The sequence below is a fragment of the Chiroxiphia lanceolata genome, chromosome 4 (assembly GCF_009829145.1).
Source record: "Chiroxiphia lanceolata isolate bChiLan1 chromosome 4, bChiLan1.pri, whole genome shotgun sequence".
In the NCBI taxonomy this organism is placed as follows: Eukaryota; Metazoa; Chordata; class Aves; order Passeriformes; family Pipridae; genus Chiroxiphia; species Chiroxiphia lanceolata.
The window spans coordinates 8,131,198-8,263,451 of NC_045640.1; the positions used below are offsets into that span (position 1 = coordinate 8,131,198).

General features: G+C 41.6%; 1 protein-coding gene and 2 long non-coding RNA genes across 10 annotated transcripts; all 3 read right to left on the bottom strand.

Moving 5' to 3' along the window:
* Positions 1-6,633: 6,633 nt before the first annotated feature.
* On the bottom strand, positions 6,634-9,707 carry LOC116786436. The gene is made up of 3 exons (XR_004356927.1): positions 9,593-9,707; positions 9,177-9,310; positions 6,634-6,666 (listed from the first exon to the last, which is right to left on the bottom strand). It is a non-coding gene; the product is annotated as an uncharacterized LOC116786436 (long non-coding RNA).
* A 2,855-nt stretch (positions 9,708-12,562) lies between these two features.
* On the bottom strand, positions 12,563-23,032 carry LOC116786435. 2 transcript variants are annotated; one of them, XR_004356926.1, is made up of 4 exons: positions 22,775-23,032; positions 21,952-22,058; positions 17,164-17,291; positions 12,563-12,574 (listed from the first exon to the last, which is right to left on the bottom strand). It is a non-coding gene; the product is annotated as an uncharacterized LOC116786435 (long non-coding RNA). The 2 variants fall into 2 exon arrangements; XR_004356925.1 differs by lacking the exon at positions 12,563-12,574 and having other exon boundaries at positions 17,008-17,291.
* A 25,802-nt stretch (positions 23,033-48,834) lies between these two features.
* On the bottom strand, positions 48,835-119,606 carry FAM53A (family with sequence similarity 53 member A). Of its 7 annotated transcripts, none has more exons than XM_032685768.1 (6): positions 119,510-119,606; positions 98,298-98,544; positions 91,496-91,550; positions 86,526-87,328; positions 81,015-81,059; positions 48,835-50,032 (listed from the first exon to the last, which is right to left on the bottom strand). In XM_032685768.1, the coding sequence occupies exons 2-6, from the start codon at positions 98,373-98,375 to the stop codon at positions 49,706-49,708; spliced, it is 1,308 nt and encodes a 435-aa protein (XP_032541659.1). In that variant the 5' UTR covers positions 98,376-98,544; positions 119,510-119,606; the 3' UTR covers positions 48,835-49,705. The 7 variants fall into 7 exon arrangements, with proteins under 7 accessions (XP_032541659.1, XP_032541660.1, XP_032541658.1 ...); XM_032685769.1 differs by lacking the exon at positions 119,510-119,606 and adding an exon at positions 119,369-119,454; XM_032685767.1 differs by lacking the exon at positions 119,510-119,606 and adding an exon at positions 119,355-119,454.
* Between the last annotated feature and the right edge of the window lie 12,648 nt (positions 119,607-132,254).

Here is a 132,254-nt window from a genome sequence, read left to right on the forward strand (position 1 = left end):
TTTGTTAATCTTCAGTTCATCTGAAATGTGAGAAAATAAGGGTGAGTATCTTAAAGACAGAACTAGATATAAAGTAGGTTTCCTAACATGAAAAAATATTTTTTGATCTTTCTTTCATATTGTCAGTTATTCTATACATTTTAAGTTAGCAGTATCTAGTGTTTGGATCTCAGTTTTAACTATCTCAGACCAGTTTGTACTGGCTTTTACGAAAGATGAACAAAGTCTATTATAGCTCCAGGTAGGAAAGGGTTTTTTACTGAGATCATAATAAATTTCCTGGTGTCTGTTCTAGCAGAGTTTTAGTAGCCTTAAAAGATTTTAAAAAAAAATCCCAACTAAAAAATCTTGAAGTAATTCCTTAAAAAGAGAGGTCTGTCTCAGATTGTAAGAAAGTCCCAGTGTGGTTTTCCACAAGCTCCTACAGAGGGGCTTAAAATAGTGGATCAGTTAGTAGTCAACAGGGACACCCTGGATCAGACCTAATGCACATCCATGCAAGACATTTTTTAACATGCAAGCCAGAATCAGATGCTTTAGAGAAAATTTGTGCAGCTGTGGGATAATCTGCCTGCCAGGACAATTTCATCCTAAATCTTTATACTGAAACACTTAAACCCTGAAGAATGAGGTCTGATAATATTTCCAAGCCTGTAGTTTTGTTAGCTTTAGAGTTATAGTTCTCTCTGCACTTGCTATCAATATAAAATGTCCAATTCCTACTTGAACCTTGCTAAATCCTTAGCTTCAAAGAGGCTCGATTTCAACACTCTACCTAGACTTTGTCAGTAAAGGTTAGTTGAAAGAAAAAACTTTGCAAGTGCCTTAGATATCAGAACCAGTTCCAAGAGAATATAACATAGAGGAAGATAAAGAAGGAGCATAACTTCAAAAGGTCAGAGAGCAAATGTCTGAAACAACTGAAGAAAAGCCATCCCTCACCCCAGAGGTTTAAGATAACTGGCAGAAGACGAAAATAATTTTGAAGGATACCTGCTTCCACCATGAAAAAGAAGGTTTTCACTGGTAAATATGCTAACCTGAAGCTGTTTAATATCAGTTTTGCAACAGATGTTGGCTACATTTGCACATAGGAAATGGCTGAGGTGGATGCAAAGGTACTTGGAAATACTTTATAAAGCTCTGTAGCTTTCCTACAGGCAGTGGAACTCTGCCAGTTGCACAAGATGAAGATCTGGCCTACTCATTAAAGGTTTCAGATCTTCAACAAAAGAGGTAGGCATGTGTTCAGAGCTGAGCTCCCTGACCTAAAAACCCAAGGAGAAAAAGTAGCAGAATGGAGCAGCATATGTAAAAATCCCCTGGATAACTATAGGCTGTGGCTCGGAGATGCCCTGACAGTCATACAGAGTTCTTTCAGAGAAGAAATTTGGTCATATTTCTAGAGGGTATAATGGAACAGAGATCTTAATTTTGCATGTCTTTTTAGAAGGCAAAGAAGGGCACTGCTAATGAGATATGGGAGCCCTGCTTCTGCTTAAGGTGTGAAATCAGTCCTGAATGTCTGGGTAAAGCAGAAGCTAGTCTAAGGTAGTTAAAATCAGGACATTATAATTTTAGATTAAAATACACACAATTATTCATTTCTCATTCTACACAGGCATGGGAAAAATGTGGAATAATATCAAAAGAGACCACCTCAAGTCAGGGCAATGCCCCACCTAGTCCTATCAGTGCCTTAGGGAAAGTAAACATGACACATGTAGGTCAAGTATTTCCATGATGCACCCTCCCAAAGTGAAGTCATCCAGGGATTTACCAAGCTGGAAGAACATTGTGTTTAATATCTGTTCTTGGACTCTTCCTCCTTGAAAATGCTTTTTTGAACTCGTTTATAATTTTGGCCTCCACATCATCCCCAGCAATGATTTCCACAATTCCACTGGGTGAAAAATTAGTGCTTTGGTATAACTTATTTTTAAACCTGATAGTTTGACTGCATGCCCTTGACTTTCTGGGTTGTATTCACCTTCTCCACACTGCTCAGGACTTTATGTGTCTTCGTTGTACTGCCTTCAGCCACCTCACTACTAAGCTGATGGGTCACAGCCTACACATGAAAGTTGCTCCATTCTTCTCTATCCTTTTTGTCTTTTTTTGTACCAGTTCTCCCATACCTTTCTAAACATAAGGATGATTAGAATTACACTTTATATCCAAAACAGAAAAGGACCCATTATTGTATGGTTGTATGTTCTCTCTTTTCCCCAGAAAAGTGCATTTTAAAAGAAGATAAAACAAGATTTGCCAAGATCTCTGTAAAGCCTCATTGATTTTATTGTTTCTTCTCATGCACTCTCCACACTAAACCAGTTTTGTAGGACTATTTCCTTAGATCCTGTAGTCTTGGCTCTTTTTCCAATAAACCTCAAAACTAAGCCCTCGCTTACTTTAGCAGACACTTTGCTTTTGCACTTGAGTTCTATGATTGTTAATCCAATGCATCCTGCCTCGATGCCAAGCACTTTAAAATTAAAATACACCAAAACTTAGTTGTTGTTAAGAAAGTTATTAAGAAAGTTATTATTAAGAAAGTTATATGAGCCACCCCAAAAAGAGTTGGCCTGCCATTTTCCACCTGATATGATTTATTGTTGCAGTGACTATTTGGTGTGTCTCTGGATAATCCCTTGCTCTAGTGAAAGATATTGCACAGAGGCACAGATTTCACAACATTTCTTCACTCACCACAGCTGAAGATCACATTGACTGATTTAGTTCATTCATAGCCCACCCCGTTTCTCCCTGTGTTGTTTCTTGTGGTTTGGGGGTGTGAAGTTTCACACTCTGTGTGTGACCCGTGGCCTCGCTGCCTTGGGCTGATCCACCTGCCCTTCCTCCCTGCCTGCACCCTGCTGGGGCTCACGTGGGTCGTTCTGGGCAGACGACGACTTTGTTTTTTCGGGAGGCACTCAGGAAGGACCCAGCCACCTCCCCAGGAGGTCTTCTGGAAGTGTGGACACAACAACGTCTCCTTTGCTCAAGACCTTATAGCTGGTGCAGAGTGGTGAAGATGATTCACACAACAGAAGGTTTGAAGTGCCAACTGTTCACGTAGCAGAAAGAAAGGACTACAACTGTCCTGGTTCCTTTCATGTACCCAGTCCCAGGGGCTGTAGGGTGAATCCTGGGAGAAATTTAGAAGGGCCTCACTATTCAGAATAGTAATTAAGAATTAATGACTGGATATTTACCACCAAGCAGAGTTGCCATGTCCAACACACTTGGCAAAAGGCAACCTCCAATTCATACAGGATCAGACCTGTTTAATCCATTAATCCTCACAACATGTTGAAGCAGCTGGGTTTTATCATCCTTATTTTGCAAAGGGAAGAGCTCAGGCATCAAAGTTGGGTGCCTTGTCTTTCACCAGGGAGGTTTTCTCCTTTAGTTCCTTTTAATGGTACCGAAAATCCCACCTTGTCTAGAATAAAGGACCTAATTGGAAGTCAACTGAAAGAAGGGCTGCCTTTGGATAATCCAGGTTCAGGAAAGGGTGATTTAAACTACAGGGTGCCCTGGAATGACTCCTGCTGCACCTCTCACATGACAGTTGGTTCTCACGCTCACACCCTTGTTTCATGTCTTTCAGGCAGCAAAATCAACTCTCCCCAAATAATTCCTGGATTAAAAGTGCAGGCTCATGCTCATCCAGTGCTAAACATCTCCTGCTTCTGATGCAGGAGGAATGAAGCTCAATAAACTGCATAACATGCCCAGCTCAATAAACTGAGTAACAACTCAGCATTACCCAAAAATAGGCCAGGTGTGAAGAGAACCAGCATTCCCTGAAGCTAAACTGCAACGGAACACCTTTCTCTATAACATCTAGTGCTGCAGGAGCTCTTTTTTAAAAAAGAAAACTTTTATTTTCATAAAATGATAGATCAAGATCAATAACAGCATTGAACATGGATCAAGGTAACAAGAAACCAGTGGAAATTTATGGTCACTCAATCCACTTAACTCTGCCAAAGCAATAAACCACCACTGGGGTTATAAATTGTTGAGCTGAGTCTGCAGTTTTAAAATGTTATCCAAAATCAATTGCCCCCCCCCCGATTAGATCATTAGTTGTCAACAAGTTATTTAGATAATAAACCAGTGGTTCACATCTGCTTGGGAGCAGAGTCAGGCTTGAGCTGTTTCCCTGGCTACTTGAGCTGAATTCACGTCTGTTACCATTAATGTGAATGTGGGTAGGAAAGCAAAAAGCTATGCTGGAAACGAAATCAACTTCTCCTCCCACTGCCTGAAGCACATAAATCTTCTAAGTTAATGGTACCACAGAATAGGTCTGATTGACTGCAGCAGGGGTCAGGGATGCACGAGGAATGTGGGGTCAAGCCCCGCGTACCACTGACCTCTCTGAGGAGGTGTGTGCCATTGCAGCCTCCCCCAAATCTGCTGCTCAGTGCCCATCTGAAGTCATTAGTATCTATCTACACACAGCACTGACGGCCCCTGCAGACCCTCTGTTGCTATGTCAGCAGCAGTGGGAGGAGCTGTGCTGTTCAGAAGGCCCAGAAGTATGAGAAACTCAGTTGGGGTCAGTGATCACAGGTCATCAGTGGGGAGGTGGCTCCTATCTGAGGTCATGTCCATCCTTTCTCTCCATGGACAGAGATAAAGACACCAAATGTAAGGGCAAAGATGAGACTTGTGAAATATGGCCCAGCAGAAGAGGAAGAGAGTATGTGGGGTACACCCCCCTGGGACAGGGGATCACTACCAAGCATGGTTCACACCAGAGTGTGCCTGGTGTCCCAGAACCCTCCCTGATGTGCCAATGTGTTACACAGTTTGGGCACAGCTTGGCACTACACTTGGCAGTGTAGTGGTGGTGGTATATTGCCCAGTGCTATGGATGGACACTGCAATAGCCTGAAGTCAACCAACTTCATCTTGTTTCTTCCACTGGGACCATCAGGAGTCAAGATCTTAGCACAGGTCACACTTTAAAAATTGAAACTAATAATAAGTACAACCAGCAAGACTGACAGAACTTATTTTCTTCTCACGTCAGTTTTATGCAGGTGGCTCCCCAGGGACGTCAGTGACATATTTCCTGGGTCTACAACAACATCTGCAACTACATTAAGCATTTTGCACACACTATCTCTCACATTTGACAGCACCGTTGCTCCAGACGGAGACCATGGACCTGCTTCCTTTGTGATTTACATTCTTGTAGCTGAGCACAAGGTGGTAGATGATCAGGTTGCTGTTTTCAGACACACTGAAAAGCCCAGCTATGTTATTCTCACAGCAGTGGTACACCTAGACAGTAAGTAATTAGGCTGGGAACAGAAACATTGGAATCAAGAAAATTAATTTAAATCCATTCTCAATTACAGTCTTCCCAAGTTTATTTTGGCTCCTAGGAGCTTTTCCATTGGTATCCAGACAGATAACTCTGCCATGCTGGAGTCACCCTTTTTGGTAAACGTGTTCAAGAGCATCATGAAAGCAGCTACTGTGCAAAGAAACTTTGGAAGAGCTGAATTTGATAACTAGAACTCAGTGTCACATGAGTATTTTTATCTGGTTTTTAGCACCATTCTCTACCTTTTCAAGACAGGACAAAGTCCGTCAGTGCCACAGCAAAGCTACCTTACCCAGAGATGGCAAAGTAGGGACCAGCAGATCTCCCAACAGCTTTTTTCCTTGCTCTCACCACCATGTTACATGTGTAAAACTCAAGTAGCATAAGAGCATCATATTAACATTATCTAAAGCCCAGCTCTACCCTCACACTGCTTTTTCCTCTGAAGCAAATCCTGTTCTCCTGTGTGCAGTTATTTATATTTCTTCTTGCTGATCTTTCTGGCAGGCTGTTCTACTTAACACCCCCCAAGCAGAGAATTCCCGGCAGGACCTCTCTGCAGCAACACTGCTTTTAACCTATCATTATAATGACCATAATTTAGTGCCATTGTATTTCTACCCCCCTTCAATGTTAAATATTAACCTTGGGCCCACTATTGACTGATGGAAGGCATCTGCTGCAATCATACGGGAAATAGTGGGCATTATTTGGCACTTCAGGAGATGAAGGCATAGAGAGGTCCATGCTGTGCTGTTTAGTGGAAGAGCAGAAAATGTCTGTGCAGAGCCAGTTTTAAAATCAGCCTTTAAATTGTGATTTCATAACTTATGCTTCCAAAGTTTGGCTCAGAAAAGCACTGAATCTTTTCCACAGGCCTAGGATTCAGAAAGCACAGAAGTTTCCTTGATGATCAACCTTGTTAGCTCCAAGGACCTATTCTTTCAGAGTCCTCACTGTGTGATAACAAGAAAGAAAAAATTAGTTCTTGGAAGTAAAGACCCTCCTTCTGTTCAGGTTTGAATAAAGAAAGGGTCACTGCCCCTGAAGGCTTGCCTCTATCTTTTCCTTTCCCTAGACCACATAAATAGAAGAGCAACACCAGCCCAGAGGCTGAATACATCAGGTTCTGATAATACACCAAAGCTTTTGCAACACGTGAAACTCATACATGCTGTCACATGCACAGGGTGTCATGTACACATTAATCCTACGCGGGATTGAATGTGCAGATTCTTGTCTTTCTGTGATGTGTATCTCCCTGAACAATACTCAGCCTTTGGAATGAAAATCTGAGAATGTTTTGAACATTTTTTAACCTGCAAATAGAAGGCTGGTGGTGGGATTGACAGGTACTGATGGAAGAGGTACTAGGAAGCAGGAATACTGAAAAACACTTCCTTTTCCTTTGTCATCAAAGACCTTGACAGGCCTCCCTCTCCCTTCTTTCATCTCACCCAAACCTACCAGCAAAATCCTTGCACCAAGTCACCCACGACTTCCAAACTTCTTTTACTTTTTCAGTGTTTCAAAACACTTACCATGCATAAAGGTAAGGTAGATCTAACTGATGAACTCTAACCCTCTCCCCCCCATACAGCTCACAGGAGCAGGCTGGGAGCATCCCACAACAAGGTCCTTCATGTGAACGCTTCCAGCAACTCGCATGAGGGGACTCCCGTCCCTATCAATTGCACTTGGGGGCATCCTGTGATGGATCTGTTTGCAGACCCAAACTGTTTACCATCAAAACAGATGAAATCTCATTGTTTCCCCCCATATAATATGGGGTGATAATTATTCCACTTTTCTGACAAAGAGCAATATGGTTGTTGTGTTTATACAAAGCCAAGTGAGAAGCTGTGACAGAGCCACTGGATAAGCTCAGGTGCCCTCGATTCCTGCCTAGATCTACTTCAGCCAAACATTTCTCAGTACTGGCATAGACTCAAAAGCCATACTACATCCAGACCTGTACACACTGAGATGTAGAGCTGCGTTACCTACCTCTCTGAGCCACTAACCCTCTCACAGACAAATACAAGATCGGTGGGACAACATTTGCTGCTCCACAAATCCCACTGGTTGTATCCACTGACAACCCCAACTCCTTCTCTCCAGGGCTGTTCTCAATCCATTCTCTGCCCCGTTTGTATTTTTGTTTGTAATTGCCCCAGTCCAGGTGCAGGACCTTGCACTTGGCCTTGTTGAACTTCATGAAGCTTGCATGAGCTCAGCATTCAAGCCTATCCAGGTCCCTCTGGATGGCATCCCATCCCTCCAGCATGTCAACCCCACCACACAGCTGGGTGTCATTGGTAAAACTTGCTGAGGGTGCATCAATTCCCTGTTCATGTCACCAACAGAGATGTTAAACAGCACCAGTCCCAATACCAACCTCTGAGGAACACCACTTCTCACCAGTCTCTTCCTTTTGTACCCTCTGGTGAATATATTCAGTTTAATCACAGTGTATCCTGTCTGTTATTTTCCTTTGCTGCCTTGTGTCTTGCCAGCTTTTTATCACAGTGAAGCTCTTTTTTTTTTTTTTCTGGAGAAAACTGAAGGAAAAAGACATTAAATATATTGGCCTTCACTAGGTCATCTGTGCTGCTCCTGTTCCTCATTAGGTAATGGGCTTATGCCTGCTGCTGTCTTTCTCTTACTTTACTGTATTTATAGCACCTTTCTCCTTGTTTCCTAACACTCCTCAGTGGTTGTAATTCATTTAGCACGGCAACCTTTCTGCCCTACATGCTTATTTTATTCCTTGATCTCATCCTCAGTAATGTGACCTCATTCTCCTTTTTAAAATTATTCTTCTGGGACTCTCCTATTCTTACCCTACCCTCTGGCTATCTGCAGTGAGTAGAGGTGGATCTTTTAACATGAGCAGTGTCCCCTGGCTCAGTTGCTTTCTACCCATGAGGGCAGCTCCTCACCTCTGGCTGCACTGAGAAAACCTGTCAAGATGTGGGACCTCACTCAAATGGCAAGGCTTTATTCACAACACAGCATTTAAGTTATTCCCAATCCTTCCATTATTACTTGGCACTGGTGAGACTACACGCCCAATCCTGTGTTCAGTTTTGGGCCCCTCTCTACCAGAAGGACATTGAGGTGCTGGAGCATGTTCAGAGAAGGGCAACAGAGATGGGGAAGGGTCTGAAACACAAGTCTTGTGAGGATTGGCTGAGGGAGCTGAGGGTGTTTAGCCTGGAGAAAAGGAGACTCATCAGGAACTTATCACTCTCTACAACTACCCGAAAAGAGCTTATAATGAGGTGGGAGTCAGTCTCTTCTCCCAGGTAACAAGTGACAGGACTAAAGCAAATGGCCTCAAGTTGACCCAGGGGAAGTTTAGATAGAATATTAGGAAAAATTTCTTCACTGAAAGGGTGGTAAGGCATTGGAATAGGTTGCCCAAGGAGTGGTGACATCACCATTCCTGGAAGTGTTCAAAAGGTGTGTGGATGTGGAACTTAGGGACATGGTTTAGTGGTGAACACAGCTGGGTTAACAGTTGGACTTGATGATCTTAAAGTCTATTCCAATCTTAATGTTTCTATGAATCTATATGAGGGATATGCCAGATGAAATCAGCAACATCTGTGTCCCATCTTGCTGACATGCTCTGACAGCAAAGGATGGGAAGTGGTGGGCCTCAATCCCATGTCCATTTCCACCAGCAAAGGACAAGGGAGCACCCAGGGAGAGAAGAACAAGGTGTTACAGAAATGTCTCTGCCCCCTCTCAGAGTGAAAGCCACAGTAATTTTCCCTCCAGTTTTCAAGTCTGCTGGATACCTCAGTGTCAGCTAAAGACTTACTTGGTTTTCTTCTACAGGAGGGATGAGCATTTGCCTGTGCAGATCCACTGTGGCAGAGTTAAAAGGATGCAGGTCTGCCTTGCTCTGTTCCTCCTTCGTGCTCACACAGGAACCAACACTTCCCAAAGCCACCTCTGTAAAATCTGCAGTGAGTTAACGCGACACTGACAAAAGTAAAGCTGTAATAAAAAATGTTTGAAACTTCAAAATATGTATCTCCTCTGGCAAAATCATCTGACGTAGAAAGTAAAAGCAACCACTGTCCCACAGTAAGGATAACTCAGAAGTACTGGGAGCTTTGTATGTGTTCAGTTTGCTGTGCAGGTCCTAGTGTGTCCTGTAGAAGGGGGATGTTGGAGCAAGAGAGGCTCACCCATGTTTGACTTCCTAAACACATAAAGGGATTGCAGCCTTACCTGTTCCCTCCATGATCTCAGCAATGCAGCCTCCACACTGAAATCCCAGCCATACCCAGCAGCAGCTGAAATGCCTAAGGCCCCTTTCATGCAGCCTCAGCAGGAGTGGCCCTTAGAAACACTGGTAAGGGAGCAATTAAAAAAAAATATAGAAAAACAGACTGAGAGCTGATCACAGCCCCAATTCAGGCAAGACACCAAAGAAAGCTGATTGCAACCCTCCAGGTAGGACACCAAAGGCTTTCTCTGTCCAAATTATTAGAGTGATTCTGCTAAGACTTGACTTGGTCTCACCAATTAGCTTTCCTTCTCAGTACAAGATGTTAAATAATTTGCAAATGCTTGCAATTGCTGGCTGTACTGGCCAAGTGCACTTTTTGGGAAGTGTCTTAATCCCAGCATGTCCCTCCTCAAAACTTTTCCTGTCTGAGATTGCAAACACTTGGCACTCAGAAGATGAGGGAAGGGAAAGCTGTTGTGATTTCTGAACCAGGGTGTTTTATTTCAGGGCACCTGGAGGCAAACAGCTCCAGAGAGCACTGTCTCTGTCAATAGAGACCACAGTTAATGCAGGGCTGAGAAAAGAAATCGAAAACACTCCTAGACCCCTCTTCCAACTTTCCTAGATGAAAACCTGGTTTTAAAATATTTTAAAGATGCATTTTTATAATTCATCACATATGTATCTGACTACTGTAGCGTGTTGAAACATCAGTTTTAATATCACAGAAACACTCTCCTGCTGACATGCCCCTAGATAATCTCAAACCTCTCTTTATCCAGAAAAGGTTGGGGTTTTATGCCTTAATTCCTTAAATTCAGATAAACTCTGAGGCGTTTCCCAAAGTCAACCTAGAGCCTGCGCAGGAGATCAGCAGGGCTGGTTTTTTTCATCCCACAGCTGATCCAGGCCCCGGTTGGTGCCTGTCTCACCCAGTGAGACCTTGGTTGAACCAGCCTGGCCCCACCAGCCGCTGTATCAGGTTGTGTGAATGCAATCTAAATTCAGCAAGCAGCCCTAATTAATGCTCCTTATGTTTATTTGACTCACCGAAGATACGCATCGACCTAAGTAGTAAATCCCATCGTTGCATAGGAACTACAGGGATCAGTTCCTTTCCAAAAGCGTCCTGGATGGAGACCAAGATATCTAATACTGTGGGGAAAACACATATTGAGTGTCAAATTAAAGCAGCAGCAGCTCTGCAACAAATGGCAGCTTCCTCCTGGAAGAGTCAAAGATGGCTCCGACTGCTGATGGTTTTATATGTGCTTTCAGAGTATTAATAGAGGCGATTTAAAATAGTTCCTCTCACTCTGGTTCCTGCTTTAACTCATACCCAACTGCTAAACATACTGTGGCTGCTCCTGCTAATACACTCTCTGACAAATCACAACCATGCATAGGTTTCCTTTCAGTATTTCCAATTTATTCTTTAATGGGAGACAAATGTGTCTCATTTGCTGACTGCCTAATGAGTTTGAAAGAATTTCCAGGCATGCAATGGGATGGTGCTTATTAGAGCTGACTACAAGGTGCTTTATTTGCTTAAATCTGTGCCCATTGGATATTCACTGGCACCTGGATGTTGCACTGGCCGATGCAATGGTAACATGTAAATCAGTATATTATGTAAAAAAAAAAAAGGAATTTTGATGGGAATGTTCCCATTTATACTTGTTCCCATTTATACTTGACGAGAGTTGGGAACCGACAAGATGTACATGTAAACAGTTGCTTTACTCCTGTAGTTGCAGGATAGTAATTGCTGTCTGGCTTCCCACTGTACAAATACACTGAGTAGGTGATCCTGGCAACTTCAGGTCCGTTGAATTTCATGCTCCTGGGGTTTACTATTGATTATTCAGAGGGAGTCTTTGTTTTGGTGGCCATGCAAAGGAAATATACCTCTTTGTGGATTTGTATATGCATTTTGGGATTGGATTTTTTTTATCATTTTCTTTTTAGTCTGACGACTCCATCAGGAAACGTTTCCAAGTGCAGACTTCTTGACATAAATATTTGTACTGTCACCTGCCTTTCCACCTGCTCCCAGCCACTGGGTCAGAGGTGGGAAGCATGGATTAAAGGCTGGGGACAAGAGGAAATGCAGCAGTGAAAGAAGCTGAGAGGGGAGCCTGAGGCAAGGGTACTTGGGGCGTGAGAACGGCTTCAGGAGTTGAGGGATGAAGTCATGGGCAGGGGCGGGGGATTTGTGAAAATATTACATAAAACATATAATTTTGACCAGGATGGGAGAGTCTTTCACTGGCAAATCTGGTGTCCATCACTCTTCCTCCACAAAGGAAGGGCGGTTTGTGGGTGCTGGGTTTTGTGCAAGCTGTGGCTACGTGGCTGCAGACCCTGCAAAGCCCCTTTGGCAACAAAGAGCCAGATGCGGTGAGTTTGACTGGAGTCAGATGGGGTTTGGGGGAATAAAACACCCCAAAATAGGTGGTCATTGGAATAGAAACAAAAAGAGAAATTGTACATTGACCCTGAACTCATGTGACCGAAAAAGGAATAAATCCCTCATTTTTCCAGCATAAAAAACCTATGCAGTTTTCTAGAGACTAAAAGGCCTTAGATCTTACTGCTTTGTCTTTCTTACTGCTAGTAGGGCATTCAGCCTTAAGAAAACCATTAATAACATGCTTTCTCAGAGTATATGAGGCTTTTTACTATTCAACAACCAGGGGAAAAAATGAATTAATATTATTCTGTTGGTTTCACAAACTGAGAGGACTTCGGGGTTTTCCTCTCTTAGAAAAGTTTTACTTTTCAGCTCTCAACTATACCAAAATTAGGCACATTTACTGCAGAAAAGCCTTGTTAGTGTTCAGCATGTATTTGAAATATACAGGCATGCCAGATGAAAACCAGCAGTGTGAAATTAGTGCACCAAGAGAAAAAGGCAAGGATCAGACCGGGCCCTCTGGGGCTGGCTGCTGGCAAGCCTTGCAGCGTGTGTGTGCTCTCCCCTCTACTCCCAGTGCCCTTGATTTCTCAGGCTGTTTTGAAAGACAAAAAGAAAGTTGGTAATCATACACCGACAGATGGTTCCTTGGTTAGTTACTCTTTATTTAGATGGAAGCAACTGCGATTTATCAGCTTTTTCTTTCTTTTTTTTTTTTTCATAGCTACATCATGGTGAACTTTCAACTCCCAATTTATTTCTAAGAAGTATTGTGTGGCGAGTGTCTATTAATAACAAACCTTGGGCTGACTGGAAATTTCCCTTTTTATATTCATATTCCAGTCTTTGAAGTGTTTTCACACAATTTTATTTCACTTTTCAATGACAGAGCAATCTAGAAAGTTTTTCAGTGAATGTCATATTAAATATATGGCTTACATGCCTATAATCAGAACTGGGATGTTTTGTTCTTACTTTTGGATTTCCTTTCTTCACCTTAATTGTGAACTGATAGCTAATGAGCTTCTTGGTTTTTATTTTGATCCTGAACAATTTTGATTGATTATTTTGGGGAAATATGTTTGTAGCACCTTCCTATGCATATCAGAGTTAAGCTTTATCTGTGAATAGTCCTTTTGAATGCTGTTTTACAGAACTCTATATGCATTTAAAGTTAAGAATGTCTCTAAATAACTTTGCTAGATGGAAGCCCAAAATAAAGGAATGTGGAAGAATTGGCTTAAAGTTGAAGAGTGGTTCTCTACAATAAATAGAGAAAGCCTGTGTTACAGCCCAGATCATGGCCAGGGGTTCATTTTCCTTTTCACCCTTTTGGGTTGATGTAGGATTTCATCGCACATCTTAGATCCAAGTGAACAGCAATTTCTCCAAGATTCACTAATTAAAATAAAAATTTAAAAAAAAAAAAAAAACAACAAAACAAAAACAAACAACGAGATGCTCTTTGGGGGCTTTTGTTTCATGTTTCCTACCAGACATCATTACAGGGCTGCAACAGAATTACTGAGTGCAAACAAACTTGCAAATGAAGTAGCATCCAAGTTTTCTTTTACAGACATAGGGGAAACTTACACTGAAACTTTTTTCCATCAGCACAAACTCAAAATATCAGAACTACTCACTTTTCCAGGTATTGAAGTGGGCTGAAGAAAAAAAGATCACTACCTTGAAATTTTAAAAATACATTAAAATAGATTTGAAGGACAGAAGAGGACCATCTCTATACTTAGTTACCATAAATCTCTTGATGCAGCTGTGCTTATTCATTCTTTATGGAATTAGTCTGGATTTTGCAAGGAAAAATCTCAGGGAACTCAAATAGTCAATACCTTTAGTTCTAAAAGAATCTGATCCAAGACTACTCTAAATAATTTTATATTTGAACCTGATCTACCTCAAAACCAGTCCACAGCTGTAGGAATCAGAAACAAATTCAATGCCAGTTTCAGGTCACTCAGTAGTATGCAGGTACAACTTTTTTGAAAATTCTTCACTTTTTCACATGCCATTAACACTATCAAACATCTGCCTCAAGGTTTGTTCTGTAACAGGCAAAATGAGAGGAAGAGTCCCTTTTTCACAGGGGTTTTTATGGATACACCTCACTGTTGGCCTTCTAGACAAGAAATACATTGATTTCCCATAAGGAATGGCATACTGTCAGATGATGGGATCACTGACATGAACAACTCACTTCCTTGCAAACTGTGGTCTTCCTCATCCCCCTTTGGCAAAAAGCTCTCTCCTTACTGATAAACCTCAGTAGGTAACTGGGCATTTCTTCTGTTGTTTTATCCTCAGTTCACCTCTCTGGACTTGAGCTTGCCCAAGTGCTGCTGAAAGGCATTAGGATGATGACATGTTTCTGCATGGAGAAAGAAGATGCCACGAAAAGATGCAAAGGGAGGTCTCTAGGTAAACCTATCCAAGGGCCTGGACCAACTGTTTCAAGGATTTATTTTGGGTATGTTCTCCTTGCAGGAGAGCTCCTTCTCCACCTCCTCATCAGGAGAAATGGTCACATCTCCAGAACACTACTCAGCCAAATTGCCCTGCAGGCACCTCCCTCCCCCAGAATCCATGGATCCTCCAGCTGCCCTCCTTCTCCTCCTCTTCCCCTCTTTGGCACTGATCTGCAACCCCCACAGGTCACACAGTGGGCAATGAGATTAAGACTGGGATTTGTAAAGATGATGCCTTTTTAGACAGCTTAATAGGCCAGATGCTCAGCTGAGGATCAGGCCATCTGTCCATTCAAGCCCTACCTGTACCAAACAGGTTATTTCTAGCAGAATTGTTAAGAGAGAGAAGGAAACAACCTGGGACTGCAAACCCAGGTACACAGGGACATGGGAGGACCTCCTGATACAAAGAATATGGAAGAGAAAATGAGACATGATGTTCATGGTTGATATAGGCACTAGAGAGAGGGAGGCAATCCCAACTGCATGCATGGTAAAGAACTTCTTTACTCTTTCAGCAGATATTAAGGAGCCCAGGAGTCAGCAAAACCAATAATTATACTCACTTTAAAACCCTTTACACCATCAGAGTAGAGTGAAGTGAGCCCCCCCAAGAAATGGGAGGTAGCCCCAGTCCTCAAAGCCAGCTGCTGCTTTAGTGCAGTGATCTGTCTCCATACTCCCTGATAAGCAGTCTATGCCCTGTGACTTATAATAAAAGGGAATGATGGTCCCTGAACAAACCCAGAAAAGAGGTATTGATTTGCAAATAGTTTAAAAGAATATTCAAGGGTCATGAGCTGACCCTTTTTCAGCTCTGACATTTTATATCAGGGGGGATCCCATTGAGATGGGAATTCATATCCTAGACATTGTTTTGTCCTGTTTCATAAATAAGTTGAATAGCTTAATTGATTGACACCCACTGCACTTTCCCAGCTTCCTCAGGCTCAAAAGTACACTGCTGTTTTCTGCCATAAATAATATGAACTTTCAATCAGCCGCCAGGCACAAAAAGGAACTGAAAATTCTCCATACAATAGCTGCAATCTGGCATACGAGGCACTGCAGGGATATTTGATATCACCAGGTATTCATTTTCCACTTGTGGCAGCAACAGCATCTCCTTACCCAAATAACCTAAACCCTGAAGAAGAAATACCCAGGGGCCCCTGAAAGGAGGAAGACCAGTTTGTCCCAGCATTTATGTGTGTCCAGGGGTTAAGAAACTGGTTTGCAATACTGTGAACACAACATGGTGAAGGACATGCTGGACTAATGACTCCAGTCCCTTGGAAGTGCTGATGCAGCATCCCTCCATCCCTCCTAGTTTCTGATCCAAGTCCATCTCAACCTAAATAACATTATTTGCCCCCAAGCTCCCTGTTTGTCCCCAGATCTCACTCCTCTGATCATTACAGACCTCATCCTAATTTCCAATCCATGCTTATTTGTGTTTAATTGAGATCAATCCATTTTAATTGCAGGTTTATTCTTTTACTTAAATAGCTCTTTCCCTCCCCGGATATTTAGTTCCCAGTGGATTTTATGTTCATTTCTCCTTCTCAGTCTTGGTTTCACTAAGGGAAATAAATAAGCTACACACTTTGAATCTCTTACTGTAAAGACAATTTAATGGCTTTGTCAGCAACTCTGGTGACTTTTGGTGATCTCTTGGGTAAGATATCCCACACTTTTGAAAAACAGATGCAAAAAAGAGTGTGAAAATGTTGAGGACTTCCTTTCAGGGAAGAAAGGTGTGGATATAAGTGCTTAACTTCAGTTGCCCAAGTTGGAAAGCATTAGCTTTTGACCTCCCTATGCTTTAATTTCCTCATCTATAAAACAGAAAGGACAACACAAACCTCAAAGGGGAGTCATTTTAGTAAAATGCTCCAAGATCTTCAAGTAAAAAGTTCAGTTCTAAATGTGAAACTCTTTTGTCTGTTGTTCTTTACTCGTTGCTTCTTAAGCATTGCAAACCCTGGAGAGATGGCACTAAGCCAGACTAAAGCCAAGGCAAGTTTCTCCATTGATTACAGTGGGAAACCTTTATGCAAAAAGTTTCATAAAAGGTGACAGGCATTTGTTGCTAAGACAGAGCAATAAACACCAAGAGAGAAAGAATACTGACTGAAACTATTGTAAGGCCGAGTGCAAAGATCAGTAGTTTTTCTTTAGAAGTAGCAGCAAACAGTTAAATCTATTTTTCTTACTCTGCTTCAGAAGAAATCTCTCCAAGGATGATCACCATACACAGCCTCATCTGTAATTAATAAATGTTTGGAAGGACACTTTCCCACTCAACATATGAAATTATAGATGATCCCTTAATTCCCCAGACATTTGCAAGCCTTGTCTTGTCAGAATTGAATTTACTACAGCTGATTACCCTGAGAATGCACTGACCTTCTTAGCTCCTGCTGTGGTCTTTATTTTTTCCATGACAGATAATATGGGGACCAGAAACTGGGGACTTGGTAGTAGGGATTATGTGATACTAATGAGACAAAGCTTATTGTTGATGTTAACTGTTATTACCACTAAAAAAAGTGCACAACTCCAGACAGATGGACTTTACTTTGTTATACCAGGAGGGAGCGAATGCATTTTGACAGTAGCAGCATCTATTTAAAATCTGGATCACATCTGGTGCCTCTCTGAAGCAGACCATATCTGATCAATCAGAATTATGGCTCTTCAGTCTCCAGACGAGTTAGAAGAAATTCATTATCTGTTTTGAAGCCTGCTTCTCTTTCATCTATTAAAAAATGAATTGTCATTGGATCCATTTAGTTACTGAAAGAAAAAAAAGAAAAAAAAGGACAGTAATTAAACTAACTAGCAGGCTCCACATCTGAAGATATGATTAATTCTTTGAAACACCGTGCATGTAGGTACTTGGCTCATGCTAGGCTTCAGTCAACAGTTTCTTAGCTGATGAAATAGATAGCCTAGGACTTATCTCCATTTCTGGTTAATTCATAAACTCTTGGAAATACCCACATGAATCTCTCCAAACTCTGTCAAAGGTCAATATTTGTCTTTCAGTCACATTTAGCCCCTGGGAATGGGGCTTGAGAGATACCACCTTGAGGACAGCAGTGTCTCCATGGGGCCTCCTGGTCCCAAGGATGTCACCCCTCTCCCATGTGCCCCCTTTTGGACCAGCAGTCTTGAATGCTGAAAATTGACACTGAAAGGCTGTGAATTCTTCCTTGTGAGGTCTACTGGGCCCAAAAAGATGGTGAAAGCCTGAGCTTACAAATCACTAAAAGCAGAATGTAAAAGGATGTCTCCTGTTCTAGGTCGCTTGAATTTCTTAATATGTTTTTTCTGATTACACAGAGTTTCTTCTTGCCTTTGCTGATGAGCACAATTGTCACACCAACTGAAACTGAGCCTCTGAAGGTCTTGTCATGGCTTCCCTCTTTACCATGTGTTTTCTTTGAAGTCTACAAGAGCACAGTTCAGAAAACAGCCTTTTGAAAGCAATGAACTTGTATTTCCCTCATTCACAACTTTTAAAAGAAAACTGAAATTAAAAGATAAAGCACTTTACAGGTGTTATAACTAAAGTTGGTGAGAGAGCAAAAATATATTTTGAGAGTGGGGAAACACAGGTTTTAGGTTCAAAAGTATAACCTAGAAAGAACAATTTTAAATGCTCGTCAACATTCGTGAAACAGTTCTCAAAATTCATTGCCAAATTGTTATTTTTGATTCACGCTAATGAAACCCAGGGAAAATATCTACTTTTGTGAATGGGTTGGAGGCAGTGACCATAACCTTTCAGAGGAGCATCAGGTGTGCAAATTTATTCTGTGGCACTGATGTCTCAGGAGCAAATGATTTCGACTGCTTGTTGATCATGTCCAGATGGGTGGAGTACAAAATGAGGTTATAATGGCTGCCTGCCCCAATGTTAAACCACCCTCAAAATTAGGTGGGGCGGCTCCAAAGACGTTTATCCACCATGGGTGCAGGACTGTCATGGGAAAATTGACTCTGGATGATATATATCAAAATCTCCTGCTAGCAGTACTGACTCCTCTGGAATTTCTACAAATCACGGATGACAACTTTCTAACCAAGAAGCAAAAGTTAACGGTTACCAAGGTGGAAGTGATTATGTTTGATCCCTGTCTGAGTCAGTTAAAAACACGTGGTATTTCAAGACAGCCGGTTTCACAAAGTTGAAGCAAGTACCAGCCACTTGTAAGGAAGGACTGAAGACTAAATGTGATGCCTGTAATGAGTAGCTTAAAATTATTTAGCTAGATGTAAAAAGAAACAAATAACAATGACAAAACCAAAGTAAAACTGTAAGTAAGGAAGCATGGTTCAAAAAAATCTAGGATAGAAAACAACGCAAAATAAGCAATAATAATGGATGGATGTTTAGAAGACAGATGTTGTAAACACTGAAAATACATCCTGGAGCTATACAAAATTAATAAGAAAACAAAGGGATGCAAGGAAATACATAAGGGGAAAGAAAAAGATAGTAAGCAGCAGATGTTTGAGTCCATTGGGACCAAGAGTAACCTTACCAATACTACAAGCCTGTGAAGAGTAAGAGCAGCAGAGTAGTCAGTAATAATGCAGAAAAATCAGAAGTCTTTTACAAATACATCCGTTCCCTGCCCAGGAGTAAACCAGACGGGTTCATATCATAAGGAAAGAATGAATATTTTCCACTCCAGCCATAATTGAAAGGGAAGTAAAACAGTCACTACTCAAGTAACTTTTTAACAACCAGATACGTGGCACCAGGGTTACTAATAGTGCAGGTTAGGAAGTTCCCCCGCATGCTGCTTTTAGTAACTTAGGCTCAGAAGTGGCAGAAACTTGGGAGAAAGCAAATACTGTTGCAATGTTTGGACATGGTAAAGGAAATGATCAAATAAGTATAAATCTGTCAGCCTGACACTTACTAAGGGTAGTAATAACAGAGAATTTTATACAAGATTTAACTACTAAAGAATTCAAGGAGGTACTCTAAATAATATTTTGCAAGAATTTATTAAAAACAGAGTTTCTAAAAGTTGCTAATATAATCACTGCCAAAGACAGAGACAGATAGGACCTGTTGGTTTCACTTGTTCTCATATCCAGAAAAGATGAAAAATATTCCCCTTATTTCCCAAGTAAGAAACAGTTGAGGGTTAGAGAAATGTGACACAAAATTCTGACTTATGTTCTTTGAAAAAACATTTGTTATCAAACTTAAAAGGATGAGGAGATCCTAATTAGGGCTGGTACAATTTGATCTGATTTTTAATTTAAAATTACCAGCCCAAATCCGTAATTTTTTTAGTTAGTTGTGGTGATGAAGTAATAGCTTTTTGTTAATATTGTATTTTTAAGCATGATATAAGGCTTTAAAGTAGTGCAATCCAGAACAGCTTCAGACAACCATAACTGACACAAAATACTCTTCTCCCCTCTATTTTCACATAGGGTTCAGTAATTAGCCTCCAATAAAGGGAAATGAAGATTTTGTGAAAGAATTGGAAGAGAGACAGTCAACTTCATCTAATTTCTATCCAAGTCAGGAACAGGCATGAAGCAGGGTCTCCATAAATAACTGAAACGATTTTTTTTTTCTTTATATCTGTCAATTTTTTGCTGAAATAAGGCACATCAGTTCCTAGAGGTGAAAAGATGAATTCCCTTTTGGTCCTGAACTTTCTGAAATAATCACCACTCCCAGATGGAGTGTGCAATGGCAGGTTACCGAGTTCAGGGAATGACTGGGGTTCATGTTGCCAATTGCTTTTTGCAGTTATTTCTGCATTTTCCAACAGCCCTTTTGCCATATGGAGACAAAACTCACTTTCAATCTCTGAACCATCACACCTGCTTTAAAACTGTCTGTGACTTGAGAGATGGGATTAAAATCCCAGATTAGGACACAGGAGCATAGAAAAGTGTCCCAGTTCCCACTGTGGTCAGTGGGAACAGAATCAACACAGCCTGTGAGATCTGGAGAGCTGTTTGCCTGAAGAAGACACCCACTTTGATCAGTGGGTTAAATTCCACACAAGTCCCTTTAACATCTAACTTTTCAGAGAAATGGATCCAATGCTTTGCAACAGGGAAACAGAGCTCTCTTTTCCAAGAAAACACTTCAATCTGTGTTTCTCTGTAACAAAATTTCTCCCCAGCACCATACAGAAGGCATTGCTCATTGCTTTAAAGCCAATGTTCTCTCAAAGACCTTATTCCTCCTCAGGTTTACGGAAACTTCTCTGCTTCACAGCTCTGTCATCCCAAAGCCTGATGTCTGACGAGTGCAGCCACCCCCAGATTTTTGCAAGCGCAAAAATAAGTAAGAATAAGTAAAACCAAAGGTCTGTTTGCATTGATATATCTCTGTCTTTAGTTTTCTTTGAGGATTTATTCTTCCTTATTTCTAGCTGTGCCTGCTTGCTCTTTTGAAGGAAGGAAAAAGACAGCGTTCTCCCAAATGCTGGGTGTGCCCTCCCAGCTCCAGCTGGGAAATAACACTGCATTCGAGCCAGGCTTGCAGGGGTTGCACATCCCTTGTGCCAAGACTGTCCTCCCCAGACAGACAATCTAGAACCACCTTTGTCTTGCAGCAGAGAGCTTAGGAAATGGCAAGCAGTTCTGCTCGGGTCACCCTGAGCCATAACCTTCGGTGTGAACTCCCCCACCTGCAGGAACAGGGTGGGAGGTGCAGGGTCTGAGAACGCCTGAGGTGAGAAGGCACATTTGCATCACATCTGTGATCACCAAGATATGCTGCCAAGGGACTGTTTATAGGTGCTCGCTTATCGCATTATAATTTGCGATGTCCCAAAACACAATATAAAAAAAAAAAAGACCCCAAACTGAGACAATACCCTGCAGCACCACCTCTGATGATAAAAACAGATTTTCCACACCTGCCGACTTCACTCCCAAACCAACGCCTGTTTAATAAACAGTAGCAGGAGAAAAAAATACTAATTCTGGAGTTTCACCAACAGTTAGAGAAAAATCTGTTAGTATGTCAACAATCAGGTATTTCTGCTTGATGACTGTCAAGCACATCCACATGAGGTGTTGCTGAGTTGTTCTTATTTGGGACAAGGGCATGACACAGGTGTATCTAATTTTAAAAAGCAATCAGATAGCTCAACATGGATTGCACTTAAAGGAGTCTCATGGTGGAACTCAGACACAAGATTATCTTGTTCATACATGTGGTATAAACACATTTTCATCCTTCTTCAAGTTTGGATTTTAAAGCTAATTACATTAAGTTAGACGAGATAAGGAGATTTTTAAGTGGGATTTTTGCTTTGCAAGCAATGCCAATTGCCAGTCATTAACACCTCGCAATCTTCTGATCTTCATCCCTGACATTTCTCTTCAAAGTCTTGCATTTCAGATTCTTTAGGTATTCTACAGAGCCCTGCCTAATCTTTCCATTTTAACATAGTTCACTCACCTTCAACATATGCCAGGAGTTACATTGCTTGTTGCCTTACTTAGCAATACAGCCTTGCAAGATCCCAAGACACTTGTCATCACAATGTTTAATAATGTAAATACTTCCTGGAAGAAAAAAAAAAGAAAGTACTTTTATTTGTTTGTTTGTTTCACTGAAATATTTAATTTTAATTTTTTTCTGAAAAAAATAGTTATTAATTTTAACAGCTTTTACGGCTCTAATAATAAGGAAACAGACCCTAAACATGTTAAAGAAAGACACTGGGTCGGACACTGGACCAAGAGTGCATCAAAGCGTTACAGTCCTAGTTCCTAAAACCAATTAAAAATTCGAGATTGTGGCAGAAGTCAAGGTTCCTCCAGCTATTACTCCAGAATTCAGCAATGTGAGAACTCTAATAAACCTGGCCCAAACCCTTCAACAGTTAAATCAGCCTACAAAAGAGGAGTCCCTTCCCCTGGGTCCTCACTGGAGCACTGTCTGCCACCAGCTGAGGACGTGTCCCTCTCAGCCCCGGCACTGCCAGGAGATGCTCCCCCTTCCAGAGCCAGCCAAGTCCATTTGCGTCACAGGCACTGCCTGCCCTTTCCTGTGCCTGTGCCCACTTGGCAACCCCCCCCCAGCCCTTCCTCCAGCCCATGCTCCTATCACACACAGATTGCAGACTGAGCACCACTTTGGCGCTGCAAACGCACAACACCTGTTTTGAAGGTTAACAGATAGTGACAACTAAAATCACAGCTTCTGCTGGAGTTTTAGCCTGCCAGACAGCCAATTCTGCCATTATTTTCAATAGTTTTTTTTCTCTCTAGACACATACCCCACCACTTTTGCAAGGCAGCATCACAGGCAGCTGCTGCATGCTCCATTTTGGAAAGATGGTCACCTTCCCTCTGTCTCCTTCCTGGTGGCCAGCAGCTCTCAATGCCATTCCCCACCATGACAAGGCACTGCACTGTGATGTTGCTCCTCGAAGATCATGGCATGAGGATGCTCCAGCAGCTTTGCCCACCTTATGTTCATTAGGGCCACACAAGGCAAAGTTACGTCTCACATTTCACCCGTATGGGCTCTGAGGTCCATGGCCAAGAGGAGTCACGAGCTGCCCCAGTAGTGGTTGCACGCTGCAGGACTCTGACTGGAGCTGGGGTCACTGCCAGGGCAGGAGGGGGAGGCTCATGTATCCTTGTCTAAAGGTTCCCACGACCAGAAATTTCCTTGTAATCTCAGTGCTTTCATTTGTCAGTGAGTGTGCTTTGACAGAGGTCTTCTCCCTAGAAGTCTAGTCTCTTGTGCAGGGAGGAAGACAGGAAAAAGGGACTTCAAAAAGGGGGTGTAGCAACATCCTCAGCTACCCTCAAACCCTACAATATGCAGTTTGCTGGTGTTCAGTCCTACTGCTTCAGGGGGGACACAGTTCCCAGCCATTGCACTGTGCTCAAAAACACTGTCCTGAACCTTCCCATTTTCAGCATTAGACTTTCGAAAACTTCAGACCAGAAGCTTTTCTGAATTTTTTGGTGCACCATTTTGGTTTCATCTTAGCACAGAAAGGAGAGACAAAGCTTTCTCCTTCCGTTCTTGGAAGAAGGTCTAAAGATACCTGCAGCCCTGAGGCCATTCAAGGTCCATTTCAAGGTCCATTTCTATTACAAACTCTGCTGACCTGAGCTGAGCAGCACGGAGGACACCAAGTGAGGGTTCTTTCTTCGGGGTGTTCAACACATACTGCAATTGAATTCCAGAGGAAGAAAACAAACACTGAGTCTGGTGGCCGTAATATGGAAGGACAGGGGGTTAAAAACAGGTTGTTGCTTCATGAAACAGGGGCACACAACTTTTTGAAAAGACTTTTATTTTTCCAATTAAGCTGAAAAAAAGGCAGCTGTAAATACTCATTTGAGGGGTCATTAACTCTGTCACCTGAAATAAAGCAAACATAGCAGCATGAAAAAGAGCCAGTCTGCAGCACTCCTCTCCAGTGAAATCCATTGCTTATTTCCACTGGAGCCAACATGTGGTTTGTGTAGGACTACACAAAATAGATAACTCTGTCCCCATCCCAGCAGTGAGGACAACAGCCAAGTTCAGCAGGTTTGCAGCACCAGAAGGTGATGATGGGGATAACACTGGCATTTTCGTTGTGAAAGTCAGAGGCTCAGGATGTAACTAGAAAAAAAATACATTACTGGTGTTTATGATGTGCCAGTGGAAGATAACTAAGAGGACTATATCTTTTGCATGGGAAGGATGGATAAGCAATAAGGTTTTTCTCTTTTCTGGCTTCCCAGCTACCTAGCAGGACCTGTAGATGAGCATGGCATTCTCCTAGTTTTGGGGAAGGTAATATTTCCCCTGTAACTCACTGGCAGAATACCAGTTTGGGGGAATCAACAGTTTCCCTACAGACAGGAAGGTGAAGGTAGCACAGTTTCCAGTGAACCTCCCTTACTTGCTCTGAGTTAAGAAAGTTCACAGACCTGCACAAAGCATGTAGTCATGGAGGACCTGGAGCTTCCAGACACCAAAATCTCGTGCCAGCTTTCCCTGACCTAAGGTTGCACTAGAGCTGCTTGGAGGCATCACAACCCAGAAGACAAACAGAGGGTCTTGACATGGGCAGTGGTGCTGAGAAGATAAACAGCTGTCAGCAACAAGCCCAGATCCTACCTGCCCTGTGCAGTGAGAGGGCTGGGAGACAGCAAGGAGAAGAGGAATGTGGGATCAGTTCCTGTGCATTGCAGAGTGGCCTCATGGTACCTGGAACTATTGGCTTCAAGAGATGGTAGATCAGCCTGACTAGATGCATCTCCTACCTGGACCATGGGGTGAGAGAGGAGTCACGACACATACCCACAAATGCAGGTGATGGTTGCCTGGCAGGGAGGTTCATAGCAGTTCACGGTCCCCCTGCTTCTGGTGTGGAACTCAGACCCCTCCACGTGCTCAAATATTGGCACACAAAGGCTATTGAGGATGCTAAGAAACCAGAACACCTCAGTAAAACAGATCACAGGAGGGAAGAGGTTATTTAAAGGGTGTTTGCCCAGGCAATGCTGTGTTTGGAGGCCGACAACCCTACTGGGGGGAGCAGTATGAGGTGAGGAGTTTAGTGCCAAGTTCTCATCAGCCTTTTCCAACCACAACACTGCTGCTAAATTTAACCAAAATCTGTTCCCGTCCATTCTGCAAGCCATGCTCTTCCCTGTCACACACAAGGCGACCTGAACCTGATACACCCTCCAGGCACTTATTTATTTATTTTCAGCCCGTTCACCTGGCGACCACCCATCCCTCCAGAACATCCCATGACCTCCAGGGCAGCTGGGGTGCCAAGGGCACCCAACCACCACTGCATGGGAAAGGAGAGAAAAATGCAATAAAGTTTCTGATGACTGACCCACAGCCTCCAGGAGGTGTTAAGGTGTTGTCCAGCTCTTGCGGGCAACCATGGGGGTACCTTCTCCACTAGAAGTAAGGGTTACATTTGAATCAAAGCTGTTCCCAAAGACAGACTGTCTTCACAAATGAATGCTGTTTCTTCTGAGTGCAGTTCACCTCGGCAAATGCTTTTCCTTTCTCTGAGAGAGGAGAAACAGAGGAAATGCCTGTTCAGAGCTCCTGTGTCCTCGGCTGCATGACAGGTCAGTGAAGAGCAGTGAAACACCCCATCAACTGAGCCCGTGCTATTAAATTCAAACCAGTGATGCCACACAAGTTTTCCCCATATCATATAATCAAATAAAACTGAAATCTCCATTCCTTTTCCATCCTGCACTAATGCCATTGGAATGGCGTGTAGGATAACAGCAGGAAAGTTACTGCTGCAAAGTAAGAACCTGGCGTTTAGTTTGCATAGTGCATGGGTTGGGGGTTATCATCCATTTAATATATTTCTTTTGTCATGTATCAGAAGCAGAGCTTTTGAGAAACAATATGTTTTAATACTGCCTGTAACTAACACTCTTAGTTAAAACAGTGTATGGTGTATTGCTAATAGGATACCAGAAAAGCCCAAAACAGAAAGAACACCATTACCAAAAACATAAGGCATGTCCTCAGTGGAAGGAAGAGACAAAACACACCTATATTCCACACTGGAATTCAAAATTTTGCCATTGGGCAAAGACACAATATTGTCCTGATCACAACACTTCTGAATGAAACCCAAGACAGGTAGGGCAGAAAATGCCATGCCCTTTTATCTTTTCTTCAAAAATTTCTGCAAGGAAATAATAATTTACAAAACCTGTCTCACTGGGAAAAAATACAAGAAAAGGAAAAAGGAATGAAAAGAAAAAAAAAAAGAAGAAGACGGGAGCAGAGGAGAGGGAGAGGAAAGTAACAACAATAACCAATTCTAGCTACACGTGACCCTGCCAAAGCAGTTTTTGCAATTACAAACCCAGAAAGACCTGGGCTATGACTTGGGTTTCCCAGTGTTCAATTAATTAAAATAATACATAACAACATTAAAGAATTTGTTGGCAAACTGACCATTTGCTGTGGTCAGTTATGACCTGTGGGACCTGTGGCCAAACTACCAGGACTTTCTTATGTCTGGTCCTGTGATGCTGGGATTTGGGTTTTCTTAAGTAACTGTACAGTCTGCACATGCTCATAAACAAAGCCAATGTTGTGAGCACCAATACCCCTGAGCATAATTCCCCTGATGTGCCCAAGAGCTCCCAAACACATATCTGGCCCAATCCTTTCCCCATGAAATACTTCATCCCAGGACTCATCTGTTTTAGCTGGTTACATTTAAAAAGAAAAAGGAAATTTCCTTTTTCATAACTTTTCTTTAGAGTCTACCTAGCCTCGTAAACAACAAGGAGGGAGTCTCTGGGAGGATTTAAAAAAGTCTCTTCCTGCATGGTATTTAAGGTTTGAAAATCAGAAGGTGAGACTCTTTGGCATTACACGGGCAAGTGTGCAGAGAATCACTCTGATAGCTGAACCCAACCTCTTCTGTATTTCTGCTTAGCTGAAATTAATTAGCTAATAATTGCTGGTTAATGCTGAACCACTCTGTGTGAACCTGCAAATGATCTACAGCAGCTTCACAAGGCACATGACTGAAGCCTTCACCCCAGAATAATCTGGAAGAAGGCTCATATTTCTGATTCAATATCTGTTTTTGCCACAGAGGTTAAATAATTTCTGCAATACAGACTTGGAGACAGCTCTGCTGATGATAACTTGTCAACAGGGTAGCAGAGAAAGGCAAGTGCATTAGCCTTTCAGTCCCTGTGTATGGAAATGTGGATGGATTTCTGGGCTGTTGCTCAAGCACGAATACCAGCTCAGTACCACATGTGTTTGGAGCACTAGATAAATTAAGCCACCTACACCACCTAACCAAAAATGGTGGACAACTGGGAGCATCTCCTTGGACCTTCAGGAGAGGGTCATAGTTGAGCTAAGAACAGAGACTCGTTCCCTGATGCGTGGCTGAGACCACTCCCACATCACTGAGTCATTCCCCATCACCAGGAAAGCTGGATCCATCTCTGGTGGCCTCTCAGCAGACAAGGTGACCCCAGCACGGCAGGCAGCAGAGGGAGAGCATCCACTTTCTTTACTCATCCCTAAGCAGCACTTTGCATCTGGAGCACCAAAGAGTGTGGGAGACACCAGCCTTTCACTGAAGTGGGGCATCTTCCCCAGCCCTCAGCCATGACTCTGCAGTTGGCTGAGGGCTGCCCACAGCCACCCACCACAAGGACATCACAGATACATCCACTTTAAATATAGAGAGGTGATCCACTCCCCCGCCACTGTGCAGCCAAATGTTGCTTAGCCAATTAGACTGATCTGAGCACCCTAAGTGGGATACAGTCAGCATTTAAGTAGATCACTGACAAAAATAGAAAATCAGAAGGACCTGGGAGCTATTTTGGTCTAGCCTTTGACTGTAAATGGTGTGGCTGATAGCTGAGATGACTGGCTCCATTACAAGTAAAAGCCCCATCTAGAGTAAACAGAGGAGCTGACTCAAATAGACCAGCTTCTGGTTTTACATTTTTATAAGCCTTTTCCTATGAGAAATACTCTTAACAAGGTCTCCATTGCCTTATCCCAAGGTCCCTTGCAAGTGAAACAATTAACTCCTATTTTCACCAAATACCTTCTCTCTTTCACGTGTATCCAATTATTGACGTACACAACTGTTTTCAGATGATGTCTTTTCATTCAGAACACCAATATCCATATAGGGAAACACAGCTCTTGTCTTCTAGCGATATCAGAGGACTTGGCTTCCAGCAGATAATATTTCTGTACTAAACCATGCTTTGGAATGCAATATCTCTGATCTCTGACTGACATAATATTTGCTTCCCATTAATAGCATCTGAGAAATGTTAATGGTCTTTTTTTTTAACAGCCAATACCTGTGAGAGGGAGGGAAGTAGTATTATCTGTTTCACAGAGGATCCCTGCTAGCAGAAACAAGCTAAGGTCAAGGTTATCTGAAATGTCTACAACCTAGCCAGAAATAGTTCTTCTGGATTCCACTGAAAGTATTGAAAAAGGTAGGAAAGTTGGACAAAATTTTTCTTGGAGGCTAAACTTCCCCTGGCAGTAGAATAATGCTTAATCCGGAAAAAAATGCCCAACAAAACAAACCACCAACACAAATCCCAGAGGCTGAAAGCTGAAATAAAGCACTGAAGCAGACAGTATTTTTCCCAGTTGTGAGTATTATCTTACCATGATCTCCCAAAAATGGGGTCCTTCATTCAAGAGTTTTATTACAAGCTCATTTGGAAACTGTGAGATTAATGCGAAATGATGTCGTAGAGTCTGAACCACGTAGGAGGTCAGACTGAAAGAGCATCACAATCCCTTCCAGCCTTAAAGTCTGTGACAGATCAGTGTCTTTCATACGGGTAGTTCTTGCTCTGAGCAGATGCTGAATTATTTCAGCATTTAAGTGTTTTGCTGCTGGCTCTGATAGGATTCGCTGCCCCTGCCCAGCTGCCTCCCAGCTCTCCATCTTCAAGAGAATGCCCTGCTGGTAAAGGCTGACACAAGCCTTGTTTCCCAGTCACTATTTTACTACAACAAGCACTAGATCCCATAACGGACTGACAACCCAAGGTAAGAGAGTGGCAGAATATCAATTTACAGTGTCTTTCTCAAGATGGGCACATCCCAGAACCACTAACCAAACACATGGGTGAAATGCTTGGTTCACATTGCTCCACATGCCAAGGCTTCTCAAGTATGTCTGATGTCTCTTGTGGAGGAACCTACTATTAGAATTCAGCCTAATTGCAAAATTATGGGATAATTTAGGTTGGAAGGGACCTCTGGAGACCCCTTTTCCAACCCCAGCTTGAAATAGGGTCACCTTCAGAGCTGTCTGCTCCACTTTTAAGTATCTTCAAGGATGGGGAGTCCCCAGACTGAAACTACTGAAAGAAGAGCATTAAGTAGTGGAAACAAACCCTTCTTGCTAGCGGTAGAGGGTAAAGCAAGGCACAATAACAAAGGGTAGTAGAAGAGGTTCCCAGTTTCGGCTCAGAAGGCTCAGACTGGCAGCTTCGGAATCTGTAACTGCAGAGAGAGTAGAAACTTCAGCCTTGGAGGTTTCCAAGAGTTGGCCACACAAAGGCTGCAGTGGCCTGACTTCCTACGGCCAAGAGCCCTGCTTTGAATAGGAGTTTGGACTAGAAGTCTCCAGAGGTCACTCCCAAACGGTGTGTCTATGATTCTGTGGATAGGTTGTTCAATGGAAGCCAACATAGTTTTTGTAAAACTAAGTCGTATCTCAAAAATCCATCAGGTGTTTCTGAAGGATTACCAGGCATGAGGGCCAGAGCAGTTTGGTTGATTTACTGCACTTGGGTTTTGAAAAGCTTTGACATCTGGTAAAGACTCTGAAGAAATCATTGTTGTGGGTTATCATAAACTCATACCAGATTAAGACATAGGAAATTAAAAGAAGAATAAATTATGCTATGCATGCAAACATTCACATGTGGGTGTATAATTTTGCTTATATGCACATTCTGATATATGTAATAGAAGAAAAGTTTCTGGAAAACCTCCTAACACCTTGTAAATTGTACTGGAATTTTAGGTGTTTAGTGCAAATCATAGTCATCTGTAAAGGGGATGAGTGATGGGTGAAATGACCAATGATCAAGTACTAAAAGTTATCCAAGATTTTCAGATCTAAACCTGAATGTGAGTAATTGTGGGAAGATGCCATGACACTGAATAACCAGGCAATGAACCCACACTTAAAAGTCAGCGTCAACAAGCACAGATTAATGTATGTGGGAGAAATCATCCTAGCCATGCACAGGAAAAGGACTGAGGTAATTGTGAATAACTGTCTGAAAATTCCAGCTCAGAGGCTTTTAAAAAGGGAGCAAAAGGATTTATCAGAAGAGGGCAGAGAATAAAATTAAAAGTCCATTTCACAGCCCCAAATTCTGGAAATTTTAGCCAGCCCTGCCTGATCAACATTTCCCCATAGCAAAGCTACAAAATGTGACATGGAGGGAAGCACTGACCAGAGACCTGGAGTGGCATTTGTGTGCCAAGCGACTGCATGAACTGTTAAGCTTGCAAAGAGCTGATGTCGGGATGGATCCCCAATGCAATGACACCAGTAACAGGCTGCTCCATCTGTAGGTTTACTTTCCCCTGGCCCTGGCATAGGTTCCTTGCAAAAAGCATAACTGCACGATTCACACCTGTGCACCCAGATGCTGCCCACAATGTGTGCAGAGGACAGGCCCATTAGCAGCCTGACACCATTTAGGTGTCTCATTCTCTGATGGCCAAATTACATGTATGCGACAAGGTCTACCAGAAACCCCCAATTTCAGCCTTCAGACTGAGAGAAGGGAAGAAAGCAAGAGACAGACCTCTGACTCACAGGTGCTCAGGTGTGACAAGAATAAAAGATAAAAGGCTCAAAACAAGGTGCATCTTTCACATCGACAGGCCCCATGATGGGACTGTAACGACCATGTAGTCTTTGATTTATTATTATTCTTTGGTATCAGGAACAGCAAGGATTCCAGTTTAAGGCCATTACTCATGGCTAGGCTTCACGAATGAAGATTTGGGAAGGCACCACACACGCTTGTTGCAAGCACGTTGGTGGCTAAAAAGGCCAATGCAAGATAGACACGGCCAATGCAAGATAGACACGTCCGGTTGCAAAAGGCACAGCAGAAAGACTCCCCAGGTTTAAGGTCATTACTATTTACTTATAAATAGTATCAGTGGGTGGGAACTCCTATTTCCGGTTTTGCAAGAGAACTAATCGCTCTAGAAGTCTCTGCTATCTCCAGAAATGTCAGGGTCAGGGCACGTGGCAGGTTCACTAGCCTGGAGGACAAGGTCTGGGCACCAAGAGCAGTGTAGAGGGCACTGTATTGAATGGGCCAAATTTGGGCTGGTGCACAAAATTTGGCTTGCCTGTAACGGTTCCCAGGTAATGAGTCCAGTGAAAGAAAAGCAGCCTGACTCTTGGGTCAAAAAGAGCTTTCTCCAGGTCTGGGTGACATGTTGCCATAAGAAGCAGGAACCTGAACTGCCAAGTGCTTTTGTGACAGCTGAATAAATTCATACTTGGTGGACAATCCTTTCTAAGAAGACTTCCATACAAAGTGCTTAAATACACTGGAAGATTTATGATACAGGTTATTAAAAGCTAGGATGCCAAAATGGTCAGGTTTGTAGCTCCCACCTATGCTCAAGCTCAGCTTTTCAGACACTACGTACAGACCCTTGAGCTTTTGGCACGTTAAGCATCATCTGAATGGATTTGGTATAATCAATGTGTAAGTCACAGGGGGCAATTTTCTGACAGTAGTATTTTGACTTCAGCTTCTTACAGAATACTAAAGGTCTGTTACAGAGTCCTGCAAAACCAAGCAATGTCATTTTCACATTTTAGTTGTGCCTGACAGGTTTCAGAAAACAGAACTCAACCCCACGAAGTTTTGCAAGCAGAGAGTGTGACAGGAAAGTTGGCCAGCACCCAATCCCATCCTGACAGGGGAAACTGGCTCAGCTGTTTCTGAAAATACCTACTCAGTTCACCCATGCATCGAGCAGTTTTACAAGTTAGTCATTAACCACCTCACCCCCACTGAGGTGCACACAGTGTATAATAACCTCCTGATGTGGCTCTCTACAGCCAAGTGCCTTGCAGATATGTAATGGATCCAAATCCTCACATGCTCCTCTGGGGGCTTCGGCAGGAGCAAAAGGGAAGGAGTCTTGGAAGGAAACTCCCATGATGGTTTCAATGGTAGTCCAGCTGCCAAAGAGGAATCAGGGTTCTCCATGGGTGCAGCCCCAAGTGATGAAGGTGAGTTACAGAAAGTCAGCTGAAACGTTACAGAACCTGAAAACAGCTGCTGAAAGCTGCATTGTGTGGTACCGCTTGCTGGAAGGAGCTTACCTAGGACATGAGAAAAGAGTTCCTCCTCCACCTGGAAAACACTTAAATCCCCGTGTAGCTTGGAAGGCGTCTTAAACACAGGGGACCAAGGCATCAGGGCAGGTACCCTCACAGGAAAGACTCATGGGGCTAGAAAGAGGCCAGGTGGAGGGAAATGAGACCTGGTAATTCAGGCACACAGCAGAGTCCTAGTTCCCACTTCTTGTTCCAGCTGGGTATCCTTAGCACTATACCATGCTTCCAGTCTTCAGGACAAACTTTGCATTGCACCACTCATTTTCTCATCCATTCATGTTTTCAGGCACTTATTAAATCTAGAAGGGCTGGGAATAAGTCACACAGAAGAGGACCAGACCTTTTTGTTCCATTTTGGAGAGATCTACTTTGACAGAGCTGCTTTCTGCCATGGAGTCCTGGGCCCTTTGTCCCCTCAGACCAGGACAAGCCTCATTAGCACAGGGGAGGATTTCCCAGCCACCTTCTGGCACTCGAGGAGGCTGCAGTGAAAGGCTGGAGAGAACATTTGATAAACAAAAAGTTTTCCTCCCCTTCACAGCCATGACATTAAGGAAGGAAACAAAACAAAAAGTGGCAGCGGGCTGAGATAATGCCCTGCACCCCAAATCCCTCTCTCAGGCAGTGGCTGTGCTGGTACCCACTGTCCTCTCCAAGCATGTCAGCTGCACTCAGGGCATGGGTTGGCAGGTGGCCTGTCCTCAGATGGAAATGGGGTCCAGCCATGGTTGTGTGGTGAGCTGAGCCCCTCGAGCCTCCCTGAGCGCCTCAGGCCTCACTGAGCCCCGCCATGGGCTCTGAAGGAAGGAGTTTCACTTCCATCTGGCAGCTCTCAGTGCAACAAATCAAGCAACGCCTTGTTAGTTTTAAGACAAAAGGGGAGGGGAAGAACAAAAGATCAGAGCGGGGCTGATTTCTGTCTTGTTGGCCTCCCCGGGGCTCTTTCCTGTTTATGGAAAGTTTGCTGAGGGCTATGGATGAGCCTCAAATACAACCTCTGCTCCAGACAGCCTTGAGCGCTTGGGAGAAGGAAATGACTCCAAACTTGGCAGCACGAGGCCCGTCTTTGCCTGCACGTCCTTCCACTCACTGGGGAGCAGAAAGCCAAATGCCTCAGAAGAGGCACTCAGTGCGTGGCTTTGTGTCACAGGCCTCCAAGCAAAGGCAAATGCACCCTGAAACTGTGGCTCTTAAAAGGATGCAGCCAACTCTGCCAGCCCAGCAGAGTCATGGATGTCATGCATACCTAAAAATTGTTTTGCCATGGTTCTACACAGGGTTTCTCATAAAAGTTGCTCAAAGGGAATGAAAATCTCAGCCCTCAAGGCTGCTGAGTTTGCTTGTCGTGCTTGCCTGTGAACGCTTTTGGCCTGCAAACCTCAGGGGTGCTGCCAAATAGTTGTGGGAAGACTTTGCCCTGTCCGGATTGCATTTGCGTGGAAGTAGCATTTGCTGTGGCACTTGCAAAGCCCTTTTTCCTGCAGTAAAGGCATGCTTGTAGGGCTCTGGGCTTTGATAATTTTTTTAAATAGGAGCCAAACCTCGGGTTCCAAACACAAAAGCCACTTTTCCCTCTGAACAGGCAAATCTGGAGTAAGGGACCACAGCATCACCCTCCAGCAGGGAACCTCTCTTTGGGCAGCTCTGCAATTTCCTATCACTGTAACCCCTGACACTGGGCAGAGTCAGTGATGTCATGACTGTCATCAGTGTCCTAGGGGGTGTGTATCTGGACTGCACAACTGGGAGGGAAAAGCCAAGAGCTTCTCAGGAGAAGAGAAGGAACTGGCCACCAAACCTTTTGTGTTTCCCCCTTCTCTCTCAGGGTGTAGGGAAAAATCCGTGACAAAAGTGCAAAGCGGAGCCTTCTCTAGAGGGGCTGGTCTGGATTTGACCCACCAGTGATGCTGCAAAGGATGATGCACAGACAACATGCACATGTGTACCAGTGCTCTCGACAGGGACCTCAGGGTGATGAACAAAAGGTCAAATAGCTTGGGTGGGGAGAAAAAAGATTTAAAAAAATGCTTTGCCAAAAAGAAATAGAAATGGACCATGGCACAAGTCTCATCTCCCTGCTTACCAGCAAAGCTGTTGCTCCATGAGCCTGGAGAGCTGAGACCACTCCCACAACTCCAGCAAGAAACATCTTCCACAAGGGCAGCAAAGGCTTTTCCATGGGTGAAGCTGAGGACCCTTACCCTGCCCAGGACCCTTCTGTTCAAAATGACCAGCTAAAACATGCCCATTGCCATGCCCTGGAAAAGCCCTTCTGAGGTCCTAAGTGTAAAAGGTGAACATACAAACTGTCCCTGTGACACAACAAGGAGTGCATGGGTGAGCAAGCAGTTCAAAGGCGCTCTGTCAAAGAGCAAGGCAATGTTTTCCTCCTGACTGCAGCCCTGGAAATGCAGGCTGTGGTCTGAACCCCCCTTCCAGGTTCAGCATCAGCACACAGTCTCTGTGCAGTGCCCCTGGGGCTGTAGTTGTGTCTCAGGGAGGCCCCAGTCCTCCAATACCCTGCTACATCTGCTGGCACAAGGATACCCTGGCTGTTGGGAAAGAAAGGACATGGCTCAGCTTTCCAATTCCCAGATGAGTCTCCAAGGCAAGCAGTAAACAACCCACAGCAAACAGACTAAATAGAACTAGAGAGATAGCAAAGAAACCAGGCCATTTTCAGATGGTTGGAGTATTTTGCAAGCCAGGGATGATTTAAGTGGAGTTGGCCCCAGGTTTGCACGTAGGCAAGATACAAACAGCTTTTGTTGGCCAAAATTCAGCACATCCTACAAAGCTAGGAGAAGGAATCAGAGGGTATCCTGCAGGGTGCAAGTGCTGTGTGCCCAAAGCATCCTGCAAAGGTAAAAGCTTGTCCTTGCTGGTGTCACTGGTACGCAGAGATGTGTCTAAGAATGGGACAGAGTTATAGTTGCATGAAAGATGTCCTTACCCTAATCTACTTTTCAGGCTGATTAATTCCTCCTTTAATTGGACCTCTTCCCCAGTCCTGGGCATAAAAGGGCTGTTGCCTTTTAGGGCTTTTCCTTCCCACAGCCTCCCCGTGATCAGGTGCCTCTCTGTCTGGAGGAGCAGCCTCCAGAGCAGAGTGTGCAGGGAAATTCCTGGTCCCTTGCATGGGCGGTGAGGCTCCCCCGGTACAGCCCAACTCACACCCTAGGGAGATGAGACTCTCAGCCAGGTGAGGACATTTGTTTCCCAAGGCAAAGCCCAGAAGTGCCCCCCTGAGGGCAGGTCGGTGCCGAGGGACTCTTGAGCTGGGGTGACATGTCCCACATGGGCAGTGGCCTCCACCCCTGCCAAAGCACTGCAGGTGGCCACAGCAACTGCAAGCTCCCCTGAAACTGGAGCCTTTACAACTAGTTAGATAACAGATATGGTCCACTAGCTTGGCAGGCCGACAGGCCTCCGTGCCAAAAAGCCCATCTCTACTCAAAAGGGACACTGTTAACAGTAACTCAAGAGGATGCAACAGAAGAAAATAAACAACAGTTGAGGCAGTTGGTGTAATTGGCCAGCAGACGAAAATAAATTTATGCCAGCTTGTGAGTACGGCTGCCGAGCATGATTCAGTGAGTAAATCGTGTGGCACAGAGCACAGGGCAGGCAGGAATAAAATTAAGTAAGAGACAAAGGCCAGGCTGCCTCTTGGAGACTATCACCCCTTCAACCACCCAGCTTTTCCCATTTCTGCCCGTTTCACTTGCATGTGTCCCCTCATGTCACTAATGTATGGGTTTCCCAGCCAGCCATAATGTTTCTCAGGAGGGACATATGCTTGAGTCACTGCTAAAACAAATACCCAAACCCACCAAAACCCAAGCAGAATTAAAAAAAAAAAAAAAAAGAAAAGAAAATGTTCAGCAGAAAATCCCAACCATTTCAAGTGCTCTTTGAGCACCATACATGAATAACAAAGAGTGAGCCTGCCATTTATTCCTTTGCGGATCACTTTTAAGATCAGCTTTTGTTCTGTGCTTTTTAGAGCAGCTCAAGTCCAATGGACAAAAATTCCATTCCCAGGAGCACACAAGAAAGAACTGGGCAGCCCTGGGCTGCACATTTCACCTTTACTTTTTTATTCTATGCTATAAATATTCGGCATGGTCTTAACACATTGCGCCAGCGTCTTCCTTTATGCAGTGGGGCCAACAGCTTGGGACTCTGCAAGTAGGAAAGGAGGATGGAGACTGTAGATGATGTGAATCACCTACAAAAAAGAGACCTCAGCCAGGGTGGAGGGGACCCCACCAAACATTAGTATAACCTCTGCTTTGCAGACGCTGCTTCTGTATCTTACAGACAGCAGAGAAAACAGCTCCCCTTTTTGCATCTCGGCCTGGATATGTAGAAGGCATTTTAGACACCTGCTTATCTCCTGGTTAGCAAACCACTTGCTCTTTATCAGCTCTCTCTGTGAAACACCAGCCTGCCTTTTTTGCAGAGAAGGTCCAGTTCTTGCTGGCACAAAGGTGGTTTCAAAGGCAGCAGAACCCCAATGCTCATGTTATCTCTCACCTTCAAAGAAACATCCTGGCTTGTTGACAGCTCAAGCCCATCCTTTGCAGAGAGCTAGGGGGGTCTCCTTCCTACAGAGAAAGCACTGAACAAGTTCCCAGCAACAGCTGCTTTTCTTTTCTTTTTCCTCAAATTGGTGGGCTGCCTGTTTCCCCCTGGTTTACTCACTCTTTTTCAAAACAGCCAACTAAATCACAGTACAAAGCAATGAGGTCACTATAAACTCTGCAGAAGAAGTTATCACTGCTATCCTATGATTCCTATGGTTCTTTGCTTTGATTGCCTTGTTTTCCTGAGCCATATGGGAAGATACTACCTCTCAGCAAAATACGGACGTGAGAAGTCTCAAGGGCTCTGCCTCAGATAACAAAGACACCAGCATTTTCTTTACACTTGTAACTTCATGAAGTAGAATTTTTCTTTCTTTTTTTTTTTTTTTTTTAGTTATAGGAGAAATATTTGCGCCAGATTTTCAAAGTTTAGTTCAATTCCCAGTTAGGCACGGCAAATAAACAGCCTGGTTTTCCCCTAGAACCTAGAGGTTCTTTGAAAAATCAGGTCATTAAAGGTGACAGCAGGAGCTGCTGAAGGCAGAGACCTTCCACCAAATCTTGCCCCAAACAGCTTCCTGTGCTGATAGCCATTCCTTTTTACAGCCTTCCATGGAGCTCAGGAAATAACATCATGGTGGTAACACTGGACAGCTGGAGGAGGTGGGGACCACTGAAGTTTGTGTTGTTAGATATAGGTGGTGCATTTAAGCAGATACATTTTCATGCTCTGACAGGATGATGGATTCACTCTGCCTTCACCAAGGCCAGGAAGATCCACAGCAGGCATCGTGTGTCCAGTACAAAAACATTTCCCTCTTTGAATACGAAAAATAAATCCATAGGGTGACCACAGAGTCTCCAGACACAAGGCATTTTAGGGTAAGGTCAACTCATTAACAATGAATTGTTGGTGAGGAGACTCTAAGGCATATCTTTGTACCTGCAAAGTCACTCATCCAAAGTCCTCCAAGTGCCTTGCAAATATTAATTGATGACTCGCATGGTGGGGATGTAGGTAAATATCAGCTCCCCTGTTTTACAGACAGGTCAACTGTTGCATAATCTCAGTTGATGTAATTCAGAAACTAAAACCAAAAGGTCGTTTTCTGTTTTAAGGACTATATGACTTTCCCTGCATTGTGTAATATTTCTTCATGTTATGCAACCATTTTTCCTGGTATTTTACATGTGTGTCTATCCAATTTTCCGCTGTCTTCCATGGTTGTCTGTTCTGCAACCCAGATAAGTCCTCTGCTTATTTATTGGAGATCTCCCTTATCTGCAGGCTTTCATCACATGTTGGAGTCCCCAACAACTCCCATCTCCATAGACCACTACCAAGCCCCATATGCAGATAACTGGGACTAACGGTTTGGACATAAACCTTGAGCAGGTATCACTGAGGCAAGCTGTGAACCAGATACTCTTTTGTCTAATGACTGTCTAGATCCATCTGGAAATGTGAAATCAGGCATCAAGCCTGGGTAGAAGGCACATCTGCCCTAGTAACAAATGCCAAATCTAAGGCGTCTCTTGAGGTTAATTTTCAGTGTTTGGCACACAGCTTACCCCTTTATTTGGAGAAATGACATTGATCAGAGGATTTTTAACTCCCCAGGCCTCCCCAGGGTGGTGGATGTGTTAAACCACACCTTGTGAAGAGAAAAGAAAAGGTGTGATCTCAGGACGGAGGGCTACTGGAGACCGTAGGACACACATCTCAGCTGAGGGGCAATTTCTGCTGCTGCTTCTTCATTACTGAAGTGTGCAATTACAGCCAGCTTTAGAATAACCTTGTTTGCAGCAAGTGTTGCTCCAGATTTCATATCTTTGAGTTAATCTTTTGTTTGCTTTTCTCTTGTTGTCCAAACGTCTGGTAGAGTTCTGCTCAGGATGACAACACCAAGCTACAAAGGCTGAGTAGATAAGGAGCACGAACTGAGTTTCTCTAATGGATAAAAAATTCAGCATCAAGGTATCAGGGTCAAGCAGAAAATGAGATTTTTTTTTTCTTCCCCTCCTTTTTTTTTTTTTTAAACAGGGTGAAACAAGAGTGATATTCTTGTCACAACTGCAGTGTAGCTAGTGGCAAGTGACATGAGAGGTTGTTACTTGATTCTCCTCTCACCACTGCTTCAGTTTCCCATGGAGGATGTCCCCAGGAAAAGAACTAACTTTGACAAGACTGTGACAAAATATGCAGGATGATCACCGTGGGAGTAGTCAGAGGACTTTTTTGGCACCAGCCCAAGGAAAGCCATGGTCTGACATAATCCAACCATTCACCTCTTTCTTTGTCTTGTTCCCCTTGGACCTGGGGTGGGGCAGGGCAGGCCTCACATAGCCTCTGCCCCCACACTGCACAAGGTATCCTTTAAAATAACTGGATGAAGTCTTTACACGCAGTCTTTACATCCTTTCAGTATCGATTGTGGAAATTCCGTGTTCATCCCACCATAGTGGTGGAGAATGCATTTTGATCTGTATCTGCCAATCCATTAGCTATGCTGGTGCTTGAGGCTGAAACATCATCTTCAGCTTTAAACTGAGTCCTCTTCCAGGAGGACAACACAATGTTTCTGTCCACGCTGATGGTGGAAGACTTGACCTAGGAATGAGCACAGTTCAGCAGTCAGAAAGATGAAGAGTTGACACCATTTAGGAAAGGTGACCTTTCTGCCCAGTAGTAGTTGAAGTTATACAACACCTTCTAGGTTTTCCAGAAGACCATTTTACTCTTAGACAGGCTCTTAGACTTTTTTCTTTTATGCAGCACAGAAGGGGAAACACTAGCCTTGCTGATTGAAAACTCTGTTTCAAGCAGTAAAAGCTGGCAATACTGAGGAGAAACATAAGCTCGAGAAGGAACCGTGCTCAAACGAGTGCCCTATTGTGAGATAAGTTTTTCTTTTGGTGATGAATCAACATAATAATCCATCTGTAACACTAGATGCATCTGCCTGTACTACAGCAAAGGGCCATCTGCCCATCTGCATATATGTTCAAAATGCTGCTGGGACAACCACGATGGTTTCTTAATGAAAGGCACTTGGCAATTAGCACTTAAGTGAAAGCGTGCCTGGGTGGTTCTGAGCCCTCATTTGTCCTTCCCACTCCAGTGCAACAAGTGTCTGTAACTTTTTCTCTTTATTTTTATTCCAGCAATTTCTTTTTAAAGCCAGCGGGGAGGGGTGAACACGTTCTGATTCCTGCAACAGCAGGAGCCGAGGCAAGTTGTAATCAACATATGTCCGGTGTAAGCTGGGCGGCCACGAATTATCGGGGCAAACCACCCATCCTTTCCAAAATACCCACCTGCTCGGGGGCCAGGCTGCAGCAAAGCCATCCACTACGTGGCTCCATCTGTCCGATAAACAGGCTGCACGCATTTGCTGAAAGCTGAATCATTTTGCCTCTATTTACTTCCTTTCTTTCCCCCCCCTCTTCTCCCCCGCTCTTCTAATTGGAGCTCGCTTGAAAGGTGCAGGCACCCGCAAAAACAAAGCAGCACAATGAGGCCGGTGCTGACTGTTCGTTAAACTGCTCCAACTGAAATCCATGCCTGGCTGAGGCTGAGCATAAAGGAGACAGACCTTGTCAGCCTCCAGCCTGAGCGGGAAAATTAAAAAGAAAAATTAACCAGGCTACAGAACGATGCATGAAATCCACTGGGGGAGGGTTGTGTTAAAGCTAAAGTAGCTGCAACCAGGATACAAAGGGTGTCATAGAACCTGGGTCCTGCTGGAAAACCAGGTGAGAGAACATGCCTTATGCTAAAAATCCCAAGGACCAGCTCTCCAGCAACACTCAGCCAAGGAGCAAACCAGAAGGAAGACCAGAGCATCCCTGAATCCATCCCCAGCTCCACCACAGCCTCCCTCATCAGCTTTAAGGTACAGTCCCAACTGTTACATCAAGCGCAGGACTAGAGCACAGACCCCAGAGTGTACAAGAAAGTCATGAAAATTATGTGTATTGGCATTGTAGTGTCTAAGCAGATGTAATAAGGAAAGCACAGCTTCTTGGAGGAAGTCTTCCCTTGGCATCCACATCCCAGAATCATCCTAGCAGTCCTGTCATATGTAAGAAATAGGCATGTTTCTTTCCCTACTGCAAAGAAAAAAAGGATGGCCAGGAAGATGAATTGCTCCCAATCTGGAAAATGCAGGCTGCTGCATGGAGCTTCTAGGCCAGGACATACTGTGGTCATGAATTTCCTTCATCTAATCACTTAACCTCATTAGGGAAATGCTGCATTTCTCCACTAATCAGACCTTCCATTTCACTTACAAAGGAGAGACTGAAAAAAAGAGAACTAATTGTGATTCTAAATAAATTTTACTAAAAATATTCACCAATCCACTAGACAGTAAAGACACATTATTTTCCCAGTGGTCTGGACTATCTCCATAGGAATCAGTTGAGTTTTCAGATGGACTACTTGCAAAAGGCATTAAAATTAGACAGTAAAAGCTGTTTGCAAGAATTAACATTGGTAGAAGCATCGACTTTCTGGTGAGAGAGTGAGACAGGGGGAATGAGTCAAGTTTCAAACACCTGACAAGTCAAAAAGGGCCTTTCTGGGGAAAACACCTCCTCTCTGTAGATGATGGTGAGATTTTTCTTCATTCTTTGCCATTGTCTCATTGGGTTACTCCCCAGAAGGGCACAGAGAGAATCTGAAAGATGCATGAAGTTATTATTTAGCATAGGAAGATTATGGGAAATAAGTGTTGCCTACCTGAAAGTGTTGCTACACACAGCCGATGCTGCTGCCAAGTGCAGTAAATTTCTCTGTGAGTTGCACACACTATGTCTTAAAAGGTACTGCTTTTCCATTCTTCATATCCATGACCCACTGTTTTCCTTTGGCTTTAGAAACCCATATACCAACCTGTTAATCCAAGAAAACCTTCCTTCCCCACAAACATCTCACCATGATGAGGAGCTTTGCCCCAGCCCACCATGAATCCCCACTGCCTGTGTGTCCCTCCTGACTCTGCTCTTCAAGCAATGCAGATCAACATTCAAGAGCCCAACAATTTGCATGACCAATTGCACTTCAGAGTTTGCAGGGGTGGATTTCAACTCCTGGAATGGTGCTCGGCCTTCAGCCGGATGAATTGCCGGTCGTATTTTTCCAGCCTTGCTCCCACCTCTGCCCAAAGGAAGGGTGCTGAATTCCCTGTATCCATGCATCTGGTGTCCTGGCTGCATTGCATCCCTGCATCCTGCCACCCACCACACCATGGTGGGCATTTTGATGTGAGCATAGACACGTGGTGTGCTTTCCAGGAACAACTTTTACGGGAGCCACGTGTTTCACAACCATGCCCGTGCAATGAGGAGGTGAGAGGTGCTGGTGCAGCACATCCACTCACAGGGTGCAGCTCTGGAGAGCTTTTGCCATTGGCTTCAAAGGGGAGTGTTCCCAGGCACCCATGTGTGTTGGTGAGGGATGAGAAACACAGTGACTGACAGGGAGCCAGCAGGCCCACCACAGGGCCAGAGCCCAGTGGATCTGGCTAAAGGGAGACTAGGAGCATCCTCGAGTCCACATCCCAGCTCCACTGCAGGCTCTCTCATCAGTTTTAAAGTACAGGTCCAAACAATTAGATAAAGCACAGGACTTGAGCGCAGCCCCAGAGTGGACAACAAAGCACCCAGTTCTCTGGGTTGCAGGTGTTGCTTTTGCAGGTGCCCATGCCAGCACACAGCACAGTGTTGCATCCCTCTTGCATGGTCTCCCACCACAGCACCCTGTGCTCCTTCCTGCCCTCTGGTATCACAGGGGACTTAAAGGTGTTCAAACAAAAATTCTTCCATGTCAGGTATTTATCTTGGATTGGTTCAATCATCACAAAATTAGTGTCACAAATCAGCATTTGTGATTTCGATAAAATTTCATCCAATTTTGACCTTGCTTTAAGGTCTCGAAAACCATTTCAGTTTGTAAACTCTTATTTAAGATTTAAAATTTCAGCATCTCAATTCTCTAAACATTTCATACAGGTTGGGCAAGCACCTGCTGTCCCAGCTCCCTGCTGCTGCCCTGGTAGCCCACGTACCACCCAAATCCTTCCAACAAACCAGCTCTGGACATGATTTTCCAAACTGAGACAGGATGATGAATGTAACTGAGCAGAAGTGGAAAACCAGAACTGGATCATCTTGTAATAGCCCAACTTAATTCCAGAGTAAATCCTATGCCCCCTAGGCATGGTTGTTGCGTTCTTGGTAAGTAAAAAGCTATGAAGACATTCGTAAAGCACGTATCTCACTTCCCCTCTGATGGATCTATACTATCATAGAATCACAGAATCAGGGGAAAATACCCCTGAGATCACCAAGTCCAACCTATGGCCCAACACCACCTTGTCAACAAGACCACGTCACTCAGTGCTACGTCCATTCTTTCCTTAAACACCTCCAGAGATGGTGATTCCACCACCTCCCTGGGCAGTCTATTCCAATGTCTAATCACCCCTTTTGTGAAGAATTTCTTCATAATGTAAAACCTAAACATCCCCTGGTGCAGCTTGAGAATGTCTCCTCTCGTCCTGTCTCTAATTGCCTGGGAGATGTGCCTGACCCCCACCTGACTACAACCTCCTTACAGGTAGTTGTAGAGAGTAATAATGTCTCCCTTCAGCCTCTTTTTCTCCAGGCTAAACATCCCCAGCTCCCTCAGCCACTCCTCATAGGACTTACAAAAGTCTTAAGGTCATGACAATGGTGATGACCAAATCTGGACAATTAGTATATTTTCATATCTTCTTTCAGTGGAGGGTTTACGTCACAGAAGGTTTTTAGAACTGTGTGCTAGAGGGAGATGAAAATTGCAAAGTCTCTCAGAATTAGCAGATGCAAGGCTGCCTGCAGACTCACAGCTCACTCTCATGCACCTTTCTGCATTATGCAAGATCCCCCATTCATTCAAGGACATGCTCCATCTTCCACAGGAACACATCCCATTCAGTGCATGGGAAAAGCTGCTGAGACGATGACGCAGGGTCACACAGAAAAATCAGGTTGTTGAATGCTGGATTGAAACCTCATTAGCTGCAAAAAAAGCAAAAGCTGCAGACAGTACAGGGCCACCCTCTACCTCTCTTTTCTGAAATCTCCCTCTTCTTCTGCCTGGGGTTTATATGAGAATGAATTTTGAGGGATGTGAGCAGCCCTGTATTTTGATGAGCAACCCACTGCTACCACACACATCACAAGCAAGGGCTACAGCACTGACCTTCCCCTTGCTGTAGCTACCTGTCATGGACCACAGGTCTGACACTTCCAGAATCCTGTTCAGACAGTGTCTCAAAGCACCACCTGATGCAGAGTAGCCGTAAGATGAAGCAAGGAAGAACAAAGAAATAAAAAAATCAGCTGAACATCACCCCAGTCCATAGCTGAGAGTTCTGGGAATACATCCCCACTCCACACTGCTGCAGGGAGGAGTTCAGCCAAGTCTCTTTTGGAAAGTGGGACACAAGTTTTGAGTACTCTACAGAATAGCCCTCACTTCCAATTCACATCACTGCTCACATCAGACAAGCTTACCTGAATCAGGAGAACACAGCTCTTTGTCCAAACTGAGGCATCATGAAACATTTAAACTTATGGTTTGGCTTTTAAAGAGTTTAAGAAGTGAAATGCTGCTCTAAGAAGTTTTAAACTTGTTTCCACAGAGTTCATGCCATATTTCCCTGGCTCAGATCACTCACAGAACAGATCTCAAAAGCACTTTATGATAGCAAAAAACCATAAAAGCAGTACTGCTGATGGGTCCAAGAAGCTGCAGATAGTGAAAGCAGCCTCATTTTCCCCTAGTAAATACGCAGCACTTCAGCATGCCAGTGAGTATTGTGATGACCAGATGGTGGTGGGAGCAGTAACTTGGATGATGTTAATTACACACAAACTCCAAAACAACTGATGTCAAAACTCACTTTGAAAACACACCAGAATGGGCTGCTCAGCATATGGCAGCAACGCTCCAGTAAAACTGCATTTTGTGTCCATTAAACAACTAACAAGCTCCACCAAGGGGTCCAAGGACAAGCAGCCACAGCAGTAGGGTCCCAGATCCTGACTGTTTGATGCTCATCCCTTTAAAATGCTGATGAAAAGGTACAGAGGTGTGGTGGAAGTGGCAGCTCCTGGATCGGGTCCTTTGCAGGGTGAGCACACGCAACATGTGCCACCAGCACGGCTGTGTCACCTCTTTCAATGACAAGACCTCAAAGGAAACATCCCAAGTTATCTGCTGAGCACCACTGGATCATTCCTAATGAGAGGATGAGCCCTGCTGTGAGAGCCCACTGTGCAAGCACACAGATCTATACTCTGGTACTTTTAAAAACAAACAATGTGTAGTTTGCAAAATAAACACAGTGAACAGATTTAGAAAAAATTATCCTGGCATCTGCCAACCACCAAGAGCTTTCCAACAAATGTGTGTTTGCAGAGGTACTGCAGAGGCCAGCTTTACACCAAGGGGTGAGCAGCATCTTGACCTGTGATTTGAAAATAAAGGTAAATTCACTAAGCACCACCCACCCCAGAATGGACCTGGATACAGACAAAAACATATTTATGTTTTTCTGAGACATGACTTAGCCCAAACTTATACCATAGGGGCCTATATTCTAAGAAATGTCAGCTCTGAGTGGGAGCTACAGATCACAGTTGAACCCTGCACTGGAAGCTCCTACCTCTGCTCTAGAGTGCTCTCCTTGCTACCTCAGCTCCTCTTCCTCCAACAATTATCTACCTTGAAACATTTAGGCTTGCCCATAGATGCAAGGTGCACAGATCCAGAGGAAAATGGGACAGGAAAGGACTGTGGAAAGTCAGCCAGCCTTTTCCCCTGCCCCAAAGCAAGATGAAAAGCAGCTATTGCTCCTGAGAAATGCTTGCTCTTAACAGATCTCCATTTGTGGAACAGCTACTACCAGCTCCCCACACATCTGTACAGTGACTCCCTATCCTAATTTTTTTTTGGTATTTGGCCTTAGAAGAAACTATCACTCATTCTAGCTACAATTTAAGCCCCATCTACCACATGATTTCAAGTTCAGTTCTTCCAGTCCATTCTCACAAGTGCCTTTTCCCACATATTCAAGGTATCAGTCATGTCCCTGCCTATTGCATTTTCCTGTCCTGTACAGTGTCTCAAGTTCCATACTTACAGGTGCTCCTGCGAAGCATAGGAATTACCTTCAGTCTCACCAAACTATTCCTGAACCCCAGACTGAAGCTCTTCTACCACCAGCAGGACAAGCTGCCAGAGCCTTTATCTGAAACAGTGCTCGCTAGTTGGCACCACTCTGAATTTGTGCATTTGTTTTCCTCTACCTAAATTTAGTGCCTTGATAAAAAGGATCTTGTCTTTCCCCACCATCTCCTCCTGCTGCAACCATTTCTGCAAGTTGCCAAGACTATTTTGAATTCTAATGCTATCTTATCTTCCACATCTGTCCAGCTTCCTGTTGACTGCAGATTTAACGTGCATACTACTTTGTTATCCAGGTTGTAATAAAAATGAAAGATAAGTGACCCAGAGCAACTCCCACAGCCCCATGCAACACGGCCTTCCGTTCTGACACTGGGTGCAAGGTGGAAGGAAACCACTCCCAGAGCAAGAGCTGCTTTCAGCCTCGCTCAGCCCACTTCCAAACACAATCCAATCTCTGAAACCACACTTTCCCTTCTTGCAAGCCCACCTTCTGTATTTGCCCAACAGCCACGACACTATCCTATAAGCAAATGCAAAGGTACCAAACTCATCATCTGTTGTTTTCTTTTAGAGCAGGACTTCAGATCTTGCTTGGGGATGCAAAGCCCCATCTGAAGGAAGTTTTAACCAACAATTCCTTTTGTCATTGTGGGGGATTACACTGGCATCTGCACACAAAGTGCAGATTCCTTCCAGCAGATTTCCTCATTTGCCAGTGTCACTGCACAGCTGCTCAACTGCTTATTTTCTTGTCACTGACTAATACGAGTCTAAACTAGATAATTACTACTTCCTACTGTCATGAAACTTGTTCTTCAGTATCCAAACCCACTCCTTTTGTGTGTTTCCATGAAAGGGCTATTTAGAGTTTTAACAGCTGGCTTAGCAGGAGACTTGAGTCCTGTGTAACCCATAAGCAAATGTATCTGTACCTTCCCTTAGGAAACCCCTTCCTACCCTAAGGATCTGGGTAGGAATGTGGCTTTCTGTTGACTGAAAACAGCACACCTACTAAAGGTAAGTGTAGAACCTTACCCTTGAGGCTACAGAAGTCAATTCACTGAGACCAGAGCCAGACCACATTTCAGAGCTGGAACAAATAGTAGCTGGTTCTCTACTCTTGCCTTCGCTTTATCACTGTCTTCTTATTTATAGCTTCAGCTCGTGTTATTTTTTCACTGACACTGCATCTCAACCTCCTTCTACTTGTGTCCTCTGAGGTATTTTCTTCTTTTACTTCTTCCAGGAGCTTGCCTTCCTTGGGGGAGGAAGAGCTAAATGGATTGCCACATTAGCTTTCTCATTCCATGCCATTACACTTTTAACTAGTCCTTTCAAATAGGTAAATTAGTTTTTAAGTGATCCCAGTTGTACTATTGGCCTCTGCTACAATCCTGCATTAAAGCTGATTCAATTTTACTTACCTCTATTGCTCAATTAAGAAGAATACACAATGAGAAAGTACTTCTGCAACCAGTAATTGCAGTCCAGAAGTGAGCTGGGTTGTTCTATTGCCCACAGTGTCTGACCATCACACTATTGCACATTTCCCATGTACCCAAGAGGGGAATTGGCTGTACCTCACTTGCTGCTTCTTGAGGAAGTGCCAAGAATAGCGATCCTCTGTCACATAAGGTTATTCCAAATAGCTGTATGGATGTGCAGGTCACCATCTGTGTGCTCTGCGCTAACCCAGAGCAAGTACCTGTGGGGTGAGACACTGTCAATAGGAGCTTCTGAATTTTTGCTCCAAAATCAACTCCTTTATTAACTCATCTAGAAAGAGGAGAATGGTTTTTGTCAACAGTGAGCAGCTTCACTTCTCCCACACAATATACATTAACACATCGAGAACCCAACAAGTCTCTGCAATGTTCTTGCATCTTACTACACAACATAGACCGGTATCACACATCACTGCCACTCACAGTTGCATATGCAATAGGAGCTCTTAAGAGTAAGAAAAATGTTTAGCATCTTACTGACTACCCTGACTTTTAAAATTTCGTATAGATGTTGAGTTATGAACACTGGTTCAGTAATTAAAGGCTGGCCCTAATCACAGGGCTGGATCCTGTACCATATCTTGCCACAGCCTTTGGTACATGTCTTAAGATATTTTTTTCTCATTTTAATCACATTCCATTAGCTGACTTAAAATACATTGCTGTATTTTGGTTTTATGGCACAAGTTACAGTAGGAGTTGGCTCACTTAAGCAAACTAACACGATGCACTCAAATGCCATAATCTAAGCTTCCCCTTTTCCATCCAATTTAAAACCATTTCGAGATCCATTTCTCCATTGTTGAGGAAATTTCTTATTGCAGCTGAACTAACAAAATAAGTATGTGTTGCAATAGTCTGCAATGAATGCAGTATTACACTTGAAATTATTCCAGTGTATGTAATCACTGAGACGCTTTTGGGATCCAGCATGAGTTGTTCCCCATCTCTCCAGACAAACCTGATGTCACTTTTGTTTCAGACGACCAGAAATCTGCCCTTCCACTCCACCCAATCCTACACGTAAGAACCACATCACAGAATCTGCCACAGACCACACATTTTCCACTAGTAAAAGTCATAAGCAGACACAAGTGCAAAGCAAAATGTCATTTTATTTAATTCAAGGACTATTTTCCTTCTAGTATTGCTGAAGGGATCACCTCCTGGGGAATTGATCATTACAAAGTCCCTGTCTAAAAGTTCAAGTGCTCTTGTTGTACATTCTTTTGAACCACAGAAAACATAATGACCAAGTAGGTGGGTAGCTACTTGCAAGTTTTAGCCCACCTAAATTAGCATTGCTTCAGGCTAGAAAACAATTCAAGTAGTAAAATAATGGAAAATGTTAACCTTTAAGGTCACTACCATATTTTGATCAAAAAGTCCCGAATGTATGAAAAAAACACTTGTACATGTTATGAAGTTGTTTTTTATCCAGACACTGTCAAAGATGGCAGTCAAGTATTTTGGACCAGTTGTCAACCAGATATTTAAGAGTTCTATCTGAAGGTTTATTACCAATTTCATTATGCAATTCACTTTTCACATTAAGCTCTTTAACAAAAGCAACATAGACCCGCACCAGAATCACTGTAGACAGATTTAGTTTTATAGAATGCCCTTCTGAAAATTCGTTTCAAAATAGAGATGCTTTTTCTCCAGAACTGTAAAAGCCATAAAAATGCAAAATATCTGTTAGGAAATTTTTAATCAAAATTATTCCTTAATGTTCAAAATAACATTTAACCTCCTACTTTTTTACTTTGTTGTCATCCACGTATTGACCAATAGACTAAACAGGTAACAATGGTTCACGTTTTTTCCCCCACCTGAAACATTTCTTCTAACACAGCCCAAGACAGGCAATACAGAGATTCAGGGACATGGATTATGCATGGCAAAGGTAATCCTCTATCACTTTAATTTAGAACAATTCTGATTCTAGTACACAACTTGGGAGTTCTCAGTTGTTTTCAATCTGCTCTAGGTCCAGGTCCCCACAGTCTAGAGGAAAGATTCCTTCTTCGGTGCTCTCACAATCACTCGTGTCCTCGTCGCTTTCACACACTGCGTCTGCTTTCTTATAATCCCTTGTTTTGAAGCCACCTTGGCATGACCCGTGATGCCTGACTTCATCCAGCTGCTGTTCTTTCATCGGGCTGGAGCCAGGGGTGATGATGTTCATAAGATCATTTGAGTCACATGGCGATGACACAATTGTCTTCATTTGTGTGTCATCATCATCATCTTCATAGTCAAGGGAGCAAAGACTTTTGGAATTTTTTAAAGTCTGCAATAAAAAAAAAAAAAGAAAAAAGAGAAGCAATGAATATATTAACCACGACTGTACAGGAGGAGAAAATAAATTCCTTAAATTCCTGAATGGTTTGAGAGTATGTACTCAAGAGTGTCATGTGTTCAAAGTAATCCTAGAAAGGAGAGGCATGAAGAAAAAGGAAGAATAGTATTAACTTACTACAGTCTGGTTTTGCACAGATATTTTGCCCATGTAGTTTCCCATTTGTGAGAAAAACAGTCCCTTTTTTTATGCAGAAATATCCAAAAACCTAACTTTGGCCAACTACCATGAGGAAGTGCTCACACCCAACCAGTCTGCTGTATTAGGTTTCTGGCAAATCCAGAGCAGAGCATTTGGTAACATCAGCATTTAGGTCAGACAGCTGCACTGCAGCCTGGTCAACAATTAATTTCTCATGCAGACAATGAGCCCTTAGGCATCACCTCAGCCAGAGTCGGCAAAGCAACTGGCACATTTGGGTAAACTCTAAACAGAAGGAACCCAAGCTTCTACTGGGAACATCTTGCTCCAGAGTCAGCTTAGCTTGTCTTTTCAGTTGGGTACTGTCTGAACAAGAGCTCAGGAACTGGAGCAATTCTTTTTAAATTCAAAGTATATTAAAAACCAGAGGGGCACTCACCTTTATTTAGACAAAGGAAAGAAGAAAAGAAACCCCCAGTAAGTGTGCTACCTCTGCCCCACAGATAAAAGAATAAAATGCTTAAGTTCCTTATGTAACTCTAAGGGAACTTTGACTAGAATCCAGAAGCAGCATTTAAGAACCAACAGAAATATACAGACAGCAGAACTTAGATTTTAACAAGTGGGAAACTTCTAAACTCTGCCTCATACAAGCACACAGTGAGAGGAAGGTGAAACAGCCAGGGGTGTTTCAGAGGTGGTGTGAGACAGGAGAATAACATTATACTAATTTTCAGTATCTTACTGGTTAAGTGACTCCAGTCTCACACACAGCAGTCATTTTATTGCAAGTAGATCCGCAGGGAAAAAGACCAACTTTCACACCCATTTCCAGCTTCCTCCCCCAATTTGTCATTTCTTAAGTATTTTATATTTGTTTATTTGAAGCAGGGAACATTGCAACATTCCTCATATGCTGTATTCCAGATGCTCTTCCAGAGCACTGAGTAATGTTCCCACTTCACCATAACACATCAGCACCCACTTAAGCATCTTACCAGTATCTCTGGGTACTTTTTAAACAAATCTTAACAAATTCAGAAGACATTTGATTTAATCAGCCTTGCTTGTATACAACTGCATAAAAGAGAAAACCTCACTATGGTGAAGTTTTGGTATAATATACATTCCTGTTTTCAAAACACTTCTTTATATCTCATTTATCGCTTATTCAAATATAAACATTTAAGAACATTTGAGTTTCTTTCTATGACTAAGAGGTATGAATTTCTCTCATAAAGCAAAACAGTATATTTTTAAAGTAAAAAATGTCACAGTATATTTTAATTCTAAGTCTATCTCATTGCTTTTAAAAAGAACACATCCTGTTGTGTATCTCCATACAGGGGACAATATTTTCAGTTCTTTAAATCTTATAGCAGGCACTGGGAAGGAAAGGGGCCAAATAAAGAAAAGCTTTGAAAGTTCTGCTTTCAATGTTTGAGAAAGGAATTCCCGAGTCCCCCTTCAAAATATCTTTTATTCAATTTACTGCTAGAAATTAATCCAACCACACAGCTGTCTTTCTAGAAGGTTTGTGTACATAAATGGAAAATTGCCTGTTAGCTGTACTGTGCTGAAACCACTTGAATGGGAACTTTTAGCCGGTTTCAACACAACAGCAAGTGCATTCAACTGGTTCTTTGTTCACCCACTTGTCACAACCTCACCAAACTAAAAATAGGTGGATTTATTATCTCGCAGCACAATCCCGCTCCTTTCACAAAGCAAAAGGTAGAAATTGCAATGCATTCAGGGCCTCTGAACTGCAGCTTTCCATGTTACACTGGTACAGTACCACACCTTCCAAGCACAATTGTGCTCAGTGGGGAGCCTGCGAGTACTTGCTCAATGGTCCTCATTTTATAAAGGATGCTGGACTGGCAAGACAAAAGAGTCCACAGTTGGCAATGGATAGAACTCAATCAGCTAAAAGTATTCTTTTGTGTGACGGAAAAAAGAAAAAAAAAAAAAGAACCTCAGAGTTTTAAAAGAAGTGAGGCGATAAAATGTCTGAATATTAAGAAAAAACCCCAACTTTGTACCAAAAACAATGGTGGGGAAGGAAATAAAAGAAATCTCTCTAGACCCTTGCCATACAAAGCAAACAAGAAAGGCCCAGAGCAGCCTGAAAGGAAGCTAATGTCTGTACTCTTTACTAAACCTTCACTTCAGAAACCCGTAATACATCACTTTCCAAATATAAGAAGCAATATAAAGGTTGTTTTTGTTTTACTAACAAAACTAGAGCATTTGCTACAGTAGTCAAAGGGAAAAAAAATAAGACAGTTATGTGCATGAAAACCTAGTGCGTAATGGGAGCAGCAGTTCTCATGCTTCTCCCCCATATCCCCATCATACTCCAAGTTCACCCCTCGGGTTTGAGTGGGGGTGGAAGATACAGCTGCTCTCAGGAGGTGCAGCTGCAGCAGCTGCACACAGTGAGGAGCAGAGGAAGCCTGAAACCACCAGAAGCCCTGAGCCCATCCTACTGATTCTCAGCACCAGTTATCACGACAGGATGGGCTACACCCTCAAGTCACAGGTTTAAGGAAGAGAGGGAGTTCATCAAACTGATTAGACTCGTTATCTGGCTTGCCTTCTGTCCCATCCTGAGACTTTTGCCTGTGATGGCACAACACAAGAGATGTTGCTTTAAGATACACTGGCACACAGGATTTCTTCACTGTTAAAAGTCTCTCTGCCAGGAACATGAAAAGATGTGGGTGGTGCAATGGCCCTCATGACTGGGAGATCCTGGAATTTCCTGGAGTATCAGTATCCAATTCAAGAGTAAAACAAAATGGCAGAGCCCAAGCATGGAGCAATATGTGGCTTTTTTTGTTGCTTCCCTGTACCCAGCCAGTCGGAGATGGAGCAAGTCAGATGGGCTGCACTTCTCCCTTCAAGGGCTTCATGGTCCTTACTTCACTTCCTTGACTTACATTTCCTACAGATTAGTCAGACTGGCTCAAAACCAAATGCCTTTACTGATGGTAACTCACTTAAGCTTCAGACCAGCAGCACCACAAACAGCACGACACGTTCACGATTCAGGCACTAACCTGCCCGCAAAGAGGTCACAGTTAAGCCTCAGCAACAACAAAGTCCAACCAGGGTATAAATTCATCATTTGAGGAGGCTTCATTGAATGAAACTAAGAGGGAGGTTTAAGGGAGGACTCCAAATTATAAGAACTGTCACAAAAGACTGGTGCTAAGCAACTCACGGCTGCGTTGAGAACTGCCCTTGAACAAGTCATCCCCTGACATCACATCTGACCACAAAGAGATGTGAAGAGTCCCTCCCTGTAAACTGAATTTTCACTTCATGTATCTAATTACTGACATTAATATCTTAACCTGTGACAACTCAAGCTGGAGATATGTACAGTGTTTACTGTAAATTATTAGAAATGTCAGCTAGTTGTATAGATTAAAAAATATCCCATCACAGTCCCTAATCCCAGAATCTTCTACTATGCAGGAAGTGAGAAATAGTAATAAAAATGCTGTGTTGATGTAACAAACTATTAATCTTTCTGTAGAGTAAATCTCTTGACATTTGACTCTGACTTTTCTGTCTTGAATTGCACTGAGCATTTTGTGAACACTTCAGTGTTCCCAGATAACCTTCGCTTTCAAGACACTTGCAGTTGAGAAGAAATACTGCTTCATGGGTACAAAGGGGTGCTGACAAGAGGAAAACAATATAGTATTCTCCATAATGTTATATGCTTGAGTCTTACTAATGCCCTAAAAGTTAAAAATCAAAGGTTAAGTGGGAAAGAATTTCTCCCTGTTCAAGTGAGAAATTAAAGGTGTAGGAATACATTAAGGTTTTTTTTTTTAATTCAAGTGCCTAAGAAAATACTTCAGGTCAAAAACCATTGCAGATTTTTAAGCTATGCATTTGAAGTAAATCAAAAGAAAAGTAATTATTTTTCTTGCACTGAGTTTGAAAAGTACTGAACAAAACCATTTCTATTTATGTATTATGTAGAAACACAATCAAATCCCTAGAAAAACCTTACTGAGCAAAATTGAATCTCTGATCAAAATCATTTGGGAACCAAACGTGGTGTTCACTTTTTGTCGCTCTGCAGTTATCCCTCGTTTTCCTGGAAATTTGAAATGTACTTCTATACATTAAAAATGCAATGTTATTTCACCATCTATAGCTAGAAAGAAGAAAAGATACAGAATACCAGATATGAATGAGAGAGAGCAAACAACCTCCAGCATTCTGCCACGTAATTAGACACTGAACTACAAGAACCATTCCTTCCCCCAGAGAAAGAATTACTGCTGCAGTTCCTCTAGTCAAATAAGGTAAATCCTGTTTGGAATGCCAAAGACCCAGTTAAAAATCAATACAGGCTGACACACAGCAATATGGCTACAACTTGAAATGAAAGTTGTTCAGTGCTTCGTCTCTGCTGTATCTTCAAAGATTATTTTAATTTTTTAGATGTAGGTGCCCAGGAAGGGAAGGAAACTGCCATCAACTCATTTCACATCAGATGCTAAACAACATCATGATGTAACAGACTTTAATCTCCCACTAGCCAGACTGTTCTAGATTTAAGCATGCAAGTTTTCTGGCGTAGTCTACCATGAAAGTTGATCTATTTATTGGCCTAGATATTTATGCTTATATTCTAAATTCTGCCACAGTATCCTTACAAGTTTTGTTTATAAGCTGCAAGAACCTGTGATTTAATTTGGCTTTTTATTTAGTGCTATTAGTTGAAAAAATACTATGACAATGAAATAAAAGTATTTAAGTGAAATGCTGGATTTGTCTAATTATACTCAGATATGCAAGTTTACAAGGCTGCTCATTGTATGAATAACAGAGAAACTACCAGAATAGTTAAAGTCTGTAAGTGAGAAAACCAAAATGCACAAAGACTTGGGGGGATTTGGGGTCCAGTTCTCTGACTGAGCACCACTGCAGTCCACACATGGTCACCTGCACTGGTCAGGAGATTTCAGGAGTTCATGCACTGAAGTCTCCAGACCTGTAAAGCAGCCTACTCATTTAGCTAGGAAACTTCTAGGACCCAGCTAACATCGTTGCTATCGCATCAAATTCCAAACAGCCATGTGCAAAGTCAGAGGCAGATCCCAAATATATCAGGAATTACAACCACCATGGATTAAGTTCAACTGGAATGCCTGTTTCCTCCTTGCCCCAAACTCAGACATAAAACTTATACGTGGTAGGCACTCCACATATGATATTAAATTACCCAAGCTAAATATCTTTTCCTTTCAGTGGTTTTTGCAAAGATCATCTAAAGAACTGAGAACATACTCAGCCCCTCAGAACTATCAGCTCACCTCTTCATGTGCTTGCAGTGCACATGTACTCAATGAAGTTCCAATATCAAGTAAAATAAACTAAGGAATTTAAGCAGATTAAAGAAAAGTTTGTCAGTCTAAAAGTGTTGGAACTGAAATTAAGCAGCCAAACCACTACTGACATTTTGCATTTATTCCTTTGTAAATTAAATTTTGATAGGGGCAGTTTAGTGTGGGGAAACTCAGGTGCTGGGGTTTAGCAGTTTCTAAAATCCAGGACCATTCATCACAGGGGTTAACTTTTGTTTGCTTTTAAAGATAAATTGGAAGCTGAGTTAATACAGTACTTAATGTAATGCAGTCAACAATATGATTCAACACCAACACTAACATGAAGAGGGTGAACATATATAGCAATTTTCTCCTTTTATAAAATCCAGGCCAACATTAAACTGCATTTTAAAAAGTTTACAATATGGAATTTTAATTAAGATGATGGTCTCTCAGATTTTCTAATTCAGTGGATTTGTGAACTGCAACCTTTTACCTTCCCTGTCTGAGCAAGTATAAATCATGCAAGCTTTTATTGTAAGAATGTGGAATTACACTCTGCAAACATCAGGCCTACCTATTTCACCTGCATGTAATTAAGCAGAAAAAAGTTTCAGCTATTCTTAGTACCAAGTCCAGCACAAACACCTACAGATGCTATGAATTATGCCATTAACTAAAACAGAGGAGACTCACAGAGTGGACTTAACTCTCCTGAAGGGGCTCCCAATCAATACAGTGTCAAAGTGGAACACAGTGACAGTGCTTTGTTCAGCTGCATAATAACAGTGTAAGACTTGGGCCAGGGAGAAGGAAGATTAAGCCAAACAAGACAATTACTAGATAAGAGCAGCAGTGTTCATCTCAAACGCACTGATGCATTAAACCAGAGCTTTCCACAAGAAAGGACCACAGAAAAAAAGACTCAAAAGGGCACTGAAAGAACAAGAAGAGTAGTCTGGGACATGGTTCTTGCTCTGTTCTTGCTTCACCAGCAGCTGTAGTCTGGGGTCTCTGCAGCACCAAAGAAATTTCTCTGCCTTAAGGGAAACAAACTGTCTTTGCATACCTTTGTCTAGATATTTTCCTACTCCCTACTAGACCCTGTGCACATCTCCAATATGGATAGTGAATTTATTCACTTTATGGACAGACTGAAGGGTTGGACAATGTGGAATTGGGCCTCTACTGTGCTTGAGCTGCACAAGCTCAAGAGGCTTCAGTCTGGCAAACCCAATCAGCCCACAGCACTAATGAGCAATGGTGTGATGAACAAACAGCTGCACCATTTGTGTGCATACAGGGATGACAAACACATCTGGTTTTGTAGTAGAAGGACACAGAGGGAAACAATGTAAGCACATGCTTTCTCCCAGCAAAAGCAATTCATGTTTTGCCAGAGTTGTTCCCTCTTTTCCGACTCAAGAACTATTACCTTTCCTTTCAGAAAAGGAACACAGGCTCTGGAAGCAAGAAACAACTCAAAATGCATATTACCCTCTTAGTAATATGACAAAATTATTTTTTAAAGACTTAATTTAAATCATACCTAATTCATACAGATGAATGACATATGTAGTTTTCTGCATTTTAAACTGGGAAATAAGAAAGCACGCATGCATCGTTAGCATGAGCTACACACACATCCCTGCACAAAAACATATACTCAAAAGGAGCAGTGCAAGAAAACTGCTTAACAAGACTATGACTGCTTGCAGTACTTGCAGTACCATCTCCCAGTGTTTAGCATTCAGGATCCAAAAACAAAGACCACCCTGGGTAGTCAAAGCCTTCTGATGTATTATTCTTCTGACAGAGGAATTAACAATCAGCTCTGAAATAACAAACAAAGAAGTTACCTCCAACCCCAGGAGTTTTACTAGGTTTCTCGATTTCTAACTAGATACATTTAAACAAGAGGAGAAAAAGCTGTAGCTGTGTTTCCACAAAACTCCCAATAATCAGTGACATTTCAAAGTTTGCTTTAACATGCCAAACTCTGTTCTCAAGTAACAGGGTTTAAGTTGACTGATTATGCACCAGAGTAACACAGGACAGGATTTGACCCTTATGGCTTCAAAACATGACCATATTGGCTTAATTTCCTGCCATTTATGTGTCATCTATTTTTATAGAGAACTTCTATTCCTGAGCAGTTTAGCCAAGGTCTCATTCCTTCATGACTTTGCTATGAGCTGCAAACAATTACTTTCATAACTGAATCACATATGCACAGACTGTTAGAATACATCCATGTAACCAACTTCTCTTAAAATTCTTGCATGTTTGTTTTTTTTATCCTCAAGTCCAATATGTATTAAGTTGATATGATGGGTCAAATTTAGGAGAAATTAGAGAAGTAAACTCCAAATCCTGATTCTAAGGCTGCCCTCATTAGTTACTGACAGATGTCAGCCTCACCTATATTATTGGGTTATGCTGGAACTCCATCATAACTAGCATTTTAAGGGATTCTATAATTGGGCCATAAAGTTCACTTCTGCCAGGGAAGGGGGATGGGAGAGAAAGGGAAACAACCTCATCAGCTTGGGAACAGTTCCCCCCTTCTTCAGACCAATTTTCCACTACAGAAATGCTTGTCCAAAACAAAGCCTTAAGATCTTGTTATACAAGTGCACACAGACACGCACGGATTGTACACACCACACAGACAAAACACAAGTGCTGTTACGGATCTTTTGCTCAACTCAATGCAAACCCCAGAATTTAACAGTAAATTCTTCCAGGAGCATTTAATTCAAACTGTAGGTGGACCCTTGCCACTAATCATTTCCAGGGACAAGTTGCACAACACATTCGTTTAGAAAGAACAGAATCAGTTTTGGAGACTGAGGGTGTACAGTGCATTTTTCTAGCTTGGTACTTGATTTTGGACCATTTTGAACATTTCTGAAACGATGGGGCTCCGGAGATGTTCCTGACATCAAGGGGCAAGACTGCTGCATATTTTTAATACCAAGTCAACTTGTGCTAAAATTTCTGTTTGATAAATACAATTCAGAAAAGTTGGTTTATTGGATCAAACACCAAAGCTGACAATGTGTCAGCAGTTGATGCTCAGTATGTTTTTTTAAAAAAGTCAGGAAACCATATATGTGGTCCTTTATCCTTCAGTTGCACATTGCACCAAATCAGAAGAGAAGTATACACAAGTCGTGTGTAAGACAGTCAACCTTCAAATGCCTAAAACACAAAGAGATAACACTAAAACTGAGTTCAACTTCTCACTGGAGGGCCTTGGTTTTCATCTATTTTATAATAAAATCAGAGTTTGCCCAAAGAAGTTGAATATACAGCTTTTTAAACTTTGCAATTATTACGTATACTTTGTTTTAAACTCTGATTTGTTTATGCTACCCCAGCTTGCAAGCCTCCTAGCATACCATCAGAGCCTTTTGAGTTTTAGTCACATGGTTACTGCAATAATGAAAACTGAAATCTGGAAACTCATCAGAAGTCTCATTTATTCAAAATTCCAGTTCTGGTAATACCTAAGTTTTATTGCAAAGCACGTGTCATTGTCAGCATATAAAGAATTGAGTACTTCCAAGTATAGGAACAGATGAGATATTTGATTATCTGCAGCTCACTTTAGCACTGAACCATGCCCTCCCAGATCACTTACCTCCTTATTAACTGGACTCAAATAAAAGTTGCATCTAACAGCAACTTAAAAAAAACCCCAACAACAAACCAAAATGAAGACAAATTTCTCTTCAGTTTGTATATACTTGAAAAAGCATGTAAACAAGTCAATATTTCCCATTCTAATGGAAGAATTGACATCACTAAGTGACGTAGAGAAATTCCAATCAGTTCATTTTCACAGGCTTAGACATATATTCTGCCTTTATCACACTTATGCACCAGTATATACATGCAGCAGGAACTGATGTATGCAATGCAAGACTAACAAAAGACAAAGTGACAGTTAAACTTAGGACTTTTCAAAGTGGTTTTTTAATAAACCTCTCTGCAGAGAAAAGCCTCTAGTGAATCAGTTTGGTTTGGATCTCTTTTAGAAAATGATGCATCAAGTCAGAAAGTGACCGTCAAAAAGCAAGGGAACTTTCACAACAGACAATATTCAGAGTATGGAAGACCAAAGTCTAGTTTCAGAGTTAAGAGTCGCTGCATTCAGGTACCATAAAAATGTCTTCATCTATTAATTTTATTAGCATGTTATTACAATAATAGCAAATATTTAAAGCACACTCTCCCAAAATTACCCTGAGTTAAATTCAAAGAGGTATAACTCATTTTTCTAATATATTTTAAAAGATTACATTGGGATTTCCTTTTTTGCCAAGAAATCTGGAAAAAGTTCCCATATCAATGATGAAACACTACTCAACACTTCTGCTAGCCACCATCTCTTACAATTTAGAGCAAGGGAAAAAAATAACTTAATCCCCTGCCACCTGCCAAAACCCAGATGGTAAAACCTGAGAAAAGTGCTCTCACCTTTCTTTAAACCCTCTGGTGCAGCTTAGGCACGTTAACTGTAAGTACCCTATATATAACACTGAACCATAGCTCTTAACTCAATATTGTATTGTATTGCAAACAACATCACCAATAATTTTAGCATAATCCAATTTTCTGACAGGATAAGTAATAATTAAAATAGAAAATATCCACAGCTGGCTGAAAACTGGCTTGTGAGTCCATAGATGGCCCCTTTCTTTTCTCATAATGTCAAATGCAGCTGGTCTGGTACTCATTAGCTCTTTCAGCAATGAATACTTATTGTACATACAGGAACTTGCCAGAAAGGAAAAGCAACTCTGCAGCAGATATTAAGCTACCTCCTCCTCTTTATTAGCACATTGCTTACAGAAAAGTACAGCAGACATACAAAGCCAACTCCAGGTATGGCAAAGGAACAGCGCTGAACAGCTCTGGAAAGCTCCGGGTATCTGCAAGACATTTGTTACAGAATCCATTTACAAAAGAGGGGGGGAAACCTCCATCCCTAATGAGATTTCTTTTCCTTCACTCTCCTCAAGGCTTACACTGCCTCGCTGTCAGAGCACAGGGAACCTCCAAGCACAAGGGCTCACTTCATTAAATGCCCTTTCGGGCCTGATTTCACATTGTGCTCCGCTCTGCCGACGCAAAGAAAGCAAAACGCCAGATGCTCCCTGCGCCTGCCACCTCAGCAGTGTTCCATTCACCAGCCCAAAAAACTTCCAGGCATCCATTCAAAACCAAGCACCCCCAGCCTGGTCTGTCCTGTCACAGGACAAAGTGCTGGCTTGTCTTCAGCTCACTTTTGATGCTTGCCCATCATCTCCCAGCCCGGCCTACTCCTACCTCCTTTCCTTCTTCCCAAGCCTGCTGGAATTTGAACTTTAAATGGATGCCCTCCATGGCAACAATAGATAAAAAAGGAGCCTTTGATTGTTCATGCGTTGCAGGAAAGAAAGGAGGAGATTCATCCTGGCTGCGACCTAGCAGGAACTCATCAAGCACGGCTCCCCTTCCATTGCAGTGGGATGCCTTTGCCTGTGGCTACTCATTCAACCTCCCTGCATCTATGTTTCCATTCAAAGAGGATGAATTCTTCAGGTTTCCCCTGTTAAGGAATTAAATGTTGATCCTATGAATGAAGGGCAACACCAAGCTTGGAAAGCTGCCAAAAGGGTTCCGTAACACTCAGCAGTTTGGAGTTAATTCAATACTTATTGATACCTAGCAGGATTTATAGCTGCATTATTTATAAGGGGGGGGGGGAATCACAGAGCCATATTTAGACCCTAGTAATAAATTATTTTTAGCACCATCTGTTTTTCTAGTTTATTCCCTTGCTTAGGCAAGAGCATACTTTTACCCAGTTCCCTCTTCTTTGCCCATTTAAAAGAATGCACAGAGCCTAAACTGAAGCACAAGATTAGGATCACACAGAATATTTATTGTGCAGCAATCCTCCTAATCACGTTCTGGAAATCAAACCTGCTGACTAAGGACAGTCTTGGGCTGATGTAACACTATATGTTGTCTTCACAGAACTGAGCAGATTTTTTTAACACGAGGGGCAATGGGCTTCACACAAAGGAGGTTACTATCTGGAAAGAAACAAGTGATCATTAACTGCATGAAGCCATCTGAAAAGTGTTCGCACTCCTGGCAGTGCTTTTCTGGGCCATAGTTGCCAAGTTTCACCCTCATTAAACCCATAGATATTTTGTCACCAGTACATTCTGCCAGGCCAGGCTGCTGTTAAGAGGGGGAGACGCAAATCATAAGCAGCTGCTGCAGGCACCTTGCCTCAGAGATGAGGAGTTTCAAGCTCCAGCTGCCACCCACTCAAAAGCTCCCCCAAACCTCAAATTACCTCTTCAAGCTTACATTAATATTCTGCTTTTAGCATGTGACACAACACTGGTGGCCTCTGCAGCGCGACAAGAGGGACTGAGTGAAGGGGTTGCCAATTCCTTGAACTCCAAGGGAAGCAAGGCTTTGGATACTTGCATGCTGATTAAGTTCTCAGAAACACACTTGATAGCAGCAATATATTCATCTTATCCTCCTGGCTCGCTGAAGTTTCCTTTTTACCGAAAATAGTAGCACAAATAATCAAAAGCTTTACTGTTAACTGTGTCAGATTAAGAAATTTTACTTTGAGCAAGGCAGGAAACTCATCCAAAATATGAGCTTGTGGAGTTCTTACTCGTTGCAAAGGGCAGCAGCAATAACGGTTGCAAACTGGTTTACTAGACCTTGCAGCACAAGTCAAGCATTCCTGGGAAGTAGACTGCATGCAGCAAAAAAAACAAAATAAATCCCAGCATGTAGCACATAGGTCAAAATTAAATTCTACAAATACACAACAGACAAACATACAGCCATTAGAACGGGTTCTAACAGAGTCCTGAGGGCTCTGAAACTTTCAAGCAATCTATATTATTGATTAATGTAACATTCATTTGGCACTGGCATTATGCAACAATAATTTCAGACTGTGAAGGAAATACAACAGTGATGCCCATCCAACAGCCCTCAGGATGTTTCCTTCCAGCTCACCACTTCTTTTGGTGGAGGAAACAGGGAACAGCACTTCTAACAGCAAGTACAACAAACTGCCAGGTAGATGGAAGGGCTCCTTGGCAGCGTGGTACAGAGCCAGGCCATTCCCAGGATCAGAGCCAGGATGCTCAAAGTCTGCTCCTGGTGAGAACCATCTCCACACACCCCAGCAGTAACCACTGAGCCCCATCTGCCAAAAGCTCAGGACCTGCTCCCAACTGATGTGCCGAGTGGTCTGTCCCTCTCAAGGGAAAAAAAAAAAAAAGCTCCAAACCTGTGCTGCTTTGACAGGACACCTTTCAAAGGACAATCTTGACTCAACTGAGAGTTCAATAAAATCTGTTCAAAGGAGAGAATCAGTCTGCAGTACTTTCAGTGGCCACATAAAGCACATGGACAAAAGCCAACATATACAGTAACTGTCGCAATAAATTTAGGAGTTACTGCCAAGTATGTTTAAGAGTAAAAACTAAGCTTACAACTTGTACTTCAATTCCCTAAGGCTGTTGCATAACCTGAAAATACATTACAACATGAGAACAAAATAATACTGGTGATTAACCAGGAACATAATCACAGGATCTGGAAGTCTTCAAAAATGTGGTTTGTTGTAAGCCTTGTACCAAAGCATCCAACTTTCCTGTAGGCAAGGATCTCACTTGTCTGCATGCAGTATCAGTCTTGCACATAGCCATGCACTTTTATGCAGATTTGGAAGGTGTAACCTACCTGACTCCTTTTGTAAAGCTGCCACCTTATTAGCTAGCACATATGCATATTTACTATGATTATGCATTAAGACAGGACTATGGGGACAGATGAATTACAGTCTCAGAAAACAATTGACTGGAGAAGATGGCAAAAAGAGCCAGGATAAGGCTTGCCCATCCACCCTTCTCTTACACACCAGATGGCCATGAAAAAACAACAGTTATCTGTCCTTAAAAATCAGTGATCACAAAGAAAGGACTTTGTGATTAACTCTCAAGTCCGTACCCATTTGAGATGGCTGGGTGCCAGTGAAAGGAACTGTGGCAAGTCAGAAGAGTCTGTACAAGCTCCATTTATATCCTAATCCTTTCAGAGATCTCTCTCCTCCAGCCCAGTGTCTGAAAGGGGTCTAAGCAATTGTGATCCACAACTTCAACACTGAAACCTTCTCAGTCAGTATTCTAACATAGCAAGCCTGTGTTAAAAGTGATCTACAGCTGGTTCTAACTGTATCAAATCATATATTGGCAAAAATCAGGAACCACTAGGAGATTTGCAATTTATCCTACTTAAGTAGCTAATAATCCATAAGTGAAGTCTGAGTTTATCCTGAACCTCCAATTTTAAAATTAATGCTCCAAAAGCATCGAGGTGGTTTGAACAAAGAATGTGACTTTAAAAGAAAAGGGTCATACAACAGAAGTATTTGTTTAACCTCAATAAGGTTGTTACCACTGCTTAGCACTTCGAACAGTATTACTTCAGTCCTCATGATGATCATTATTCAGACACATTTCCATGGCAAGGCCTCCAATCCCCAGAAGCAGAGCACAGGGAACAAGGTACAGAAAACCCTTTACATAAATATATATATACATTGTATATGTGCTCTTCAAGCAGCCACAAACAAATCCCTGTCTCCTGATGCTAGTTAGAATAAACACAGTGATACTAGCCTACAAGAACACTTACATTAACTTACTCAGTGTTGACTCCTGTGATTTGGAGTGGTATCACCCGTGCTCCTAACAGAAGGATTTTATTATGACATGCACAGATTTCCTTGACCATTTCCAACAGTTCACCATTTTCTACAACTGCTATATTTTCACAAGCACATGCTGGCTTATGTCCACTACAAATGTCTGGAGGCCATTTGAGTAAGTCTGTATTATACTTTACTCAAGCTAAAAGTGAGAATGCAAGTATTTACTTGACAAGATTAAGAAGTGGGTGCATACTTCAGGTACTGCGAGTATGCATTCACAAAAGGATTCCTCCTACCTTCATTAAACAGTGAAGAACAACATACTAGACTTAAATGTATCCTAAAGTTTAATCAAATTGGTTTTGTAGCGGACTGTATCAATGTGAGAAGCAACAAAAACATTACCCTTGACATTCATGTGCCCTGTTGACTTGAAGAGTTCATTTTTACCTTAAAACTGAATTCTTTCTGCTGTCCACTCTTCCAGGGGAAGGACACCTCCTGCAGAGCTCAACCACCACAGAAAAGAGGTAAGGTAACCTGAATTTAGAACAAGTTTTTTTCCACGAGATAAGGTACCAACCAGACAGTTTGGATCTCAATTAAGAATGTAATAGCTGCTCAAAAGATGGGAATCAATTAAGTTCTTTCCAGTATATTGAAGCCACTTAAGATCATTTATCACTACTAAGGACCTAGGCTTTCTACAGTTGAAGTAGCTTAGACTCAGTACCAGAGAGGAGAGAAAATTCTTACTTCTTCATATAGTTATTTGAACTTTCTAGGAGGTTATGTCCTCTCCCTAGGAGAAGGAACAACAGGAGGAATTCAGTTATTTTAGAACATGAATAGCAGAAAATAGTATTTTTCAACATAGAGCATATATATTCTTTAGTTACAAATATGAGGTGAGTCTGGAAATTAAACACTTTACTGCAAAGTTAAGTATTTCTGTTCATATTACATTATTACATTCCTACTCACCTGACCAAGTACTTCAATTTAACAAGCTTAAGAGCCATTTACCAGCCCAACTGCACACTTGCATGCCCTGAGAACACACCTTACTGTGCCAACTATGAGAGTTATACAAAATTTGTAAAAGCAAGTTTTTTGCTCTGGGACATGCAATTTTAACAAGGCTTGGAAATTCAACTTAAAGGAATTTTTGGTTCTATAGTAATGCATGCTCAAGTTACAAGGGCTACCTGATCCAAATAACATTAAATGTTAAACACAATGGCCACTGTGCATGGAGCACTTGAGGAGGATACCATCACCTGGTAACACTGAAGTCCGTATTTTGATTCGGGTAAGTATCCTTAAAACAAGTATGATGAATAACATTCTCAAAAAAAAACCCTGCAAGGCAAGCTATTATGCAAAAGTAAACAATTTAAAAGCTGAAAAGAGAGAAGGGGAAAACCAACACACTATGTTTACATTTTAAGGACTTAGAGCACACCAGGAATCCCGGCCTCTGGATCAGTTTTATTATTGTGCACTAACGAAGAATTTCACAGAGGCTCTGTGTTGACTGTGCTTCAAGCACATCTGATTTCTGCCACTCTAAGCACACACTACAGCAGTTAAAGTAACCTTGAAGCTCTACAAAATAGGACATGACAGTTAAGCCACAAGCACCTGTCACATGCGTTTTAAGATCCTATTTAAGATCTTTCATGCTACTTGTACATCACAACACTACTTCATATCACTTATTTTAACCTACAATTGCAGTCTAAATACCCTTATAACATTTATATTTTAAAAAGGACAAGTTATAACACTAGCTGAAATAAGGTTGCCCAGCATTAGCTGAAGTTCAGAAAATTTTTACTCCTACTCAGCAATTTATACCACAGTATTCTTGTCTGAATGCTGCAAAGACCACCAAGTTCTCCTGCTCCTTACTGTTAATGTTCATTAGTCTAGAAGGCAGGCAAAGCACACACTGATCAACATAAAACAGAACTGAAAGCTGAGAGTTAAAATATAACTAGACAAAGAAAAAAGCCTCACACAGTATCAACAGCCTGGCCTAACAACACCTGGAATCTGCAAAACTCCATCACAGAAGGACAGTACCTTTGCAGGGCTTAAATTGCTCAACCCCTGGCCTTAAAGGCTCCGTTAAATCCTGCATTTATAAAACCTGTAAGTGTAATTGGTGGCCCAAGCAATCATAAATGGAATTTCTGAGTTGTGACAAACTTGTCTACCTCTTGCATGAGAAAAGGGACCACATGGGCTATGTGACTTCTAGTTTTACTATTCAGGCTAGGCTGAGGGAAGGGAGTTTCTTTAGCAGGAGGACAGAATTGTGGTATTGCAGCCTCTTGCTACATGCCTCTCTCCTGGGTAAGGACAAGGTGGAAGGAGAAGAGGCTCAAGAACCACACAGGCACCAGTGACCCCAGTGAAGCACTAGTGCATCCAGAAGGGACACACTGAGCCAGGTTCTGATGCAACTTGAGTGTCTACCCAAATGTGAAATCTACCATTCCTCATGCCCCTTACACTGATGTGTACAGCATGTTCTTTTCCTACTGCACTGAAGCATTATGTCCTCTCAAAAAGGAAATAAAAGCTACCTCATTTTACACTTATATATAGTTATATAAAAAAAAATTCTGCATGTAAAATTTCAACACTTTGATATTTCTGATCAAGGCAGACTGTATAGTGATGCCAGTGATCCTGGAATGCTAGGCTACTGAAAATGCAAATACTGAAAGTTAAACATGAGGTCCCTCTTTTTGCAAACCCCAAGATGCCAAAACATCCCCCTTCTACCTTTTTAGAGGAAAACAGAATTAAAGGCTTGCACTTACAGAGAAAGAACTGGAAAGTGGCACTAAGAGAAAAGTGCCTGCATTTAGCTGTTCTACGATAGTCACTCTCCTTCAAAGCCCACACCCTTCTCACTTGATAACTGTGCTACATAGACAAGCCTCAACTCACTCATACATACTTGGGGGCCTTGCTACAACTTATCCACTCAAAATAACAAGTTGTCAAACCAGCAGTCTGATGGGGGGGGAAATAAAATTCTTAAATTCCAAGCTTCCTTTGGCAATAACTGCAAAACAATTCATGTCAAAGAATGTTTGTGCTGTTTTCAAATTAAAACCAGAGAGTGTTTCCCTACTACAGGAGAAACACGTTTGACAATCTAAAGATATCCTTTGTCAAATCATCCTGTATACCTTGCATTAATTAAGCAGAATTCAATTAAACACAAATTCAGTTCAGACGAGTTCACTGGCTTTCATGCAGCTGGTAGCAATGCTCCAAGGTTGAACAAAGAAATTTATTCAAACAGCTGCAAAAAAGTTAAATCCTCTCTCCTATCCCAGTTTCCAAAGCATTCTGCATTTTTGCTTCCCCTGTGATCCTTCTTTATAATGCCCAGAAGACAGGATTTTTGGACCAAAAAAAAATAAACTGCCAAGATTAGCTCCAAAATGTTTTAGTTACACTTAAAATAGTTGTTGAAATTATGTTTTAGTTTACACCAGATTATCATTTTTTGTATCATTTGAGCACTTGAGTGCTTAGTCACTTGGTTGAAGTTTACAAGGTTGCCACATAAATAATGGAGTTATCAGCACACAGAACCCCTGCACTGGCTGCTCAGTACACAGTGAGAGCAAGCAGAACAGTTCCACTTAAGAACTGAGGATACATTTGCTGTTTTCTCAAAGCTATATGAAGACAGTTAAAAAAAAATGAAACTACTATTAAGCAAACATTTAGATCAATGGAACAGTCATTTCACAGAGCTCTGAATGAACCAAGTTCATTTTTTTAATTACTGCAAGTTCAAGACTCCTACGAAAGGCTAAATAGGTGGATAAAGTGTGTCATATCAGTATTGCAACTTAAAAACAAACAAACAAACAATAAATGGAAAGCCACCAGGGCTTCTACTTCACACAGGGTGCTGCAGCTGAGACAAGCTCTTCACATTTTTGCAGTTTTACTGTTAAAAAGCCAAAGTACCAGTTTAGCCATTACAGGTTTATCAAAAACACACTGTCAGCAAGACACATGCTTTGACAGCAAAATTAAGTTTAACACAGAGAGACCTATCTGTTACTTATCCTGTTGATGACTTGTACTAGAAATTGTATTTCATCTCTGACTACCTTCTACTGCACTTCAGAGTTAAGAACTCCTGTTCAGGAGCTGCATTTTGTTCTCCATCACTTCATTATTACAACAGACCTAATCTCCAAGGTACCACCTTATTTGCTAGCTAATGCTAATATTTACTTGAACTATTTAATTGCATATTTAAACCAGACAGGTGATGCCTGATCAAAGTATTTTCCTTAAAGTCAGATACACAACACTGCAGATGTGTTCACATGGCAAAGGAATCTCAAAAATCTATGGTGGGATCCCCAACACTGGGAACAGTGTAGAGAAGCTATAACCATGACAACAGTGAGTCACCAAGAAAAAGAGACTTCGACATCTCCTGGTATCAAAACAACAAGTCTTAACTTCATCCTGTGTTGCCCAAATACAAACAGTATTTTTCACTCCAAACTGACACTTTCAATCTTGATCACTGAAGAGCAAATTTGAAACCAGCTCCTTCTGCTACACGTACATAAAAATGACTCAGATTAGAGAATTATTCAAGAACTAAGAAAACCAAAGACTCCAAAACCTAAAGAAAAGCATGTTAAAATAATTATTTCTTTTGGTCTCTGCTTGTACAGAAAGGTAGACAACTCTGAACATCTAGATATGAAGAAACTAGCAAGACCTGAAAGAACTTTAGTCTCATTTACTCCTCATTTTCTTTAAACAGGCTTTCCTGAAAGTGGTCATATTAATTTCTGCCATAGACAACTTTTTTCATTTAACAAAAAATTCTTTAATCCTTTGCTTCAAAATGCACTGCAAAAAACTCGTTCATCTCATCAATGAATCCCGGTAAATTCCCACATGGATTCCAGAAACACTCAACATCCAAAGCAATGGACTGCCCATCAGCACTGGGTGTCCTTCCTGCTGTTCTCTCCCTTCCACAATAACGTCCCCAGATTGGAGAGGCTTCTTGACACTGTCGATTCCCAGATAACTCTTCTAAAACAGGAAAGATTCCTCTTGCTTTTTGCAAACTTAAATCATTCCCATTTCAAAATGGAAATTCCCCTCTACACATATACACAAGTCTTCACCCTTGTAATTTTCACAACAAAAGCTCATTTCATCTCAGGATTGCAGCTGCATTTGCTATAAGCCAATTTTATTCCTTTACCCAAAATCCCCAGTAGTCATCATACTAAAGTATTCTTATGGATACAAGTTTGAAGCAAGTTATTTTCTCTAATATGTATATATACCACACTGAATTCACAAAGTCTTTCTGAACATCAGAAACCCCACAAAAGATGAGTTTTCTGCACTAATCCAGCTTAAAACTGGTACCTCCTTATCTTCTTCCTGTGTGTACTGATCTCACAGGAAGTTTCTTGGGTGGAGACTTGAGAAAATTTTAAAGATCCTCTGAACTGTATCTGAATTACTAGTTTGGTTCTCTTTCACATGCCCATTTTTACTGTCCAAAGAAACAGACCTAAACCAGACTATAGTTCCAGAGAAAAACCTCAGCCCTGGCACACCTTCATCCCCTTAGAGCCGGAGAGTTCACACACCCTACTCAGCACAGCAATTAATTGCAACTCCTAACACACTCTACTTACCCTTATTGACATAATCAAACCAAGTTAAAAGACTTTCCCATAACTGAGATAGGCAAGGCAGCTGAGCGACCAGACTCCAAGGGGGCCAATAACAGCAGTATGACACAACTAGTCTTGGAAGTTACACCTTATCCCAAAAGGAAAAGGGTTAGTTATTTAAAACCACACTATGACACAGTGACTTGGCATAAAAAGTCAAGATATAGTCTGCATTACAAGCCCTCATAGCAACGAACTTGCACTGCCTACAAAAAATAAACTGAGCGCTGAACCTCAAGTGCTCACTCCATTAAAGAATGCAGAAAAACAAGTCCAGAAGAGAATAATTGTTTCTTAAATAGTCTCCTGAACATCCACCCAGTGATCATCGTAATCAAACATTTTCTAAGAACTATATCTCTTCTAGTTTCATGTACTTAACAGCACTGGTGTGTCTACCTCAAGTGTGGCACACAAACCTGATCCCAACTCTGATGCTATCTACTTCCAGCCACACCATCATTTTTGAGTTCTGCCAGACTCAGTGCACCAATATTGAGACCCTCATATAGAGAAGAGACCTAATCAATACAAAACAACTGCACAAAGATGGAGCTGGCCATCTACAGGCAATGCATCTGAGAACTGGTGAGAAAAGGAGGGGAAAATATGCCCAAAAGTGTACATGATATTAACACACTTCACTAGTTGAGGCTGAGTGACATGAGCCACGTAAGGGAAGGCTGGAATATTCATGAACTTGATTGAAATGATATCATGGGCACATTTATAGAAAAGCACAAGGTCACACTATCAAACTGCATCACGAGGAACTCATCAGTTGGAAGGGTCAGAGCAGGACAAGAAAAACAAGTGACTGCAGTCACCAACACAATACAGCCGTAAAAGGAGAGAATAAAAGCAAAGAGAAAAAAAAATGTAGTGTATTAAGAAAAGAGTTGGAGGTAGGAAAGGTTCAGCTGGTTTATTTAGTATAGGGAAAAGGACAGTCAGCAATACCTTTCTCTAAACGTGAACACTGTAGAGAGGTCAACTGGAAGGAAGAGCTAAAGAACCAGCTCCAGATAACACACAATTTGGACAAGTGATATAATCAGCATGAATAAGTTTAAGAAATGGTTGGTTTATGTCAGAAAACTGCCGTGAAGAATAAGGTTGGGAATGAATAATAAAATCCAGTTCCAATTAAACCCCACATTAACTGGTGCTCACATATTAATCTTAACAGAAAACAAAAACACATTAACTTCTGCTTTATTCACTTGCCTTCTGCAGTAGGTTGAAGCCTGGGAACCTACATAATCTCTTAACAAGAGACTTCAGCTTGGCTATACATCTGACAGCTATCACTTCTTGGAAATTGATGTTTCTACAGTATTTAAGTCTAACCAAGAAGGCTGAGGAATAGAAACTAGTAGGGTGGGGAGCATTGCACAAGAACAAACTTATCAAAAATCTCAGAACATATTTAAATAGATCACACAAAAATATTTTGACCACAAGCTGGTCAGTGAAGGGTGAAAGCAGCCTTACTCTGTGTACATAAAGCCTTTTCAGATGGAGAAAAAAAAATAAAAATCAAAGTAGGTATGAGTCACATTAAGGAACTGAAATATGACTGATCTGGAATTGACATGTGGAAGGGGAAGGAGCTTTAATGCAGAGGGAGTTAACAGCAGTGCTCATAGTCCACTAACAGTTCCACTGAGGTTTGTTCTTACAGATTAGAGGTTATTACAAATACGACTGTTCGCTGAAAATGCATTTCAACATCCTGCCCCTCCTCTTCATTTCCTTCTCTGTAATCCCTTGGTTTACAGTTTCCAAGCATGAACTTCAAGGATCACGTTATTTCTGCTGTAACCCAAAGGTAAAACTACTAATATGCATTTTAAACTATATTATCATTACAAAACTGGACTTGACCCTCACTCTGAATGAATATAAATCAAATGACCCCCCATAGAAGGAACAATTCAGTCCATTTCACAATAAAGGAAGGACTTCACCACTACAGCAGGAAAAAAAAAAAAACCAAAAACACAACAAAAACACCCCAGTATGACAGCAGCTAAAGCAGTACTGTTTGCAATATCTCCCGTAAGATATCAAAGCAAAAAAAGGTTGTTTTGAGTTTGGTGGGGTTTTTGTTGTTGTTGTTTTGGGGGTTTTTTTTTAGATAAATAGAGAAGAAATTCAAAGTGTCCCAAACCTGTCACTTGTTACACTCTGCAGACAATATGTTGTAGCACTAGTCTGGATCTCTTTCCTATTTAGGTCACAGTTCCTGCTACTCCCACAAGTTACTGCAGGACAGAAAAACACCTCACATTGCCACTATTAGTTGCAATGAACGCAGCAGAATACTGATTTTTGTTTTGTATGACTGGCAGCTGGTTTCATCACTATTTAAAACAAGAGTCTGAACTGAAGTTATTTCACAGGTGCATGAGAAACTCCTAAAGTAGAAGATCCAGCATGTATCAACAGACTCACACCTGAAGAAAAAACCAGCATTTATGCCTAAAAAGACATTTGAAACCAAAGGCCATCTCAAGAACATCAGCTTTACAAATAGCGCTGCTCAGGGAAATAATAATTGGAAGAGACAGGCATTGAGAGCTATTCATAGACCTAGAGCATACACTAAAAAGGTTGCAGAGGACATCCCCTCCTTCCCCCTCCAATGCTGGCATCCCCTCCTGAAGTACAATAGCATGCTTTTTTTAACCCATAGCTTTAAGGCACTAACTTCCAGACTATCAAACTGCTGAGAGTGGTAAAGGAAGAAAAAAAATAGCCCTAAATTCTGCTTGGGAATAGACCTCTTGGGCAGTTTTTACCCTTTTGTCACCATCATCTACCTGCTGACTGTGCCACACACCCTACTTGTGAGACTTGTCTCATGGCTCCCCAGAGGTCTTCATATTTTTCACAATATGTACTAAGACAGAAAAAACCAGAACCATGCTAAGTGGATTACAATTTAACACAGTAACATTAAATTTTCAGAACCACAGTCTGCAGAAACAGACTCACTAGAAAAATACAAGTACAAGCCATAACAAGTGCTGCTTCAGTAAGTGCTGATCCCACTTCAGTAAAGAAGATCCCATTTGAGCCAGTTTGGGTAGTGGAATGGTCCTTTTGTTACAACAGTGGTGACCGGGAGCAAATAGTGGGCAGGGAGATGTTGAGGGAATTCACATGGCAACACAGATGCTGGATATTCTAAGGCCTGGCCCTCAAACATGCCACAGCTACAACTGAGCCATCCAGCAAATGTCAGGGTCACTAGACCCACTGGAACTTTCTGGTAGAAGGCATAGAATATTTCTCACTGCTATAGTGAAAACGGAGCAGGACTTAGCCATGCTCAGCACCAGAAAGGTTTTCTGGACAGTTAATTCTCTACAAGGGAATTTAAACAGGATTTTGACACCAGACCAAAGAACTGGAAAAATCCCCAAACAGAAAGCAGCAAAGCAAGGAGAGCAAAGAGAACTCAGAGCAAAGCCAAAAGGGACTCACAGAACAGTAACATACATCAAATAGAACATGAAGAGTGGCAAGCTGTGTAAACTACTTAATTCTGCACATGTCCTGGTCTCACACAGTAATATAAAAAGAATTACTCCTGCTTCCAACATTCCATTCTGTTGTCCTCCCTCCAAAAGAACGAGAGTTTACAGCAGCAAATAATAGCCCATAACATCCTTATAAAACACAGGCACAGGCAGGCACACACAGACCCAGTAAAATGGGGAAAGAAGCTGGCAACACTTCGGAGGAAAAAAGTTTTTAGACCATGTGGAACTAGTCAGCAGACATCATACCAGCTTGCCAATTCCCAGTGAACACAGACATGCATTTTGTAAGGATGCTTAACTGCCATTTGACTCCCAGTTGAACAGTTCCATACCTCGGGTTTGTACCATGCAAGATTCATCCTGGAAGAAAAAGCCTTATGTGCCGACAGTAAGATTTCCTTTCTCAAGGCCCGTTACTGAAGGAGCTTTTCAAGCTCGAGTACCTTCTTTTTTTTTTTTTAAAAGAACACAGATGGGTAGAAGAGCATCCAAATTCAACAGTAACAGAGACCAGAGGTTCTTCAAACCCTTTGTCAAGCCATCAGAATAACCCCTTCAGGCAACAAAATTCAAGGTAAGAAAAACAGTCATCTGTCTTTGAAAAATAACTAGGTCAAGAAAATGCTCTGCTGTGGTTAGGAAAAAAACCCACAAGGCCACTTCTTAACAAACTTTATGACCTGTACAGCCCTGGTTTGGAACGTAGTTGTCAGTTATGTTTCAACACGGAAAACTAAAATCTGTTCTTGACAGAGAGATCATTTAAGGAGCAAGATTGGAAAAAAATGTTCCCCTCTAATAGTGCTCAGCCTAAAAAGCTATTTCTAACAAATTAAGGACTCCATTAATTAGCAATTAGAGCTATAAGTACCTTTTTATCATAATGAAAGTGGGAATTACACAATATCTGGATTACCCAAGCTCAGATGCATCTGAAATGGAGTCCCAGATGGACAGCAACTCCCAGCCCCCTCTCCCTCTTTTTTTTAAGCTACCTAAGTAATTCACCTTGTTCATGGCAGGAAGAGGCAAAAGCATTAAATTTAAGACTTGCATTATCTCCAGCAACTTAGCAAACTGTAGATTCATCCTCAGGTATTTACACTGACACCACAGGAAAACAAGTCTCAGTTAATTGGGCCTGTTTATTAAAATAGGATTGGAAAATTAAAACTGAGTTCAAATTCAAACCTGCAGGTAAAGGCTGAAGGTACTGGGCCAGGACCATAAGTCTGAGATCACACAACAAGCTTCAGATGTGCACTAGAACTCTCAGGAAAAGCTTTCCTGCTCTAAGATACCTATTTTGAAAGGCCTTCCTTCTCATAATTGGCTGTTCCTCGGAAAAGTTACAAATGTTAACAGTTCTACTGTCAAAAATCTTCATCAGTAACAGAAGGAATTCCCCTAGTTTTACACCATCCAGAGCTATACATGAACTCCATCAGAAGTACTGAAAGAGCATGGATTTGGAAGACCATTCGTGTTCAGCAGAGACATCAAATGCCATGGGCAGGACTCTCCCACTGAATAGAAACTGAGTTCTGATAATTAAGGACCCCAGGCTACTCTCAAAACAAGCCAAATTACCAGCAACTGGAAACTTCTAGCTTGCTGAAGTCATTATTTGTACTGCTTTGTACTGCTTTGAACTAAGGTAAAGCAACATAATCTTTGATATATCAAGGATCCTTCTGCTCATCTAAATCAATATGAAGCTAGTGCTACGTGCACACCAATATGGGCAAAACATATCTCTTGTCTCCCCAACTATAATAATTATTTTTAATAGATTAAACTTTAATCTCTGCTGTCCCAGAATGTACTCACAAGAACTAAGTGAACAAAAAAAAAAAAAAAGCCCAACAGGTAACCCTGTGAGAGCAATTCATGCTGCTTTTGTACCACGATATAAAAAGTTGGCATTTAAAGGTTTCACGTGTTAGATCAAATTATAAACTGAGTAGAAAATGTTTCTCTAAACCATCCCACTAAAAGGAAAAATACGTGTCAGATGCTAAAGCTTAGCAGGAGCAGGACACTAATTATCCATGATTCATTAGCCATCCCACAAGTCTGTTATTGCTTCCTCATATGGAAAGTTCTTAAGGACTGTCATATTCTGAAGCCTGGCAGTCAGATGACTCACTTTGAGACAAAACATTATTACCAAAATATAATGCCTGTTCCATACAGACATTGTAATCACCATTGTATTTGAAAGATGAAAACAAGGAAAAGGAATTCAGCTTCCCTTCCTCTGAGTCCTCCTCATACAAAACTCAAACCACAGGGGTGGCAATGGGAGGGGAGTGAGGAAGGGAAAAACAAATACTAATGTGGCTTCTACAACCAAACCCTCCACAATTTCAAAGCAGAATATATGCACAACACTAACATGCTGCAGGATGACCACATGAAAGCACAGCTTCAGAGAAGATAATGCATTACCACCAATGCCTTGCACACTGCCATTTGCTTAAGGACACCCTTAAAAAACTGAATATAAGAATTCAAGTATTTGGAGAATCCAAACCTAAAATTACACAAGAGTGGATGTGAAAAGAATGAAGTTTTTCCACAGTTAGCACATCTTCACCTACATAACAAAATAAAACACACAAGAACTAAAGCAAGTGATGAAGGAAGACCTGTAACTCAAAACAAGAAAAGACAGTTTAACAGTTACTTTTTTCCACTTACAAAGCTTTCTGGAAAAAATTAATTCAAGTTCCCAATAAGCATTTTATTGAATGAGATGGGGGGAGTCTCAATTACATCCCAGATTAAGAAAGAATCGGGAGAAAGTTGACAAGAAGTAGTTTCAACATCCCATTTTGTATTTAATTAAGGATGCCCTCTTCTCCAGCTGCATTCAACTGCAGAATTTCTAGTTCAACTGTAGAACTACCTGAACTGTAAAGTTCAAGAAATTGATACAGCAAACATGAATTGCTATCTGAGGTGCTTCTACCTGAGGAAAAGAAAACCCACTTTTTTTCCAAAGGAAAAGAAGAAACACTGACAGCCTTGAAATCCAGGCATCCTTCCCAGTTTAATTTGTTGGTATTCAACATCTACCATCAAGCAAAGAGGATCCAAACTCATCCACCGTAGTCTGCTGCTACACAGTCACTTACACCTCCCTGTTGCAATAACTGCACTCTACAGCCAGCACTGCTCTGCCAGGAAGCCCTCACAGCTTACACAACCCACTACATGGATTGCAAACAAAGTTTCACACACTGTTCAAAAGGAAAGTTAATTCCACAGGGCAGTGTCTCTGACAATTAAATCCACAGCATTTTTTCCCCCATTTTGAGCTGAGCTACATGTTCCTTATACACACTTGGATAAAGCTCACACGTTTTACATGGAAAGCCCAGACAAGTCAAGTAGCTACAGACCATAACATCATCTGGGATCTTAAACCCTATGAGAATCATTGTCAAGTTCAGTTATAACCTGTCCTGCCTTTCCTATAGACAGATGTTGGAAGCATGTTAGTGTTGTGCATATATTCTGCTTTGAAATTATGGAGGGTTTGGTTGTAGAAGTCACTTTAGTACTCGTTTTTCCCTTCCTCACTCCCCTCCCATTGCCACCCCTGTGGTCTGAGTTTTGTGTGAGGAGGACTCAGAGGAAGGGAAGCTTTATTTGCCTCCCTCTGAAAGAATGGTATAATCTATTATTTTTCTTCCATTTTAGGAAACTAAACTGTTCTCACTTCCACAAAAATCTATCACAGCACACTAACAAACTAAACCCCAAGCTTGAGTCTCTGCACCTCCCCATCAGTACAAGCTCCTAATGTTTGCTCTCCCCAAGGCCCTTTAAAGTCACTCATGGCACAAAGGTTGTCCTTTGCTGCTACACACATTTTGATGAAAGACTCGGTTCTTCCTCCAAGAGTACTTCTGATTTCACCTGGTACAGTATTTGAATTAATTTTAAAAAGTTAAAACATAATTTGCTACATTGTTTTGCTAGTTATTAAGCATAATACCCAGTTTTAAAAATAAAGATTTTCAAGCACTTCAAATTAAAAAAACCATCTGGGAAGGGATGGAAAATGAACATCAGTTTTGCAACACCACAGTGTTAATATGAACTATGTAATTATAGATAAGCCTTTTAACTGATTTTAACAAAGTCACTCTTGAAACAGAAAAATTTAGAGACCTCCTACGTTACTTTCACACAACAGATGTGCAGTTCATCTATTTAGGTTTAGAAGGATGAAAGAGCCATACAACTATGACTGAAATGACAAAATCCAACTCAAAACTGATTGTCAGATAGTAACATAACGCCCAGTGGAAAATACAGATTTCTGACAAGGTTACAAAGCTGTCTTTAAGCTTAAGTCAACTACTTATCCCACAAACGTATACTCTAAAAATAGTTTCACACCTCCCTGAAAATACTACTGCTATTTAAGCAAGTTCCTGCTCAAACAATGGACACAGTAAGAGACAAGCACTAGATGCTACACATGATTAAGAAATTTAAAAGAATGCTATACTGATTATAACAGTATAAAATAAAGTTGTGCTGGTCTGGGATGGGTTCTTTTGTTTGGTTCAGGTTTTTTTAAATGTTTAGAGTTTAAGCCTACTTACAGACTTTTTGTTCTGATGCAATACATGTTAAGGAACTTATTCTTTTTTTTTTTTTAAGTTTTGAAAACAGCAGTCAATTATTTTTGACATAAGAACTTCAACATAGTAAGCAGCATATATATAACACTTCACAAACAAGAGTAAATAAAGCTTAAGATGATTAAAAAGGTTTATCACTTTCTACAAAATATTCATTTCATTAACCTGTTTTATTGGAGTACTTTGAAGAGGTTTAAATTATTCAGAGACCTAACTATTAGCAAAAGGAATAGTCTAAATGTTTGACTGGAAATGGAGATCCAGCTGAACATCAGTTGGTCCTACTCAAGTCCTCAAAGCTCTGCAAGAAGCTCTAAGTCCTTGACTATTATTTCTTGGAGCAAAAACCTACTGCTCCTGTGTAGTTCTAACTCATGAAAAAAAAATTCCAGGCAAAAGCACACTGTCATTACTAAATGTTTCACAAAACAGAAAGGTGTAACTGGGTACAGGTTCCTGGGCTCTAAATACCATACTTAATACCTGCTATCCCTCCTCCTGCAAAAGCTGCTTTCAAACAGAGACTAAGAGAGCTCATACATTTTCATTAACTAGAGGACCAGGAAGCTTAAAGTTCTATTTTCAAGAAATATGATCATGACAGTAGGAAAGAGATCCAAAAATACATGACACTATCTTAAGTGAGTCTGAATGAATATTATAGCTTAAGTGAAACTGCCTTTGCTCCCCACAAAAGGTTCTTTATCTGCTAAGGAAACCACATTCCTGGAGGCATTTAAAAGGCTACAGTGGACCAAATACTAGAAAAACATATACTGTGGGAAGTAATCAGGCACTAACAGAGAATGAGACAGGATGATTTAAGACATCTTTCCTCACCCATGATTTCCTCAACTGGTTTTTACAGATTGACAGCACAAACTTTGACTCAAACTGCTGTACATTATCTTTCATTTAATTTGAGGATATGGGAGGTTTAATCATACTACAGAGCAGATGCCTATTGCTCAACTTCAGGGAAGCAGATTTAACAAAGAGCTCAAGCCAAAATGCTTGGAAATTTCTTAAGACATCTCTTACCCAGAGGCAGGTGCAGAGCTCAGTAATTTCTGAGCTGTTTCACAATCACAGTGGTGCTGGGACTGTCACTGGCCACCACTGAAGTTTGCTCAAGAAGTCTCTCCCTTTTGTAAATGCCACAAGAATAGACATATCAAGAAACTGCTCCAGCTTTCCACCTACCTGTTCCTCTCCAAAGAGAATTTCTTCCTGATCTTAGCAATTCTCTGGCTTCTTAACTGATTTCCAATGAACAAATAAGATACCTTGACCAACCTCTAGCAAATTGCAGCTGACTTGCACTTCGTTATTCAAAATCCTGGAGACATAGAAGTAGTTTACTTTCACTCTGCTGAAGCTTAGAAAACTTACAAGTATCTTATTGCATTCCTTTCCATTCAGACATCTGTCCCACAAGACATAAGGTTACCCTTAAAGAAAAAAAAAACACCACACTTTGGAAATACCGAAGTCTTTAGCCTCTTACATGTAGGGGTACACTGTACAGGCAAACAAACATTTTTCTTGACGTCCATTGCTAACAGTTTCTTTTCAGCTATAAATTATGTTTATGCCTAGAAGTGGATTTAAACCACTGATTTATTTAGCTGGACAATTTTGATACAATTTTTGATACCATCTTGATATGTATATACAAATGATGTTACCGCTTGCTTTCCCACTTTATGATCACTTACAGAAATTATTACCATGGGAAGAAAAAAAGTCCCAGAACTGTTTTTCAAAGCAAAGGTAGGCCAGAATTAGTTCTATTTTTCGAATGTTAAGTTAAAGGTTCCCCTGGGAATAGGCATTAAAACAGGTATTAAAATTTCAAACAAGAACTAAAATTCTGTCCCTGGCTGAACTGTTTCATTCATAGTTGTTCTTTTTGGTCCTTAAGCTAATACAAAGGGAAACTACCAGTGTTATGTATTTATATTTGCTACCATTTTATTGATCCCAATCAAACCCAGCCCAATCCTCCTCCACATATTACTCATCTGTATTGCATTTTCCACAAACCATATTCCAAAAGCCAAGGGCATCAAGGGTGCCCTGCAGCAGAAGATACCCCCACATACAGTGCAAGGACATCTACCATCTATTTTATCAACACAGCACTGACTGTCAACATGTCATTCACAGGTAGGAAAGAAAAAAAAAATCAGACCTACATTCTGACCAAGAGATGCTGTAGTACACCTTGCAAGTGCACCACAAGAGCTTAAGGGATTAAAACCTGCAATCACATTAAAGATCTTCCCCAAATCACACTACACTGGTGTGCAGGGCAGAGAACAGCCTTTGCTGACTCCACTGTATCCACAAGCAGAAATTACATCTACCCCAAATAACCTGTTTGTTCCCATTTTGACAGGAGGTTACAAGCTTTACATAAGCATCTCAAGCTATTTAAAGAAACATGGTTACTATTTACAGCACACAATCTGAATGAACTTCATGAGCCAGTACTTAACCTACTTTAGCCAGTGTAGGCCTGACTCACAGGACACTCTGATTGCTTTGTAAGGGACTCTGTACCACTTATCTTGCACGTGCTAAAACAGCAGCCTGGGAGAAAGCCTAACATGAGAGAGCAGCTATTTCACTACACTACTTACATGCAGGAAAACTGTCTTTGCTATGTCCATTCTTGGATTCTACTTACAGCAGTAACACTGATTGTGCAGCTCAGGAACATTAATCCACTTTGCTGTAGCATAATCAAAACGAACAAATTTACTGTAACTATGCCTAACAGGGCATAATTCAAAATCTTCTGGACAACAAGAATTCTCGGAATCCAAGGAGAATGCCTTAGAGCTTATTTTGCTTAAACTTAGTGAGGTCACAGTATAGCTAATTCATAAACCTGTCCACATACTGACCATTACAGTAATCTCAAGGGGCAGAAAACCCAAAATCAATGCTTGATAGTTCTCAGATTGCAACCACACGTTTTGTTACTCTGGTTTAGATACTTATACGAAATAATTAGTATTACAGCTCACCCTTGCATCTATTCACATTGGCTTCTGCAAACTGGCCCATGCAAAGGAAAACTCAAGTAAGTGGATGCAGAGATTGGAGAAGAGAGATCAGGAGTTACACTGCAGGAAAAGCAGCACTCATCTGACTCAAGTTCAGTCACAGCACTGCTGATGTGTTCTGCCCTTTATTAAGTACTGCCTCCTCATCAAACCCTTCAGGGAAACATATCCAGCCCCAACATTCCCAACATTTTAAAACTACCATGGAAATCACTATCAATCAGTTCTTATGTTTATTCTCACATGTAAGTGATACTTATTTTCCTGTTTCGGTTGAAGTTGACATCTTTGACTTATGTGTTCACACTCATTCCTGTAAGAAAACATCCTTAATATACAGAGACATCATTGTGACCTGCAGCATAAAGTCAATAACCATAAAGCAGAGACAATTTGAGTTCAATTTACTTGAAAAATCAAAGTTATACACGTGTTTTGCCTATTCAAGACCTTAAACTTCAAGAAAGATAATAAATCAAGCGTTCAGGTATTTGCAGGTGATGATGACCTGTTTAGAAACATTAAACTCTTGTGTAACACTGTGAAGGTCCAAGATGTGGGGTTAAAAAGAGCAAACTATCAAGAGAAAAGAGTAGATGCCAGAGTCTGAACCACCAGTGCACACTCTGAAGCCCTCAAGATGCACTGTGGCAGGAGCCAGGCCATGCTGGAGGAAGTATCACATTGCACATTCATTGTTCCTGCATCCCTCAAAGCAGCTGTTCTGGTCTGGCAGGGTGCCAGCTACAGCTTCGGCCTGACCTGGTGTGGCACTCAGGATCTGCCTCAGTACCAAGAAAATCCACTACTATAAACTCCAGATGACTTTAAACTATTTCTAAGAGAAGCCTCCCCGGCCAGGAAATCACAACTTCAGTCCCTGAGATCCTTCACTGTTTAGAGACCCTTAAAACTTATCACTGTGTTGTCTTACCTAGTCTAATGTTAATTAATGCATGAGATGCCATAATATGGAATTGTTGAAACTATTACTTATGTGGTTAAAGCCAGGTATTTAGTATTAACTATTTAAACAAACCAAAGACCACTTCAGATAACATGTTACTGTAGTTTGGGATTTTTAAGTATGATACCAAGATTATTACTTTTTGGAACCCCATGCCACCACATTGGGGGTGGAGTAGCACAAGAATGATAAACACCAGGAAGGCTTCAAACTACAGTGTGTTGTTTGATCTGAAACAGAATTAAATCTCACTGTCACAGCAGGACTTGCTTACACACTAAAAAACACGTGCAACCTCTTGGCTGTTCTTTCCTTGTCGCACCTCAGGATCAACTGACATAATTCATGAAGCAGAACACTGGAAAAAGCTCAGCAGTTTCCACTTCAGTAAAGAAACATTTCTGTCCTTGTACTGCAGTTACCAGTCTAAACACCACCTTTGCTCATTCTGTGGCGGCCTCTAAGATGGAGCATGTTAGCAGGGGAGCACAAGCCCAAGGAGGCTCTTTGCCACACACTCATCTTCAAATTCCAGGGTGATGGGATTTGCCTGCACTCCTCACTGGAACAGCTTATTTGGGTGTTTTACAACTCATACAGCTCTTCCTGCTCACATAACTGAATAGAGAAAAGTAATTTTGAGCCCTGAGAGGCTGAAAACAGCTATCATATTTTCTTATCTTTTCCTACAGTCTTTTCTTTGTTTTTACAGCTGTCTTCATGTTCTAGAAGGTCTGATGTTTCACAAGTTTGTATTTTCAGCTTCTAGTCCAGAAAAAGATCCTTCCAGAATTTAGCACTATGTGAGAGCTAAGCAGTGGTGTACAGCAGTCTGCCTGATCATTCTATTTCTACCTACATGAATCACTCCCTTTACTGGATATTTGACACAAGAACTGAAGATATGGCATATTCCTTCCCAAGAGGGCATGAAAACCTAAAACAGAGGGGGAATGAAGTGTGAAAGTCTGTGGAAGAATAAAACGAAATGAAAGTACAAAGAAATAAACAGTTTATGGTGTTAAGAGTTGCCTGATTTCTTTCTTTTCAATAAAGGTACAAATTAGAATATTAAAGAGGAAGGAACATGCCATGAACAAGCACAGAAATAAATGATAGGTAGGGATAGATTAGTAATCTGATTTTTATCACCTATGAATTCTAAGCTTAAAAAGCAATGACAATGGAAACTTTGCTTTCAGAATCCGACTTTTGATTTTCTAGCAACAAAATTTAGCAAATAAGTAAGGACTGAAGCAGATCACCAAGTTCAGAACTCAACTAGCAAAAAAACCTGCTCAATAATGCAAAAAAAATCCATAACAAACAATAACCAACACCAAAACAGAAATAACAAGAAAATAAAAAACATCAAACCAAAAAACACCTTTCATCCCCTTCTACCTCTAAAGCTTCATCCAACCACAGCTATTCAAGATCTTCATTTAGATACAACAGCCCTTGCTTCAGGTTAAAGTAAATAAATCATTAATTCTGATAAATATTGATTTGAGAGAATTCCTTACTGAAAAGCCTTAAGCAACTTTGGCAGGTGTTTCAGTATCAACCTCTCAGGACTCCAGAGCAGCAGCAGCAATGTCTGCAGTCCCAAAACTTTGCTCTTCGTGCAGTCATGGCTCCAATATATGACTGCAGTATAAAGAATTCTCCCTTCCCAGCACCTTCAGATCTATCATCAGGTATAGCTGACCCATGTTAAGTTCCCCACAAGCAATGTTATCTAACTGCTGACCTGGTTTCAAGCAACTACTTGATAAGTTGAGCTTTTTAGGAAGACTTGAGAACATCAAAATGTTTTCAGTAAAGCTTAGAACAAAAATCCTTAAAAGCCCTTGTTTCCAACAGAGGTCTTTCATAAACTGACTTAGAAGTGAATTTGAAATCACAGAAAAAGTATTTTTGGAAACAATAAGGAGCCATCAAGATACATGAAAGAAAGGTCTTACTGAACTTCCCCTAATCTTAGTCCTGATCTTCACTGAGCTGCATGCAGATATAGGACACATCCACTTCTTGTGTGACACTTCAAAACAAGCCTTCTGTAGTATTAGTTCATAATATTTTGCACAGAAGTAATTTTGTTTAACACCACAATGTAAGTTTCAAAGCATATACATCTACCAGGATTTGGGGCATGGGGAGAAGGTAATGGGTAAGCAAACTGTCATACTGAAAAGTCCCAATATTTCTTGTAAGCTTAATACAATTTTTACTTCAAATGTTTTCAGAACTTGCCTAGTTTTTAAACAGATGTTTCCATTAAAGTTTAGCATGTTTAGAAACTGATGTATCTCCAAACTATACTTTGTGCCTTTGATTAAATACACAGTAGTATCTCGATAGGAAGATTCTACTGAAACGGCTGGAAAAAACATTCATCAGGCCTTGACACTGTAAAATGAACTTTGTTGCATAAACTACTCAGTTTACCATGAAAACATCATTTCAAAATAGGCCTTACAGGAAAAAGTAGTCAAGACTGGCTGAACATTAGTCTAATGGTAAAATTCTGCAGCAAATCTAAACAGCCAAAAAGCTTCCTATAGACATGGGCTGTTATCAGGTTCTCTCCACATATACCCACACCATATGGATTACTTAGAAGGTGTAAAATCTGAGCAAATGAAACTGTTCTGCCACTCTGAAATACTGCAAACACCTTCAGAGCCCAAAGAATGCAAGCATCAAGACTAGCAAAAAAAAAAAAAAAAAAAAGGGCAGGTTCTGAATTTTTACATAAAGAAACCTGCATCAAGACCACACAGAAAGTTGAAAGGCAAATCCAATAATACTTCTGGTCTAGATTAGCAAACTAATCCCAGCAGTGATTAACACAGAGAAACAGGTAAGATCTGATTAGCTATCTAGTAAACTTGCATCTTAACCAAAACTCTGAACACTGTCTACTCATAGTTAGAACAGAGCTGGTTACCAACCTTGTCAATAAGCAAATAGATTGTTCTGTATGGCTTGTCAACCCATTACCTACCCCCAGAGTTTCACCAAAAAAGTATTTACATTTAAAGACAAAAAATCCTTTAATCTATAAGGAAGTTGAACTCACTAAAGTACAAGAGAGGGACAGATGCCATTATACACACTTTCAGCTAAGAGGATACAAATTAGTTAACATCAGTTCAGCTCCAATACCTTACCAGTATTTTTCCCCACACATTTCTATGTAAAGCCTACTAATACCAGGGTACCACAAACTGGACATTTTAGCCAGCATCCCATTCTAGTCAGCTTTTCCTTCGCACAGTGCAGGGACACTGGTGCACAACTACGTCCTTTCATTTTTGTTGCTACTTCTGCAAGCTACCTCCTCCTCACTACTCTTAACCAGACCTGGAAGGTTTGTGTGAGTAGGTCTGTTATCTGTTGTAGGCAGTAGGATTATATTCACAAGTATAAGATCGAATTTTACATGTTAAACTGTAGCACTCAACTCTGTGGACACAGAAGCTTCCAAAAAATGAGCTGTATACATGCATTTGTATTACGTGCAAAGTTATAGGCATAAACTAAGTTTACTAGTTTTTGTATTAGCACCTTTACCCTCATGAGTGAAGTAGAATTTTGAATAACTGGGAGTAAAACACCTCTCTGTTGAGCTGAAGCAGTTGCCATATTAGAACACTATTTCCAACTTGCTTATTAGATGTTTCTTTAGTTAATCCATTTATAGGGGCTCGCTTGCTCTTATTTAGCCTTATGGAATTACTCAAACTGTAAGGGGAGGCTTAATCAAACAGATTTGAACAAAATTACTGAGAACTCATTGCATCTGGGAACATGGTGACATTAAGTTTTTTGCTACCATGTTCACTCCCTTCCCCAGGGTTTCCTTCATTTTTGAAAAATTAAGCCATTTTTCTTTGGCCTCTGCTTCAAGGATCTTTTCAGAGCTCTCTGTACTCAATATCAAGTAGACTGGACTTCAAGAACTGGGTTTTGCAAGCAAAATATAAGTTGCTAGAGGGTATGGCACCCTATAACAGCCTGCTATCCTGCTGAATGTGATATCCATCAGCACAAGGACAGAAGCAAACCTGCGACAACTACAAATTAACGCAGTTTAATCTAGAAACAGCCTTCCTGCAAGAGTTCCCTTCCCACACTGAGGAAAGTAAGATCTCACCCGTGTCATTTTAAAAAAGTCTAACGATGGCCTGTTCCATCGTACATCCTCCTCCCGTCTGCGCTTCAGCCGGCTTTTCTTTTCGTTCAGGACGCAGGGCTGAGAGCGGCACCTCAGCAGGCCCTGCCGCCGGCTGAGCTCGGGTGTGGAGGTGGGAGTGCTGTTGGCTGAAGGCAAGAGATTTCCTGTCTCGGTGATGTGCTCCTGGGAGAGGGAGAGGCGGCGCCTTGGGTTAAAGTCACAAGGGCCTCCGGAATTCCAGCGGGTACTCGAGCTCGTGCTGCCCTCGCTGCTGTCCACAAACCCGCTGCTGGCAGAGGAAGGTCTGGGTACTGGTGATGTGTTGAAGCTGGTGATAGTGAAGACGTTGTTTAGGGACAGTATGTTTTGTGGCAGACTGATGCTTGTGCTTCTCTGTAAGGTTGCACTTCCATGACTGTTGCAGCGCTGCAAGGTCGCGCTGCCGCCGCTGTTACAGCGTCTCTTTGACACGGGAGTCCAAACCTTGGAATTGCCAGGCTTCCAGGGTGACCGACAGCGAGCCAGCTCGTCTGGCTCCGAGAGGGACCTACAGTGGCGTTTGGTTGGCGGTGCCAAGGGCTGACCCGAGTTTTCGTTAAGGTTTAATTCACTTATCCATCCTGACACCATGGATGTGTTGGAAGATTCCTGCTGCCACTGCAGACTACCATTACTGGCAGTGCTGGTGCTGAAGGGGCACACTGGGAAAGGGTAAGCTGAATTCCTTGTTGTGTCAGTCTGGATTGGGTAACCCCCATTTAAAGCTTTCCAAGGACTCTCTTCTGAAAACAGAAAAAGATACAGGTGAAAGATGAAAAGGGAAAAAACTTGTTTGTTTTAAACCTAGTTTAATGTAAAACCATCAAAGGCAAGCCTAGAAGGATGAGCCACAAATACCCAGCTATTAAAGTTTCACACTATAGTCAAGTATTCACTTTATAAAAACTTAGAAAACTCCAAAAACATGAAGACTGAAGTATTTCAGGAGCCAATCCAAGCATTCCAATGTATGCAACTTGTTAATACTTCTCTCTGTATACTGAACGATTACAGCACCATGTTTCTCAGAGAACAACAGGGACAGTTTCCTAGTGCATTGCACACACCACAATTAAAACATGTAACAGTGAACAACCTCAGGTACAACCAAAAGGGATTAACAAGTAATGTGAGAACCCATCAGGGAATTTTTATTCTTATTTTTTTAATGCAAGAGCAGAGTAATCTCTTCAAACTGCTGTTTGGCTGTTAAGCTTTTCTATAAAGAACACCTTACTAAAGAAAACTTGCAAAGGGTATTCAAATTCTGTGGTGTGAAAAGCTTTAAATCAGATTGTTGCCTTTCCCCCCCCACTACACTTTGGATATAAGCAAAAAAAAAAATATCTTAATTTAATGCATAAAATGAGTATCCTTTAAGAACCTCCTGCAAGTTTTACTGTGAATGCAGACATAGTGCACAACTTCTCATCTGAAGTGGCAATGCTGGGTTAAAAGCAGTCTGCCAGTGCAGCCTCTCACTCTTTTGTGAAGCGTTTCTTTGAGAACATTCTGCACATTTTACAGCTGTTCCTCCACATTATACAATGAAGTGTAAGAAGAACTACAGCAGACTTTGGATTTGCAAATTGAAAAGCAGCAAAACTGTTGGCCAGCTAACAGTGCTTCATGCTTGGTTAGAAAATTTGCTAATTTAAACCAATTAGCCAAGTAAGTTTCACTTATCCTAGCTTTAAAGAAAGAATATTTAAAATAGCAGGTTTTTCCCATACGCCTATTTTAAGAACCTAGATACAGCCTAAACATTAAATACTAGTATATTCTTATGGTTGACTGTCTAAACTAAGTTTTAGAGTGGTTAACAGATAAAAGATTTGCTGAGTAGCTTTAAAAGTTGCAAGCTCAAATAGTTGTACATGTTCCATGCCCAAAGTATGTCATGGATTATCCTGTTTATTTGGATCTTATTTAAAGAACACCCTATTGTCTCAAAATCATTTAACTGTGCAGACAGCTGGCCTATTCAAACATGTTTTATTAGAATTCCTCTGTCCTTCCTCCTCTATTCTTTCAGATGGGTACAACCACATACTGTGCTTTGCCTTAAGCATGTAAGCTCTTCAAGGCAGGGACCATCCATAATTCAATGCAAGTAAAACAGCCAACACAATGGGATCCAGCTAATGTTTGAAACTCCTAGCATCTACTGTAGGACAATTTCCTAGCTTGGACTGGCCTGATCTTCAAAAATACTTAGGAAGCTTTCTCCCAGGCCAGGAGGCTGGTTTAAAGTTTACTGTAAAAAAAAAAAGTCAAGAGATGCACCTGTGTTTTAATTGTTTATGTGGTAGGAACACCTAATCATTTAGACTAGAAAAGACCTAAGATCAGAGTAAAACCACTAACCTCACACCACCAAGTCCACCACTAAATCATGTCCCCAAGCACCACACCTACACATCTTTGAAGTACCTCCAGGGATAGTGACTCCATCACTGCCCTGGGCAGCCTGTTCCAATGCTTGAAAACCCTTTTGGTGAAGAAATTTTTCATAATATCCAATCTAAACCCCACCGGTGCAACTTGAGGCCATTTCCTCTTGTACTATCACTTGTTACCTGGGAGAAGAGGCTGACCCCCACTTGGCTACAACCTCCCATCAGGGAGTTGTAGAGACAAATAAGGTCTCCCCTGAGCATCCTTTTCTCCAGCCCCAGCTCCCTCAGCTGCTCCTCATAGGATTTGTTCTCCAGAGCACAAACTTGTGCCCTCAATCCCCTCATCCAGATAATTGATAAAGATACTAAACAGAACCAGCCACTGTGCCCTCAGAGATACCACTGGTGACTGGCCACCAGCTGGATGTAATTCCACTCCCCACCACTCTCTGGGCCTGGCCATCCATCCAGTTTTCCACCCAGTGAACAGTGCACCCATCCAAGTCATGAGCAGCCAGTTTTTCCAGAAAAATGCTGTGGGAAGCTGTGTCAAATGCTTTACTAAGGTCCAGGTGGACAACATCGACAGCCCGTCTCTCATCCACCACACAGGTCACCTTGTTATACAAGGAAACCAGGTTGGTCAAACAGGCCCTGCCTTTCATAAAGCCATGGTGGCTGGGCCTGTAGTTCCCCAGATCCTCCTTCAGGCCATTCATGCAGATGGGCATCTTATTTGCCAACCTCCACTCACCTGGAACCCTTCCAGTGAGTCAGGACTGCTGGTAAGTGATGGAAAGTCGCTCAGTGAGCACTTCCACCAGCTCCCTCAGTATTCCTGGGGGGATCCCACCCAGCCCCATAGACTTATGTGTGCCTCAGTGGTGTAGCACATCAACCATTTCCCCTTGGATTGTGGGGGCTTCATTCTGCTCCCCATCCCTCTCTTCCAGCTGAGGGGACAGGTACCCAGAGAACTGGTCTTACTATTAAAGACTGTAGGAAAGAGGGCATTAAGCATCTCAGCCTTGCCCTCCTCCTTTGTTCCTATATTTCTCCCTGCATGCAGTAAAGGATAGAGACTCTCTTCAGCCTTCCTTTCGTTGCTGATGCATTTATAGAAACAATTTTTAATTGGGCTTTTTGGCAGTAGCCAGATTAAGTTCTTTTCGGATGCTGGCCCTTCTAATTTTCTCCCAGCATAACCTCACAACATCCCTGTAAGTCCTCCTGAGTTGCCTCCCCCTTCCTCCAAATGTCAGCCCTCCTCTTTAACTCAAGTTCCAGCCAAAGCTCTGTTCAATCAGACCAATCTTCTTCCCCACTGGCTCATCTTTCAGCACATGGGGACAGCCTGCTCCTGTACCTTTAGGATTCCCTTCTTAAAGCACATCCAGCCTTCCTGACCCCTCTGTCCTTCAGGACTGCCTCCCAAAGGACCCTGTCAACCAGCCACCTAAACAGGCCAAAGTCTGCCTTCCTCCAGAAGTTCAAGGTGGCAGTTCTCCTGATCCCCTTCCTCACTTCTCCAAGCATCAAACCCCCTAATTGCTATGTCCAAGGCGGCCTCTGAGCACATCACCCACCAGTCCTTCTCTGTTCACAACCAGCACGTGCAGCAGGGTATCTCCCCTGGCTGGCTCACTCACCAGCTGTGTCAGGAAGTTCTCTTCCACACACCCCCGGAACCTCCCAGACTGTTTCTTCTCTGCTGTACTGTATTCCCAGCAGACATCTGGTAAGTTGAAGTCCCCCATGACAGCAAGGGCTAGTGATTGTGAGACTTCTCCCAGCTGTTTGGAGAGTATTTTGTCTGCCTCTTCATCCTGGTTGGGTGGTCTGTAACAGGCTCCCACCAGGATACCTGCCTAGTTGGCAATGCTATTTAAGACAAAACACCATTTGCCTTTGAAACTCCACATGAACCAAGATTCACATTTTATGGGGAGTCCCACCGAGCAAATAAAAATCCTCCATGCTTAAGGAAAACAGGATATGCAAAATTTCAAGTCCATCTCTTAAAGCAGTACCAACTTTACATATCGATAAGTAAAATTTTTGGTTTTGCTAGATAAAACTCACTCTTATTCTAATAGGACCCAGGGGGAATAAAAGGAAATGACACTTGTATAAGGGCACTGGGCTTCAACTTGTATTTTGCATCATGCTGGATATTCTATGTGGCAAAGACTGTAAGAAGGTACATAAAGACTTTTACTAGCTGAGGAACCCGAAGAGATGTTTAACATGAAAAACAGCATTACTGTGCTTCTGTACACCAGAGCAGATATTGAACAAAAAAAGAAGTGTTACAAGGGCTTTTTACTATGCAAAGCAGATCACAAGTACAAAACTAACAACCAGCTATTCCCAGTATTGTTCAAAGACCAGCTTAAACCAGCAGGCTCTACAGCAGCATGCTCCATCCCCCTCACCTGATTTACAAAAGAAAGGCTGCTTGCTATACCAATTACCTCAGTAAAACACAGCTAAGGTTTCTGAAGAACTTACCATTGATTTCGAAAGGGAACAAGCTGCCACTTTTGTTCAGCTTCTCAGATGAGTACTGAAATCAGAGAAAAAAAGTTTTAAATGTAGAAAGAGTCAGCATTCATTTCAAGGAAACTGCATGCAGTTTTCAGTTTCCCTATATGTGCACTTAATGCCTTTAAAAGAATGGGGGTTTGCAGCATATCTTGAAGAATTTCCCAAACAGCTGATCTTTATAAATAAAGCCTCTGGTATGTAATTATTTGTAATGTTTTCTGATATATTGCTAAGTATCAAACTGTTTCAAGAGTTGCAACATTAGCTCATGTGAATAAACTGGAAAATTAAGAGCGATAATTCATCCTTAATGAAAAAGCTTTGATCTAATTCTCATTTCAGTGGAGAGGAAATTACAATCTGGCAGTTGGGTTTCCATTTTCAATCTTAAGGCTAGAAGGCAAAAAACACTTCATCTTCAACTAAGAGACAAGAATAGCTTTATCTAAATTAAATATACAAGCTCTTGAGGTTCACCACCATGAACACTGTTCCAATCAGGTTTTGCTAGTATTTTACATTTTTTTATAATCAATGTAGCAAAGTGTTCTCTTATTTCTTCGAGGTAGTAAAGCCATTGGAAAAAATCTTTCCTATCCTCAAAAACATCTCTTTGCACAGTAAGACAAATTAAGTTTGTATGCAGAATGTTTTCCATTTTCTTCACTAATTCTACCTAGAAAATATTGCTACAAAGGCATTCTTAATGGTCTAGATTTCTCAGACAAAGCATAGAGCTTGCCAGCCAGCCTCCTATAAAGGAGCTATAAATAAATGGCTCATGGCTCCATCAGCCCAAGGGTCATTATTCACTCCCCCACCACCACCTCAGGATGGAGAGGAAGATTGCTCTAAAAAAGAGCAACATGCTTTATGTGAACATTGTTCCTTGTGTATAGCCAAAGAAGATAGCATTGTACATACACTTCCTTTCCAGATACAAAGTCAATTTTTAAACAAACATCCTTGGGCTACAAAGCTTTTTTTTTTTTATTTTGCTGTACAGCAGCACACAGTGCTAGTGACAACTTTATATCCTTGAGCCCCACACGAGAGAAACACTAAGCTGTGGTGTTATTGTTTTAGAGGTAGGAAACAACGGGGAACAGATGAAAGGACAGGGCAGCAATCAGATCTTTAACCTTATTTTTTATCAGTGTCTGCATATGAGACAAGCCATTTCATTTTTACTTGACATTTGCCTCTGTAGATGCATTTATGGCTTCCCTTCAAAGCAGCTACTTTAAGTAAACAGCAGAACCCCAAGTTTGAATGTCCATTGGATTTGCTGATAATTAGACCTATTCAAACCATTTGGAGTCTGCAACCTTTCAGGTATATAGTATCCACATTTTAAAAAAAAAAAAAAAAATCAGTATCAATTGTTTATTCTAATCAGCTACCAAGGCTTCACACGGAACACAGGAGTAACAGTAGTAGTAACATTTCAGCTGTCCCTAAAGGGGAAGCACACAAATTAAGTGACTTCAGGTTTTTCAGCCAATTCCTCCCCTCGAGCTTTCCCCAAATGGAAGGCAATACCAACCTATTCAACTCTCAAATGGTAGCTAAGGAAAAGATGGTTTTGGAACAAAATTCTGTGTCAAAAAGTTTTATAGCTAATTTATCTTGAACCACATGGAAAATGGCAGTAAGATGACTTAACATTATCATAATAATTAGGGATGTTTAAGAGATTATTTATGTACACAGGCCAAGATATTCAATGCTCAGAAGGAACAGAACCTCAAGGACAATCCTGGGTGACAATTATTAGATTGATATTTAGTTTTCACAAATAGCTTTCAGTCAAATGCATCTTTAACAAGGTTCTCTTCACCAATGTCCAAGTTGTTTGACTCCCTGCACTTTAACCACCTTAAAAAGCCTTGTCCATCTGGTAGAGACTAAATCGCTGTATCTTTGACAGCTGTGAAGCACTGAAAGCATTTTTTGAGGGGAACATGGAAAAAGTGGGATCACACACAGAGACTATCTGTACTCCAGAGAACTGCAATGTTCTCTAACACAGACAGCAACCACGCCCTTGGAGCTATTTCTGATCAGCTTTTACTGAAGTCAGTGCTCAGGTCTATGACAGACCAGATGCATTTCCTCTGCAACTTGTCTCGTAAGTGATCATTTACACAGAATCTTGCTAAGCTACCAAAAAGCTCTTTGCTGAAGATTCAGACCAAAAACCTTAAGAATGTCACATGTGACATCACATGCCGAAAAACAAGATGCACCATTTCCAGTAAAAGCTCAAGGCACTGAAATAAGGGGTGAGTGACTAAGGGTATAATAAATAACAAACCTACTTTACAATATATACTTGGCTTTCTATAACTGAAACTAAAATACTTGGAAACACTGTCTGCTGGTGTATTTTAATGATGTCTGGAAGTCCAAACTTGAGTAGACTATCAGGTTGTAAATTCTTTATGGGAGGGGGGATCTTTTTATCTATACAGCACATGGCACAAGTCCCACTAGATATTACTGTAACAGGGCACTGAACCAGTTTATCAGCTCTCCTGGGCTGGCCATGCTCTACCCTCCCCCATTCATTCCCTCTGTGTTATGATCTACCTGAAACTTCCTCAATGAAGTGCTTTTTTTTATGACTAGGACTGAAAAGAGACCGCAGTTGCTGAGAACCTTGACAGGGAAGTCTGCTGCCCTCTTTGTGAAGGAAATCTTCCTTAGAATAAGGCCAAATTATTCGAGAAGGTCAGCTTCCTGAAGAGGAAACACATTCATCTTCCAACTACTGCTTTTTGAATAGATATTAAAACACCCACCAAGATCCCCTGCCTCTTGAGAATTTCCTAGGCAAAAAAGGCAGATTCTAAGATAGACACACGAAACAATAAAACAACAATTTTCACCTGAGGTTGGAATTATTCACTTCATGATAAAAAGTGCATCTATTTTGAAATGCTTGTTCACAAATAGAACCTTTTTTGTGCAGATGGAGAGACTATGCTCAAAAGGAAAGGAAATGCGTGGTACAACATTTAGGACAGTGCTGCAAGTTTCAGTTGGTTTAGTGAGTCTTAGCAGCTGTTCTTTCGTTAAAATATTCACTCCAAAAGACACCTAGTCTGAACTGAGTAAGTGGTAGAGCCATGCAAGCGAGGCTGACAACGAATTATAATTTCCATCACTAATTTAAAAAGTGTTCTTTGCTCATGGAAGCCAACTGCAACAAAAATAATTCTGGCTATTCTTCTACACTCCAATCTACTACATTAACAACTTCACAGCCTGTGCTATCCTCCTCATTATTCTCAGAATGACAACTTCATAATTTTAAAATTAATGGCTTTAATTTCGAGACAGTTTTTTCAAGTTTACAAGTGTATCTGAGTTATTCCAATTTATCAGCACTCTTTCCAAACCACAGGAAAGTCAGTGTTTCTCACTCAAGTACTAATTTAACCACCACCACACAGATGGGACTTGGTTTAAATAGGCCATGCCAGACTTCCATCTCTCTACCAAATATCCTTCAAAGACAACTACCTAGGGAGGAGTGAGGAGGAACATTTGACCCTTTCTCAGGATGTGAAGAAGTGATTAAGTCAAGTCTTTGGGTCAGTGGCTTTCCATCCAAGAAAGTCAGCCCAATTCTAAGTCTTTCAACACAACTAAGACTCAAAAATTAAAAACAACGATAACCCACATGTACTGAAGGGTTTTACAGTAGAAACTCTTCCTTTCACAAGTGATTGTCTGGAAATCTTCACATTTCCTTCTTAATACCACACCCTGAAGTGTTACAGCTCACATGCTGTTACTTCACAAACCAACTCAAATACCAAAAGGTACAAGTTTAGTCAGAATGTACAGAAAAATCCTCAAGACTTTTCATTTAAGAGATCTGTGTTCAGGGGAATAGAAACCAACTATTTGATTAAATCCTGCTGTCAACCCATGAAAGCCACAATGTGCTTGCAGAACTTCTCACTGTTGCAAGGTAGAGTTGAGCAACCAGGGACATGACTTTACTTTGTCAGCTACAGTACTCACTTGAGATAAAAGCTTGGGACAGCCTTCCTGCTTCTACAGCAGGACACTCAATCATTTGGGTTTCTTTCTGAAGGCAGGTGCAGGACAAGGCTATACAACATAACTGAGCATGAACTGGCTAAATTACATGAGTTATACCACCTTGGAAAATTAGCATGTCATTTAACAGAGCAGTAAAAAGCTACAGCCAGTATTTTACAACATAAAAGAAAGGTACTTTGTCATCATAGAGTTTACACAAATGAAAAAAGTGTACTATGGCCTATACATGTTGTCTTTATGCCCAGCTTGGCTGGATAGCAAACAGCTTTGAAAGCACTGTTCTTTTTTCCTTTTATAACCCTCATTCATGAGCTGTATTACAGAATAGCTTTTCCCCAGCTATTTTATCTCCCTGTGCCAAGACAGCAACTTGTGCAGATGCACTGCAAAAGGTATCAGGAAACTGATAAGGGTTAACAACATTAACCCAGGTAAGAAAAGTTAAGTCTTAATCCTCGACCAGCTCACAATGTTTGTTCACCACATGATGCCACAAAACTTTGTGCCAGCACAAGGAACAGAAGGTACAGCAAGATCATTTCAGAATTGCTCTGAATTGCTGCTGCTATTAGAAGAAACTACAGCATTGACCTGAACTTCTTGCCAAAAAGACTAAATGTGCTAGCACTGATACTAGACCCCCACCAGTAGTCGTTTTCTCTTATTAAAATGTAGCAATTGTCTTTACCAGTGATACTTTTTACCCTCTTAGGTTTGCATTTTAGTCAGGAAGCCATCATTTGCTCCCAGGAATTCTTTTCGGTAGGGAGTAACCTAGTTGCACACTTTAATTCACAGTTGCTTCACTATTCCCACACCTCACTATGCAATTTCCACACTTTTTCAGGGTGCCATTGTGTACAAACAGAACCTGTTCCTGGCCCCAGAACCCGTTTTCTCTAAGAACTAAAGCACTTACAAAACCAATTACTTGACAGATAAAAGGAGGAGAGGAGCAGAAGGGTGAGGAGGAAACAACTGATGAGACATCATGTGCCATTTTCCGCTCCACTTGTTCTTTTTCATGCTTTATTGTAAGTACAGATAAGGACAGGAATAAAACAAAAACAATCTACAACACATTACAGAACATACTCCTGGTACAGACTCCACACAGTGCAAAAGCAGTAATACATCCTTCTCTATTCTTAGAGGTCTCTGGTCCAAAACCTACACTAACTATCAGCAAAAAGACAGTTCAGTTTCCAAATTCATGCGACCTTTAGGACCTCAAAAACTAGAAATTACAGGATGCCACTAGATGTTTAGTTACAAACACTGCTACTGGTTACAGGTCATCATTGGCTCACACTTAGGCCCAGACTTTAATTACAAATGATGACTTTGCCAGTTCACAGATACAGCAGATCCTCCTACAAATCCCAAGTGCTTCATCAAACTAGACAAAATAACTGCCAGTTGAGTGACTAAGCACTTCTGAGAGGTAACATCCTTCCAAGACCTTAAATCTGCCTTTCAAGAATAGCACATATTTAAGACGAAGAAAAAAGTAAAAGCAATTATTAGAGGAACTCCGAATGGACCTGAATGGTTTTATTTGAAAATAAAATCACTTGACTGAGGTTTACTATTAGATATCCTTACTGGACAAAGTATTGGATACATGAGAATTGCAGGTGTTTGTGCACAAACTCCACCTCATTCAAGATATGCTTCACCTGCTTTGTGCTCATGAAATAAGGAAGAAGTCCACTTGTTTAAATACAAGTTACAACAGAGGCAGAATCTTACTGTAAAAGTAACTGACATGCTTCAGGTCCGATGTCTGCATTATTATTTTTAAAAGTAACAGAACTAGAGTTGAACAATACTTTGACTTTTAGTCAAATTATTTTTTTTTTTGTGCCCCATTGGAACCTTCAGGTTTGACCTAGAGAAGGGTGCCACTGCAATTAAAGTCAGTAAAACAAAGCTATTCTGCATTACATATAGAATATGGTCTCCGGGTTCTCAGGCATTGATGAGAGACTGTTCTGCATTGCATACTCAGGAGTAGATAGTATTTCATTCACAAAGGAATAGATTCCTTAGTGTCTGAATAACATGCTTGAACTACATCATGGGTCCAGAGATTAAACCAGCAGAAAATAACACTATAAACATTACAGAATTTTTCAGAGCACCAGGCCTCTGAGACACTGACAGAGCAATGATCTGCTCTACTAGCATCAAAGAACAGCCTGACAGTGGCCTGACTTTTAATTGAACTGTTTTTATTTGATGACCTGTTCTCCTTTTTCCCAGTGCTGATAGTTAACCATGTGGCAGTCAGGGATTTTTGTAAATACTGTTGTCAGATACAAAGATATCAAGCACTTGGTTATATGAAGTGAAGAAAACTTCAACCCATACAAGTACTTGGTTTTTTGTAAAAAAGAAATCCTAAGATCTGATAATTCTTTTCAGTCATTAGAACACTATTTCATTAAGAGAACCGTCTTTTCACTATTTAAATTGAAGCAGTAAGGTTAAAAAGGTCATTAAAATAAGGAAGCATCACTTCAAGAAGGGACCATACACTTAAATTTTACTTTTTTTCCCCCCTGCTTACAACTCTCACCCCACTTTGCAAACCAGTCCTAACTTAAACAGCTGAATTCTGGCTGATCTACATTCTTGAATTCATTTTGTAGTTCTGAGTGACATGTTTTTTTTAGTAGATCCTTACCAGATTAATATTGTATGTTTTACAGGTCAGATCATCCAAGCTCTGGTTCTGCAGCTTTTCAGTTATTAGTGTTACCATGGTAGTTGTTCCTTTTCCACTGCTCACACAGAAGTGTTGGAGGCTCTTCAGTCTCTTCTTTCAATACTCATGAGCCATTTCTGTTTTGGTCTAAAGTCTTGAGATTTATGCTTCCATCTTACTGCCAAAGTTTATTTCCAAATGCTGTCAGTGTATCATGTCTGATTTCCTGTAAAATTGGAGCGGAAAAAGGAAAAAGTCAGAAAAATTCTTGTGTACATTGTAGTTAATATTGCAATAACACAACTCTTATTTGGACCATGCCTTCATGTAAATATATCCCTCTGTGACCAGTGCCAACACCGGGCAATTCAGATTACATGTCTCCACTCATGAAAGAATACTCCTATTGAGGTTTCAATGATTACAACTTCAGAAAGGAGATGAGATTCATACATAGTAAAGATCAGGGCATTATTTCACTGTTTCCTACTATTAAACTGATTCTACATAGGATTTTGATCCAAGGCAGAAGGAAGACTTCAGCTTTCCCTCATTTAAACTAGCCAGGTATTCTGGAATAGCATATGAAACACACACATACCCACCACGCTGTTCTGCACATTTAACCATTTCAAGACATTCTACCACATTGTTTCATCACTCCCTAAAAAGAAAAGTGGAGCACTGGGTAGCTCCAACACCTACTTTTAATGTATTCCTCTGGTTTTTCTTTTTTTTTTTTTTTCCTAAGGTTACATAACTGTTACCTGTCAGCAAACACCAGATCTCACACTGATAAGCAGGACAGATTCCCATGCACATAAAAGTATCACAGACAACAACTTAGATATCTTTATTCTGTGAGTAGTCATCTAAATCAAAAGCATTTGGTTCACCAGCTGCCTCTTTTTATCCTAAATATCCCCCACATATTTTCTTCCCTTCTCTCTAGTGAACTGCATTAACCATTCTTGCTTATGATTTAATTTGGTCAAGCATATTCAATGACCACTTATGGAATAAAAAGAGGGGAGAGATCCACACAGAGGTATTTCCAAATTTAAACAAAGCAACATGAGGCAGGGGGAAGGAACACTGATGCTGCTAGGACCTTAAGTTTTACTTCCATTTGCTAGTTTTTAATGTCTACAGTAAAAAAAGAATAGCAGAAAATAATAATTTTCAATTAATGTTTCCATAAAATATTGCCTCTTCCACACTGCTACACTTACCAGTTATTTAAATAACCAGTAGTAGCAAGGAAAAAAGCTACTTGAGGCCATGAGCCAAGTTAAACCCATTTAAAACTAAGATATTAATATTATTAATTGTGATGTTAGATTATCTTTTAAACCTGTTTCCTCTGAGTACATCCTCAAATATGATTTTCATATGCTAACCATACACTATTTCACCTTCACAGCAGTCTACCACATACTGCCTCCCCCTTAGCCTGAAAGCTGCCCCACAAACACAACTTCTGCCCATCTTTTGGCCTCATTCTGGTATCTACTTTTTTGTGTGTGCTATAAGATAGGATGCTTAGAAGCACTTTTTCACCACAAATAATGCCACCCAGATAGCTGAAACTTCAACTGGTCTGTTTTTACTGGATGTGTCTTGTCTTTCAGGGAAGCACACAACTTGAAATATTTACCACATCTTCTGAAATTACATCAAGTCAAATATTAAAAACCATCAAAGTTGCATATACACTGTTCCATATGAGCATCTGTCAAAGCCAAGTGTGGTTCACGAAGTGCTAAGCAAGTTTAAGGGCAAGCATGGGAACACAGCAGCATCTAGAGAAGCACAATCTAACACTGCTGTGTCCCTTTTACACCTGGTGAAGCTTAAACTAGATCTAGAAATCCAGAATAGAAGTCAAAATAAAGGCTGACTGAGGGTTAGAAATTGTCCCTATACAGACTGAAAATATACTGAAGCTGAAGACCTTAGTGGTGCAAAGACTTTCAGATCCATGTTGAGTATTTCCACAAGTAAGAATAAGATGAGCAAAATGTTTAAATTTCTTCTGTTTGGATGGGCCATAGAAGAATTTGTGTGAGAGGTTTTTTTCCTCAAGGAAAAAAAACAAATTAAACAAAACTACCATAGGTTGGAGAAAAAGGTTTTGATCTGTAATCAGTTAACTATAATGTTATGTTAATATTTTGCTTAGTACTTCTAATCTTCAAATATTTCCCTGAAATTTTAAGTCAGCTTAATACAAGCTACAATAAGGAGAGACTAGACAGAATGATATTAGATTTTAGTTAAGGAATCAATTGAATGAAAGGATAAAGGGAAACCAAATGAGATCACTGAAGCATGGCACTTTCAGAATCATGCTGAATTGTACAGTTACCCACATTCGTAAATCCTACCACCTACTGAAAGTTAATACTTGGGAGCTGCAGCCACTCAGGCCCTTTCTGACATCACGAAACCCAGTAAGTTCTGAAACACAATCAGTGTGGAAATTCCCCCCAAAAAAGTTTCATTTTAGCAGCTCACGCTTACCAGCAATACTTTTTCAAATGGAGACATGCTGCAGTGAGAAAGATTTTTTTTTAAGTTCACAGGGGTGAAAAGGTGCTGTCAGCCAGACAAGCCTTCATCTACTTGCTCCCACTTTCTACTGCTCTCCTCTGAGAGACAAATTCCATTTCTCAGTAGGAAGTACAACACTAAGAGTGAGTAGGGCTTTTAGTTCAGATCAGAAGCAGGCTTTGCAAGAGAATTCCTTCCTCATCTTCCTCGAATGTGCTTGTTCAGTACATTGGTATTAACTGCTTCACACTACAAATCTGTTCCTACTGGGCAGCCCCTGTTAATGATGACACAATGAATGTTTAAGGGGATGAAATGTCACCAACATGCTCCTACCAACAAAATCCATTCTAGGCTGCAGTCTGATACACCTCAGCTGCCATCACAACTGCCAACACATTTTCTTCCCTGGCTATTTGTGGCCCACAGCAGTGTGCCAGCACAAGTGTTTCTGCTCATCACAGGGAACTAGATCAAGGAATTTTTATAGCTGGATAAAACCAAAGCACTTCCTTTTGTTTCTGGGAAAAGTTGCTTTCCAGTTGGATCAGTTCCCCAGTCTGGTTTGCCATGAACTGGACACAAATGCTTGTGTGGGCACATTGTGGGATGCTGACACTGCTTGTCCAAGTACCTGTCCAACTACAGCATCAGAGGAAAAAAAAAAAGAAATAAGCCACACAAGAAAGCCAGTTGACATCAGCATTTCCTACACTGAGCTAGGCAGATTCTCCTATAATTAGGAATTAGACATCTCCTCCTGAAGCATGGTTTGAACATGTTTTGCTTCCATTTTCCTTTTACAATTCATACTCCTTTGACTAGTCAAACTTAACAGCTCAAAGTGATCCAAAAAACACCTCTGCAGCCTCAGTACCTCAACTCACTGACCAACATCCTCGTTCACTCTAATTGAAATGTTTGTACTCCACCAGGAATTGCTTCCCTCATCTTTGCTAATTAATATTGGCTGCCAGGAGACAAGAGATGCTTAAGAGTTGTTAAGCATTCTTAGCTTCACTCAGCTGTTATCATTTTAAAACTTTATTAACATGCGTTTTCAAGCATTTTGTCCCTTATTGCCTCCTAGAAGAAAGTTCCTCATTGTATTTTCATCTTTTTGGGGATTTTGTTTATTTCAAGACCCTCTGCTGTGCTATGTATTTAATGTACCCAGAGAGAGAGCAAACTGTTTGCTTTATGTACTTTTTCCACCATACTGTTTTTCCAGAGCTGATTAAAGGCAGCCAACTTCGTTTTTCAGTCTCTCCTTATCATGCACTTTATGCTTATCAGGCTGAATCTGCTCAAACTGCTCGGCACTTCAAACTAATTGGATTTTCAGTAACATGAACCATTTGACCATCCCTGTTAGGGCACCACAGATCCTGCTGAATTATCATTTGTTTCAGCTGGCTCATGGCACAGTCCTCGTGCTCCAACATCCAAGTGCTGCTGGAGTGCTCGTGCTCCAGTTCTGCCTTACTGTCCATGCAACCTGTAGGCACACATCTCTGTGTCACCAAGCCTCTGCAGGCAGCAGCAGAGCCAGGCATGCAAGTTCAAACACTGATATCCTCCAAGCCTTGAGGTAACAACAATAGCCCTTGGAGCTCCAAGTTGGATGAAGTCCTACAAGATTATGGCCATCTTTCCCTTAACACTGTTCCCTTAGGTAGAACAGTGAGAAAGCTGAGACCTCCAAGATAAACATACACAACAAAAGATGTTAGTCAGTCTCTGTCCTGGGAGAGACAATCTTCCTAGGATCTTCTTAAGCTGGGGGGCAGAGGTGAGGCAGGGGGAAGAAGCTACTTTTATTGTTGAAAGGTAAGACTAATGAAATGGAATAAATGGAATATAAAAATCAAACTCTAAATGCAAGCCAAAGCTAACATTCCTCACAGTTGGAGAATGAGCTGTGATAGAATCAGTATCACCATTGTCTCTGATTTAAAAGTTCTGCTCTATTCATTCTGAAGGCTGAGAAAAGTAAAGATTCATTATTCTATCTCTATAGTACTATTAAAGAAGAGAGGGTTTATTTCTTTAAAAGTTTAGCCATAAGTAGTAATGACTTGTAAAATCTCTGCCAAAATTAACAGTGGAGATAGAAAAGAAGTGCTCATGTCACGAATTCTGTATCTTCTCAGTGACATCACTGGTGTCTTTTTTGGGAAGACTACTAAAAATATGGATTACCCAACCTCCCAGTCAATTAAAGGATGTCAGAGGCTCATTCAATTTGACAACCTACTTTCAAAGAGATGAAGAGTCCTGATGAAGAACACAAAAGCCAATACAAAAATCTCTTCTTGGCTCTAAGAAAGTAAGGCAGCCAGACTCATTTCCAACCCACTCCTCCTCCTCCTTGCATCCTGCAGGACAAAATGTTCCAGCAACAGCTCATCTCGATGGGAAAATTTACATTTGTTTGAAATGCTTCTAACAATTTCTTCTCTGTTTCTGGAAGTTCCATCTTGGATAAAGAAGAGATCACAAGATCTTTAGATGATTTCCCCATAACACAAATGTAGGTGTTTCTTGACGATCGCAACCCCATCTTTTTCTGCCTATGGTACTAAAATTACCTGTGAGAACACAGAAGGTTGTTCCCTCTTTTCTGTTACTTCACAGTAACTTCTCCTATCTTTGCTTTGAGTGCTACATGGAACCCTTATTACCAACAACCCCATACAGACACACTTAGCCTGCTCTCAGCAGAAGAAAAGGATTAACTAGAGTCAAAATTCCAATTCGGATAAGTAGGCCCTTTAAAATATTATCTCTGCTTCAGCAAGCCAAAGTAGCTAATCACTCCAGCAGTACTAACTCCACATCTAGATGATTTTGCTACTAGACTCTAGATGAAAGACAATGTGATTTTTTTTTTTGCCTCCTGGCACTTTCTGCAGCATCCAAGGAGCATTTCAAAATTGAAACATCACACAAAACTGATCAAGATTTAACAGAGCATTGTCTGTCCCATCCTGGTTATGCTTGAAGCAACACAAAGTTGGAAGACCAGCTTTACAGAAACTGCCAAGCTAATGCCTTATGCCATCTGAAAAAAAGCTACAGAATGTCTAGTTTCTTGCAATGCAAAATTCCAGCTTCCAAAAGGAAAGAGAACATTCTACTTCTAAAAATACATATTTACTACAGAGTTAAGAAGTTCACAGGGAGGCTAAGCATTCCTTACAACATAAGTCTATTATTAACTTTTAGCCCACAAAGGTTCTCGATAGCAGGTATTTAAAGAGAATTATTTGGACTCTATCCTTTTCAGCACTAATTTGCAGTGTGGCTATTCTGCAAACCTTCCCAAATTCCAAGTTTTAATTGCAAAGTTTCCTGCAGCTATAAAATTATGCATCAGTGTTTTGGGAGATAGGTATTACAGGGGGACACTGCAGTTTCCAGCATGTTACACTTTAGGAATCCTCTCTATTGCAGTTAACTAGCACCCCTTTATTTTCTGAGGTTCTCTACAAAAAGTTTCCAAACAGTGTATTAGAATAACAGTTTCTGGCCAAGAGGGACAAAGAGTATAGTCCGTATTCTGTAGAAACTGTTCCACAACCATCTAGCAAATTATGTTTAAATCGTAATTCTTTTCCCTGAAGAGTTCAGATGTGACAAAATAAGGAAAGGCTCAATACCCCACTCTACACATGCTAGAACTCTGAACAAAGCCAAAGAGGCCAGTTTCTACATTTGCAATTTAGAGTTTCTTTAAAAGGACCGAAGAGATATTTCTTCAGCTATAGAACCTCTTTGCTTTCTCCACACAGTGCTTTCATAAGTCAGATTTTATCAGAAGGAAGCCTCAATATTTTGAGGTGTTCAAGCTTGGATTAAGGTTGACACAACCCCAGCACAAAACTGCAAAAAGGAACAAGAAAAATAGGCTAGAAGGCATCCTTTACATTAACAGATAGCCACTGGAGTCAAGTTTCTCAGATATTCCACAGGCTCTGGAAGCACAAGCAATACCAAGAGCTCAAAGCTGTCTGCTGAAGAACATACCTCACTTACTGTGCAAGGTAGGATTATAATTCACCATTCTAAGGTTACAAGCTGGGATTTGGGTTGTTAATACCTCTAGAGGTAGGTAAGAATAAATATTAAGTCCACCTGCCTAAAATGCAGAAAACCACTACTGAGCCTAGAATTTCACTGTTTTGACCCTAAAGCATCATCACTAACACCAACTGGTCACTGAGTCAGCTGTGACAAAACATAAACTGCTCCTAAAATAAGGCTGCATCCTACACACTCATTTCTACTCCATCTCCCACGCTTCAGATACAAGAACTCATAGGAGAAGGAAGGAAAGAAAGCCTCAACTATCCCATACGGCCTTCGGACCTCAGTTTACTTAAAACACATTTCAGCAAATCCCTCCAACTCAAAGGGAAAAAGCAGCACTCAGTTTTCCAACCGAAGAAACAGACTTTTTCAAAGCCTTCTGTGTGAGATGAAGAAAATCTGCAAGCAGAGGCACCAGAAGCAAACTAAAGAGAATATAATGGTCTCAGTTGTTGGCTTCCAGTTTGCAAATTCAGACGGATGATGTGCTGGAAACAGGTTAAAGGTAATACACTGGTATTGCCTTGGATTGTATTGTTTCTCACTCTTCAGATGCAAAATTCACCCAGCTTGGCTGAGAAACACATACAAAATAAAGATTATTTAATAAACTTGGAATTTGAAACACATTTTTTTACTCTATTACATGATGAACTGTTTAAATATACTACCCTTTACTTTGCAAGTTACTATCAGTGGTTTGGGGTTTTATTTAAACAAAGAGAAGAATCTGCTTCCAGAAAAGAGAAAAAAGGGTTGAGATAGGGAATGTTAAACTTTTGTCACAGTTTGTAAGGTACATTTCTCAAAGCAACAGAAGTGGTGAAGTAAGCTCAAGGGACTTTTTCCAGGTCATACCTAATTAAAGCAGGTAATGTATCACTACAGAAAACTAGGGCTAAGAACTCAACCCTGCCAGAGGTTAGAGCATTTATTATTGCCAACTCATATCAGTAAGAAAGTCTCCCAGGCTTAAACCTGTCTTTCAGACCTGAAGACCACCACAGACAAGTCATCCTGCAATTTTTAAAGCATCTTTGTCAGACAGGACAAGAGCCTGGCTGTGCCTTGTGTCTGATGCTGTACAAAGATCATGTTCCAAGATGCTTAAGTTACTTACGTTCTCTTTCCTAAAATAATCTACACGACAACGACAGGCAAGGATTTCATTAATTCTGCTCAAGAATATTTACATCTCCTCTGTTTGGAGTTCCATTTGAATTAGCCATCAGCATTGGCCTGTGACCAGTTATCTCCCTGCAATGTACCATTCTGGACTCTTCCTCCACCTCAGCATTACTGCAGAAAGCCCAAGGCTACAACATACAGTGCTGAGGAACAGAAAATCTGGTCTGAGGCTTTTACACATGAACACCAAGCCCTTGGCTTTTGCCATAACTATGAACTAAATGAGTTGATGGTCATTATTTCAAGAATATGATACTCAAACCAAGAGTTATTGCCTGTTTGAGCAGTTCAGAATAAAACCTGGTGGGTGATCACCACTTGAGAGTATTACTGCAACTTCCAGTCTATGGTATTACTGAAAGCTTGGAGCTCAGGTTCTACACAAATTATTTTCACCTCCACATACTGTTTTTATAAATATGCTATTTAAAAATCAATGGAAGTATTTATATAGTATACAAAGCCTCCAGTAAAATACAAAATTCAGACTCAAATAATAATTTACACTATTACTGTTTGAGTATAATATATTAGTGTTTGGAGAAATCAGTCTAAACCTTGTACACTCCTACTAAAGCAAGTGATCCAGAGTATACAAGACCCTTGAGATTGTATTTTACTCTAAGGTTTGGGGAATAAAAAAATAGATCAAGATTAACTGGCCCTACTACTGAGATATTTCCTTCACTCCATCAGTTAGAGAAGCCAGAGGGAAAAAGTAAAGATAAGAAGTAGTATCACCTACTTTGTCTCAGTATTTGCTGTTAAAAAACAAGAAGTATAACAGGCACATATCCATGCTTTAAAAATACCCAGGCCTGAAAAAAACATAGCACTGACCCTTAACTTGTATGGCAGTGACAACAATGACTACCCCACGCACATCCTGCTTCCCTATAACAGAATGGAATAATATCAGCACTGAAGTCCTGTCCTATTACCAAGGCCTATGGGCTTGGAGCTGAGGGATTATACAAATCTCTTCCATACATCCTGCTCCCAAAACACACAGAGCTAATAAACCTCCTCCTGTTTGCCTTCAGGTTCATTCTGAAGTGTTTCAGACATCTGGTTGGCTTGTTTAAAATAAAAAGCCCAGCTAGTACATTTGTTTTTATGATCCCAAGTGTGAAATGTTCTTGCTGGAGGCCTCAGGCCAGGTGAAAAACACTTATGTTAAGATGCTCCTTCATGGCATTTCAGGGATCTAATGAGCTATATAATCTGCACCCAGGGAAGTCTCCCTACATTAGCTTGTGTACAACTATGGAAATTAAAAATGAGGAACCTATGGCAGTCCAAATATTTTTCAGTAAATAGTACAGCTGGTGAACTGCAGCTAGTACTAAATTTAGAACTCAAGTGCTGAGCAGTATTCTGTAAATATCCATACATCTCAATGCTTACAGCAACTCCAAGCCTTACTGTCTTAATTCTTCATACTATAAGTAATATTTCCCTCTCAGGACAAAGTACTATGCTGAATTTAGCAGTGTAAGAGAAGTTTGCCTTTGCCTCAAAATTGTAACTCCCCAGAAGATCATTGTGTAACTGTACTGAATGAGCACATGTGTGTGTATCCTCCTTTTATGACACTGTATGACAAATACACTGTTTACATATTTTCATATAAAGCCCAGAAGTCTAGAGAAGGTGAATTACAAAGAAGAGTTCATACAAGAGTAAAACTCTAAGCAAGCTTGCATAAAGTAGTTAAAGCTTGGTGCTACATTATCTGTGTTGAAAGAACATGGAAATGCATTGAACAGATATGAAATATGCTGTGTAACTGACAACCAAGTTCCATCTCATGGCCCAAACTTGTTCTCTATCATGGTTGACCATCTGTAATTTGTTACTGAAGAAACCTGAGTACATCTGGCAGGAGACACCACCTTGAGAGCTGACACACTGAAAGACCTCAAGTTTTACCACTCCCATCTAGTTACCAAATCCATTAGAATTCAGAAAATAAAGCTTAAAACACTATACAGCTTTCAGGTAGCAAAAATTTTCTTTAAGATAAAGAGGTCTCAGCTATCACACCACAAATTCCAAAACTGAATGGTACTTTGAAGAATTTCTTGTTGTTGCTCCTTACTTTGCTAAAGCTACAGTTTCTATCAACTTAATTATTTGTTGGTGTCCAACTTCTGTTTTGCACATACCAGGAGATTTTGAATGGTGAAGTCTCTGAAGAGACCTGTACTACACAGGAACTGCTCTAACTACATGAGCTCTCAGTAACAGTCCACAAACGCCCCAAGTACGAGCAGACCACAAATTAAAGTCCATCAAAATAACCAAAGGAAATTTCAAAGACAAAAGCAGTGCACACATGTCAATACTGTGTGTGCTTTCAGATACTACTTTAAGTGTCACCAGGGACATGCCTCTTGCCAGACATATTAAGGTACTTCAATATAAATTAGTTCAGTTGAGCTATGCACCTCTTACTAGTTCACCAGACCATTTCAAAAGCAAAACAGCTACTTTCTCACTACGCATTCAGCTGTCAGCAGCACACTGAACAGCTGGATTCAGGACAGGCTGCGCTACAAGTCAAGACACAAACTAAGGGGCACACATTGCAGTAGGTATTTAGAAAAAGTATTTGTAACAATTACATCAACTAAAAGAAATCACATGAGGCAAAGTAAGTTACACCATATAAGAGAAGACAATTATGTTCAGTCAGAAAAAACCCAACAGCGAACTGTTCCACCTACATTAGTATGATTTTTTTTTCTTTAAATACTGAAAGACAACCTTCTGCATGATGGAAAAGCTCAATATTTTCTCTGTGAGCTACCTCACCACTATCAGATGTTTAATGAATGACTTATTAATTCTACAAGCAAGTTCTGAAGAAAGATTCACTTGCCAAAGTGGCTTCATAGAAGTTACTAGAACTCCAAATCACAGAGGAGTTTACTCACGGAGGACAGGCTATGAAGCCTTAATGCAAAACCATTCCCTTGTATGGGAGGCAACCAGGCACAAGGTGCCAATCAGTACTCAAGTATTGTGGACCACATTTCAGTCAGTATAAGGCAAAATAACTATTTTATTTGAGCACAAAAATGCCAGGTGAAAAATGAGCGTTGAGGAAACTTTTAGTTTTAATCTTCCCTGACTGGGACAGAAATGCAGCAGCTTTAAATGCCGTCAGGTAAGTCACTTGGCAAGCTCAGCACCCAACATCCACAGACAGCAACAGTGCAAGAGAGGACAGGATCATGAGTGTTTGGAAGGGAAATCCACGTCCTCCCACTGGGGCAGTTGCCTTTGCAGATGACAGCATTCTGACAAATCAGCTTTGGTAACCAGGTTGAAGGACAAAACAGTCAAGATCTGATGAAGTCAACAGTGAGAGATGCAAGTGTGTCCTTTCAGCTCTTCACCTGAAAACTCCAATCTTTCAAATGATCTTTCAGTGCTGACAAAAAGGGTACTTTTATCTAAATTTCCTTTAAAATAAGCTTCTGAAATTACATCTGGGTTCCTGGCATCTTCACACGTGCAAACGTTAAGCACACTACAGTCTGCATGAAGCAGTAACATCTTTTCTGTTGAAGATCTGAAACAAACCACTGCAGCAGGGGAAGTCACTGGCTGAGCACCTGGACCCAAGAAGTACTGAAGTGATAAACAAGCTTTTGACAGCTGCAGCCTTTTCTGCAGGTGCCACAGGCATTTACTTCATTTCAGTTTGGCTCAGTTCAACACTTAGTTCAATAACTAGTTTAGAATTCAGAAATAGGTTAGGTTTTGTTTGATCAGCTTGTGCTGAAGTGAGAAAAGGGTGAAAGGAAGGTGTCCCTCCCCCAAACTAGTTCCAAAGGTTAAGGCTGTATTTAACAGGACTATAAAGTTTAGTCTCAAGGACATGCAGCATTTTGCAACCAACTATATTACTAAAAATTGAGTATCACACTTAAAACAGAAAAACCTGCCACAACCAAGTATTAACCCACTTCCAAAAGAGCTTTTCTGAACACAGCTCCCTCTTAATACTTAAAAACAAGTATTAACATCCTAAAGTACACTCAATACATATTTCACCATCCACATCCACTTCTCAACGCCAGGTGATGCTGCCTTACTTTTCTGGCAACATATTGTGGGTTCCAAGCGATCACTGAGATAATCCCAGCTCGCAAACATTCAACATCTTTAGAGAAGAATTATCAGACTTTCTAAACTTCTGCTCAATTTAACACTACAGCATGATTTCGAAGGACAGATGTCCATCTCCTCAGAGCACACAGTGGAATGGATGGTGAGAAGATTCACTATTCCATCTTGCAGCCAGGCACAACAGAACTTTTACTACACTCAAATACACCTGTGTGATGAGAATAAACTGCTACATATTCAGAAACCACATATAAGGCATGAGATTAGAGCAAGTCTAAGGTAATTACTGAATGGTAGAGATGCAAAGTAGATTGAAGGTGTACAGGGAGAGGTGCTGGAGAAGTAACAACAAATAGTACTTACAAAACTGTGTCAAACAACCCCAACGGAGACAGGGCTTGGAGAAATCCATTTCCATGCAGCAAAAGATGCATTATGTGAATCGAGTTCAGCAGGGGAGATGATATGAGAACTAAGATTTCAAAGAGAGAAAATTGCACCTGGAGAGATGTCAACAAATGCTTACAAACACAAATCCAAGAAAAATACCCTGAAGAAAAGTTGTTCCAAGTAGCAGAGCTTATCCTTCAACATATAGCTTGCAATGCAAGAGCAATTTCATCTCACAAATGGAGAGCTTAAAAGAACCCTAGCCACAGATGACTTCAGTCACTCTAACACCTGAAATTATTGGCAAAGTACTAGATTTGGAGTGTTATGTGATATATTTCAATACAGACAGGAAAAGGACATGCTTTTTTTCCAAAAAGAAAAGTCTGGATATCAGTTTCTGAGGTTAGGCCTGCCTTCATTCCATGCCTGCCTTCAGAAAAAGGTCAAAATTCATGTGACTGGTCTCCAATTCTCCACATTCCACAGAATCTCTGGAGAGGGTGGGAACCTCCTGTGAGCACTGAAAAGCAACAAGGAGGTGCTCAGCACCCACCTGGTTCACTTGGACATCAGAGTAACAGGGTTTAGAGACAGGAGAGAACATGTGAGGTCATATACCCAAGGTTTACAGACTTCTGCTGTTGGGAGGTAAGCAAAGGCTCATAAGTGAATGGAATACCTGGAGGACAACCATACCCAGAGAGCAGTTACCACTGGTGAGCAGGAGAACACACCACACAGAAACCCAGCTCAGTTCCATTTCTGTGTTTCCCATGATCTGCTGCCGGCACAGCAGGCTTGTTACAAGTAGGAGAAAGGCAGGAAGAACTGCAAGACAGCCTTAAAATTCTATATAAAACTCTTACAAGTTGAAAAACTGTTCTGCAAGTAACAGGATACAACTGAGTTCTGAGAGGTGCACTCAGGTAGGATTAAATGAACAAACAGGAAGGCAAATTCTTCAGAAGAAAGCTGCGGGCTCGACTGGATCAACAGACTGACCTTGAAACAAGTGTTAAGCTGGTGTAAGAAAGTCAAATGCATGGGGATGCATTAACAGGAATATCAGCTCCAGGGCACATGAAGCAGTCTTTTTACTCCACTCAGCTCAGGAAAGCCTCAGCTGTAGTACAAACTTGGGCTTTAAGCACCATGCTCAAAGCCTGATGTGGACTAACATGAGAGAAGGAAACAAATTATTAGAGTTGAAAATCATGAACTCTCAGGAAGGCCTGAATACACTAGTTTTATTTAGGCCAAAAGTATCACTAGGTTGCAGGGTGGAGGGCAAGACACAAGGCAAGGAAACAGGAACATGGCAAAGGACAGTTCAAATAATTTTAAAAGATTACTTACTACAGGGGAAAGAAGAGCTGTCCCTTATGCCCAGGGAATTAGGCAATGAGCCTGACCTGCAGTAAGGAAGATGTCTGGTTCCATACTCAGAACAAGTTTTAATGCTGAGGACAGCAAAGCACTAGACTGAGCAGAAAGAAGAGCTGCTCAAGCCTCTGTTATGAATCACATTAAATGTGCAATACCAGCATGGGGCAGGGGCCTCACACCCAGCCTAGACGTTCTGCAGTCCTACTTTTCTTTAATTTAAATTACTAACTCAGTTTCAAGCCACTACAATGTTTTTGCTTATCCTCCTAAGGTGTGTGTTTAGTTTCAACAAGCTAGAGGTTACTTTTCTGATTTTTCAAATTAAAACATCAGGATTTGCACATCCAGTTTATTTTACTATACTAAAAAAAAAAATCAACACCTTCCTCATACTTTCTTCACAGAGAAATAAATCCACTCCAATCATTTCCCGTGGCAGTATGCAAGTTCCAACAACATTGCAGTATCCTGCTGTATTTTTCTTCTGACCAGAACTGAGCGTGCTTTGCCTCCTAACAACCCAGCAGGGTGATGTAATGGCTTTCACCGCTGTGGTGTCAAAGCACTGTCACACAAACATATGCACACACCTTTTGCTTTTACAATCATTGCCTTAGGCTTGGTTAGGACTTCCTGAGGATGTGAAGTGCTGCATGTGAACCAAATAATCCAAAACAAAAACTAAAACATGCAGGATTTTACAGACGGGGAGTTGAAGCAGAGAGCGTTAGTTACAGACAGAAAATAGAATCTGTTACGTGTTCACATTTAAACTGCAAAAGCTAAAGTCACTAAAGCACAGAAGAATTAACTCTTAAGAGCTCAGGCCACTTAAGAAGCATAAACCAAAGACAAAATACTGCCCTTTTTCATCCTCTGCAATAGTTTGGTACTGCAGGTATTTCTCCAGGTCCTGGTCTGCTTTATTAGATGACATTCTTCTGATTTGTGAAACATGAAAAGAGCAGCAACAGTCCACCTCACCCTGCAGGAGCTCAGCAATTTCTTATCCAAATATTGAACCAGAAAGGTCTGCTCAGGATGGAGTGCTAATGGAAGAAAATGATGAAGTCAGCAAGCATATATGCAGCCAAGCTCAAGGAGACCACCGTAGATCCTGGGAAGTGAACAGGCCAAGTGACAGGCTGTCACTGGGACACGCTGGCACATGTTCCAGTGCCAGCACCATCTCCTCATCACTGACACTGCTGTTGTGTCTTAACCTTTGGTAGCCCCTTACAGCAGGCAACAGCCCTTCAGTTTAGCCTCCAAGTTACTCACACTTCTCAAATTCATCAAGGTGCAACGTGGTTGTTTCATTTCATCGCTTCTAAGATATGAAAAGATGAAGTGCCAGGTACTTGCTCCTTTCCCCTTTCCCACTAGAAGAAACACACACTGTATTTTAGCCAATTCAAGCAAGTAGTTCTTGAATGCTGTTTTCAGTACTCCTCTCTTCTCTCACTTACTAAATACTGCATCGAATTAGGCTGTGAAGCACAGCAGTAGTCTTGGGGCACACTTACACACCACTACCCCCATTCCAAATAGGGCTTAATGAATTATTATTTGTCACTACTATCACATTGGGACAACTGAACAAAGAGGTTCCTTTTTTTTTTTTTAACTAAGATTGAAATTGTAACTGTCAGTTAATCAAAAACACTATACAGACATACCAATAGATCCTACGTATCTAAATAGAGACCAGCAGTTAAAACCAAATAAATCACACCCTCAAAACTGTCCATAGATCAGAAGTCTGTTATGTTATGAAAACAAGGCTGGTTCATAACATGATAGAAAAACCACCTGCAATCTCAGTGGCCACCTACATGTTGATTTAGAAATGCTGAGCTGCAAGAGGCAAAACCCCACAGATCCAGACCCATCCTGCCTCAACTGTACTTCCAGAGCTCTGCTGATTCATAACCTACATCACACACATGAGCCTCCAAACTTTAACCTTTTCCATATTCTGCATGCTACTTTTGGACAGTGAAAGCTGATAAAGCAATAAGGTTTTACAGATCCTAATGAAACACAGCTCTTGTCACTTGCACCCTTCCTTAAATATGATAAACCTCCCTCTAAAACCAAAAGAGGTCAGATCAACAGAAAGCTTGAAGGAAGACAGAAAGTGCATCTTTCATTAGGAAAGCACAGAAAGTTAGAGAAAACAGTACCCTTAAGACAAGAATTTTCACTATACACGAACTCTGGAGGGTAGAATAAAGAACAAAAATATCACACACTATCCAACAGTAACTGTATGAAATAGAGGAATACTTTACTAAGACAAAAATCTAAATCCACAATTAAGAAGGTGAAACAACATATGTGCACAGCACTGAAGGAATGATTTAGGGCCACTGACATCAACAAGAGCTGCACAGAGCAAAAATTAAACATGCTGCAATAATAATATGAACTGCCCAATTAGGTTAAAAAATACATTTACCCTACAAATTAAAAAACCTCCCAAAGCCCTCGAAGGCATTAATGCTGTTCACAATGTTATTTGAGATGCAAATTAGGGACCTAAAGTTAATATAACACCAACAGAAGTTCCTATTATTCCCATTCATGGCTCAAGGGGAGGCGACAGTAGAAGAGAAGCCTCAGCTCTGCTGTATGAGGTCTTATGAGGACAGTAAAGGTTTTCCTTCGTTTTTAACATTAACTCTCCTTAACTTAAATGTAGAAATTGACAAATTAAAAAGGTGATCTTTCATAACCCAAGAAAAGCGAAGTGAATTAAAAAAAAAAAAAAGGTAAGCCAGCTGTCAAGGCTAGCTGGATGAGGGGAGTGTTAAGGAAAAACAAGTATTCTTTAGAAAAAAAGGAATTCAGATCCTATCTTCCAGCATCACAGAGTTGAGGTTAAAGCACAGAAGTAAAGGTATAGACAGTGGTGCTGCAGTTATTTCTTCAACTATTTCCTGTACCAGCTGGGTTCCAATTTTAAAGCTCAGCAAATGCAGGAACAGCTTTTTTCCATCTCAGATGCCTTCCCCACAATGACATGTAGGTCTTGATATACTGAGTCAGTTTTGCAAATGACATTTGTAATGACAGCCCTAAGCAAAAATACTGTTTGATTTCACACTCTTATCTCTGTCTGTACAGACAGACACACACAGATTGAAGAGCGGCTTCCATCACTGGCCCTGGATGTCCAAAGCTCTGGGCCTGCACTTTGATAAATTTGATATATTTGATATATCACTGATAGAATTTTTCCCAACATTTTCCTACAGTTTAATTTTCACAGGAACTTAAAACAATGTTGTCATATCAAATTCAGAGCAGTAATGCCAGAAGCCTTGATCTTACTGTTAATATCCAACAAGCAAAATGCGACAGTAAGAATTTCACTAAAATACAATCAAGTTCAGACAGCAGAAAGCAAATTATATTAGGTTTGGTTTTATAACTCAGTAAATTTCCTAACTGAAACAGTTTATATTATCTAAAGCATGATATTCAACTGTTTGCTTAAAAAAACATATAGTGCTGTCAGTAAACTGAGAGCCATAACCCAGATAATGCATTTAGTAACAACCCTGCCTACTTCCTCCCCTCAACCTAAAAATTAGCAGAAACACGGCCTTCAGAAGTTATTTACGCCCACTGCAAAGCATTAGCAGTTAGCTGAGCAGCCTCTTGCCAGCTTGTTGATGACACTATTCCCCAAACTGACCAAACAAAAAAGCCACAACAGCACAAAATGTAGAAATGGCTATATTAAAGAGCTGACAGTTACCTTGATTTTTCTATACTCAACAGTACCACAATACCCAGCTGGATAACAGAAAAATTTGTAGAGCAGCCTAAAAAGGAATTAAAATTATGCCACTCCCCCCCCCTTTATTTTTACAGACCTCCTCTTGAGGGAGAAGAAAATCCTTAAAGAAAACCATTTTCCAGAAAATATGACTGTCTCAATCCCCTAACAGTGTTTACAGTTCAGAGAAACCAACAAAGTGAAGATTTTTTTTTTTATACAGACTCTGTATCTATCACTGGACTGCAATACTTCAGTGCTAAGACCTTAAGGACACAAACTTTATAATATACAAAAAACCACATTGTCAACACAAATAGCTCCCTTGCAGGTGTACAGAGTCAAGAGATTGAAACTTACCTACCAAGAAAGTATCAGATGCTGCCCTGATTTCAAGTACCTGTGTTCCTAGCCATGAATTTCTTCCCTAGAATTAATGAACAGGGCTTGCTTCTGCTCATTAACCCCTCCTTCAAGAGCGCTCATAAAGCCCTTCACAGGTTTCTGTGAGTAGTTCCACCGTCCCCAGTAAGATTATGTTAGTTACAATATCTACAACAAAAGTTGCAGGTACTCTATTTCAAAATTTAAGTTTATATGTAGATTATGTAAGACCAAAGACAAAGTCCTATGAACGTTTACCTGCAAGATCATTCTTACATAATGATCAGATCTCAAGAATGTACTAATCTAAAAATAGTCCAAGAAGTTTATTTCATAAAAATAAAAATGAAAGTTTAAAGCAAACAAAGTTTTGTCTAAAAAGAAAGCACAAAACCTGCAAGCTTGCAGGGGAGAGAGAAACTCATTGTTGTCAAAAGGTAAAATTTCTGTTTGTACTATGACCATAAACATACACAAAAAGAAATGTAAATCATAACATAAATACTAAGATTTTCCACTAAAGGTTTAACTAGACTTCTTGCTAGCATTTAAGAAAACTCAAAGCAGAACCAGAGAGGACAAATTCTTAGAACAGAACTCAAAGCCAGCACCAAAAAGTGGAGGAGCGAGGAAAGAATTGTGTTTGGAAAGTTTTAAGTACACCATGTTTCTAAAGGGAATAATCTATCAAACCACAGGAGGTGACTAGAACTGCCATCATCACTGTTAACACAAAGGAATGTAGACTGGGGGGAGGCAACAGAGGAAGGGGGAGAAAGAACAGAGAAGGGAAAAGAAGGATCTTAAAAAAGGGAGCCACAGTAATGGCTACCAGACTCTCAAGGAATTCCTAAAGGAAAGAATAAATCCTTCAAGGTTTTGTTTTAAATAAAGCAATCCATGCAATAAATTGCAGTCTTCTCAGTACAGTTAGGCTTCCAGTTTATCTGTCCACCATATTTTCATAAATACAGTTTTATACCTCTACTACCAAAGTTTAACACAATGGTTGCAAATATAAATAATTCTCCTTTCAGCCTCCTCATTCTTCTGAATCATAGCACCCTGCAGAAAAATAGCTTTTCAAATGGAAGTAGGGAAATTTAACTTTCCCAAATTTAAAATATCCCTTTACAATTACTGAATCAACTTTAATTCTCCAGTTAAAGAGACAATAACTACAGGCTACGCACTGGCAGGTAAAGGCCACTAGAGGACTGCCAGATTACCACAGGAACATCCCAAAAGGATATCATATCATTAGGGGGATGATCTTGCAGATCAGTATTTTAAGTCTGTCTAACAGGCAGCACGTACTTTCATATGATAAAGAATAACATCTTGCTACTGATGCAAAAAATAGGGATAAATAAAAATAGCAGACATATTAATACCAACAGTGTTTCCCAGAAATGCAAAATGAATGAGCAGTAAACACATTTTCTAGTTAGGAGTTCCACCAGCTTATTAAGATCTACTTGAAATGTATGATTTAGCCTTCTGACTCCGAGTGCAACTCTTTCAGGCATTTTCAGAAGCTCACAAGCTCTTTGGGCTTGAACACGTACCCTGCACCTCCAATAAAACCAGATCAAGTCACATGCTTCATCAGGAAAGTTTGTGCTATTCAGCAAACATTGTATTCCGGGTTTCATAAGCCAGACTCGAAGCAAGCAGACTCTTCACAATTAAAACACATCCAGGGATGTTTCAGCTTGCCACAAGATACACAAACTCACTGGTTCTTGCCAGTAACGGTTTTGACAAAAATATTTCCTATCAGTCAGGCATATGAACGGGAGCCAGTGCAACAGTAAAGGCTGCAAAATAACTGTTCTCAGGAGCTAATTTTAATGTAAGCACAGCGAACCAGAAAATGGATTTGACCAGCTGGCTCAACTGATCCCAAGGCCTAGGATTGGGTACGCACATTACAATTCAGGGACTTCTTGGTTCTGAACCACCCAGCCCCTCTCAGCCCTGCAACCCCAAAGCTGAGGTGCTGCTCCAAAGCCCGATTTCTGGTTTCTGAACCCTGTGGTGGAGATGTCATTTCTCCAAAGGGGAAAACACCCGAACTTGCTGATCCCGATCCCGGGAGTTCAGATCCCTGACTCAAGGCCAACCCTGAGGATCCTCCACAAGACCTAAAGCGACCTCCCGAAAGAACACCCAGAATCTCAAGACCACGTTTCTATTCAGCCTTCTTGCAGGCCAGAAAATATTTAATAAGCCAAATAACCAGAACAAAGCCACGTTACTGCCCTTAGAAAAGCTGGAACAACACAATAACCCCATTCACTCGCTCACTGAGCCCAACTGGTCCTTACACTTCGGGGGCCATAAACTAGAATCAACTTTCCTACTGCTTGAGGGGCGGGGGGAAGGAAGAAAATAACCTCCGCTACCATCCAAGAACCACTATGGAAGGCGGCTATTGTGGGAAAACACGCACCTAGTCGAAGGTAACTCTATCCTTGAGCCAGAGGGGGGGGAATCGCCTCAAAATCGCGGGGGGACGTGCCTGCAGACATGTGAGTGCAGGGCAGCGGCACAAAGGAATGTCCGAGCCCCGCCGGGTGCGGAGATCGCACCATCCCTTCCCATGCCATCCCTTCCCTTCCCCGCACGGCCGGGGCAGGCCGGGCCCAGGGACACACGGCCGTGTGTCCCACCCGTGTGCCCGGATCCCGCCCCGAGCGGCACCATTAAACCTGATAAGTTGAGGGGTTTTTTTGGTTATTTTTTTTTGGGGGGGGGGGGGGGTTGAGGTTTTCTCCCTCCCGGTGGGGCCGCCGCCGCCTCAAGCTCCCGGCAGCAGCCCCGCCGTGCGGGGGGAGCGCGGCCCGCGCCGAGCGCCGACAACAACAACAGAATATCCAACATCCACGCCGCTATACCGGTGTAGCGGAAGGGACGGGTGGCCCGCAGCCCCGCAGCCCCGGGGGGACACCCCCGCCCCGCAGGGTCCCCCCGGGCCGCGCTCGCCGCCCTGCCCGCCCGGAGCTGCGCGGTGCCCACGGGGGCTCTGCGAGCGGGTCCGGGGCCGGCTGGGCCGCCTCCCCTCCGCCCGGCACTGCCGCCTGGATGGCTGGTACCTGTGGGGCTGTTACCTGTTAATTGTTACCTGTTACCCGTCCGGCTGTTGCCGACACGGCTGTTACCCGTCACCCGGGCGGCTGTCGGCACCCACCGGCCGCGCTCGTTGAACTGACACCCCCCCCGGCCCCGTGACCCATACCCGCCCACCCCGCGGCACCGGCGGTACCTGCGCGGCCGCGCCGCCTCCCCCGCGCGTTATGGCCCGGGCGGCTCAATGGCAACCGAACAAAACACCGCCGGCCACGCCCCCTCCACCGCCCACCCGCGCCCATTGGCCGCGCCGCCCGCCCGCCGAACCCTGACCCGCCCCGCCATTGGCCGGTGGGGCCGTCTGGCCCCGCCCAAAAAGGGGGCGGGGGGCGGGGCGCTGCCCTGGTCGTGGCGGGGGCGCGCAGCTGCGGGGCGGGGCAGGGAGAGACTACAGCCCCCAGGAGGCTTTGCGGCGGTGCGCCCAGTTCTCATTGGCTAGGCCCGGCGCGTGTGGAGGGACAGAGGGTGCTGGGCGATGACGTCATCTCGTGCCCGGATGGAGCCGCAGAGGGTACGCGCATCGTCCTCCTGCTCTTCCCAGCCCTCCTCTTCCTCCTCCTTCTGCATCCTCCTCTTCCAATTCCTCTTCCTCCTCTTCTTCCTCCTCCTTCTCCTAATTCTTCTTCTTTTCCTCGTGGCTCGTGGAACACTCTCTGCTTGTGCTCGTTTTGCTCCTGGCCTTGAACTGCGAATTCTAGTGCATGTAATGGGAAATTATGGTTCATCTGCTTCCATGATCCTTGTCAATAGCTTTGGCAAGGGGTTTGGCTTCATCCTGTATAGTCAGTTTTTTTACACGCAGAATTCCCCATTGAGAAAACAAGTTATCATCCCTGAAGCATCTCATTGCTAAACTCTTACCCAAACTAAGCTCTAATTCTGTTGGGTTGTTTGTTTTTTTTTTTTTAGAACGAAGGCGTGATGTAAATCTGCCTTTCACAGCCAGGCCCGGTGCGGAGGAACCGGGAATGACCCCCGGGAATGACCGCCAGGAACACCCCCCCCACCGCCCTGTGCAGGTCCCGGTACTCGTGTTCCTTTCCCGGGTATTCCCGGCGCTGCGTCCATGTGGTTACACTGCCCTCTGCTTGCCTGCTCCCTGCTTCCCTCCGCCGGCCGCTGCCAGGCAGATCCCCTGGAAAAACACCTCACCTCCATCCCCCCGTTACCCGGGTACCCAGAGGGATGCCGCCCTGCCCTCGCCCCTCAAAATGGAGGCCTGGAAAAAATTACCCACGTCTGCTTCTTACTCCACAAGAAGATGTTCCTCTGGGAGTTTCTCAGAAGCAGCTCTGAGTCAGCCGTGACGAGGAAGTGGGATGTGTTTGGACAACAATTGCACTGTGCACTTGTCGGGGCAGAGGCTGCTTTGTGTGGGTGCATAATCCTTCACGTCATGAGAAACCAAACCCCGGGTTTACTGTTGCCCACAGGCCCAACGTTACCGGGGTACAGGTATTTCTGATTCGTGGTAACTGTTAACAAAGCTCTTCTCGTCCCTTTGACAACCATCTGTTGTTCCAGCCTTCTGCAACCTGTTCCACTGTGTTTGCACATGGAATTGTGTTTCACCCACCTTTCCTTTGACCCACAAGTGTTTCAGGTGAATTTACCTCTTTGCCCTGTGAGGTTTTGCTGAATTACAAGACAGTATGCTGCGATAGATACCCGAGCTAACATTGCAATGTGGAGTCCAAGCCGAAATTGTGTTCCTGGGAAATGCTTACTTTGGCTTGCTTACTTATCTAGGCTGTCAAATTTTATCATTAAAATTAAACCCACTTTTATTTCAAACAGCATTAGCAGGTTTTGCTTCTGTTCTTCATCACTGTCCTCTCAGCTTTTGCACTCTATACAACCCTATAGTGCTTTTCTCAAATAGTATTCCAAGATTCCTTACCCTGATTATACAATGAATATTTAAATTAGTGTTCTATTTCTCAGAAAGATCAACACATACCTCTCTTCAGAAAGATCTCAGAAGCGATTACAGATACACAGAGGAAAGTACACAGCTTTCTCCCATCGCTCAGTCCTGGCTCTTGAAATACTTTCTGGTTGTGCTCATTTTGCTCCTGGCCTTATTGTGAATTCTAGTGCATGGGAAATTGTAGTTCATCTGCTTCCATGATCCTGTCCATATCCTTGGCAGGGATTTGGCTCCATCCTGTAATCAGCTTTGTATGCAGAGTTCCCCACTGAAAACAAGTTATCCCTGAAGCATTTCATTGCTAAATCCTTGTCCAAACTTAGAATTAATAATTTTAGTTTTTAGAAAAATGAAGTCATTATATAATTTTACCTTTCACAACCATCCTGTCTAAGGATTCTGCTGGAGCAGAGCAGCTCAGGCATGAGATTTTGATGTAAAACTGGTTTTCCTTTACCTTCAAGTTCAACCATTTCCAGAGTTTTGAAACAATAATATTTCCCGCAGTTAAGCCTCAGTATTTTCCTCCAGCCTCCTGCACTGTCTCTGCTTCAAGGAGGGTAAAACCAGAGGGAACTTTTTGTTTCTGGAGCTGATATTTCTTGATTGCAACAGTTTAGTTACAGCCTGGCTGCAGTGATGGGGGAGGCACATGAAAGAGGCACAGCCACACTCCCCAGCAGCCAGTGCTGCTGCTCCCAGCTTCCTTGGGCTGGATATTTCCATCTAGGGCAAAACTTTGCAGTAATTAAATTATCTTATGGATTAGATAACTCTTAGAGCTTCTTTCTCTTTTTCTGCAATGCTCCCCTGTAATTTCTCCCTTGATTCATCACTTTCCATTCTCTTCTCAGACTTTATCAGCTTTTTTTTTCCCCATTGTGACAATGGCTGATAATTTTCTTGGGGCAGAGCTGCTTTTACCTGTCTGTAGTCCAAGAACAGGTGGAAAGCTGAGCCCTAAACTAGAGGTGTTACAGAGGTGGCACATCCTGTGGTCAGCTGGTTGCATCCCAAAACTCAACACATGGGCAAACCATATAGAGTGGTCAACAAAAACCAAGGGACAGGGTGGGAGACAGGAGTGAGTGGTCATGTCTGAGACAGGGCAGGTGGCAGCTTTAATCAATGTCGTTCGGTATTCAACCAGAGTCTTCTCTCATTTTATACCCAAGAGTAAAAGCCCTGGCAGGGATCCAGTTTATAATTCAGATCTTGGTAAACACAGACCTAAATTTCCCTCATGACAAGGTTCGATAGTAATTGTCTAGCACTTTAAATATCTAATTACAAACATGCTACCACATGGTAAAGTGGTCGGTGTCTGTTCACTCAACTGTGTGTCTTCAGGAAGGGCCATCTGTTTCCAACAAACAGTGAGACATGAATGTAGGCAGGTTTCTAAATTGAAAAAAAAAAAAAAAAGGAGAGAGAGAGGAAAAAAACCCCAAAAGTACAGACACAAAGCTGTATTTACAATAAAGAACAGGCTAAAATAGGTTCAGTCAGAATGAAACTCAGGAGACAGTTTTCAATTAGTGGAACTGAGGGATGGCATGGCTGCTCTGAGATGTCCTTCTGGGCGTTATCTTATGCACCTAAACTACTGCATTAAGATTAGAGAAGTCTTCACTACGTGTTCAGTTTGGCCCATCTTGACCCCCGTGTTCCTTAAAGGAGTTCCAGTTGCTCTTACCTCCTGTCTCCACACCTAGGTCACACATCCAGTTATTCAAGAAAGGGAATGTTTTCCCCTCCTTAGTCAGAACATGGTAAATAGGCATGAGTGACACTCTGGCTTTGCCTCTCAGGCAAAAACAACAGAGAGACCTTAACGCTACGTGTGTGTGTGTGTGTGTGTGTGTGTGTGTGTGTGTGTGTGTGTGTGTGTGTGTTACTACTAAGCTGCTGCCACTCTAGTCAAATTACCACCTGAGATAAAGAAGGGAAGCAGAGGAGACTATGCAACTCAATTCTTTTTTTGCTGTTATTTTCATACTGCTTGTAGATAAGGAGCCCAGCAGCTATTTGATGTACAGACATGAAGTGCAAAAATAGTTCAGACACTCTGTAACGTGCACAGCGGCTCGTAAGGTTCATACGAGCATTTCCAACAGTATTTCAAACTGATTTTTCAAAAGTATTTTGCTGTGTACATTGATTAACTCAATATCAGTAAAGCCAAAAGTTAGTGTCTTTACTACATAGTGTTCTTACAGTGAGTTGTAGAAGCAAGACAAGTGGGTTGAGATAGCAGGTCTCAGTTGGGATAGCAAGTCTCAGGTAAATTTATCCCAAATCGTGTTATTTCTCTTCTTGTAGCAATCGCTGTTAGCCATTCATCTGCTTCCCCATAAAATACATATAATGGCAAAGGGGCCCCTTTTTTAAAAGACAAATTTATGAAGGCCTGTCAGAAGGAGTCCAGATCCAATAAAATCCTTCATAAAATCCTTCACTGATCCCGTTTCCCTCAGGTTCACTTTGCACTCACCCCTGGGAACAAGAGGGCAATGTGGATTCCATCTCCCAGCCCAGGGAGTCCCCACGCAAGGGAGTGAAGAAAGAAACTGGGCTGACTCTGGAGTCTGACACAGAGCAGGTACAGGAGACACTGCTTAGGTACTGAGGGGTGCTGATACCCTTCCTGTTTTGAGGGGATGTTTGAGCATGACTGAGCACCATCAAAGCTGCTTTTCACACTTCTGCATTCTCTTTGTTGACCAGTTTCACAGGTTCTGGGCACAAGAAGAAGTTCTGCCACTGATTACATGTATCAGTTGGTGGGTTTAATGTAAACCTTGCTCAGACTGCTCAAACAGGTGACGTTTCTGTATAATGCAGTTTTCCTCACTTACGTTCAAGGGCTTGCTATAAATGAGATAAGGTAATATGAATGCTAAATAAATAAGCCAGAATTGAGAAGCAAAGCAGTGTTCAGCATCAAAATGTGAAACAAGTAGAGGGCTCACATCCTGGGATATTAGAGTCAGGGGTGTCTTGTATACCACTGTGAGCTGGCTAGACATTATGTTCTTTCTGAACTCTTAAAAGGATTTTGAAAATGTTGAGTTAATCATGAGCAGATCAGGTTTTATTGGATTTCATGGAAGAGTGACTCCATCCTGTGCCCCCTGTACACAGCTGACTTTCCCTACGCCCAGCCTTTCACCTCCATTACCTGCTATTCCAGCTACACAGTTGCCTGTTTCTTCTTAAATTGAGCCATCTGGCCAGGATAGAATTCATTTTTCAGGGTATGAATTAGCCACTGGATTTTAAAAAGGGCAAATCAAGCTCCAAGTGCTGAGCCATTACAGCATTGTTCAGCTTTCCATTGCAGTCCCCAAGGAACAGCCTCAATCCTGAGAACTCTAAATCACTGAGTTCAGCCAAAGCATCTTCTGCCTACTCAAGTTTCTAGTCCTTCCTACATACGTTTCCAAGTGCCTTGTTCTTTATGCAGTATGCAGCACTTCCTTCTTAGACCTTTCCAACATTTATCTGCTTTTCATGACTTGTTCACCTCCTGACTGAGCCTTTTCCCAGCCTAGAACTTTTCCCCAACTTGTGTCCTTGAAAAAGCCAGGGGCAGCACAGGTGCAGCAGGTTCTCAAGTCTGCAGTTTTTTCTGCCAGGACAAGGCTTATGGAGCTCCTGCAAACTCCTCTAGTGATTTCCAACACCAGGCATAGGGAAGACAGATCACTAACAAGTGAATTTGATTAATAAGCCCTGTTACTTAAAGCACGCTCTGCACAATGTATCACACTTGTTATGGTTCACCATCCTTAATATAGAATTTCTATATGAGCCATTTCATCTGCTTCTCATTTTTTATGAGTTGAGTTTGGGGTTTTTTGTTTTGTTTCAGGTTCGGTTGGTTTTGTTTCATTTTGGTTTGCTTTTTTCTTTTTTTAAGGAGATGCTGGTTAGTACTGTTCTGGTTCATTTCTGCTTTTACTTTCCCAGAAATCTGAGACAGCAATTAGCAAACTAATTTTCCTTTGTAAACACACTGGATAAATACTTTCATTGTGTAAGAATTGTTTATACCTGCATAGATATTATTTTCTTTTATTTTACTTCAAAATCTGCTGTAAAGTGGTAGAAGATGTGCAGTGGGCAGTGTCATGGTGTCAGGCCTTAATATCTTTTACCATTTTCCAGGAAACAAAGATCTTCCAACCATGAAACTTTACTGGAAAACAAAGCCAGTAATATCTGTATGTCACTCCATCTCATTCCTAAATGGACTGTGGTTGGATAAAGCAGGAACTATTTTAATCATCAAATCAAACCAGGGATTTAGGGATGCATTTTCATTGTGTTTCAGCTGAACAGAGTGATACATACCCAAGATTTTAACCATGAATTCTTCACATAGATTTGTGCATATTAATAATCAGGTATAGTCAAGTATTAAAGGGTTGTCTTCTACATCTTATATTTCTGGATAATTTCCCCTGCAGAAGGCAATTCAAATGCTACGTTTTTCCTCATGCTCCCAGACCTGCCTCCTCTGCTCCAGCTAAAATTGCATCCTGTCAGAAATCCTGTCCCAGACACGTCACTGGCAGATCGAGCCCACTGTGACTCAAACAGAACTTTTCATTTTCTCTCCCTTTCCTCCCCCACTAACCCAATCTCATCCCATTCATACCCATTCACTCTGCTCTGCAGTGTCCTTTAGCCACACCAGCCTCCTCCTCCTGACTCTCCAGTGGCTCTATTTTTGTAGTATCAACACACACTCCTCATCTTTCCATTCAAAGCCCTTTGCAGCCTGTTCTGCCACTGCCTTTCACTCAAGCAAAGGATGTTCTGCCTCTTGAGCCCCCCAGACACTACAAACTGCACTGTAAGATCACCCAGTGTGGCCTCTACTTACCTCAGGCCCTTACATTTCACAAAGATACTCATATATTAAGCCCAAAGTTTTCGATTAAACTAAAACATTTTTATTCTCAGGAGAGTAACCTGTGTTTCACAAGCAGAAAACAAGAGTGATCACCATGGCCTGAGGCTTTTATGATGGCCTGAATGATTCAGGAGGTCAGTCAGGCTGTTGGCTGCAGAGGAAGGGGATAAAAAAAGACAAATGAATCTTCATGTCCTTGCTTCCCTGACTGGGAGGGAAATGTATTCCTGACCCCCAATCAACCCTGTGCAAGAGAGCAAGAGACATCCATCAGTCCTGTAGAAAGAGGGGTTTCCTCATCACTTCAAAGCATCCATTTAAACTGTTCTGTGTTTTGAGCAATGAGACATCTTCGATGTTTCTGAAGAAGGGAGGAGATAATATTGGAGCTAATAAATTTTAAAATCTGTTTTAATGAAACTTGGTGTCTTTTGGATGTGTTTCAAGGCTGACTGACTAAGATGCAAGTCCTGACTGAATCTCTTTCTGCACTTGGGGTAGGAGAAAACTTCTCACATTTGGGGTTTCTTTGCTGTGTTTTCTGCAGTCTGAGCGTGCAGGAGCTGATTAAGCAGCTTTGTCTTCAGTGGGAGCATTTGAAGAGTGTCTTCTATGCATTTGGCTACTTCCATGAATTGTGTGCAGCCTCCAAAAGGTCTCTAAATCTTTAACAAATTCAGTTGAAGTTGCCCAACTGGTTTTAAATCTGTTACATCGTGTACAGGTATGCACAGACAGGCAGAGATGACATGCAACAGTGGCTACGTGTTATCATGGAAGCACAGAGTGGTTTAGGCTGGAAGGGACCTCTAAAGGTCATCTAGTCCAACCCCCCTGCAATGAACAGGGACGTCTTCAACTAAATCAGGTTGCTCAGAGCCCTGTCCAACCCGATCTTGGACGTTTCCAGGGATGGGACACCGGCCACCCTTCTGGGCCATCTGTGCCAGTGCTTCACCACGCTCATTATAAAAAATTTCTTCCTTATGTCTCTTCTAAATCTTTTTTTTCTCCCTCATCTCCAACACTATTGGTTAAAGATAGGAGATTCGATTATAGCCATTATTTGAATACTGAACTGGGGTTGTTACAAGTCAGTTGAAGGCTGTGCACAAAACCTTATTCCCAGAAAGGAGCTGAGTAGGAAGAGTTATGATACAGGTACTGGCCTCAGAAAGCAGCATTGGTGCTCCAGTGCTCCAAACCTGGCACCCATAGGGTGAGACTCCCTAGCTTCTTCTTGAAGCTAATGAAGCAGCTCATGGCTTAGTTTAAGTCAAAGGCAAGCACAGTGCATTGCCATGTAAGCAGCAACACACATTTACAATCACAAAAAAACCACCTGTGATTTCAAACTGCAATATATCAACACAATGAGGACCACCAGAATCATAACAAAGATCAGCCATGGAACTTCTATCTTCTTATGAAACTACCAAAGGACACTTCTTGGCTTTTCTTGTCTCTTGGCAAGGATTATATGCTTATTCTGTGTTGGTGCACTGCCCAGCATAACAGGGACCCGGACCACCACAAGAGTTCCCAGATACTTTGGGTAGATAAATAATAATGGTAATCTGCAAGCAAGAAATTGCTTTGAGGGTTCAGGGCAGTGGAGTGTTTTCTGGAAACCAAAAAATGTAGCTTGTCCTCCCAAACAAATCAGTTAAAATACCCTGCATACAGATCTGCAGGTCCCAAATGCAGGGAGGCCACTGTAAACAGCTAAAAGAATTTCTCTCTCCCCTCTCCGAGAGCTATCATCAAATATGTTTTTTAGAGGAAGAAGTGCAATCTTCGAGTGTATTTTTTCTGTTTCGGTTCTTTTTTAATGTTCCAAAGACAGTACTTATTTAAAACAAGCATCTCAAACTTTGTCGTTAAGATAGCTGTTCTAATTTTTTTACAAGTGGTGCATTTTTAAACTCATTATGCCTGTATGCTGAGGCCTTCTGTGAATAAAATTAAAGGCAAGCTTCGTGAGAGCAATGTATTTTTTTCCTGGTTACCAACCTTGTACAAATTAAAAGCACATTAACCACTTTGAAAATAAATCCGACTGCAGTTCAACCTCTTTGGAGTTTTAGTTTGAAGATAGTGGTGGCATTCCACTGGCTAAGCCACTTGAGTGAATTTCCTGATTTTGCTTGGTTGCTTAATTTCCTGTTGGGCTCACATTTTCCCTAATTCAAGACAAAAAGACCCCTATAAATGGGATAAATGATTGAAATTGCAGAGCTGGACATAGTAATTTGATTGCAGTTCAGCATATGCCTCTCTGAACAGAGGTAGAATTTCCGAGACAGGCATATAAGTAACTCTAAAAATGTCTTTAATTCATTTTTAATTCATTGCTTTAAAGTATTTTCTCCCCTTATTGAATTACCCATGTATGTATCCAAATATCTGTTATCAAAGGTCTTCTCCTTGTGTTCAGGGTTTAATGTGTGTCCATGACAAGTTTCCCCCTGTTATGACATCACTCCTGAGTCTCTAAACCAGCACAAAATGTAAAACAATAGGAAGTGCTATGGTCTGTTATTCATAAAAGCTCTCTAGCAGTAATTAGGACTACATTTAAAGCAGATCTCCTTCTCTGCCTCATTTTTGCAGGGGTAGGCTTAACATTCAACTTTTAAATACTCAGGATTGTGAATGGGACTAAATAATGCTTTAGTCAGAGCCTATAAAGAATGGATATATAATATATAGAATTGCAGTCTCTAACCTGATTGTTCCACACATCTTTCCTTTATGTGTTGCAAATCACACTGTGCAAAATTACTGGGCTATAAAAGCTTAGAGTAAAACCGTTGGGTTTTTCCGATGTCCCTTCCTCAGTGGACACTGCCTGTGTGGGTTTACTTATCAGTTAGATCAGGGGGAGACTTTGTGAATTAAAAGATGCACTTTGCAGCTTTATCTGAACATCATCATCCTGGGCTCAGCTGGATCTTTCCTGGGAAGGATTTCCAGGCAGCTCTGTCTGAGAGTAGAGTCCTTCCACAGCATTAGCCACGGGAGCTAATGTCCAGGAGCTCCCAGAATGTCACCTGTATGGGGCTGGAAGCTTTAGGGATTTGAACTCTGTACAGACCAAGGCTAAAATAAAACCAATACAACACCCTGTTACAAGGTCAGTTTCTGCAATAACTGTTGTTCAAGGATCTTTTCTGTCAAAAACTTTGTGGTGGAATGAGTACCAAATAATGAATATAGGTGAACTGGACCTCTGTATTTGTTAAACTAAAATGTTAGCTTGGCTTTGGATGCTCAGGCCTGATGATTCTGAAAGGTCTGTTGTGAACCACATTTCCAGCAGCTTGATTTGCTTCAAATGTGACAGACGGATCCTGCAGGAAATGAAAGTGCTGTGTCTTCTTTCCTGAAAAATATTATTATTATTATTATTAAGCATTACTCTTGAATGTGTCTTTTTTTATCAGATGGTCTGTTAGTGGCAGGGATCTTCTCACTAGGTTGTACATCTGGCTAATGGCCTACAACTCCATCACTGTTAAAAGATATTCCTAACAGGAACTGAGATCAAAGATCAAGCTAATGGAAGAAAAAACAATAAAAGATGACAGCCAGTCCTCTGTTAGGAGGGTCTAGATTCTGTCCTTGCAGAGCTTTATCTGGTAAGTATTTTTCCATCTCTGATGACTATAAGCCAGATCCTGTGATCTTTACATTGACCAGCATTGTACTTAAAACTACATCAATTAGACTGCATTTGATCTGGGCACATTTTTAACACACCATCTTTTAACTTCTTGAAAAATCCATTTTACCTACCAAGAGCTATATAACACTGCCTCTAAAAATACTGTGTCTGGGCATCCTCACACCGAGGAACTGAGGGTACTAGCTTTTCCATGGTTGTGGAATTGGTCTAAAGGTTGCATCGTCTTCTGGGTTCCTGCAAATAGAGGAATGTAGGTCGAGACAAGGAAAATAAGTTTTCAGAAGAGCCAATTATACATGGATCCAACAGCCTTTTGAAACTTTACAAACTAGGTAGCTCTGAGAGTGGGCTTCAGGTTTCCATCTGTATAGCAGCAAATTTAACAGTATGTATGTAGCATAAACATGACCAAGATACCATCACTGATTCGGGTGGCTCTATTTTTATGTTATTTTATTTTTAAGCTAGGTAGGAGCAGCCATGGTTTAAATTAAACCCATCACTTCCACACAATTGAAGAGGTATTTACAGAAGATGCAGACACTTTTCATGCCAAATGTTGTGCATGTACAGAGAACCAACAATCACAATTAATTTCTGAGCCTGTACTCTGTACCCAGGAAGCAGCAACGTGCCTCCTTATCACCACAAATGCATGGGGGAAGGGATTCTATAGAGGGGGTTAAGCATTTTTTTTCCCCAATGCTGGAAGTTGTGAAATGCCTCGGATTTCTTTTTGCCTGCATTTGTCCAGGCTGGTGGGAAGGTGCTCTGTCTAGCAAGGTCTGCAGGCTGGGACAGCAAAGGGCCTGGCAGCATCTGAGAGCTTTAACTGCAAGTCATGGCAGACAAAAGCAGCGCCTGTTGCATTCCACCTGTTATCTCTGGGAGTCAGCAGCGCTGCCTTCCCCCTCCAGCTGCCGGCAAGTCCTGGCAGCGCCGAGATAACATTTGGTTCAAGATCTGCTCGTGCCAGGTTATCGATAAAGTGAGAAAAACGAATACCTGGAGGGAGCAAGGCTGGATTTTCAGCTCCCTTAATTTATGGGCCAAGTCTAGCCTGGTGCGATGGAAGTCCAGCTGTCAGCCTTCATGTCACCCAGCTTTTAGAGGATGTCATTTTGCTGCGGCAGGACATGAAAGGGGGTTTGAAGAACACTTTGCAGTGAAGGTGGCTGAATGCTGCATTTCTGGTTACAATTAACAGCACATTCTCACCAACTCTCCCCGATTCTGCTTGTTCACAGGCCCGGGGCAACCGGAATATCTTTCTTTTGTCCCACACTCCTTCATCACCATGGCAACAAATGGGCAAATATCATAGGGATTTCTTTTTTCTTTTTTTAATTTGCAAGTAGACTGGTGAGTTTTCAAGACCACACACACACACACACACACACACACCCCACGTTAAAACCAGTGGGTTTAAGCAGTAACTTGGGCTGTGGCCTGGCTCCAAGCCAGTGCCCACTGGAAAACATCCTCACCAAGTCACATTGCACAGTGGTGACAACACAAGTGTGTGGGCCACGTTCAAGGCCAGCCTGTGGCTGTTGTCACCAGCAATTACAGGGAGGTTGAGGTCCTCCCCAGGACCACCCTGAGCCCATCGTAAGTGTGTCACTGGTGGAAACAAAGGTCAGCTCTTGTGCAGGGGTTTAAAAACTGAACTTGCTCTCCCAAAGGGACACAGTAGCCCAGGGCCTGCAGGGACACCGCAGTCACTAATCATTGTGGGCTGGGAATGAAAGTCACCACCTGCCTCAATAAGTGCTGGCCCCAAATGGAAGGGCAAAAGGACTAACACCAGTAGCTCATCATACGCTGGGAATTGAGGGAGAGGATTTACCTCTGCCTTTGTGCACGTTGAAACCCTTGTTTCACCAAGAACCCCACCAGGCAATGCCCTTCCATGCAGCAGTTAATTACAGGATTGGGGCTATAGGCAAACGTGGACTTCCGATTTCTGGTTTGGAGTCTGGGAAGGGGTCCTTGCCAGCTGCAGCTGCTGCAAGGTACTGTGTCTTTAGCTCATTAGGCTGATAGATCACCTGGCATGAGATCCCAGGGAGCTTGGAGGCTCTCATCTGCAGCCTCTGGATCCAGAAGGTAGCCAGAAGCTCTGAGTCTTTCCCTAACCTGCGGTTCCTTAAGCACCCTGCAACATCTGTATGACTTGGGTATTTCATGGGAAAGTTTTCTTTTTGTTGGTTACGTGTTGCTGCTTGCACATGTTTTTTTCCCCCTGTATCTAGACCATCTATTCTTTTCAAGTGACAGATACTAAAAGTAGTAAGCTGTAAAAACATGTACCACCGGAGTTACAAAGAAAATCTCTTGGG

What these genes read in the sequence shown, in the direction of transcription:
- FAM53A (XM_032685768.1), bottom strand. Translation starts at nt 98,375, where the DNA reads ATGGTAACACTAATAACTGAAAAGCTGCAGAACCAGAGCTTGGATGAT. An exon ending in AAACATACAATATTAATCTG is followed by an intron (nt 91,551 to 98,297) that starts GTAAGGATCTAC and finishes CTCTGATTTCAG; the next exon opens with TACTCATCTGAGAAGCTGAA. An exon ending in ACTTTTTTAAAATGACACGG is followed by an intron (nt 81,060 to 86,525) that starts GTGAGATCTTAC and finishes ATTATGCTACAG; the next exon opens with CAAAGTGGATTAATGTTCCT.